The sequence below is a fragment of the Ochotona curzoniae genome, unplaced genomic scaffold (genome assembly GCF_017591425.1).
Source record: "Ochotona curzoniae isolate NIBS_2020 unplaced genomic scaffold, NIBS_Ocur_1.0 contig_3332, whole genome shotgun sequence".
In the NCBI taxonomy this organism is placed as follows: domain Eukaryota; kingdom Metazoa; phylum Chordata; class Mammalia; order Lagomorpha; family Ochotonidae; genus Ochotona; species Ochotona curzoniae.
Window position 1 is genome coordinate 2526522 of NW_024465816.1, and position 144179 is coordinate 2670700.

General features: G+C 46.1%; 2 protein-coding genes and 1 pseudogene across 4 annotated transcripts; 1 reads left to right on the forward strand and 2 right to left on the reverse strand.

Annotated features, from left to right (window-relative positions):
- Window positions 1–5796: 5796 nt before the first annotated feature.
- Window positions 5797–41604, reverse strand: TEX26 (testis expressed 26). The gene is made up of 7 exons (XM_040979898.1): window positions 41459–41604; window positions 34004–34085; window positions 26399–26564; window positions 23766–23922; window positions 13629–13805; window positions 11855–12016; window positions 5797–6405 (listed from the first exon to the last, which is right to left on the reverse strand). Exons 1-7 carry the CDS (start codon window positions 41517–41519, stop codon window positions 6344–6346), a joined length of 867 nt encoding a protein of 288 aa, XP_040835832.1. The 5' UTR covers window positions 41520–41604; the 3' UTR covers window positions 5797–6343.
- On the forward strand, window positions 26883–26981 carry LOC121156295 (annotated as a pseudogene).
- A 5219-nt stretch (window positions 41605–46823) lies between the features above and the next one.
- MEDAG (mesenteric estrogen dependent adipogenesis) lies at window positions 46824–66188 on the reverse strand. Of its 3 annotated transcripts, XM_040979900.1 has the most exons (6): window positions 65765–66188; window positions 55112–55221; window positions 51603–51715; window positions 50437–50722; window positions 47933–48071; window positions 46824–46859 (listed from the first exon to the last, which is right to left on the reverse strand). In XM_040979900.1, exons 1-5 carry the CDS (start codon window positions 66046–66048, stop codon window positions 47947–47949), a joined length of 918 nt encoding a protein of 305 aa, XP_040835834.1. In that variant the 5' UTR covers window positions 66049–66188; the 3' UTR covers window positions 46824–46859; window positions 47933–47946. The 3 variants fall into 3 exon arrangements, with proteins under 3 accessions (XP_040835834.1, XP_040835833.1, XP_040835835.1); XM_040979899.1 differs by lacking the exon at window positions 46824–46859 and having other exon boundaries at window positions 46871–48071; XM_040979901.1 differs by lacking the exons at window positions 46824–46859; window positions 65765–66188 and adding an exon at window positions 57198–57259 and having other exon boundaries at window positions 46871–48071.
- Between the last annotated feature and the right edge of the window lie 77991 nt (window positions 66189–144179).

Here is a 144179-nt window from a genome sequence, read left to right on the forward strand (position 1 = left end):
ACCAGGGCAGGGGTGGGCTTGTTAGAGGTTTTTGCGGGTTGTTCCAACTAGACTGAAGGCCAGGTATGTGGTTGGCAGGATCAGACTGGGCTTCAACAATTAGAAACTTTTTCAGGTCTACCACGATGGCTCAATTGGCTGATCTTTCATTTGTAAGTGCTGGGATCCAAAATGAGTGCCAGTTTGTAAGCTAGCTGCTCCACTTCCCTTCTAGCTCCCTGTTTATGGCCTGGGCAAACTGCAGAGCATGGCCTATAGCTTTGAAATCCTGTACTCATGTGGGAGACCCAGAAGCTGCTCCTGGCTCTTGGCTTTGGATCGGCTCAGTTCTAGCTGTTACGGTCAATTTGAAAGTGATCTATCTATCTGTCTCTCCTTCTCTCTGTAAATATGTCTTTCCAAAGAAAATACATAAATCTTTTTCAAAGACTGTTTCTTTCTGGCAAATAAGAGCGTGATTTAGCTTAGTCACCTTAGAGGGAATGGGCAAAGCCAGCCTTTGGTGCAGGAGTTAAATCATCGTCTGGGATGCCTGCATCTTCTAATGGAGTACTTGATTTGACTCCCAGCTACTCTGCTTCTGATCCAGCTTCCTACCAACGTATGCACTGGGAGGCAGTGGGTGATGATCCCTGTAACTGGGATCCAAGTGACCCATGGGGGAGACCTGAATGGAGTTCTAGAACCCTGCCTTTATTTAGCCTGGCTCAGCTCCAGATGTTCCAGGCATTCATGGGGCGAACTAGTGCATAGAAAATCTATCTTCTTCTGTCCATATCTCTTTGCCTTTCAAATACAATGAAAAACATAAGTACATAAAAAAGAAATCGATTATTGTTCATTATGGCATTTCATCTGCATTTGGTTAGTAAAAAAGATGGGCTGAGATAACACCAAGTTAGAAATCCTTTAGAACTTAGTTTCCTGTTAACAAAATAAAGGAGATTCATGAAAGAGCAATAGGAGAGAAAAAAGTTGAAGCCTAATGGTCATGAAAACAAAAATATTATATAGAAACTGCAATATAAAGTACCCTGAAGTCAAAACTTTTGAAGTGACTTTTAATAAACCCTAATCAACCAGAACCTGAGATAATGGCTGCTCAGTCTATATCTTCAAATGGGTTGGGATGTCCTCACAGCTCCTTAAATAGTGTTCTCTTAATTCAATTAATGCTTCTAAAAGAGTTTTAATTTTACATCAATGAAAAACTCACATGATATTCGCAGGATTTACTCAAATTCAAGAGAATTTTTTTTAAGTGCAATTAAGTTATTAAGCCAGAGACTCTGATTATGAGGACAAAATTTCATAACAACAGTGAGTGAAGACCACCGGAGCTGGATGCATTGGTGTGCGTTATTGTGCTTGCCAGATTGAATGGGGAGTGTGGTCAGGTGCCAACGAGTGGGACAAACCTCCTGCCACCATCTTCCTAAGTAATAAAACCTGCTTCCTTGCAATGTAAATAGTCACCGGTTGCCGTTCATGTTTACAGCAAACAGCTCTGTGTCTACCCCTAGCTAGCAGAATTATAGATGATTCTAGAAACCTAAGGGGGAAAAATTCAAGAACAAAGAGAACAATTTCTTACCTGTTAACACGAGATGTTTCTAACCTTCCCAAAGCAGAACTTGTTCTTTGTCTCTCCAGTTCATAATATCAGACAGCAAAGTCCCCGGGGATTCCTTTGTTGATTAGAATCGTGTCTACCTGGTTCTGGGAGGAATTACTGAGGCTCTGAGAGATGCCTGGTTGAGAAAACTTAGTTTCTGCTGGGAGCAGCCACTGCTGAAGAGGTCTCCCTCCATGGAGGCTGATCTTGCACTGTCTGGACTGGACTTTGAAACTAGAGTCCCAGGGTAGCTTGCTTCTCTCTTCAGTCCTCCCTGGGGCTCTTAATCCCATCACTGTGACAGTAACTGATTCTTGTGTGAGGTTATAGGGAGGGCAAGAAATGCCAGGGAGCAAACGGAAAGGAAAACAATTCTCTCTCTGGTTTTAAAATTATATTTATTTCTTTGAAAAAGCAGAGCCCCAGAGAGGCAAAGAGGAAGAGGCAGAGATAAAGACAGGAAGATCTTTCACCCACTGATTCACTCTCCAAATGGCGACAACAGCCAGAGCTGTGCTAATTGGAATCCACATCTTGTCCAAACAGGGTGTAATCAATTATGACTTATATTTGGGTTGGTCATCTGCCATTTGCACTGGAACCTGGATTACCCAATCACTGCATGTATGTACCTTGGAATAGATTCAACATAGACAGTGGCCTTGTAGGAAAGAAGCTGGATAGTGTCAATTCTGTGCTCAAAAAGATGCCAGGTACCTCATCTCATTCAAAGGAAAAGTGCAGAGCCATCACCGTTACTCCAGAGGTGGCTCTGGCCCCTCTGACACCTGCTCCCTTCCCTTCTCCGGGACCATGTTGACTTTCTTTTAGACACAGGTGGGCGCATGAGCTCCATGTCTCTTGCCACGTGATGCTGCTTTGTGTCATCCTGGGACTCTGCCAGGCCTCAGCCTTTTGCCAGGAGGTGACAAGACTCACTCCAGAACTGAATCAATATAAGCGTCATGCTCTTAAGTCTCCAAAACGGAGAGTTAAAACCACATTTTTTTAAAGATTTATTTTTATTATTATTTTTTTTTATTGGAAAGGCGGATATACAGAGAGGAGAGACAGAGAGGAAAATCTTCCGTCCGATGATTCACTCCCCCGGTGAGTGCAACGGCCAATACTATGCCGATCCGAAGCCAGGAGCCTCTTCCGGGTCTCCCACGCGGGTGCAGGGTCCCAAAGCTTTGGGCCGTCCTCAACTGCTTTCCCGGGCCACAGGCAGGGAGCTGGAAGGGAAGCGGGCTGCCGGGATTAGAACCGGCGGCCATATGGGATCCCGGGTGTGCAAAGCGAGGACCTTTAACCACTTGCGCCACCGCGCCGGGCCCAAAACCACATTTTTAAAGTATAAAATTAGATGTTTCAGGAGTTTCATTGTCCTAATACAAAGTTACCCAATACAATCTTTCCCCTTTTTTTTTTTAAAATAAAAAGTGTAGTGATGCTCTAGCTTTAAATATTGCATGCCAGATATCATCAAGTAGAGAACTCTGAAGCCAGTTCCTCACTGTGGCGTACATCTGTGGAGGTTGGTTTGCTTGTTCGTTTTGTCTCATTAGCCCTTTTCAGCTCCTGGGAATTGTGTCCTGTCAAAAGCCTACTCTGGTCCTGCCTCCTCTCGGCTGCGGGTGGGTCCCGGGACAGGGTGTCTCATGCCTGGATCCCACAAGCCCACCATCATGAGCACATGGTGAGCTGGGCCAGGGCGGCCAGTGTGCCATTTGGCGCCAGGCTTTGCTTGCTGGCTGCCCAGCAGGGGAGCTCTGGGATTTTGGTGGTTTGAATGGCTGCTTATGTAGCTCCATGTTGAACCTAATGTGTTTCTGTGAGGTGAATACATCCTAAAGATTCCCAATGACAGTTACTCTTCTTTTAAAGAATGTGTTATCACTTAGCTATGCTGACCACCAAATACCAGTTTATGCTAAAGCTATGGCACGGGGCTTGTCCAGTAGACACACTAACTGGATTAAGGCAACCGCCAACGAATGTGTGGGCTGGAATGGTGGCTGTGGTCTGATCAGGAAACAGTTGAAATCTCCCTGGGCACAAGTGTGGACTGGGACTGGACCAGACCCCAGTACTGTCTGGTGCTCCTAGAGGACCAGGATAGACGTGGGACAGACTAGGCTAGGTCGCAACCCCTACTGAACCATTTGTGAGCCGTATGTGGGAATGGACTGGATGAGCCGTGGCTGGGCTGAAACATCCAACAACAAGAACCAGCTTGGGTCCAAGGCTAGTCAGGAACTGATTAGGGCTGGCTCATGGACCCACTGGTATGCGCAAAATCTCACATTGGGAGAGGTTCTGATGGAGGAGCCTGGGCAACTCCTCTGGCAGGACACAGACCCAGCAGGTAAGCACAAGAAGCATGATAGGAAACAGCCCAGAATAGGCCATGGAAAGTTACCCACTGGCATACATTAGGCATGGATAGGGGGCAGACCAGGCTGAATCAGTTAACATCATCACTGGCAAATCTGAGCACCAGAACAGAATGTGGGTCAAGCCAGGTTTGGTTGTGATAAAAACCAGTCCACACTACAGAGTGCCAGGATGAGGTTGTCTGTACCGGATGTGACTGCAGTGTCCATCCAGCACACATGAGAATCAGGAAGGGAGGGATGGTGGCTGTAGCATAGCTGTGGTACTCATTGGACTCCTGTCCCCGGCTGCATCCATACCTATAGGAACTGATGGTTTGTTTCTCCACCAGCCTCCGAGCCGTGTCCCTTCTTTCTGCCCTTATAGGTAGCCCCTTCATTTAAGACCCATCATTCTAAACAAATGGAGTAGATCCTGCTTCCTATCTAGACTTTAACTAAGCTACCAACCAAATCTTAGCAGGTGCATTTCACATACTAGATCATTCTTCTGGCTCAGCGTTTCTGTTTTTTGTGTATTATAACCACCTGGGGGGAAGCACAAGCATCTACTGCTGTTCCCAGTACTTTCAGATTGGTCCTCAGAGTGGCTTGAGCATCAGGGCTTTAAAATCCTTCAAGGCCATTCTGTCATGCACCTGAGGTTAGAAGCATTGCTACTGTCTCATACACTTGGACTAAGTGTGGTGGATAGGTGAGGCACAAAGGGTATTTGGGGACAGTAAGACTATTCTGTACAATACTACAATGGGGGTAGGTAACAATATGCTTTTATCGAAAATCCATAGTCCTCTACAACACAAAGTTGTATAAAAGTCTTCGAACTGATTCACTCCTCAGATGGCTGTAACCTCCAGATCTGGGCTGATCTGAAGTAAGGAGCCAGGGGCTTCTTCTAGGTCACGCATGTGGGTTCAGGGGTCCAAGGACTTGGAGTACTCTCTGCTGCTTTCTCAAGCTATCAGCAGAGAGTTGAATCAGCTGGGACACAAACCAGAGCCCATGTGGGATGTCAGCACCACAGGCAGAGGACTAGCCTGATGTGCTACTGCACTGGCTCCATAAAGGATGGATTTCAGCATGTGAGAGTTGAAAACAAGTCATTTAGAAGGTCAGTGATTGCACTTGGGATTCCTAGGTGTGCAAGAAATAGAAAGTGTCTTGCATCCCAGAAAGACACGGCAGCTGCACAGAGCTTTGTTATCAGTTTGAAGATGAGAACTAGAGCAAAACTGTATTCATGGGTGATCTATGACTTAAATCAGTAGATATTTATTGAATATTCTGGGATACAGAACTAGGACAATACAAAAGCCCATCTATCTGGATACAATGGCACTCAGTGTTCTTAATCTTCTTTTGTGGTCTCTTGTCCCCAGCCAACTCACATCAACTTCGTTGCCTTCTGCTGGTCCTAAAGCACAAGATATGCCCTGCCTTGTTGGCCTATGCCTTGTCTTAGCTCGCTAAGCCTGGAAAGTTATTGCAGCATGTCTTCCGGTTTTGAAGTCTCAGGTTAAATGATGCCTTCAGACCCTCCAGCTGGGAGATAAGCTCTAGGTCCTTCTTTCATTAGAGTGTTGTTCCCATCACCTAAAACGTTGCCTGACACATAGAAGGTGCTCAGCAAACATGGCATGAAAGGGCTACTCACATTTTAATATTTGTTTCCTGATCCTGAAGGAGAATGGACCACTGCTCAACAGTAGGTGCTGCAAGCACAGCTAGGAAACAAACCCCAGAAATGCAGGGAGAAATGGACAACACAAAGTCTACTGTAGGATATTTTTAATTTCCTTTCAGGACTTGGTGGTTTAAGTACATAGGCAAAGATATGAAGGATTTAAAGATACAACAAATAAAATTTTTCTTTTTAATTGACTTAACACAAATCATAATTTAGATTAACAGCACTAGAGAAAATTTAGGGTAACTTTACATCATTATTTTCCTTCAACAGAGATCAATAATAAAATGTGTTCAACTTGTCTAATTATTGAGGAATTAAGAAATCCCTCCCACATAATTCTTGTTTCTCAGAAAGATTGAAATTAGAAGCACAAATTAAGGATCTAAAGGAAAAAAGGAAAAAAAAATGAAACATCAAACCTTTAGGATATAGCTAAAGTTGTGTTCAGGGGAACATCTGTAGCCTTCAATGATTTCACTGCTTAAAAATAAAACAGAACAAGATATACAAACACATGACTATCACAGCACATTTGAGACAATTTCTATCTTATTTTTCCTTGATTAGTAAGAGAACGACTAGACAGGTTCCAATGGCTCCAGTGATTTTTGAGATTGTCTTCATTTGAACTATTTTCCTCTTTCATTTCTTGCCTTTGTCAATGCCACAGTGAGAACGAATAAAACGATCAAGAATTTGCCTGTCTGAAAGAAAAATGGGATGACAATTTCCGTGTAAGTCTTTAAATGCTAAAATGGGAACATTCTAGGAAGGTGGAATATATGATTATACGACACTAGATAAGCAGATTTGTTAGGAGACCAAAATAATCAAAGAGGTTGTGTCTAATAACCTGAAAGGCTGGTTACGTGATCATTAGTAAAAAGAGTAAGCTTAATCTTTAAAGGAATAGCTGGCTTACTGAGAATATTGTGGATTTTAGAACAAACACAGGTTCAGTTCTGTGCCGTCGAGAATTAACAAGCCATTGGACCTTCCAATTCTTTAATTATTCACCTTGCAAGACAGGTCATAGTCCTTACCTTACACAGTTTTTGGAAGGGACGCTGTGTACAAAGCACCTGGGCAGAATTTTCCTATCAAAGACACTCAACAAATGGTAGATTTATCCTGTTAGTACTGGGTGCCCAGGGATAGACATTAGAGATATTGTTCCAAAATTTGTATAAGCCAGAGATATTTTTATATCCAAAACATGTCATTGTTATTTTTTTAATATATGAGAAAAGTAGAATGAGAGTAAGAGAGAGAGAAAGATGCTCTCATCTGTGAATTTACTCCCCAAATGTCTCAGAGCTAGTGGGATAGGCTTGGCGGGGCTGAAACGAGGAGCCAGAAACTCCATGCATGTTTCCCATGTGGGTGGTAGAGACCTAATCCTTAGACCATCACTGCTGCCTCCCAGGGTGTGTATTGAAGGAAGCTGGCATCAGGAGCCAGGCAGCCAGGACTCAAACCAGCAGACGTCCAAAGCTGCTGCCTAACCGGCTACACCACAGAGCTTTCCTAGCTTTGCTGTTTTTGCACTATTGGACTCTGACAAGACCATGGCCTTCATTTCTTACCTGCAGAAGGAAGGAATTTTATCTGATCCTAAGCATCTATCTACAAGGGCCCTTCAAAAATTCATACAAAATGCTTTTTATGGAAAAACGCATGGATTTCAAAATATTTTTGTATTTCTGAAGTTCACACGTTTTGTTGTAGTCACCCACCATTTGTTCCTTTGTTGTTGTTAGTGAGCAGTATCTCACTATGTGAATATATCCCAGCTCATTTATCCTGCGCTTCCTGTTCAGAGAATTTGGGTCGTGGCTAGTCCAAGGCTCTTAAGAACAAACTGGCTATACATATTTTTGTACAAATCCTTCTGTGGATATATATTTCCTTTGCTCTTTGGAAAATACCCAGAAGTAGAATTCTGAGTGGTAGAGTAGGTTCTTGTTGAATGCTATGAGAAACTGCCAGATCTGTTCCCAAAGGGATCACACGCTTCAATAATCCCATCACAGTGTCTGGGAACAGCACTTTCTGTTGTTAACAGTTGTTGTTGCCAGTTCTTTTTCTTTTAACCACTGTCTCTATTTTTGTACCTTATGCTAAATATTTTTAAATAAGCAAATAAAAAAAGGAATTCCTCTTTTCTGACGTCAAAGACAAATCACGTTTGGCATGATTAAGGAAGAAGATGAAAGTATGTTCTAATTCATCATCAGCTTGCACGATCGCACACAAAGGCTGCCAGCTGTGGTTCAAACACTACCTATATTGAGAATATGTAGATGCAGATCACACCCCTGTGATTTTGTGTATGCTGTTCCCTCTGCTGGCAATGGCCTTGCCTTTCCTTGTCAGATTCATCTCTGAGACTTGGAGGATACTCACTCTGAGCAGCCTTTCCCCATCTTCTGTCAACCAACAGGGATGGGCCTGGCTCTCATTGGCCACTCATTTACCCCAAGTGTGACCTCCATGACTGCACTGATGACTCTGTTTCACCATCTCCCATACCCAACAGTGAGTTTCCAGGGAAGACAGGTTTGGGTTTTGCTGATCATTGAATCAAATGAACATTATAGGTATTCAATCAATGAAATTTAATGAGTGTGCAGACTTTGAGACCAAGAGAGGAAAGGGGAGAAGGAGAAAGAGAGAGAGAGAGAGAGAGAGAGAGAGAACCTCTCTGATGGCTCATTCTTCAAATGCCTAAATGCCTACAACAACCCAGGCTGGGCTCGGTAGAAACTGAGAGCTTGGGACTCATTCCCTCAGACTAAGTCCTGGAGCATCAACTGCTACTTTCCAGGGTCTTTATGGGCAGGAAGCTAGAATCAGGGGCTGGAGCTGGGAATGGAATCAAGGTACTCTGCTACAGAATGAGCATCTTACCCATTAGACTAAACACTTGCTCCAGTAGATGCAGGCAAGTTCTTACTCCCAAGTCACAGGCCTGGAAGAAGCATCTTCATAAGAGTTTCAGTTGGAGGTAGAGATGAGGGAAGCAAAGCTGAATAACCCCACCAAAACCAGACTGCCGACAGGTGAAGAGAAAGTGGGTAGCTGAGGTAGATTTTATCAATGAGATGATGCCCAAAGAGGAGGACTTTGGTGGTCTGAATCAGATTTTGGGAATAAAAGTAATTCTAGAAAGTAGAGCAGACACTAAAGACATAGAGTTCAATCTCCTCTGGTTATAAATAAACTCAATACAGGGTGTGAATTCTTTATCCTAAGTGCTTGGGACCAAAAGAGCTTTGGATTTTGAATGTTTCTATACTCTTTATACTTTTGGGCATACATCCCTTCTTGGGGCTGGGACCCAAGTCAAAACACAAAATTCATTGATATTTCATGTGCCTTTACACCCATCACCTGAGGATGATTATGTATTTTGGCTATGGCCCAATGGCAGGTGTGGGAGTTTTAGTTTGGGCATCATCTAATGCTCAGAGAGATTCAGATTTTGAATTTCATGTTCAGACTGAGCAGACTCAACCCGCAGCAAATACTAATAACACAAACACCCAGCACAAACTGTTCTCCAGCTATTCTCTTCTCCTTGTCTTTTGTTCTTCCAGAGTTTTTTTCATTGGCCTTCCACATGAAATCTCACCAGGCTATCTCTCTCTCCTCCTTGACTTAGGGGCCACTATCTTTAGGAGAAGGCTGGTCCCCCTCCCCCCCCTCTCTCTGTAAGTTTCAGCCTCCAGTTCTTATTTTGGTAGGGCCTCCTACCCTGATGGATAACCCAGGAGAATGACTAATGCAGAGCCTATGTTAATTCAGCCTGTGACACCTGCCAAGTTCCTTATTCTCTGCCTGTTTGTTCAACCCCGCTGCAAGAGAACTCTGCAGACACATTCACAAGGCAGAAAGCATAAGTGTCATCCCTGACACTATAAAGTGACAGAGGTTGCAATTGTAAGAATTTAAAGGCAACCTTCTGCCTGCTGCTCAGGATCCAACAGAGTGGCACCGGGGGGGAGCCAACCAAAACAGAACCAGGGAAGGGAAACTGCATCCCAGGGGAAGCAGGTCCTACACCAGGCAAGACAATACAAAAGAGCAAAGTTCTGAGGCATGAACCTTAGGCACCTATTCTCTGTGCTGCCTTAAGACATGAAATTCAGAGCGAAGAAGGACAAAAAGCCAAATCTATCCTCAGTTGACCTTGTTGGCTTGCTCATCTGACCTGTGTGGAAGAAAAGCCAAGCTGGATGGACGGCGTTTGTTTCTGGAAGGATCATCTGGTCTTCAGTACTGTGGAAAATGTAGGTATAGCTTGAACAGAGGCTGCCTGAGTATGTAGAGGAGTCCCCTGTTCAGCCCTAGGGGACACCACTGGGGCTCAGTTATACAGAACACAGACTTCAGGAGACTGAGGTGCAGCCACTGGTGTCCATGTAGGCAAGGATGTGACAGGTGGGTCTACCTGAAACTCCCTGGGCAGGTGGGAGCACCTGCTTACGGCAGGCAGATCATCTTTCTAAGGGGTTCAACAGGCTGGGTTGCTGAAGATGGGAAGGTCTCCTGTAGAGCACACAGTATGATTTTGATCCACACATCAATGCTGGGATAAGAGAGCAAGGCGGCTGAGCTGGTGTTGAGCCCCTGCTCTTCTTTCCAGAAGGATGGGGCCAAAAGACACCCCCCCCGCCCGCCGCCAAAAGCCTCCTGGTTTCCTTCTAAAGTGTCTGTCTAGCTCACAGGCATCTTTGAAGAGAATGAAGCTCACACTAAAAAACACAAACTTCTGCCTCTACATTAGGCCAAACACTTGCTGCTTGTACTTTGCTGAAGTTCAACACTTAAGCTCTCCAAGGAGTGGGAAATACCCACTTTTTCCCTCCCAACACACACACACACACACACACACACACACACACACACACACACACACACCTCCTTTTCAGGCTCATTTACTGTACAGTTACATGCTTGTCTAAGACAGCAGATCCCACCAGACATCAGAGATAACCACAAAGGAGAACACTGGCATCCCAACTTGGAACCACAGTCTGTGTCCCAGCTACCCCACTTCTAATCCAGCTCCTTGTTAGTGCATCTGAGAAAGTGGATAATGGCTTAAGTGCCTTGGTGTCTGCCACTCACATGGGAGACCAGCATGGAGTAACTGGCTCCTAGGTTCTGGCTTTGGGTTGGCCCAGTTCCAGCTAAGGAATGAACCAATGGATGGAATATCTCTCTTTGCTGATTTGCCTTTCAAATAAGCAAATATATCTTTTAAGAGAGGGGGTGGAGAGAAAGAAAGAAAGAAAAAGAAAGGAAGGAAGAAAGAAAGAAAGAAAGAAAGAAAGAAAGAAAGAAAGAAAGAAAGAAAGAAAGAAAGAAAACAAATTATTAAAGAGGGAAGTAGAAAGCAAACATAAGAAACAATGCCATTATTAGAAGATCATTTACTCTTTTTGAGGAAGTGATACATGGAATTTTTTTTGCAAATCTTAAAAAGCCTATCCTAAAAAAGTACCACACCAAACAAGAAATCAAGATTCAATGGAATACAGCAAAGCTGTCAGATAGTGCCGCGTCTGCTGGAGAAGTCAGTCAGTGGTAGGAAAGAAATGTCTGCAGGCAAGTCAAGCATAGGTACGAGGAGACCAAAAGTGAATGAGAGCTATCCTTAAAACCAGTGGATTCAAGTTTACACAGTAAATGGGATTTTTAAGGCAATGTTTTTCTTTTTGTAGGTATTCAACTTGAATGGACAGAAATTGGAACAGTTAGGGCCAGTGTGGTGGTGCAGTTGGTTAAGCCACCATTTTTGACACCAGCATCCCATATTGGAGCACAGGTTTAGGGCCTGGCTGTTCTACTTGAGATCCTGCTCTCTGCTAAAACACGTAGGAAAGCAGTGGAGGAGAGACTAAGTGCTTGGATCCCTGGTACATATGTGGAGTTCCGGGCTCCTTCCTTCAGCCTGGACCAGCCCAGGCCATTGCAGCCATTTGCAGGGTGAACCAGCAGATGAAAAATCTCTGTCTCTTTCCTGTTCTGTCATCTGCCTTTCAAATAAATAATAAATCTTTTTTTAAAGAAGTTGAAGCAATTACTACTTGGCATACAATAATAATCTGTAAATGCACAAAATGATAACTTCAAACCTCATCTTACCTTTGAAGGAAATGCCCTGAAGGTACTCTTTGATTTGGGAGGGATTAAAGGAGTTTAAGATCATTAAGACGTCCAGGTAATCCTTCCCGTAGTCACTCTGGTATATGGTCTGCTTCTTGGTGCGTTCTTGATTCCTCATGAAGCTGTGCAGCACAGAGGGGACTACAGAACACACAGGGGAGGTGCCAAACTCAGCAAACACACTCTGCCCTGCCTGGAGTGTAATCAGCTTCCTTCATGGTACTGCAACCCAAGTACCCCATTCTACAGATTCCTCCACTGACAGGCTCTACTGAGCAGCTGGGACTTTTGACAGCAGCTGTTGGGAGTGGGAGATGGCAACTGCATGTCAAGGTTGATCATCATTTTCAGAATGGAAGTTCTTTCTGAACTCATTTCTTCTGCAGGTCACTATGTTAGGGTGGCAGTGTCCACCAGGCACTTGTCTAATACCCAACAGCCACAGGGAAGCTTCTTTTTCTGTCAGGGCATCTCCTGGTACACTAAGAGACCACTCTGGGCACTGGTTATTTTAGAATAAGCAGTTTGGGAGAATGATAATGATATGTGAGGTGTGGACAGACCAAATCACTTGTATTTGATTCTAAATAATGTTCATTTGATGTGGGCTCTGATATTCATGGAATGTCATGAAAAAAATCAACAAAGACATGAAGTGAAAACCCAATTTTCACAGCTTACCCAATCTTTGTTGTAAACTTGAACAATTCATTTTAGCTACAGTTTTCAGTTCTAAGTGTCCCCTTGGAAGGAGCTGTTGGTCCAATGGAGGGACCCAGCATAAGAGATTTGAGGCTACATCCTGAGAAGAATGTGTCTTAGTTGGAAAAGGGAATGTGTATGCGTGACCTGTCATGAGTTTCACCTGTACATGATGAGGTTTTCATGAAGCAAGTTACACCAGTGGACTTCAATTGGAAGAAGAACCAACAACAGATAGTATTTGAGCAAGAACTACTTAAACTGTTGGGTTTTTAGCTGGACGTTTGACAATGGAAGATTTGCCTTAAGGGAGTGGTGCTCTCCTGAACTGTGCCAGGGGCAGAATCATGGGCCAACAGATGGAGGAGATTGTCACATGACCTGAGACTCTAGACTGGTTGTTCCTGGGCTAGCTAGCTTCCCCACTTGCTGAGTCTTCAGTCCTGCCTTCACCACTTGCTAAGCCTCTGCTCTGTAAGTTTCCAGTACTGGTTGAACCCAGCTGCACTCAGAAATAAGTCAGATGCAGACAAACATCCAGTTATCTTTCTAACCAGTAGCTTGGAGGTGGCACAGTCATGACGTTTTTAAAACTTCCATGTTGGAAACACTAAGAATGAGGATCACAAAGAACAGTCCCTTCAGTGGTGGATGCCAAATCTGGACATGCCTGTCAGGTGTACCCTGTGCAGACCCAACAGGGGGATAACTGACAAGTCTTCTCTGACTTCTATCCAGTCTTTTTTTGTCACTTCACAGCAACTGGTCCTTCCTTATGCAAAGAGGAAGTGGTCCCTACCCTCTACCGCTGTCCTTTCCAGCCAGGGGCTTTGAGGAGTCACAGCCCAAGCAATCAGCCCTCATCTGCTGGGTTTGATGTTGGCAGCCACATCCATGACCCGGACTCCAATTTCTTTCTACAATCATTTCTTTCTACAGTTTCTTTCTCCATCCCTGCAGTCAAAACTGGCTGCCACGGCTGTCTGCATAGAGGCACCTGGAGCAAGGCATGGGCCCCATGATGTTGGTTCCAGGCTTCAGGCACACTTACCTAGACCCTGAGAAGCGATGGGCAAGCTTGAGTAGCACCCGTATCTGAAGCTGAAATCCTGCAGCTCTGGGATTTTAGCTGGAGTTTGATAATTCCGTTGAAACTCGGTGTCGAGTGGTCGGGGGATCAACTTTTTCCTTTCCAGAGACACTGGTGAACTTTCCTTAACCTTCTGATCTGGGGTAGGGGTAGAAGCAGAGGCAATGGTGATTCCTAGCAGCTGTTTGTAGTGAGCTTTGCACTCTGCAGTGCTGGTGGCAGCAGCTTCCAATGACTTCCACTAAATCCCACTCTTCCTGTATTTGTAGGTAAAATCAAAGCACTTTTTATGCATATATTAACAACAACAACAACAAAAAAACTTATGGCTTTGTCAAACACAGACAGAATATAAGCATACTTCAGTAAGTACACAAAAATTGAATTAGAAGATAAGTTTAGCAGCAGGAAGTCAGAAGTTAAGATGCACACACTCACATCAGAGTGCCTGAGTTCAATTCCTGTCTCTGGCTCCTGACCCCAGATTCCTGCTAATGTGCACCTGGAAGGCAGCAGCAGTACTCAGGTGGTCTGGTTTCTGCCACCCACACTGGACCTGGGTTGGGTTCCCAGCCCTGTATGTTGTAAGTTTGTGAGAAATGAATCAGCAAGTCATTTTCTTTCTCTGAAATAAAAATAACTTCTTAAAAATGGATGAAAATCTTTCATGAAAAACACAGGTGATGAAAAGACACCTGTAAGGATTTCAAAATTCCTGCACTAAATTATAGTAATCTTTAATTCCATTTTCCATAAACTTTCTTGAAGCACTTTCACATACCCACATGGTTAAGAGTGGTTTCTTTCTCTCTCTTTTATAACAATTTTTACTCCCCAAATCAAAAGAATAGCAAATACTGACAGGGATGTGGAGAAGATGTCCTCCAGCACACTGTTGGTAGGGATGCAAAACAGTACACCATCGCGGAAGACAGTACGGTGATTCCTCAGAAACTGAAACACAGATCTACCTTATGATTCAGCTATTCCTTGGAATACACCCAAAAGACATGAAGACATCATATAAAAGAGCTACTTGTACCTCATATATTTACAGTAGCTCAACTGAGCTGATGCCTAAAATCAACCCAGAGGCTCATGAGCAGAGGAATGGATAAAGAAGCTGTGATACATATGCATGATGGAATACTACTCAGTCAGAAAAAGAACAAAATGTTGTCGTTTGCAACAAATATATGCAATTAAAGACATTAATGCTTAGAGAAGTAATCCAGACCCAAAAAGGAATATATTATGCTTTTTTTTGATTTGTGGTAACTGATATATCGAGTACAAGAAGTCGATATATAATTACCATTATGAAAGTATATCCTGTTTCATTGTCTGTAAATGGTCAATTTTCTATTTTTCATTTGATGTTAGTTTTTATTTAAATCCTCAATGCAAGTAAAGTGTAAAAACATCTAATACAAAATTGATATATTCTGAAAACATACATATTGTTTTCACTATTGTTCTGTTGGAGTAATAATGTATTTTAAAGAAAATTATTATGTCTATTTTATTTTCTATTTGAGAGGCATAGTTACAGAAAGAAGTAAAAGAAGTAGAGAGAGAAAGATATACTGACTTTCCTCCTGCTGGTTCACTCCCCAGTTGGCCACAATGGCCAGAGTTTGGCCAATCCAAAGCCAAAAGCCAGGAGCGTCTTCTGGGTCTCCTATGGGGTGCCATCCTTCATGGCTTTCACAGGCCTTGCTTATGGCCAAGGTATGGGGTTGGAAGTGGAGTGAATAGGGCTTAAACTGGCATGCTGACATGGGCATCCCAAGAGGTGGCTTAACCTACTGCTCCATGGTAGTGGTTCGGATGGATACATTCGTGTCCCTGTGACAAGTGCTCTTTGATTGTGCTTGATGTGAATTCAGAAGGCATTGATTACTGCACCGGATCTGCCCGGTCCTTTGGGTACAGCCGGGAGGCCAGAGTGAGAGCTGTTCTGGCTGGGTATGGCTAGGAGAGCCACATCAGTTAAATTTGAGCTTCAGATAAACAATGAATTTTTTCAGTGTAAATATGCTTAGGTATCCATTTTCTATTGTGCAGCATTATTCACATTTAACCGGGACCCCATATTTCTTATTTGCTTAATCAGGCAGCCCTGGAAGGATGGAATGACACGTATTATTCCCCTCACCTGGATAAGAACTACCAGAATCTTGGTCCTTATTGATGAAAAAGGTAGGTGATATCACTGTCTTTAGAATAACAGGATCATTTGACAGTAACATTCATTAACTGTATGATCCTTAAAATCTATGAAACACTGGTCAAACAGCAGGCCCAATTCCAAACACAGAATGATGCAGCAATTCACTCACAATGACTTCATTTCCAAGTTTGACTGCAAAGTCTCAGTTCAGAGACCCATCATATGCCACACACACTCTTTACTCAAAAGGACAAAGCTGTTAAAAACACAAGTTTTATGAGCAATGTACGAACAGCGCAAATTACAATCGATGTAGAATTCAATTCTCTTTCTAATTAGTTTTGCAGTGGTCTTTGCAGAATAAATCCTAATGTGCATCATTTAACAAGTGATTTGTGATGGCATCTACTGGTATACATTGCATGCAGAGGGATGCATAATTGCATCTACCAGCAGTTGAGAGCATTTCATATTGATCACCTTCTAGACCCACGGAAGAGAGGAGAGGGTTCCCCCAAACTGCTGTCTCTTACTTTGGATTCCCCCAGGGAGTGAGGACACAGGTACCATGGGCCCTCACAACCCACCTCAGACACTAAAGCTCCAACATTCTGACTAGTGGCAGCACTTGACGACATTTCTGAAACTTTCTGACATTGATTCTGGGAACTTCCACATATCACTTGGTTTTTGTCATTTACTAGTGCCTGGAGTCTTGTAGAAGAGTTTCTGTTGAAATGTTTGAAACTTGTGACTCCCCTGGAACCACCCTTCAGCAGGAAATATTTTCAGTTCTTGCAGGTGTTCTGTGTGACACGTCAAGGTTATGGACAATGAAGTCACTGCTCTCTCCCAAGATGTGTGATTGGAATTCATCTGCACAATGAACGGATACTGAGTGGGATAAGTCTTGCAACCCTCATACAGTGGGAAATCAGGATTGCTTGGAGGAGGAGCTCTAAACACACCTGCTGCATCTCACCGCAGACATTGACATGAACCCTAGGGGCTCACGTTGTGATGAGACTGCCTGTGTGCTTAAACATGCTGACTTGGAGCTCTGTACAGGTGCTGTGAAGCCCAGGGAGAAGGAGGGATGGGCTGTGTGGGGACTTGGAGAGGAGGGATGGGATGGAAAGGCAGACACAGCCAAGGGCATCAGCACCGAAGCTGAACATGCATAGAGTGTGTTTGAAATATGGTGATGATGCTGGCACAGCGGGCAGAGAGGAGCATGAGGGGAAGCAGGAGAGGCCACATTGGCACCAGCAGGGCTGGGTCCCAGGTGTCTAAGGCACATGATCCACAGTGAGCCAATAGGGAGGAGGGCGAAGAGGAAAACCCAGAGAAGACTAAATTGGGATCCAGGGTTTGAATTCCTTTTATGACCAGGATCCTCAGTACTTATCACAGGACTAGGTCTCATGAACTCTTTACTAAATTAATGAGCAACAAAAACGTAGGAATGAAATTACTATGGATGAGCAGTATCTGAGCATGTGCTACTGATCGTCCATGTGATGCATGCTTCTTGAGACTCCTGGTTAACTATGCAGTGTTCTTTGCCAAGTGTGCACCGTTCTTTCCAGCTGGGGCTCTTGTAGCTGTTAGAAAACCTCATGCTAGTAAGCTAATGCAGGAGTCACTTAGAAAAGTTTCCCAACTCAGAGAGCCAATCAAAACCTAAAGCCCCTTAGTGGGGTTGACACACACAGAGAAAAAAACCAGAATCCAGAGCTAATCTGACTTCCGTGCTCAACCATACGTAGGCTGCCTCAGGTAACATCCCTGACCCTTGAAGGCTCACATCCCTTGGCTTCTTTCTTTTCTCTCTGCCAACTATGATACAATACTAGTTTGCCCAGAGGAAAGAAATCAGCCCATTTAAGACTGGGTATGGGGTGGTGGTTTGCCTAGGAGGTTAAGCAGCTGCTTGATAAAGCCGCCTTTTGTATCAGAGTGACTGAGTTGAGTGCAAGCTCCGATCCCATTTCCAGCTTCCAGCTAGTGCACATCATGAGCAGCACCAGGTGTTGGTTGACACTGGGTCCCTGCTACCACGTGAGAGATTTGGATTGAGTTTCCAGCTCCAGGCTTTTGCCTGACTCAATCCTTGCTGCTGCAGGAATTTAGAGAGTGAAGCCATGGACGGGGCACTCTCGAGCTCTGTGCATATTTCTGTCTTTCTGGCTCTCCCTATATCTCTCTCTTTCAAAATAATTCTTTTTAAAAACTAGGTGTAGCATCTGTAGAAATACATAATTTAAAGCTTAAGCAAAGACCATTCTGAGTCATTAGGACCATGGATACATAATCCACAGCCAAGTGAGAACTAATTCTGTTGCTTTCATCAGCAGATCTAGCTGATCCAAGCCAAGTTCTCCAGGCGTGAATGTAGAAGTGAGCCCTTTTTAGTTCTCATCACTCCTCTGCCTGAATTCAACAATGAGGCTATAAAGCTACAACAGGAAACTAAAAGTATTAGTGACACATAAAAATAGACTGTGACAGTTGTCACATGAGGAGCCCTACAGAACGAGAGAAGGATGGCCCAAAGCTGGGGATCAGAAATGGCCACCAGGAGATCAACAAAGCACACTTCTAAGAATAAAATTATGGGAAATCAGTTATAGGCTGCAAGAAGGAATGGAAAAGTGTTCCCCAGGGCAGAAGCAATGAGACCACAGGGGTACAGTGGGTCTGAAGTAGGGACAGTGGTCTTGTCCATGGACACAGGTGTTGTCATGGGTGGGCAAGACCCATGCAGGGACCAGTTGATACGGATCATAGAGGTTAAGATTCTTAGCTTTAACCCTCAGGACAACAGGAATTCCTTGAAGGGGTATAAGCCATACGGTGACAACCATCAGCACATCCAGAAAAACATGATGAAAGTAGCATGAGATTGGGGTAAAGGAACAAAACTGAAAAGGAGACTTGGAGGTCATCCCTCAGAGAGACATTGGTAGCTTGAGCTAAGCCAGGGCTGTGGGGGCAGAGTGAAGCAGATGGAGGTGAGAGATTTAGAGGGAGTCTTGACATGTGTAAGTTATTTGTCTGCGCAAGGGAAATCCTAACTTACTCACACTGAGTAAATGACTTTGACCAGAAGCTCCAAGACACCTTTTAAGAATGCTGACATTTCAAGTGATTCTTCCACAGCCCATAACGTTTATCTGCAGAGGTCTTTTAATTCTGTGAGATTCTAACTTCCGAAAGGGTACTTCGGGGACTGACATCACGGTGCGATGGATAGAGCTGCTGCCTGCGGTGCTGGCATCCAATATGGGTGCTGGTTAAAATCCTTGCTTCTCCACTTCTGATCTAGTTCCCAGCTAATGGCCTGGGAAAGCAGTGTCGAATGGCCTAAGATCTTGGTCCCCTGCACCCATATAGAAGACCTGGAAGATGCTCCTGACACCTGGCTTCAGACCAGCCCAGTTCTGGCTGTTGCTGCCATTTGGCGAGTGAACCAGCTGATAGAAGATCTCCCTGTGTATCTCTCCCTCACTGTATTACTGTCTTAAAATTTAAAAAAAAAAATAGATCTTTTTTTAAAAGGGTAATTCCTGGAGTAGGAATTTAGTCTAGTGGCTAAGATGCCCATGTTCCATGTTTGTCACTGGATTTAATTCCTGATTCCTATTCCTGACTCCAGCTTCCTGCTAATTCAGACCCTTGGAGGCAGAAGGGATAGTTCAAGCAGCTGGGTTCCTGCCCTCCCACAGGAGACCCGAACTGATTTCTCAGCTCCCAACCTTGATTCCAAGTCAGCCTTGGGCATTGTGGGCATTCAAAGAGTGAGCCAGTGAATGGACCATTGCTTTCCTTGTCTCTCTCTTTCTGCAAGCCTCTCAAACTAATCAGTACTTTTAAAAAACAGAAACCTCCTTTATATCTTCCCTACCCCTCATCAGGCATTTACTTCTATGTACCAGGTACTGCTCCAGGCCCTAGGGGAATGAAGACCTTCGGGGAGGGGGAGCTTACTGAGTGAATAATGCAAGAAAGAGCAAAACAAAAACAACCAAAAGGCAAGAATCAGTAGCACATGATTTTCAAATGCAAACTGCCAGGTGAAAGCCACTGGGATAGCGACATGGCTTTTCAGATAACATAGGAAGGGAAAATGTCTCACAAGGAGGGGGATGTAAAGGCTGGGGTCTACAGAAGGACCAAATGCATCCACAGAGGGATTGGGGAACAGCATTACAGGCTGGGAATTGCACAGGAATTGAAATGTGGTCAATGTGACTGGAAAACTGCAGTAAAGAGGATGGAGCAAGATGGGATATTGAGGCCGTTCCATGGGTGCATCGGGCAGCACCTTGATAATCCAGAGAAGGAACTGGAAAGTATCTCTGTGTGGTTAACCAGCAGCCGTGAGCTGTGTACCTACCTCCTTTGTAGGTTTTCTGAGCTCTGGGGCTTAATATTAGGAGTAGATCTACTTTAAGAAAAGCCCACAGAAGGAAGATTAAGTTTTATTAGCTTTACTAGACTGCAAGGTTCTCAGAGAAACTAGGCGTAATGCCAGGAACATGTGAACATGATAAACATTTAGCGTATTGCTTAAGTATCCTAAAAATTTTAAGATAACTACTATGCTTATAACATAATGGGTTGATGTTCTTTAAAAAATAATGAAAAAGAGGAAGAATGTACTTAGAAATTAAAAACATGAGAACTAAAATTAAAAATTCACTAAGGGCAAATGTCTGGCCCAGAAGTTAAGACACTGGTTATGATGCCTAAGTCCCACATCGAAGGACGTAGGCTTGATTCCCAGCTCTGGTTCCTGGCTCCAGACCAAAGTGCTTGGATCCCTAACACCTACATGGGAAACCTGGATCCAGTTCCTGGCTCCTGGATTCAGTCCTGGCTCAAACCTGGTCATTACAATTGTTTTGAGAGCATAACACTAGGTAAAAGAGTTTTCTCTCTCTCTACTGGCCCCCATTTTTTCACCTCTCAAATAAGTGATTTTTAAAAACTCAATAAAAGAGCTATATTAAAAAGTAAAGAGTCTTCAAATACACAGAATAAAGTACAAATAGAAAGATACTGGGAAAGATTAGAAAATTAGAAGATCAATCCAATTAGCAAGAGTCAGAGAACAGAGATGAGAGAAAAAAATAAAGAACTCACATAGGAAGAAAATTATTTTAGGTCATCATGAATTAAAAAGGACCTGAAGGCCTAGCATGATGACAAAAAACTTACTAAGACCCATAACAGTGAAATTCCAGAATGTAAGAAACGAAGAGGAGGCCTGAAGTGTTCCAGAAGGGGAAAACACGAAAGGATTAGGAATTAAGGTGGCATTAGGGCCCGGCGCGGTGGCGCAGTGGTTAAGGAATTAAGGTGGCATTAGCTTCCAACATGGAAATCCTGGATGCCAGAGGACATTCTCAGGGAAATAACTATCAACCTAGAGTTATATGTCCAATTAAGCTATCCCACAAATGTAATGAAGAAAGTGATGTTTCTAGATTGACAAGAACAAACAAACAAAAAAATTCCTCCCATGCACTTTTCTTTGGGAAGCTATCCAAACATATACTGCAGTGAAATAAGGGATGGGGAGGAAGAGGGGGAAGAAGAGCTGGAGTGAGGAAGCTGGGGAACCCAGCCAAAAGAGAGAAGTTCCCAGAATCATGAAAAAGCAAGTCCCAGGGCATGAGAGGCCAAGAAATCCACAGAGCAACAAATTCAGACGGGAGAAGAATGAAAGGTGTCAGCAAGGATCTTCAGCACTGATCTCAGTATGGCTACACGGTCTGAAACTGTGCTTGCAAAATATTCAGGAAAAATTGCAGACAAGTTCATAGAAAGTTAGAGAAAAGGTTAATTATTAATTTTAAAAAGATCTATTCATTTTTATTGGATAGTCAAATATACAGAGAGGAGAAGAGACAAAGAGGAAGATCTTCCATCCAATGGTCCACTCCCCAGGCGGCCGCAACGCCTGGAGCTGAGCCAATCTGAAGCCAGGAGCCAGGAGCTTCTTCCAGGTCTCCCACCTGGGTGCAGGGTCCCAAGGCTTTGGGCTATCCTCTACTGCTTTCCCAGGCCACAGACAGGGAGCTGGATGGGAAGCGGGGCTGCTGGGATTAGAACCAGTGCCCATATGGGAACCTGGCATGTCCAAGGCGAGGACTTTACTGCTACACCTTCCTGCTGGGCCCCAATCATTAACTTTTGTAAAAAGAAAACAGCAGAGAAGAAAAAGTAAAAAATATATATATATACATATATATATAAAATATGATGAAATACAATCTAACTCAACAAGAAATGTTTAATTATCACATTGTGATTTCCAGTATGTCATATAATCATAATCACAATACAAATGCTAGCAATTCAATTTAGCCAATGAATGTGAACATAAGCCTATTGAGATGATAGAAGGAGGGGAAGCAATAAGAGGCATGGGAAGGCCAAATCCTCCACTACTGTAAAACAGTACCTAAAATTGATGAGATCAAGGAATAGCCATAGAAGCAATGATTTAACAAATACTGAGGATGCCCCTGCCTACAGTTCCAGTATCCTGTTTGGGTACTGGTTCATGTCCCAGTGGCTCCATTTCTAATGCAGCTCCCAGCTTGAGGCATGGGAAAACATTAGAGGATGACTCAAGTCCTTCGGCTCTGGTACCAACATGGCAGATCCGGAAGAAGCTCCTGGCTTCAGACCAGCTGAGTTCTGACTGTTGCAGCCATTTGGGAAGTGAATCATCAGATGTCAGATTCTTTCTCTGTGTGTGTCTCCTCTCTGTAACTGCATTCCAAATAAAAATAAAATGTTTTTAAAAATGAAGGATCACATAAAGAGACAAAAATAGAAGGACTGAATTTATTACCAATGGGAAATGGGGCTAGGACTGAAGGTGGAGCAGGGTAAAAAGAACAGCTATTATTTCCTCATAAACTCTTGAGTAATCAAAGTTTAATAAAATTAAATTGTAATTTTCAGTAACCACAAAGTTATGAATGGGAAGCAATGTGTATAACTTGATCATTTAAAGAATTTTAACTGTGGATAATGTATTTTTAACAAAGGGAGCCAGACTGCTTTGTTTCAAAGCCTTTAGCCCACTTGTCAACATGCTGGCTCCACTCATAACACCTGTCAATCACACCCTTCCCATTCTCCCATTTGTTCAATCATGATTTCTTTTCATCATCCATGAGGAACCCACTGGAATGGATGTTGTGACTCCACGTCATTTGTCCCCAACAGCCACAGTCCCCACTTATGGAGTGTTTTATCTCCTAAAATGCCCATGCCATCACATGATGGCCTGAGATGCATGCCCCTGCCCTGCTCCATGTCACCACGCACCTCCTGGACTAGCTGAGCAGGCTCTGATGGGCCTTGTCTTCCAGCCACCACCACCCTTTTGCATTCTGCAGCCAGAGGGGAGGTTTCTGGAGCTCACAGCTCAACTGTGTCACTCCCTTTGTAAAAACTTTTGAGTCACTCCTGGGACAAGCCCTGAGCTCCCTAGCATGCATTATGGCATCTTTCAAGATTGCATTATCTTTGCCCACGCCATTGCTTTTCCTCATTCCATCCACACCTCCAAGTCTATCCCACTCATTCTAAGTTCTTCAAATGTCACTGAGGGCTTAGGGATCCTGCAACAGCAGTCTCCCCTAGGCCTTTGCTCAGCTGATGACTCTGTGTCAGTCAGGCTCAGGAAGGGAAACCTTTTCTGACCTGTCCTTGGGTGCTCCACCTCATTAGGCTTCACGTTCCACTCTACAGCCACAGCAACCTGCATTTCTTACCCCATACACCCTTTTATACCCGACTGTGTTTGTAAAGTTGCCTGTGTCACATATAGACTGTGAGTTCCTTGCGGCCACCCAGGACCAGCTCATGATCAGGGAAAAGAGAAGAGCAAAGAGGTTTACCTTTTGATACATCCACAAAGTCTCTCCTGGTACAGGAAACAAACTGATTGGACAGCGCCTGCCTAACTTCCTCCACCGAAGCAGGGATTTTCCAAGGCAGGCAGCTCTTCAGTGCTGTCCGTTGTTGGCCTTTAGGTAGTGTCCACAGAAACAAGTCCTAACAGTGTAAACACAGGTTTCAAGAAAATTCATGTAGATTCATTCCGATGGAATAGAGACTACCAATGTGTGTGAAAATGGAGTCTGTAAGATCCATTACACCCACCCACCACACTGGTATGCGGGGAACCAGTCACTGGGAGCCGTTGGCTTCCCTAGCTGTAAACCAGGCACTTGGTGCATTTTTGAATTTTCGTATTGATGATGAATTCAACCAGAATTCAACCAGAATTCTTACAGGAGGTTTTTCCAGTCCCAATATTGGAATACCTGGGAAGGGAGCCCCAGTTCCACCACTTCATTCTACTTCTTGTTAATGATCCTTGGAGGCAGCAAATGATGATTCAAATGCTTGGTCCCTTCCCACCCACACAGGTGACCCAGATGGAGCTCTCGCTGCTGGCTTTGGACATGGTCCAGTCCATGCTGTTGTATGCTTTTAGGAAGTAAACCAGAGGACATCTCCCTCCCTTCTTTTCAGCTAGGAGAAAAATAGTGATTTAAGAAAAACCAAGAGAAGAAAACTCACATGCAAATTCTAGACCTGACAGAGACAGTGGCCGCACTTCCCTGTCTCTCCACAGAGGCCTTGGGAGCAGCCTGAAGAATGGGGAGGAAGGCACCTTCTCTGTCTCTAAGCAGATTTTAAAATTTATATTATACTTGAAACGTCTACCCCCTCTTTCCATGTTCCCTGTTTCATACCTTGCTTCCTATCACCTTGAGAAACCCGAAGCCCATTGCCCCAACCTTTACACACTGCACCTGCACTTACCTCTGCTCTGTTGGGGCACCTGTGCTCTTCTGTGTAACTTTCCCTGGGCCCTCTGAACTCTTTTCCCTTTAGTCTACTTTAGTTTATCATATTTGCTTCTCTCACCACAGTCTCAAGGTCTTCTTTATTTGCTACTCAGTGGTTGCCATCAGTGTCTTCATTTCTTCTCTCTCTTTCTCTCTTTAAAGATTTATTTTTATTGGAAAGTCAGATATACAGAGAGGAGGAGAGACAGAGAGAAATATCTTCTGTCTGCTGATTCACCCCCTAAATGACTGCAATGGCCAGAGCTGGGCCAGTCCAGAGCTTGAAGCTTCTTCTGAGTCTCCCATGCAGGAGAACAGGATCCTTGGGCCATCCTCTGCTGCTTTCCCTGGCCATAGTCAGGTAGCTGGATGGGAAATAAAGCAGTCAGGATGCCAACTGGTGCCTATATGGAATCCAGGCACTTGCAATGGGGAGAATTAGCCAATTGAGCCATCATGCTTGGCCCACAGATTTTAACTTAAAATTTGCAGGAGCATATTTGAGGTAAAAGATGATAAATGGGTGCTCTGAGAAGCCAAGTTTAATAGGGCCTCTGGGTATATCCTAATGACTCCAAGTTTAAAGTTCCAGCCTGCCCATCTCTTTCACTGGAGCTCTAAGCCTGTATGTTCAATTACCTGATAGTCACATAAAAATCAACAAACAAAATTTCAACTAAACTCATGTTTTGCTCCATTTCCTTCCTTCCCAACTTGATCTTCCACTCTGGTCCATCTAAGTAAACCCAACATGCATCCCATCATCCAGGTCATCATCCTTCCCTCTTTCCTCTTCTTTGTCACTCTGGTCACCAGAACCTGTCCATTCTACCACCATTTGGTATATTGCATGTATCCAAGTGACTCTGCCCCCAAGGCAGTCAAGGAAATGAAGCCGCATACTGCAAGTGAGTGTTGCCTTTGGTGCCCAGTGCACAGTGCCAAGAAAGCAGAGGGGAGAGCAGTTGCTTGCACCCAGTGAGAAGGGGAGCAAGAAATGGCTATCTTTACTTACTCCTACTTATAAAGGACACAGTTTTCCTGGTGGACAAGAGGAGGGCATTTTACACAGAGACAAAGAATGATAAAGATCTGGAGGTTTGAGAATACGTGAAACAAACACCAGGGCTTGCCCATGCTTTTTCATAGCAACACTGTTTTCAATAGCCAAAAAGTAGGATCAGTTCACACTTCCATCAGTAGGTACATGAATAGACTGACTGTGGTACCATGAAAAGGAAGGGAGGACAGACACTTGCTACTTGACAAACGCACCTTAAAAAATGTCCTCCTAGGTGTGAGATGCCAGGCACCAAAGATTCCCATTGTGTGACTCCACATGTAAACCTCCAGAATAGGGAATCCATGGCCTTAGAAAGCAGATCGGTGGTTTCCAGGGCCTGGGAGATGGGAGAGTAGGGAGGAGTTGCTTAAGGGATATAGTTTCCTGCTGTATGATGAAAATGACACAATGTGAAAGAACTGAGTGCTATAAATTGTTCACATTTCATGTTACATGAATTGTGCTTCCATTTTCTAAAGTTTAAAGAAAAAAGCTGTAGTGGATAGAAAAGTAGTTAGAAATAAATGGGATAAGATAGGCGGGAAGGACTTTTAGAAGCACCTTGAATCCCGTGATTACAGAATATGACAGGCTCTTGGCAATATCTTACTTGTTTGGGATGGGATTTGTGATGCCTGGTTTTTCTTGAAGTCCCATTTTTGAGCAAGTCCTCCTTAGAATATGATTTCCAAACATATTCATCATTGTACAGGGTCTGATTGGGCATGGGGTCGCTTAGTGAGTAGGTGTATCCTAATCTTCGGATGCTTTTTTGACTACAAGAAAACAGTACAAGTTAGAGTACTTAAATGCCAGTTCTCAGAGCAATACACACACACCAAATGTTTTGTTAGATGTTTTTTTAAAGATCAATTGACTCAATATTTGATACCAGAAATAATTTAATCTCCAAATTCTCTTGAAAAGAAATAATCTTGTGTCTTAGGGTGACTCTTAACATAAGTTTAAGAGGTATTAAATGAAAAAAAAAAACCAGCGACACAAAACTAATTTTGCTGTTTTTTTTAAACTGGGTTTTCTCCCAAGGAGCACTTTGGCATAACCAAAGTAATCCAGCTGAAAATAGGAAAATGGAACTCACCTTGGCAGCACATAAAACTGGAACGAAACAGAGATCAACATGGCCCCAGTGCAAGGATGACATGCAAATGCATGAAACGTTCCGCACATTTGGACTTTGTCAACCAATAATCTTTGGAAAAAATTTCTCAACCCTGGGGCAATGAAATAAAAAAAATTCTTAAAACTATCAAAAGCACCCTAGTAAGAACCTCGGAACACTCTTCCTAACATTGAGATCTCTGAGGTGTCATCAAATGAGCTTCCTGCATCCTCCGGAGCTGATGTAGTTTGACAGCAAAGAGAGGACCCACCTTCTCTTCCCCTGCTGATACAGGGGAACAAAAGCAAAAACTGAAACATGCATCCCATTCACCTTCCACGGTATCTGACCCTCCCCACCCTAATCAGAGGGCTACATCGTGTGCATCCCTCTCAACTATGCAAACAATATTAAAAATAAAATGAACAAAAAAGGAAAATGAAAATATTTCAACTAAAAAAATGTGAAAGCTGTGATAATCAGCTTATCACTGATCTGCAAGTCCCTAATGAAATAGTACATCAAGATAATGGCCAGCATTGATCATTCACCTCACATGTGGTGGGCTTCTGGAGGGATACACGGAACATCATCTGTTCAATATTTGGGATGAACATTTGGCCTGGTGGTTAAGATTCCTACATCCCATCTTGAAGCACTTTGGTTTAATTCCTGGCTCAGCCTCTGGGAAGCAGAAGGGATGGTTGATGTAGCTGGGCTTCTTGCCACCTATGTGGGAGACGGGAACTCAGTTCCCAGCCCCTAGCGTTGGCCCTGGTCCAGCCCTGGCCATTGCAAGTATCTGGGGAATGAACTAACATATTTACCTCTCCCCCACCACCTCTATTTCTGTCTCTCCTCTTTCTCCACACTTCTCTCCATCCCTCTCAAATAAATATTTTGGAAAGTGGAACATGAATCAATATGTTCTTAGAATATCAGGTGTATGAGGGGAGGAATATTTAATATGCACATGGGGATAAATTCAGGGAAAAATCAGAACAAGGAAACTGTTTTATCACTAAAGAAAATGCTAAAAAAAAATCCTGTGGACTATATAAACTGAAAGATACACAACCAAAAGCCATATATGAGCCTTGTTTGGATTCATTTTTTTATTCAGCTTTAATAAATTTTGTTGCTGGTTAGAAGATTGGCAATGAGGAATAATGTTTTTTATAGATGAGATAATGGTTTTGTTATATATTTTTAAGGTATTGTTTAGACGCATATATAAAATATTTAGGATTGAAATGATATGCTGTCTTGGAATTGCTTCAATATGCTCCAGTGGAAAGAGCTGGTGCAGGGTACACCCAAAAAATACCACTGTGTTGATGACACTAGAACTGGGCGATGCCTGGAGATCCACCTGAAGACACCTTTGTGAATGTTTAATATACTCCAGACTGACTTTTTAAAAATTGTCTATTTGAGAGGCAGGAAAAGGAGCCTGACAGAGGAGGGGGGTGGGGGTCCCATCCACCAAGTCACTGCCACAAATGCCTGCAGTGGCCAGATCTGTGCCAGGCTGAGGTTGAGAACACCATGCATGACTCCTCTGGGGATGGCAGGGTCTCAACCTCCTGAGCATCACACGGTGCCTCCCAGAGTCTGCATTAGCAAGAAGCTGGAGTTAGGAGCCAGGATCTGAACCCAAGTGTTCAGGCTAGGCTAAATGCCTGCCCCTCTACTGACTGACATTTTAATAGGAGGGGCTGGGTAGGTTCAGGTTAATGCCTGCAAGAGACAAACATCTGGGAAGCTGGAAACATCTACGTGATTGATGATTTCTCTGTCATTTAGATGTAAATGGAAGATTTTCCAAAAGACACATTCCACAAATAGCTTTAAAGGAATGGATTTCCAGATCTCAATTTCCTACAAGTGTCTGGCTGGAAATAAACTTGGCTGTTACACACATACTTCCTTTCTTTCCACATACTTTTCCCTATGATCCTTTTCAAAGCAGCCATAGGATCTCACTGCAGTGAACAGATTTCCAACCATGAGGAGCACCCAGTGGGGGGAAATTGGGGTCAGAGTGATTTTTGACAAGGCTCCTTATGACCCAAGTTCTACACAACTACAAGGCAAGTGCTCAGACCTTGCTGTGCCATGGGTGTCTCTGTACAGTGCCAGTTTGTGCTACAACCGGGGGAGTCCCGCCTGTGTTCTTAACTTGGGTGCAGAGAGGCGTGGCTGACAGTGCAGTCTAGTTTCTCGTCTCCTGACAATTACAAAATGATCATGTCTTCCTGAAGGACAGGCCCTTGAGAGGACAGGAGAAGACACAGTATGCCTAAAAAGGCCTCCTTTTGACATATTAGCGCAGACATCTTTCAGCCTTTTAAAAACATTCCCCTAGGCCAGCCATGATAACTCAACTGGCGAGTCTTCCACCTGCAAGTGCTGGCATCTGATATGGGTGCCAGTTTGTGTCCCAGCTGCTCCACCTGCCTGTGGCCTAGGAAGGCAGAGGAGGATGAACCAAAGCCTTGGGACCATGCACCTGTGTTGGAGACTGTGGGAGACCTGGAAGAGCCTCCTGGGACCTGTTTTGGATTAGCTCAGCTCCAGTCATTCTGGCAATTTGTAGAACAAACCAGTGGATGAAAGATCTTTCTGTCTCTCCTTCTCTCTGTAAATCTGCCTTTCCAATAAAAATAAATAAATTTTGAAAAACAAAACAAACAAAAAATTCCTCCAAAGACATGACCTTGGCTGGCATAAAAGGCATGTCTGGGTCTCTGCTGTACAGCTTTGTGTTGGCAACTGCTGTAAATGTAACCACAATCTTTTCCAAGACTACCAAGGTCTCTCCCTGGTTTTGTGTTGATTTGTTTTTATGTGAGAGACAGCCTGAGCTGCCTTCTGCCTGCTCATTCCCCAACTGCCCATACTGCCTGGCCTGGACTGGGATTAATGCTTGGAAATGGATATGTTCATCTAAGTCGCCCATGTGGATAGCAGAAACCCAGCTGTTTGAGCTTCTCAAGATCTGAGCTGGGGCCAGGCATGGTAGCCTAGTGGCTAAAGTCCTTGCCTTGCATGCATTGGGATCCCAAATGGGTGCCAATTCTAATCCTGGTGGCCCCGCTTTCCATCCAGTTCCCTGCCTGTGGTCTGGGAAAGTAGTAGAGGACGGCCCAAAGCCTTGAGATCCTGCTCCTGTGTGGGAGATCCAGAAGATGCTCCTGGCTCCTGGCTTCAGATTGGCTCAGCTCTGGCAGTTGCAGTCATTTGGGGAGTGGACCATCAGATGGAAGATCTTCCTCTCTGTCTCTCCTCCTCTCTGTGTATCTGACTTTCCAATAAAAATAAATAAATCTTAAAAGCAGAAGAAGGAGAAAATCTGAGCTAGCAGGAAGGTAGGGTGAGGCTCTGAAGCTGGAAACAGAGCCCAGAATTCCAAAGGGAGCCATTAGGGTCTTAACTGGGGTCTTGAACTCCTGGTCCACATGTATCCCAGACTAATAAGTTTTTAAAGATTCTTTGGTTGTTTTCATCATGTAGTCAGATATTTGAACCTTCTTTTTAGTCTTGATAACATTATAAAATATTTACTCCAACGTAGCCAAATATTCATTTTATGTTTTATTATGAATATAATAACAAATCAAAGTATATTTTGGTTTGTCAGAACAATTAATGTTCCCTATGTATAACTTTCTCTTTTACTAAATCATAGCACATGCTTGATTTAGATATCTAATAAAATTGAAATTTTTGCACAATTGTTATTTACTCCAAAAAAGTCTCAAGCATTAGAGTTACATATATATGAGAACGTATTTAGACAAGTAAATTACGTATTTTTATTATGCTCCATAATATTTTTATTATGGATAACTTACACATTTGGCTTCATATTTTATGGCATACTTTTGTTAATTTGGATATCATTACTCATTTCATACTTGGTTCGTTTTACATTTCTCTTGTCTATTTATAACAATCTTCCCTGAAATACGTATTCCATAATTTATTTTTCAGTAGTTTCCATAATTTTCCTTAAAATATGTTAATATCTATTTTTTAAAGATTGATTTATTTTTATTGGAAAGGCAGATATACAGAGAAGAGGAGAGAGAGAAAAATCTTTCATCTACTGGTTCATTTCTGAAGTGGCTGCCACAGCTGGAGCTAAATTCATCCAAAACCAGGAGCCAGGAGCTTCTTCCAGGTCTCCCACGTAGGTGCAGGTTCCCAAGGATTTGGCTGTCCTCAACTGCTTTCCCAGGCCATAAGCAGGAAGCCGGAAGGGAAGCAGGCTGCCATAACATGAACCAGTGCCTGTATGGGATCCTGGCACATGCAAGATGAGGATTTTATCCATTAGGCTGCCACGCTGGGTCCTGTTAATATCTATTTGACCTAAAAGTGTAGCTAGATTTTAATGTGATGGAAGGTAGACCTAATTTCACTCATTGGTTTGACAGGAACTGATTTTGCCAAACAGGTAAAGATGATGTAAATTGAATGAGCTAAACCTTCATTTCCAAGATTTTGATAAAAAATATGTTAAAACTATATGATGTAGAAAGGCTTTTATTTTAAAAATATGGTCTCAGAAAACATTAAAACCAATGATTTCACTCTTCAAGTCCTGTTTAAGAATATAATATTAGGGCCCGGCACGATGGCACAGTGGTTAAGGTCCTTGCCTTGCACGCCCTAGGATCACATATGGGCGCCGGTTCTATCCCGGCAGCCCCGCTTCCCTTCCAGCTCCCTGCCTGTGGCTGGGAAAGCAGTCGAGGACGGCCCAAAGCTTTGGGACCCTGCACCCGCGTGGGAGACCCGGAAGAGGCTCCTGGCTTCGTCAGGCATAGTATCGGCCGTTGCGCTCACTTGGGGAGTGAATCATCGGATGGAAGATCTTCCTCTCTGTCTCTCCTCTCTGTATATCCGCCTTTCTAATAAAAAAAAAAAATAAATCTTAAAAAAAAGAATATAATATTAAACAGATTGTATCCAAGTAAAAGAGTAACAGGTGTAATTTCTTAGTCATTTATTAAGGTGTGATTTTCAGCATATTTCTCAGAAATTGATATGGGACTAACACAACATACAAATGACAAATTATGGCATGAAAAGTTTCCAGTAAAATGGAAGGAGAAACTAACCAGAATATTATCAGTGGATTGGTTATTAAAAATCACTTTGTGATTTCTGGTGTGGAACTTAAGAGCTTAGGAAAAAACAAAACAAAGCAAAACAAAGCAAAACAAAACAAAGCTTGCTGTATAGAAATCCCCTCCATTCATATCTACATATAGTCCTGAGCAAGATTCTTCAATAATAGAAACTGGAAAAAAAATAGCAGAAAAATGATACCTACTGTATTGCAGTCTAATTTAAAAAACAACACTCAAAATTGACTATATGAGCAAAAACAAACAGCCCCATTTATCTTATTAAAATGCAGTTCTGAAAAAATACACTTTGCAGCTAATAATTACTAACACTGCAATGTATTTATTGCTTTGAGCCATTGTGCACTAAGAACAACCGTGATAACTCAACAGAGCCATAGAACATGCTTAAAAATTAATTTCAATTAATATATTAAAACAATCACAAAGAAGTATAACAGATCAATAAATTGCTTTCAAACATAAAATGTCTTACAGAAGGAGGAAAAGGGGAGTGGGAGTAAGAGTTCAATGAGGAAAAGGAATAAAATAAATTGATTATTCATTTTTTTTCAGGGATTCTGGAAGTGTTAATTTGCTAAAGCATATAGAACATCTGCTGGTTCTATTGAAATTTTTATTTTAAAGTCAGTTTTCAGGATAGGCTGTAAGTTCTTTCTTTCCTTCTTTTTTGAAGATTTATATTTTACTGAAATGACGGTTTATCAGAGACAGGGAGAGACAGATCTTCCACCTACTGACTCACTCCCCAGATGGCTTCAATGACCTAAGCTGGGTCAATCCGGAGCTGGGAGCCAAGTGCTTCTTCTGGGTCTCCCATGGGGGTGTGTGGTTTCAAGGTTTTGGACCGCCATCTACTGATTTCCAAGGCCATAAGCAAGGAGCCTAATGGGAAGTGGAGCAGCCATGATTCGAACCAGTGCACATATGGGATGCTGGCACTTGTATATGGAGCAATGGCCAATTGAGCCATCCTGCCAGCCCAGGAAGTTTCATATTCTACAATTATTTAAATTTATGCTGAATTATTCATGAGAACATTAAAAATAGGTGGGTTTGAAGACCCCCTGTTGTAGAATCTGTTTCTGGCTTTCCTCCAGAATAGGTCTTGAGATAACTGTGGCTGTCAGGGAACCTGGCGTGTTCATTACAGTTGGAGGGTAAATCTCACAGTGATTGGAAATAAAGCACTTCAGCAGGAAAACCAGCTCAGCAACAAGGAGTCTGGGAGCCCAACACTTTCCGGAAGCCTGGCAAACACTGGGGGGAAAGTGAATGAGGAAGGCAGCTGTGGTGCTCTCACAGCAGGTAGAAGTGGATGAGAAGCAGCTGACACTGCAATCACTGGAGGGCGGATGCCAGGACAGGCAGGCTGTGGCTTTTTGCCCTAAGATGAATGTTGTGTGTGGTGGTGATAATGACAACGGCTCCACCATTGGTTCAATGTTCATTGACTGCCCGTGACTATGTAAGGATTGGAGTCAAGTCACACTTCACATTTGGGTAACACAATCCTATGAACCAACGGATGGAGCCAGTTGTAACCCACAGCACACAGTAACTTTATTTAAAACTAGGGCGGGAACTTCCTTGGTTTTCTGGTAAAAGGACTGGCTGCTGTTAGAGGGGAGGCACTCTCCCTGGTGCTTGGGGAACTACGTACACAGGAATTTGTCCCCCAGTGCGTTTTATTTGAAGCAGAGCATAAGTTCTGTTTGCAAAGTGAACATAAAAAGAAAAAGCAGGGGGGAAGACATCTCCTGGGAGGGATCTGGAAGATGGGGTGTCTCCTGAAAGAAGAGAGAGAGATACTCCCCCACCTTAGTGCAATTTTATCAGCCTTCTCTAATTAGTCTATTTGTTTTGGATTCTGAATAACAGAAGACACATGAACAAATTAGAGTGTGTGTATTAATCTGAATTGGAGATCTACCGAATTAATGCAGGTGCTGCTCCTGATTTCGGTGTGAAAGCTGTCCTCATTGTGGTGGCATAGGGATCCCAGTTGTTTACAGCTGCTGCAGGAAAACAAAATCATTTTCAATGTGACAATCTAGACTGTGTTGATTGAATGCTTTTTTAGCCAGCAAAATAATGTTGCAAGACAAAAAATACTTTGCATATTAATTTAACTTTAGAAATAAAGGTCAACTAACAAACTCTAATAAGAGGGAAGCTTAATTTCATTGTCAGAAAGAGTCTATTGTTTTTTCCTGAGCATTCAGAATGCTGTTTTAAGGAATTCAAGCCACAGGTTAAATTTATTACACGCCTCCCCCCGCCCCCCCCCCCCCCCCGCCAATAGCAGTTCATTTCAAATTCTATCTCATGATGTCTACTCAAGATGCTAGGGAAAGTGCTACACTTTGGTGGCTAATTTTGCATGTGCTATAAGAGATATACCTCTGTAAAGATGAAATTATTTCTACAACAGGGAAACCTATTAGATTTACCAATTTTTTTTTCCTGGATACCTTCTCCCTTCTTCCCCTCCTTACCTGTCACCTTCCACCCCACTCCTCCCTCCCAAGTAGCTCGTGTTAACAATTAGGTTTATTTCTCTCCACCCTTGTATGCATGTGGATGTAATCACAGCAGGGTTTTGTAGGCATCTGTAAATACAATGGCAAATAGGGTTTTAGCTCTGACCACTTTACTTGACAAAAAAACAGGAATACATATGAGACCAAGTATCCTGTTGTGTTTCTGACACTGACAATGGCCTAGGCTAGCTCAGCTGGGGCAGCTCTGATACATCCTGTGGAATGCCCGTGCACAATCGTGCAATGTCAATGTTCTCCACATCCAGAAAGTTGGATGAGATCCACAAGGGAGGGAGTTCAGCTATGGAAGTTCGGAGACTGATGCCAGGAGGAGGAGCCAGCTGAGAGGGTGGTAGGAAGAGCCAGAGAGATGGAGAAAGGGTTTCCAGGTGAAAGGGACTGCCAGTGGCAACCACTCCCAGATGGTTTCAAGAAGACACCAGCTGAGCACGTACCATTAGGTGGCCAGGAACAGCCATAATTATCTACCATAGCTTCCTGTTTTCAATACAGTCTTGGTAACACAGCAGTCCCTCCGCATCAACAATGTGATAGTTCCTGGTGGTCAGTAAATGGTAAGTGCTGGAATTAATTTTATTTTAAATCACTGCCATTTTGAGTAAGCAACAGGAAGTCTCGCACCAACTCCTGCAGTCCTGCCCAGGCTGTAACTCATTCCTTTATCCAATGTGTCCATGCTGTGGATGCTACCCATTAGTCACTTGGCAGGTGGTGCAGTGCTTGCATCTGGGATCCAATACTGTCCATGGTCTCAGGCATCCAGCTGGCAGTACTAACCATATTCCTCACTATGTATACTTAAAGTGTAATCATTATCTCATTCTTCTTATTTGGGCAGCTACTATTGCTTTTCATATTTCTACAAGAACATGGCTTAAAATGTCTGTATTTAAAGATGTACTTATGTACTTGAAAGTGGGGCAGAGAGGGAGAGGAAAAGAAGATGAGAAAAAGAGAGAGATCTTCTATCTGCTGGTTCACTCCCTAAATGACCATAATGACCAGGCATGGGCAGGCCAGAGCCAGGAGCCAGGAGCTCCATCTGAGCCTCCCACATGGGTGTCAGGAGTCCAAGTGTTTGGATCATCAACTGCTGCTTCCCACTTGCACTAGTAAGGAGTTAGATGAGAGTACGGCAGCTGACCCTCAAACTGGCAAAGGGATGGTGAGTGTCCCAAGTGATGGCTTAACATTGTGTCAGAGCAGCTGCCCAAGTATCTTTAATTTTTGAAGAATGCTGCTGTCTAGGCCCTGTGCTTGCATTTCTACAATGCTGTAGCCACCTCATTTCATGTACATGTGTTCCTCTTCCTGCAGCCTATGGCAATTGCTAGAGCTCCTGTCTTCAATTCCCCAGTACTCAAAACAAACACACACACACACACACACACACACACACACACACACACACACACACACACAAAACCCTCTATAAACCTACCTAGCATAGAGAGTCCTGGCTGAACAATTACAGTTTCTGTCGTTTATGTTATTCATTCCCCAATCTCTTGTTTTCAGGTTCTGTGAAAGATTTATTTGAAAGGCAAAATGAGAGAAAGAGAGACACACAGAGAGAGACAGACACACAGAGAGAGCACGATTATCTACTGGTTCATTCCCCAAATGCCTGCAACAGCCAGGACTAAGTCATCAGCTCAGAACTCCACTTGGGTGGCAGGAGCACCGAGACCATCTTCTGCTGCTTTCCCAAGTGATAACAGGGAGCTGGACAGGAAGTGGAGCCGCTGTGACTGGAGGCTTCAGTATGGGACACTGACAAACTGTGGCCCACACAGTTGTCAGTTGATAATTTCACAGGGCTTCACATCCAGTAAGATAGCCAGATTTGCACATCTGTGACTCTGTTCTGCAATCACATGGGTTCAAGTGTGACCTCCATTGGGAAGTTTCCCCCAGTGAATCGAGGCCTCAGCCCGGTTGTCCACAACTGCAATTTGGCTGACCCTGGTCCAGCTCTTTCCTCTCGAATCCCACTACACTGGAAGTGACTCAAGACTCTTGGTGTAGAGGGAATCATTTTATGCCTGGATGCATTTTATCCAATATCAGAAGTGAGGACTTGCCTGGTACAAGAACCTTACATGTGGAGAGTCAGTGGGAAGACATGGTGAAGCAGGCTAGTGTCTGGGGCTGGGAGTTCGGCGGGGATCAGGAAAGATTCTAAGCGCAGAGGCCATACATTCTTTTGCCTTCTTCTTACTTCACCAATGAACTTGGGCCAAGACTTTCCTGCTTCATTCAAATATGCTTCGAAAGCCCTGGCAGAATAGCCCTGCAGGTGGCATCTTGTCATTAGTTAAGTGGGCCAGCAAGCTGCCCCTCTTGGTGCCCTGTCTATAGTCTTTCCCCCACTCAGCAGAGGCAGCTGTCAGCTGTCACTCGCCAAGTGCCTGTTCCCTTTCCAGGAGTCTGCAGGGCCAGAGTGCCATGGCTGGCTGCCTGCCTGCTTCCAGAACCTGGGCCAAGCCGGCTCCTTCGCCCTGTGTTACCTAAGGACAAATTCCCTAGTCCCCCCCCCCACCTTAATCCTAATCCATGGGGATGCACAGTGCAATTGCCTTTAATTTTATATTGAATGATTTTTTTCCCCTTGTTATAGGTATCATTGCTGGGTCTGTATTTCTTGGCATTCTACATCCACTGACAATTCTTTTGAAAATAAAGTGTGCCCTTGAAATTGATCCTCTTCATTATGAGAAGTTTTTTGAAAAAAATTCACAGTGCTCACTTTCTTTGTGTCATTGTGACTTTCAAATAAATACAAATCAATAAACAGACATTATTTTTAAAAAGATGTGGACAGTGTGTTGCAATGGGTTAAGCTGCCACTTATGCTTGCACCCCTCATTGGAATGCTTGTTTTAAGCCCCTGATAGTTGGCTTCAGACCCACCTTCCTGCTAATGCATGCCAGGAAGTGGCAGGTGACTGTTTCAGTACTTGGGCCCCTGGCACCTGCAAGGGAAATAGAGGTGAGGTTCTGAGTTCTTGGCTTCTGGCTGGTCTGGCCTTGGCTATTGCAGGCATTGGGGACTGAATTAGAAGATGGAAGATGTGTGAGTGTGTGTGTGTGTGTGTGTGTGTGTGTGTGTGTGTGTGTGTAACACAGAGAGAGATCTTGCCTTTTAATAAGTAGAAAAATTTCAAATTGTCATTAATGTGTTCTCTTGGTGTTAGACTTCTCCCCAAGGGCCAGTAGAATCTCCACGCCTTTCCTGTAGCTTCATGGCCACCTTTCCTGTGATGTTGTCTTTCCTCATTCTCTGATCTTTCTGCACAAGTCCTCAGCCCTAGGATCTGGAACATTGGCTTTCATCTTGGCGATAGCCTAGGCTAGGAAAACACCCGTGTCCCAAGAATACAAGTCTGAAATTGTGCTGCTGTCCTGTGTGTCACAGGCAGCCTGACGAATCTTTGATTTTTTGTGCTTGAATAGGAAGAAATCACACAGGTAGGTTCAGAAGGGACTTTGGATGAAGCAGTAACCAAAGTTGAACAGGGAACTGGGAAGATATGGAATAAAGTACTTTATAGAAGAAAAAAAGTGGGAAGTATAAGAACCTAAGCCATGACAAGCAAACCGTTGTGATTGAAGTAAAGAAGAAAGGACTCGTGATGAATTGGTGAGATTTGCCTGTCCTGACTCTCCCAACCTGCTCTCAAGGCTACCTTCATTGGAAGTGTTTGCTACTATAAAAACATACAAGGGCATTCCAAAACTTTATGAGAAGTGGAATTTAAAAATCTTGTGCAAAAAAAAATTGAGATCTGTGTGTAATTAAGATCTTAACTTTTTTTGGAAAGCTGGTACTGTGGGTTATGCTACCTCTTGCAATTCAGGTGTACCACATTCATGTGCCTGGCTCAAGTCCTGGCTACCATGCTTCAAATCGAGATCTCTGCTAATGCACCTGGAAAAACCACAGAAGACAGCCTACGTACTTGGGCTTCTGCACCTACGTGGCAGACCTGGATGGAGGTTTGGACTCCTGGCTGAGATCCAAACCAGTCCCAGCTGTTGCAGTCATTTTGAGACAGTTGGTAGATGAAATACCTCTGCGTGTGTGTGTGTCCCCAACACATCCTCTGCTGTTACACTTTTCAGATAAATAAATCTTTAAAAAGAACTGTATGTGGCTTTTAAATTAATTTAGCGCCAAAATGAATTTATCTTTTAATCTCATTTTCCACAAGCTTTTGAAGTTCCCTCCTATGATAAAACTCTGAATGTATTATAGAACAGAAACTAATACAATTTATTATCCTTTTTGAAGTGTTTTCATAGACATTCTTTTGGTTTATTCTCACAGTAAGCTGGTAGATAAGTATTATCAGTACCTAATAACTCTAACCTCATAGTGTTTAGAGGATTACAGGTATTAACAAATGCTAAGCCCTTGTAGTGTGCAGAAGCCATGCCTCCCAAAGAGATATGTCCACGTGACAATCTCCATGACCTGTAGCTCCGTCCTTATGGGGAAAAGGGTTTTTGCCCAGGTAACTAAGGGTGTAGAGACAAGAAAGTCATCTTGGGTTGTCATCATGAGCCCTAAGTGCAGTTACAAGGGACTTTCTAACTGGGAGACTTGATGCAGGCAGAAGAGAATAAGCAGGTGTGATGTTGGGAGCAGAGACAGCATTGCAGCCACCTGTCAAGAATGCCAGTAGCCAACACATGCTGGGAGAAGCAAGTAAGGCTTCTCCCCTGGAGCCTCCAGAGGGGACAAAGCCCTGTCTACACTATCACATTTGGACTCCTTGTTTTTAGAGCCGGAAGGAATGCATTCTTGTTTCCAGTCTCCAAGGTGTGGCTTTGCATAACAATCCCAGGAAAGTGACACACGCAGTGAGAGTCCCATCTATAGCCACATTTCAGTATTAGTCATCAAAGTCATTGGCAATGATTTTTGATTTTTGCACCAAAGCTTGGAAGCAACACATCAAGTCCACCTCCTTGGAGGATGGCTCTCCCAGAAGTAGAGGATGGGCTGGCACAAGGTAGCTATGAAAGACCTAAGGTTTTGGAAGTTTGAGCATAGTGGTTAAAGCACCTTTTGGAATGCCTGGGTTGCAGTCCCAGCTCCACTCCTGATTCTGGTCTCTTGATAATGTGCTCCCCATGAGGCAGCAGGGAATGACTGCAGAACGTGGGTCCCTGCCACCCATGTGGGAGACCTGGGTGGAGTGCCAGGCGCTGACTTAGGCTGACTCAGCCTGGCTATTGGAAGCATCAGAAGAGCTAAAGGATTTAAGGGCACTGTCTCTTTCACTGTCCGTTTTAGCTAGCCTAAATAATCAAGTTTAGTATTGTAAGTTAGCCAATTTCAATAAATCCAACACTGAAGGGGAAGAGTCAAATACTTGGAGAAGGAAAACTTTAGAATAGTAGAATTGAAGAGTGGGTGAGTGGACTAGTTCCAAGGAAGCTGAGCAGCAAATCTCCTTGAAGTCTCCAAGGCTGCTGAGTTTGGAGGCTCTTCTGTGCCAGCCAAAAGGAACTAATCCAGGAGACGGGTGGATATTCGAGTCTGAACATTAGGAGGAAATTCCAAGTGAGAGTTGAAGATTGGGGTCATCGGTGCACGTGAAGCCCTGTGAAGGGTAATGGTCACTCACATGGAGGAGATAATCACAGCAGGACTAATATTGATGGACTCTAAGGCCTCCGGGCAAGGAGGAGAAGACACAGTGAAAGAAATCAAGAAGGATGGCCGGTCACTGCGGTGCGGTGAGTAAAGCTGCTGTCTGCAATGCTGGTATCCCCTTTGGACACTAGTGCCAGCTGCTCTATTCTTACCCAGCTCCCTGGTAATGCACCTGGGGAAGGCAGCAGAGTATGGCCCAGTACTTGGGCCTCTGCCATCCATATGGGAAACCTGCATAGAGTTCCAGGCTCCTGGATTCTACCTGGCCCAGGCCCAGATGTTGTGGCCATTTAGAAGTGTGAGCTAGCAAAGAGATCTCTCTCCCCTTTCTTCATCTCTCTCTGTCTCTCTCTTTCTCTGTAACTCTGCTTTTCAAGTAAATCAATAAATCTTTAAAAATAAAGAAGCCAAGACACGGTGGCTAGGAAAGAGAAGGAATTTGAAAGCACTAGCAAGAAACCCAGGATCAAACATCCCCACCCTCTGCCAGCCTTGCCATCATTTAGAAAGCTGCTTGAGTCTCTGTATGAATTATAGTCGACATCCATTCTTAATTTACAAAGGAATGAAAGGGAAAGAAACGCACATGCTATGCATACTCTTGGAAACACAGTCCTCTGACCTGGAGCCTGGTAAGCAGCGTGAATCCTTTCAGGTGGCAGCAAGGACCTAGCACTGCCCTGACAAGGGCCGCAGGAAGCTGACTGCAAGGTACTGCTTCACTGGTGCGGAGAGTGGCTCTCCCTCCACACACACAGAAAGTGGAGCTGGGAAACTCATGGCGGCTGCAGCCGTAGGAGGACACCGAGTCGCCCATCTGTTAAATGCCAGCTCTCTTGAAAGGCTAGAAGCTGCTGGCAGCCGGAGGAGTGAGGGCCCAGCCTCTGCCCCAGCCAGGCACTGGTGGGAGTAGAGTCAGGGGCTGCGAATCCACCTGGCCTGCTCTCTAATCCCCCGCCCCTATTGCCGCGCTGTTTGCTAAGCTTGTATTCTTTGCCCAGAGCCCTGGAAAGGCAGCTAGTGCTTCCCTGTTCAAGGCCCTGCTAAACTAGGCTTTTCCTGGAAGTCCTAAAGCATCTATGGGTTTAGGGAGGAGGCTTGACAGGCAGGAGAGGGGCAAGGTCCCGCCCCCGCAGACTTATGGAGTCCTAAGTCTTACTTGTCTGGAGCTTGGAGTCGCACACAGAAGGACACGCAGCCTGGGGCTCAGGCTGAGTCATTCTGCCCCGAGATGCCGTCGCAGCTCAGCTCGGGCTGCTGTGGAAGACTCTGAAGCCTCGGTCCTGGGTGCTGGGGAGACGCGCCCTGTGACGCTTGGCCGCTCTGTGACGCTTGGCCGCTCTGTGACGCTTGGCCGCTCTGTGACGCTTGGCCGCTCTGTGACGCGTCTCCATGGAGACGCAGGTCCTGTTCCCCTGCAGTGGAACTGCGGCCCAAGTGTTTCCCTGGCAGGTGCTCAGTAGCAAGCCCTGAACTCCGCACGGCGCGGAGATGGGGAGCAGAAAGTGTGTAGAAGTGTTTCTAGTCCCACTGGATAACGTGCTGTCACGCACACATTGCAGCGAACTTTCCCCACTGTTAAGAAGGACCAAGTAGGATGGAAGATTAACCGAAACTGCAATTTCAGATTTGACAAGGTGAATTTTCATCCACTCGTCACTGCTGCTCAACAGGTGGATAAAGCTGCTAGGATCTTTGCAAGGAATAGGAACCAAGCTGAGGGAGGCGGGGATCTCAAGAAAGTAAGTGTAAACAGGGGCAGAGGCAGACTCAGGAATCAGGAGGCCTCCTGCCCAGCATCCTTTCCTCCGACTCCAAACCCAGGTGTGCTGTGATTGCTGATGCCCTTGTCCTTCTACTCTCATGGGCCCCACCTGTGTTAGAATTTTCACTGAATACGGAGGGGCTTCCATCTTCATCCCAGAGACCACTAGAACCTTCTTTTGGCTTAGTGATCAAGAAGCAGGGTAAAGCACCTCTTCTCTGTATGAGAATTACCTAGTTCTATGCTTCCTTCTAGCTCCAGACATCAGCTTCCTGCTAGTGCAGATCCTGGGAGGTGGCGCAGAATGGCTCCCATGGAGTTCCAGCTCGTGCCTCGAACCTGGTCCATTTCCCCACAGTGGCCACATTTGGCCAGTAAATCAGTGGAACTCATTGTCTGCCTCCCCAAACAACAACAAGAAGATCGTGGAAATGAATTAAAAAGATGTTTATTTTGGTGAAAAACACACACACACTGACATCCAGACATAATTGTTTCCCCTGAAACCCAGTTTCCATGAATTTTGGAAGATCTCCTCCTATGTGTGCATTATAAATTTTTTTCACCTGAGTAAACTTCTTTTTCAATTCTATTTTGGCCACAAGCATTTTGATACGCTGTATTCTTGGTAAGTGCCTGGAGACTGATGTATACTGGGAACTGCTTAGTGACTCCTGAGTGCCCACAGGTATGAGCCAGGTGGGTGAAAAGAGAAAGCAGGAAATGTGCATGAGACAATGTTGCCAACTGTTTGAGTGCACTTGACAATGGTTCCTTGTCCTTGAAGGGGTCATTCCAATACAGGACCTTAGGTGAACTTTAAAGTCCAACAAAGGATGACTTTAGAGAAAACAGAACAAGCGTGAATATAAATATCCTGTGACATATGCAAGGAATTTCTTTAAAAAAGAGCTAACCTAGAATCTGTGAAGTACAGATCCACCCATATAATGGAAGGAATATTACAGGTTTTAGACTCCCAAAATGTAAAGCAATGATGAATGGTGAAGCACATTAGAAGGCAAAGACTTCTGTTGATGTTATTAAATGGAGTGAATCTAAATTAGGATTTAGTAAGTGGCATCTAAATTAAGACAGTAGCACCCAATAACAGATTAACTGTCTGGAAATGGTAGAGCTAATTAGCATAGCAGAGTTGCAGATAAATAGATTTTTAAAATAGGGCACTGAAAGTACATAGCATGTAACAAGTGGAGTCGTATTAATGTCTTAATTTGCCTCAATGTGGCAAGCTATGAAGTGGTGGGGGTCTGCACTGCATGGGGTGAGCGGGAGGCGCGCTCTGTCACGTTCCCCGGAAGGGCAGCAGGTGCGTCTCTGGGTCCTGGTTTCTCAGCCTGCTGAATGAGGAGAGCAGAATCCACCTTGTGGGACCGTGAGATGAATTATTGTACCCATAATCCTTCCATGGCAAAGCCACATGAATCCAAGGAATGGCTTCCTTTTGTCTGATGGATGTTCTCATCTTCATTCTTTTTTAAAAATCATTTTTATGTGTACATCCAAATGTATTTTTAGAGTGGTTCCATTTTATGGTGAGCAGGAGAGTGCTAGTCCTGCCTTGGAATTTGGACTGCTGGAGGGGACCCCTCTCCATGATGTTTTTGCCTTTCTTACTCCTTCAGATAAATACTGCCTATGCAATAAATATGGGTTGCATGTGAGACTAAAGAGGGGCCATGCCCTGGACACTCTAGGAAAAAACTTTGTGGGCAGGGAGAGGCCTGTGGTGAATCCTGGAGGATGTTTGGAACTTGTCCGGTGAGGAGGGGCCTAGGTGGCAAAGAATAGCCCATGCCACCCCGTAGTCCCTGAGGTGTTTGGGCGGTCAGGATGTAGAGGGAACATCCACAGCCAGTCAGATGGCAGTCCCTCAGGGCGTGTCAGGAAGCTGGGACTTCATCTGAACCAGGCAAGAGATACTGAGTGGGTCATACAATGGCCTCTTTTGCCAGCAAGAAGGGGGGAGAAGCTTAGAGCCACACATCCTGCCAAAATAAGTGAATCCTTTACAAGTGAACACCTCTAGCACACTGATATGCCTTCCACAGATTTGCTCCCGAGCAGTTAAGAATAGTTGCATTGAGTGGGTTAAGTGTTAATTAGTTGTTTCCATGGAAATGATTAAAAGCAATGTCCTTTTGCATTTACACACACAGAGAACAGGATGTGAAGCAGTAAAGATAAGGGAGAGGAGACAGGAAGTATAGACAATTCAAGGCTTAGCTTCTTGAGAAGAAAATGTCCACCCGGGAGTGAGGGACTAGGAGTAACCTAAAATGGAAGGGGAGTAACGAAGTTCAGAGGTCAAGTGTAAAGAGCAAGATAAGCAAGAGATTTAAACTATGACCCCCCAGGTCATGAGAAACCACCTCAGTCCCCCACTGTGTAAATTATTCTGTCCTTGCATTCCTTAGGAATAAATTGTCTTTGAGGTTATTGAGAGTTTGCATAAATCAGTCACCTGGATACATCAATCCTTATGTATTTGTTTTAAAAATAAATTTCAGTTATCTTTTTAAAATCTTTTCTCTAAAACTGAATCACAGGTGTGTGAGACATCTTCCTTCCGGAATTTTTCTCATTACATTTCCTTCATTGTTTTTTTTAGCCTGTACATCTGTCAGATTTTAACAAGATGGAGAACTATGGGAAAGCAAGGATGGAGGCAGACATTTGGGCCAGTGACTGACATGCTGTGTAGTTCATCTGCATCCTATGGCAAGGTAATGGGGCTGGAGTCCTGGAACTGCTGCTGGTTTCTGCCAATGCTCACCCTGTAAGCAACAGCTGGTGCTTGTGTAGTTGGGTTCCTGCTCCTCCGTGTCAGAGCTGGATGGAGGTCCCAGCTCCTGGCTTCAGCTTGGTCCAGCCATGGCTGTTCCGGGCATTTGGGAAGTGAACCAGACACCAGCACTCTGTTTCTCTGTCTCACAATAAGTAAGTAAATAAATTTTTAAAAAATAAAAAGGCAGGTATGCCTGATACAGCTGTCAAGTCACCACTTGGAATGTCTGTATTCCTTACTGGAGTGTCTTTTGCCAGTCCTGATTCCTTGGCTTTTAATCCGGCTTTCTGCTAATGCATGCCAAGGGGAATAGCAGATGATGCAAGTGACTGGAGATCCTTGCCACCCATGGGGGAGATTCAGATTGAGCCAGTCAGGGCAAGAATCAGCAGGTGGAAATTCTCTGTGTGTGTGTCTCTGCCTTTCTAACCTGATGAGAAGAAACAGGTCAAAGTGAAAGCAAGAGCAGGGTTGATGCTTTAGGCGTCTTTTTAGGCTGGGACCCATCTCAACATATGGCACGTGGTAGCATATGTGTTAAAACAAATGGGAGGAATGAAGAGTAGATGAGCTGCTAAGGTCACTGTCCTACAGATTCCTATTGATCTTAAATAATAAAATATCTGCATTAGTCCTCATTTGTACCCAGATGGGAGACTCTTTTACTGAGGAAAATCTGTTCCTAGATTTTTCATCAACTTTAGATTGCCCGAAATCACATCATTGTTATGTTTGCTAATAAAATACAGCACTGCAGTTTATATTTCTTATGCACAGTTGATAGAATCCTGCTAAGTGAATATCGAATGACTACACTTCATTCAGAGTCAACTAAAAAAAGATTAAAAAGAAATTCATTTGTTGACCTGGAGCGATAGCTCAATTGGCTAATCCTCCCCTTGTAAGCACCAGGATCCTATATGGGTGTGCCTGTTCATGTCCTGGCTAATCTGCTTCCCAACCTGCTCACTGCTTGTGTCCAGGGAAGGCAGTAGAGGATGATCCAAAATATTGGAACCCTGTACTGCATGGGAGACCAGAAGAGCCTGGCTCCTGGCTTCGCATCAGCCCTGCTCTGGCCATTGCAGCCATTTGGGGAGTGAACCAGCAGATGGAAGATCTTTTCTCTGTCTTTATTTCTCTTTGTAAATATGCTTTTCTAATTAAAAAAAAAAACTTCAAAAAACAGGGCAAAGCAAAGGAAGATTGTTTATTTGTGTATCCGAGAGACGAAGAGATGAGGAAGAGAGGCGGAGGGAGGCATTCCTGTCCTTTGGTACATTTCTCAGATACCTGCAGCAGCTGGAACTGGGCCTAGCCAATGCCAGGAACTCAGTGCAAGCCTCCCACAGGGATGGCAGAGACCCACTTACCTGAGCCATCACTACTGTGATGCACACCTACAGAAGCTGGGGTCAGCATCGGGACCAGACATTAAACCAAGGTACTATGATGTTGGGTATGGGACTCTTAGTAGAGTTATAACCACCAGGTTAAAAACGTCCAACCCTGGAAGGGTCTGTAATGATAAAGGAAACTTCCAGACCTTATTCTATCCCTACAGTGATCACTGGTACTTGTTTTCAAATTAGAAACATACAAAAAAAAAATCTTCCTGGTCAAAATTGTCTATGGAACTTATAGTTCCTCTGGAAAGTACTTAATAGTTATGTCCATTTAAGGTTTATTTGCACTATATAAATCTTATTGTTTTACTCTTCATTTTTTACTGAGTTCAATAGCCAGTGTATGTCCCCATCTATTATTAAGCAGTATTCCCTTTCTCCTTTATAGAAGATCCCTCTCAACTTCCAGTCCCTTTCTCGAAATCCATGATATATTTTTTCTTCCACATGCTCTTCTTGAAAACATGACTGTGCAAACCACCGCTCTTCCTCTGATTTAGCATACTCCTCCCCCTCCAAACTGCAATGGAGACATCACACACACCTTTGGTCACAGGTTTAATCAGTTCTAGGTTGAATGCTAAAAAAAAGAAAAGAAAAAGAAAGTTTTAATTGTGCACACATAGTATATAACATTTCCAATATAGGTGGAAGGGCCTGCAGTAGTAGCAAAATGTGTCACACAGGAGCACTTGTAAAAATACAGAAAAACCATTCTCAGGATCTATAACTCTTCCTCGTTACAAGCTTGCAGAGTGATTCATTCATGCAAGTTTATGTGTGTTGATAGACTGATTCTTTTGCTTTTGAAGAATTCTGCTACAGTCATGAGATGAAAAATGTGCTGCTATAACAATGTGCTGTGGTAGCCTTGGAACATGCTATTTTGCTTCTTGTGTTAAGACTGCTAAAAAGCTTCTTTAAAATACCCAGCTCACATCATGTGTTTTCACAAAGAGGACAGTGTGTGTGCTTTCCATCCCATTGTCGCTTGGTCTCACATGACCTGGCCTCCTCCTATGTGGCAGGTCGAGTGAGTTCACAGTTCAGGCAGTGGGTGGCAGAATTACCTTCCTAGCAACCTGGCTGCTGTACCAGCAAGCTTTGCCTTGAGTGTACATACATATGAAGGATAAAAATCACACTTGTCTGCCCTTGAATGATGGAACAGGCCTAGTGCTCATCCAGGGTTTACAAGACAACAGTGCAGTGAGCCTTATACTCCCTGGGATTGGGGACACACAAGGATGCCCCAAGCAGAATCAACTCCTCACTTAGAAAGCATGTAAAGGTCAGACAATAGCCACAGTGACTGCCAGGGAAACTCTGAGAGAGTGGAGTCCTGGACAAAACGTCCAGTCCTGTTCTGCATCTTTGAAGATTAAAGGATTCAAAAGGGAGAGTATTACCCCATCATTGCCACCACTAGCCAGCTATGCCATGGGGCTAAGCCTTTTTATCCAGGTAGCCATAATCTTGAAGGGAGTCAGATGCATTGGGCCTGCCAAGGCATCAAGAGAAATGGAACAGAAGCACCCTCGGTAGAAGCCGTGGAGGAGACAGGGGTTTACAAGCAGGTGGAAGCGTCTGCCTCCCATTTCCTCTTGTCCTTTCAACCTGTAGTCCGGCTCAGGCTAAGCATATTGGACTGACCAAGTTCCGTCCAATCAGATCAACTGTGTGGGTGTCTCGTCAGATTCTAGAACGCTGGGAAATGGGAATTCTACCAGAAGAGGCTCCGTCAAGGATGATCTGGGTGACAGATTGCAGTTGAAAACGTCATCTATTGAACCTAAAATGTAGTAAACAAGGCATGCGTCATTAACAGCACTGCTAAGACAAAAATTCAAAAAACCAACAGTCTTTAAAACTTATAAAGTCCAATCATTTTAATAATAGAACAGAGAATGCTGCCTTTCTCAAAAAATCTCCAGAAGCTAAACAGAAATACATTGTCCTTCATTTACCAGTGGAATGTGATTACCGCTTACTTTCTTAGGGGTTAGACTTCATCCACAGTGACCAGCAGGAACTTTCTCACTTGAAGTACAAGGCCCAATTAGGGAAATAGATGTCCAGGACAGAGGGTAGGTTTTGAGGAAACTGGAGCTGGGTTATCACTGTGGCCCTGTGCAATGCCAAGGGGCTGGGAGCCAGGCTCAGCCTGCTAGCTAAGGCAGCAGGTGTCTCTTGGCTTTGGCATCTGGAGTGCCTGTGACAGCTTTCAAGAAGGACCCTGTTGGCCTGTTCCACTGCTGAAATGGCCCCACAGCTGGCTCAGAGTAAACTTGCAAGCAAGCACTGCTCAACCTCAGCCCATGCTCCTTGGCTTCCCTGAGATGTCAGCTTAGGGGACAGAAGGTGAGCCATGGTGAGTCCGGCTGACCATTCCTGGGCTGCTGCAGCCCACGGGAAAAGCTGAGTGTGTTGCAGGAAGGATCAGATGTCCATGATACTGTTGTCACAGAGCTGCAGTTCATCTTTCCCACAGAGCCCCCATATAGTTACCCCCGTGGCTACAGTGAGGCAGAGCACAGCAACATCTCACAGATCAAGTAGTGCAACCTGAAGGAAAGCAGACACAGAGAGACACAGAGAATGAGACAGAGTTAGCTAAAGCAGCGTAGAGGGAGAGATTTAGAGAGAGAAGGAGAGAAGGGGATGGGCAGAAGCCAAGATGGCGAGAGAAGAGAGCAACAGAGAGAAAGAAGACAGAGAGGAAATGAGGACAGGAAGGAGGGAGAAAGAGATCGCTCGCAGGATAATAAGTAGCCAGGAGTAAGCATTGTTGCTACAACCAGTGGAAGAAGCATCTGCTGATAATGCCATCAATGAAGGCTGTATTTTACACCTGAACTTGGAAGACACTGGCTTCTTCTACTTATCCTCCTGGGTCCTATCCAAGGTGCAGACCAGCAGGTGACAGAGAACAGGCCTCCAGAGAATAGGGGATGCAAGTCTCCTACCTGAGCCATGTGGAACCCACCCCAGGCTGTTGACAGTTCCCAGTGACACCTCTAGAGTCCTCCTCTCATGGTCTTACGGGATTTGGAGGAGCCTTCCAAATAGTAAAGATACAAATCTGGAGCCCCACCGGCGGCGTGGCCTAGTGGCTAAAGTCCTCACCTTGAACGCACCGGGATCCCATATGGGCACCAGTTCTAATCCCAGCAGCTCCACTTCCCAACCAGCTCCCTGCTTGTGGCCTGGGAAAGCAGTCGAGGATGGCCCAAAGCTTTGGGACCCTGCACCCCTGTGGGAGACCCGGAAGAAGTTCCTGGATCCTGGCTTCGGATTGGCATAGCATTGGCCGTTGCGCTCACTTGGGGAGTGAATCATAGGACGGAAGATCTTCTTCTCTGTCTCTCCTCCTCTCTGTATATCTGACTTTCCAATAAATAAATAAATAATTCTTTAAAAAAAGAAAAAAAAAAAAACAAATCTGGAGCCCCACAGGCTAGCTGACAGTCTTGTACCCAGAGTACACACATAGAGAAAACAGCATTCTTTCACAATTAAAATCCTGTTAATAATGTTTAAATGAGTATCAATGATCACTTTGATATTTCAAATTATTATTAACTTATTTTACTCATATTAAATATCAAATCATAATTAAATATGAAATTTGTAAAACACCTACAGAGAAGCTAGTATATTGCTTTTGGGAGTGAACACTTATGGCTTTCTGCATCACATCATGGGATATCGCTCTTTTTTTTTAAGATTTATTTTCATTGGAAATTCAGATATACAGAGCAGAGGAGAGAAAGAAAGATCTTCTGTTTGATGATTCACTCCCTAAGTGTCTGCAATGGCTGGAGCTGTGCTGATCCAAAGCCAGGAGCCAGAAGCCTCTTCTGGGTCTCCCATGTGGGTGCTGGTCCCAAGGCTTTGGGCCCCCTGCACTGCTTTCCCAGGCCACAAATACGGAGCTGGATGGGAAGTGGGAGCACCAGGATTAGAACCAATGCCCATATGGGATCCCAGTGCATGCAAGGCAATGACTTTAGCCACTAGGCCACCACGCTGGGCCCTAGCCCTCTCTTTGATCAGTATGTCTTGCCTTTCCATTTAATTGACCACCCTCTTCCCACTAGGTCGTTCTAACCTCTCTCTAACCACATCTCACACACTTGCGAGAATTTTCAGCATACCTCTGGAAGTGACACTGAATTTCCGGTCAGAGAAACTGCTCCTTCGAATTAAAGGTTCACTCATTTTTTCCAGAAATAACTTAATCGTCTCCTTCTTCTCAGGACTGGTGCTTGACAAATTCAGGACTCTTCCATCCACTTTCACAGTGGAATTGCTGAGCCCAAACCAATAGAAGAAATCGAACAATGCATCAGCTTTGAACTCATATGCAAAAGTCAAGTTTTCTCCATTAACCACCTTGTTTCCTGGAGGGAAAAAGTTCTTCACTACTTCCTGAAAATCAAACTGAAAAAAGAAAAGCACAAAATTGGCAGGGTAGAGATGAAAGTCAGGTTGATGGGTCAGGATGAACAGCTGCCCGGGTATCTAAAATGCTATGCCCCTCATTTCTCTTTAACCAAAAAACTTTGTCCCTTTTTTAAAAAGTAGATCTTTGTGTTTCATATGCCATCTGAAGATACTGAACTGTGTGGTCAAAATCAGTTTTTATCCCATTTCTAGTAAGTACTAGAAACTGAGTTCACCATATAGGTAGCAATATGACGTGATAATAAAGTGACTGTGTACACAATAGTCCTGCTTTATCTGTGCCTTCATTTTGGACAGTTTCAATTTACCAGGGCTCCAAAAGATGAAATGGAACATTCCCCCCCAAAAAAGGAGTAAGTCTTAAATAAATTTTATTTTATTGTTTTATGTTATTATACTGGTCCCATTTTATTATTGTTGCTAATCTTTAACTGTACTCCATTCGCAAATTAAACTTTATCATATGTATTCATGCATGGGACCAAAACATACTTCAAAAAGTGTGTGAAAAAATTGAATGAAGGAATATGCTGATTTTGGTGGAATTTCAAAAGGCATGCATCATATTTTCATAACCTTTTCCCACTTTTTGAAGGCCTTCTCATCTACATGTATTTCAGTTTAGTTGGCACCAAAATAAGCCTTATCTTTTAATCCTGTTTGTCATGAAGCTTTTGAAGTCCCCGCGTCTGTTGGGGTCAGTACAATATGCGGTTTCAGGAATCCAAATGGTTTGCAGAGTGAGGCAGGGGGTCAGCCGGAGCTAGGCAAAGGCGCTAGGCACTGGATTCCTAGTGTAAATACACAGGCTCCCCGTGGGGTTGGACGCCCCGGACTCAGACAGGCCCCGGCTTACCTGGAGTCGGTAACTTTCTCCAATCACTGAGGAGATGACCATGTCCATGCCCTGCTCTATCTGTCTTCGAATCTTGGGGTGCCTCGTGTTCACCAGAAATGCGTACGTCTTCTCTAGAAATCAGCAAGCGGGATTCAGACAGAAGCGTGGACGGAGATATTAACATGCTTCTTCAAAGATCTGTCCAGCGCTTCCCACCTTCATAGGTGGTTTTATTCCCACCTGACCGACCTCAGACCCTCACTGCAAAGCCCAAGCAGGTGTTTTAGAAATGCTTCCAAGAATTTCCCAGACTGGTGGGGGAGCTCTGGGCTGTTGTAAAAGCAGACTAGGCCAGGGCCCGGCGGCATGGCCTAGCGGCTAAAGTCCTTGCCTTGAACGCACCTTGAATGCGCCGGGATCCCAGATGGGTGCCGGTTCTAATCCCGGCAGCTCCACTTCCCATCCAGCTCCCTGCTGGTGGCCTGGGAAAGCAGTTGAGGACAGCCCAATGCTTTGGGACCCTGCACCCACGTGGGAGACCCGGAAGAGGTTCCTGGTTCCCAGTTCCCGGCTTCGGATCGGCGCAGTACCGGCCGTTGCGCTCACTTGGGGAGTGAATCATAGGACGGAAGATCTTCTTCTCTGTCTCTCCTCTCTGTATATCTGACTTTCCAACAAAAAATAAATAATTCTTTAGGAAAATAGAAACAGACTAGGCCATCAGCTCCCCTAGGTTGCGGTTCATCACCAGGCCTGACAAATTACAGGTTCCATACTCTGATTGTCAGAGAAGAGTACAAAGCCTCTGTGGCATGCACAAGACAGAACGTGCAGAATCCAGCCAGCTGGTCTCATGCCCTCACCTTGCTGGGTGCCTGAATCACTAGTTAGTGGTCTGTGACATTGCTTCACATGCAAAGCAGAAAATCAGCAGACTCCAGTGAGAAAGCTGCCCAGGATTTCCATGTCCTGTGTCCCTGCAGCTCTTTCTAGTCTCTTCAGCAAACTAATATTCTCTGGGTCTAATAATGAGCAGGTTTGAAGGAGTGTCTCCTCCGCACCCTTAGCCCTATCACAAGTCCAAATATGCATCCCATTGTTTCAAAGTGCATCTACCCTGGCAAACAGTTGTTTCTGCTGTCACTGTCCATTTTGCTTTATTAATCCCTTCTGCCTTTCTGTCCAACTCCACATAATTGAAGCAGTGGGAAGGTTGCTGATTCATCAGGAAATGTGAAATGGCACCAGCAAGCAACCTTTCCATTTTTGTAGTCCTCAGAATCAAGCTCAATGACCTTAAGCACTTAACTAAGGCGACATATAGAGATCTGTGTCACCCTCCATCTGGACCAGCCAGGAGTGGTTTGGGAATCTAAGGACTGTATTCTAGTCTTGAGACATCTCAGAGCCAAACCTGTGGTCTTTCCAATAAGGGTTTATATTTGCAAGGAATGAATTTTGAGCTAAACTTGTTTCTCTTACTTTTTCTACCTATGTTTTTCTTTCTTTCCAATTATTTGGTGGGGGCAGGCACTTTGTGTATACATTTCTTTGTATCTTTAAGACAAAAGATGGATAAACAGTTAAAACAAGCAAGCTATTTGATACCTTGAAGTGCCTCCTTTTGAAGATATTTTTGAAGATTTACTTATTTACTTGAAAGGCATGGTTATAAAGAAGAAGAGAGGGAGATTGTTCCATCCTCTGATACATTCCCCAAATGCCCACAACAGCTATGGCAAAGGCAGGCCAAAGCCAGGAATCAGGAATTTCATCTGGATCCTGCACATCAGTGGCATGAACCCATAATTTGCTATATCCCAAGTGTGTTAGCTGGAAGCTGAATCAGACATTCAGAGTAGCTGGAACTTGGACCATCACTCCAATATTAGACGCAGGCATCCCAAATAGTGGCTTAACCTACCGTGCCGCGAAACATCCACCACTTGAATTACATTTCACAAGGACCAAACCACAGGGCAGTCCTATCCCAAATTTGTGTTGCCTGAGCAGGTTGTGCACTACACAACAGTAGGTGGTGGCATGCACCTTTGCAAACCTCATCTCTCTGTGTGTCTATTACGACAAACTTCTAACAAGATTTAGCACTGGTGTGCGGGGAACGGTCGCTTTTTAAATTTTTTGCAAAAGTTCAGGTTTCAAACAGTGACAGGACTGGACACGTTGCCTTAATCACAATTTAAACTTTGACCATCTTGGGTTTCTGTATCATGAAATGTCTTCCTTTTATGGCTTTTCTCCTAGTTAACCAGTACTTATTTCTGTACCTCCTTCTACAAGACTTGTCATACACATCACCCAGCCATACCTCCTTGTGTCCCTCCCTGTATTTTCATTTCAAATGAAAACAAGGAGGGGATTCTGATTCTTTAGATTCGTCCTGAGAGGTTGGCCCAGGGGCTGTGCTTGTTGCAGCTGGGAGTCCTGCTCCTGGAGAGGGCTCTGGCTGCGTGGACATCAGTAAGCCAAAGAACAGGCAGGGCTCAGATGTTCTAACAAGCACCGCTTGCAACTGTGCATCCTGTGCCTGCCTGTCTCGGCAGCTAGGGTGTCATGACTTTGAATTAGGGAATAAGGAGGATCTGAATGAGTGTGGATGTCTGAGAAAGTCTCTGAAATTGCTGGATTGCTTCTTCTTATCATGGACTCATTTTAAGAATGTTATTTAGAAGCAAGTTCAAGAAATCTACCAGTATCATACAACATTATATCTAAGATTTTCCTCACATATCACACTAAGCAGGTATAGGAAGGAAAATATTAAAGAGTCAACTTTACCAGATGATCTGATTTCTTGGAAGAAGCAAGAAGAATGTGAAATGCTAGCACCAGAGCATCAAGCATAAGATCATCAACAGATGCTAATTCTTTGTCTTAGCTTCCCCACCTATAAAACGGGAAGGCAGACATTTGAACCACTGGTGAAGACACCAGTAATATTTGCACATCCCGCAGGATAGGGCCTGGGTTCAGGTCCTGCCGGGCAACAGGACTTCAAAGGTTTCAAGTGGGTGCATTTCTGCCCACCTGCCTTAGAGACCTGGGTTGTATTTCCATGCAGCTATGATGACTTTTATACTCAAAAATATTCCCACGTGGATGAAGGTTCCTACAGGGATATTGTGCCAATTAGTCATATTAGAGCACCCCTCAGAAGTATTTAGTGTGTAATACAGCACATTGTATCCTCACAACTCGTCATTCCATCACTCTAAAGACTCAGAATATCAGACCATTCTCTGCCTAGACGGGAGGTGGGGCCTGGAAGGCTCAGAATGTTGGGTCACTTCTTACCTACACAGTAGGTGGGAACAAAGCTCTGAGGCAGGGGACTTCTGCTCTAGGGTATGTAGATGCTGTTTCCAGAGGCTTGTGCAAGGCTCCAGCTGGCCTCAAGCACCAGGCTCCAGGATGCTGGCATTGTCACAAGGTGCCTTCCACCCTGCCCCTTTCATGCCCCTTTTCCAGCAAGGCAGCCCCTAAAACAAAAATGTTTCTAGACCTACCTTTTGAAGTGTCCTTTTTGGTCAACACATTAATAAAGAACAGCATTGGTTTGCTCAATATGGTTTCCCGGTAGTCTTTATAATCACAGTAGTTGGTCAGTTCCACATATCTATGACAAAGCAGAGACAATTGCAGATGTCACACACTCTCCCACCAACATTAGGAAATAGTTGTGCTGCTGCTCACAGATCTGTCACAGTCATAACCTTTTGAAAGACGCTCCCAAAATGTGTCCTTACAGGGTCACCGTATTTGTACCACATTAATCCATCGGGTAGACTAAGGGAAGAGAGTGTGACCCAGAAGTGCCATGGTCCTTGGGGTGGCCTGGAGTCAGTGCTTGGTTCTCAGTGGCAACGTGTACTAGCTATCCTTCATCTGGGCCCTAGGAGCTAATTTGGTGTTATAAGAACTCCAAGTCCCTTTGGTGAGAGAATGGATTAAATTCATTCTTGCTGTAATGGGCAGACCTTGTGTAGTGGAATCACTGTCTGGTGATTGGTGGATCTGGAATTTTCCTTCCCATTTCCTCCCTACTTCCCCTCTCCAAGCCCAAGAAAAATTCTGTCGCCTCCACAGATGACACAATCAACCACTACACATGAACTATTACTAATTCACGTCTCACTGCTTCTGAGTTTATGTAATAAAAAATTTAGACTTCTGCCTCATCCTGACTAAATTTAGCCAACTCATTATTCCAACTGAATCTTGTCTTTGTCATGAAGCATGCAAGCTTTCTCTCTCTGCCCTACAAACAGTCCAAGTAGCCTTTCTATATCTTCACATTGTTAATAAAAATATCCAAATGCAAATTCTTTTTCTTGCAGAACGTTGATTTTCCATATACGGAAGCTCACACATGGTGCAGCCATAGGCTGGCCCCTGGCTTCAGTCAACGGGGTGAAGGACGATGTGTCTGCCTCACTCTTTACTATACAGCAGAGCTGGTCCCTGCTGTTGTGGCTGTGAATATCCAAGCACAGGAAATGCACAGGCTGAGCTGGCAGCCTGGGCTGCCTTTGCTATGCTGCAGTGCGTGTGTGTGTGTGTGTGTGTGTGTGTGTGTGTGTGTGTGTGTGTGTGTGTCTTACATCCAGCTGCAAGCAGAGACAGCTCCAAGCATTTCTTTCTGGATGATTGTCCTTGACAATCACAGTCTTAGCTAGCAAGCAGCTGCTGCAGGGGGCACAGGGGGCCGTGGTCACACAGACTTCGGGGGTCTCTCCCCAATGCCTGTTTCCCTCAACCCCTGCAGAAGGGCCAGCATACAAGACTGTGACCCCCATGTGGGTCAAGAGCAGGAGGGAGAATATCTACTCTGAGGTTGAAAAACACAGCATCCACTCCCTGTCCCCCAGCTTGGTTTCTTAGAAACCCATGTCATTATCTTTTTCCTGGGATTGTCAGATCTGATTTTGAGAGCTTTTAAATCCGACCCCTGGTGGAGATTCTAAAATGCTTCCTGCTTTCTCTTTCACCAAGCTTTTAAGCACTCTTCACCTTGTAAGACATTTGCACTGGTGGGGTTTTAGGGGCTGGGTCTGAAGCAGGGCCAGGGCTCATAGAGCAGGAGTGTTCCTGAGAAGGAAAGGGGGGTGCAAGTGCTGGTGCTCAGGGTTATGGGTGAGAAGAGAAGGGGATGGAGAAAGGACAAAACAAGGAATGGACTGGAAAAAGATCCCAATCGCTCGGATTCTGTGTGGCTCTTCCTCAGTCCTGCCCTGCCCACACCCTCAACAGGAGTAGGCAAGAAAAAACAGTGAGGTGGGGGCACCTGGGAAGATGGAAGGTGGTGCGCTTGTCAGCTGGGAGGGACTTTTCCATCCTGTCCTAAGGACCAACTATCAAAAGGTCCTGAAGAAAAGGAAGGGAAAAGGGAGTCACTGTTGCATTTGTTTTTCCTCGTTCGTTCACCAAGGAACGTTCACGAGGCCCCAAAGGTGTGCTGACACCAGTGGGGCACACATAGGTGCCTCTGTGGATGTGAGGGGTTCAGAGCCAAGCAAGCAGGGGGTGGGTGGAGAGCAAGACAGGAGGCTCCCAGCATCATCCTGTGTCCCCTCCTGCCATTCATCTACTGACCTGGCATCAACATCAGAAGGGCAGGTGCCTGATGTGGGTGGTGGGGCATCAGATCCCTTCTGAGGTTCTTCCCAAGGTGGGTTTCACATTCTCCCCCAAGCAGGCTTATGATAGAGTTAAGTTACAGCCCAATTAAGAACCTTTATTCTTTTGCTCAGAGCCATTTCCCTATTCTCTCAACAGCCCACAGTCCGACGAATGTTTCCTGGGGTCATCGTTCGGTGTTTGTGCGCAGCACACCCTGGGAGTTTGCAGTTTTGATTACTTCTGTGGTGATACAAAAGACAGTGCAACACTTTCCTTAGCCTCCAAAACTAATCAATGTTTGATTGGAAAATCACCTGATTTTGACGTCTTTGGATTTTCTTTCAGTGAATCCCTGCCAAATCAAAGGAAACATACAAGAGTTTCAATTTAGAAATGACATTGGTTGGGAGAGCTATTATTTCTCTTCAGGATTCTGTAGAATAAGTTTCTGAATGCTGGGCAGCTCAGAAAAGGAGGCCGCCTGAGCTGAATGTATAACCCATCCACGCATTACATCTGAAAGCCTGACTGTAATAAAATTACCTGAATAACAAGACTGTGTGACATAATTTAATCTGCTTTTGATGACTCAGAAGCACTTGAAGGGCTGTAACAGGCTGAAGCCTCATCACAGAGCATACCAGTTATCATGGCACCACAGCTGTGTGAAACACGTCTTACCCCCCAGCTCTGCTGCCAGCATTCACAGGCAAGAGATACTGGCAGGATCACTGCTTGATAAACTCCTCTCTCTAACCAGGCCACACATGAGAAACACAACCATCCCCTCTTATCCTCTGGTGATGCTCTCAAACACGCCCAGTAGAAGCCTAGAAGCTCAGAGTCTTGAAGTCCAGACATAAGCACTATAACTATGTTGACTGGATAACTATGAAGGTTATCTGGTCACCACCAGGCTGGCAATGTACGCTGGAGACAATGACATAACTCAGGCGCCCTTGTGCTGGAGGCGTGGGTGAGACAGGTCTCAATATGCTGCTTAAGATGGTGTGCAATTTACAACCCATGAAAGACTTACTGCTGGCACTTTCCAATTAGTATTTTCTCACCTCAGTTTGCCATGAATACCTTACGCTAGAGATAACTGAACTGCAGAAAAGAAGGTGAGTTTAGCTGTGCCTCACTCATCCCTGTGGTTTTAGCTTCCTGGTTATGGTGTGACTACTCAAACTAGTGAAATAAAGTAAATGTGACCATTCAAACTCACCATTATAACGCTTGGATGCATAAGTCATTACAACACAGAATGATGAGAGGATTTAGTTGTGAAATCACATAGATACTTGATCATTAGCTTCATTTTAAGATAAGCCTTAGACTACATTAGGAACTAGTTATTTGATCTTCGATCACGAATATTTCCGAGTGACTAAGGCAAATACTGCCTCTGTGCTGGAGTCATCATTCAGGGTGAAAAGCAGTTTCGGACAGATGACAACCCTTATCCACTCCCATGTCTTCATTGCTTTCACCTTGGCTCCCAAACGCTGCTACGTTGAGACCTGCTAAGCCCAGCTGGCTTCCCTGCCAAGACAGAAAGGCAGGACAAGGTCGTGGGGGACACACTGTTTCAAAATGGGAGTCTGACCTGTCCTGGCCTGTGCTTTCATTGGTAAGAGGCATGACAGTGTGTCCTTCTGGTGTAAGGTGGACACACGCCCTTGGGCCCAGTAGAGGCTCAATAATCATTACGAGTATCTAGTGTTGACCACTGAGCTGGCTCATGGGGTGAGGCTCCCTAAGCCTCGACTCCCAGTCAGGGATGGGCTGGTTTCAGCTCGCAGGGAATGAAGCAGTGAGAATGTCTGAAAGCCAAATGAATACGAGGCTCTCCTTTCTCGCTCCAGTTTCTCCCTTGTTTCAGGTTGGATGGCTTCAGGGCACAGCCCAGTAAAAGCAGCATCTAGGGATGGGTGCTGTTACCTCTAGCAACTCAGGAATGGCTGAGAGATCCCTGTCCTCCAAGATGCCCCCATTCCCTAGAACTTCCTACAAGTTTCTCATTATCTCTAGAATGATCCAGAAAGCTGCTGCAAATTTCCCTTGGCGCTAGACATTTATTGCTCAAAGACAAGAAGAAATTCAAATCCATGGTTTTCACTTAAGGAGTGTGTGTGTGTGTGTGTGTGTGTGTGTGTGTGTGCATGTGTGTGTGTGCATGTGTGTGTGTGTGCATGTGTGTGTTTAAATTGTTCCAACTCTACTTCTGGATCGCCTTTGTTCTGATGCAAAACCTAGGAGGCAGTCAGGTAATGGCTCAAGTATTTGGGTCCCTGTCACCCACCTGGGAGACCTGCTGAGTTCCAGGCCTCTGGCTGTGGCTTGGTTCATAATTTGAGGAGTAAACCAGCCCAGAAGATGGAAGCTCTTTCACTGTGTCTCTTTCAAATAAGTGAAATGAACAGATAAAAATATTTGGGTGCTTGGTCTGGTGGTTAAGACACAGGTTAGGATGCTTAGAACTGCATCCAGATCCTGCTCCACTCCTCTTCCCATTTCCTGCTAACGTGCACCAAGGGTAGCTCTGATGGCTGGGTCCTTGACGCTCACTGGGAGGCTGGATTGAGTTTGTGGCTTCTGGCTTAGGCCTGGCCCAATCCCATTTTGGGTATTTGGGGAGTGAACCAACCATTGATCGCATTATCTCTTTCCTTCCAAAATAAATAACAATGTTAAAAAATTTATAGATAGGCCCCAGCGGAACAGCCTAGTGGTTAAAGTCATTGCCTTGAATGCTCTGGGATCCCATATGGATGTCAGTTTTAACCCCGGTGGCCTCACTTTCCATTCAGCTCCCTGCCTGTGGCCTGGGAAAGCAGTCAAGGACGGCCTTGGGACCCTGCACCCACATGGGAGACCTGGAAGAAGCTCCAGGCTCCTGGCTTTGGATCAGCTCAGCTCTGGCCATTGTGGCCACTTGGGGAGTGAACTGTCGGACACAAGATCTTCCTCTCTGTCTCTCCTCCTCTCTGTATATTTGGCTTTACAATAAAAATAAATAAATCTTTAAAAATTATAAATAAAAATTTATCCAAATGTCACATAATACCCTGTAAATATATAATATATAGAAGTATTATTTAAATTAAAATTTAAAAATAAAGTTTTTGAGCTATTGATGTGAAAACAGGGCCTCAGGACACATAACTGAATATATTTAGAGCAATTCTTTGCAACAGCGAAATGTGGAAACCACCAAACGTTTACTGACAGATGAACATATAAACAAAACACAATCCGTAAGCACAGTGGAATATTAATCAGCCACCAACAGGAAAGAAATGCAGACACATGATATCATATAGATATGCTGAATGAGACTGGCCAACCACAAAAAGATGAGTATTGCTGAAATCCATTTAAATGACATATCTGGTATAATCAAACTCATAAAAACAGACATTAGAAGCTGACAGGAAGGGAAATGGGAAGTGGGTGTTGAAAGGGGACAGACTCATTTTGGGAGAGGAAAGAGCTTGGAAGACGGGTGATGGTGGTGATGACACAACAGTGTGACTGATGGAGCCGCCAACCTGAGCACTCGAACAAGGTTAAGGCACTCAACTTTCTGTAATGTGCATTTTACTATAGTTTAAGATGAAGGTAAAACAAGTTGACAAAATACAGAAGAGAGGAGAAACTAAGAACACGTTGCCGTAGGCTTTGTGTGGGAGGTCCAGACTCGGTGCACAGCACTCATGACTTCGGCAGGGACACTGAGTAAAGGCGGCAGGGACATTCTACTCAACACAACATCCCTGCTGTGCTCCCCATGTCTCTGCTCCTCCTCCTTCTGCCCATCTCGAGAGAGAGTTTAAGCTGAAGTTTCAGACTCGGCACTCTAGTCTATGACTTGAATTAAGAATACCCAGTCCACTCCTGATGTGTGGTGTGAGGAACATTGGGATGGGGCAGAGAAGGACCTGCTTGCACACACATCATAAACAGTTACGAAGCACCTACCATGTGCTGGCCCCAGAGACACCAAATGAGAAAGGAAATATTATTGTGCTTCCATGACATCCAGACCCCCAAATGGAGAACAGACAAGAAGACTGACCATTTCAATACAAAATGATGTATGCTGGCAGTAGCATGGGCTTTGTCTGGGAGCTGGCCGCTGGCAGAACACCAACCCCTTCCAAGTTTCTCTCGGTCAGGCTCTACATTTCAGAGAAATCCAAGGAGACTCGTGCACACTTAAAGTTTCAGAAACTGCTTTGGGCACACTCTGCTGCCTTTAACAGACAAACTGGAAAATCAAACACCAGAGAAGCACATGGTGGCTTTTTGCTTTGCTTTGTTTTGGTATTCATATGCCCAAGCTTCATAGGGTTATGCCCTAGTCATGGAAATAGTAATTTAAATACTTGATTTTGGAGGCAGAGAAAGTATATATCTATATCTATATCTATATCTATATCTATATCTATATCTATATCTATCTATATATATATATAGAGAGAGAGAGCCTCTATCCCCAGAGCCAGAGCTAGCAGCAGGGAATGAAATCCAGGCTTCCCACATGTATATCAGGAATCCAATTACCTCCCAGTATCTGCACCAGCAGGAAGCTGGAGTTAGCAGCTGCAGGAACAAACCCAGAAACTCTCATGTAGGATATAAAAGCCTTAATAGCCAGGCTGAAACTTACTCTTCATTTTACTTATGATTTTTTTTTGTTTGAACATATTATTTTGTTTCTGTATTCATCATTTCAATAAAGCAGAGCAAGCAGAGAGGAACCTGGAGTTAGAGCCACTTCTTGGGGTGAGGCAGGTGCTACAAGAGTGACTACTGTATCAAGGCAAGCCACCAGCAAGGAATAGTCAACAATAAGGCAAGGGGAACCCCAGGAGGACCCTTCGCTCATCCAATTCTGGAGGACTGTAGGTAGCTGTCTCTATGCAGACAGGCAGGCATTTCCTGGGGCTCAGGTGAATGTAGAGAAGGAAGTAGGCCAGAGTCCAGGCAAGGTTCCCAAGGCAGGAAACCAGGGAAACAGCAGGGTGGCCCATGGCCAGCGATCAGCTCTGAGTATCAGGTCTGTGTCTGTTACCCCGGAAAGTATTTTGTGGCCTTGCTGAAATTCATCTTCCTCACTTGTAAAATCTGGCTGACAAAATCATACTGTGGTTAACAGATTAAATAACGTATTTGGCATTTGGCTTGTCGGCTACTTAATCATAATGCCATCTATGAGAGCTAGCATCCGTCAAGCAGTCAATTAAGTGCCAATCACTGTTTGTAAAGTCTTTACAGATTTCAATTCTGAATCATATATCCCTGGAAGATTTCTATTATTATTATTGCCGTTTTGCATCTAAGGAAACCGAGCCACACTTCCCTAAATGAGTTAGGTGGTAAAGAGCTGAACCTGACACCCATGGTCATCCACACTTTTTCTATATTACATTTCCTCCATCAAGGTGGGGTATGACTGTCCCCATCTACCCAACAGCAGGTGCAGACACATGTCTGCTTCCAGCAACTTCCTTCGAGCCACAGTCTCACCACCCCTTTTAGGCTGACTTTATACAAAATGTTCAGTGGCTTGTAGATTTCTAGTCATTTCTTTGTAGATTCTGGAAGTTTGCAAGAAAGCTGCTGCTGTCTAGAGTGTATCAGAATAGTTTCAGGGTCGGCAGGTTAGTGAAAGCCAGCGGGGCTGTTTAGAAGCCCTCAGAGTTATATGGTTCACCAGCAGCACATCTGGGTGAATTACTAAATAATCCTCCCCTCAAGTCCCAACTTTTCTATCTGTAAAAACAGGAAAAGAGTAAGGGGTCTGACTTGGTTTCTGGCAGATGGTATCTGTGAAAAGCTTTGCACCCTTCCCAGCACTCATGTCACTATTAGAAGCCACCGTTGCTATTACTGTTGTTCTTAGATTCATCACCAGGCAGCCTCTCTCATGCGATGAGACCAGTGAAAGAAGCCACAAAAGGCTCTCTTTGTGAAACATGTGCCATTGCATTTCACTAAGAAGTCACATTATAGAAAAAAAAAAAAAAGACATGGGCTGTGTTTGTGATAATTAATGGTGACCAGAGCATTTAAAAATGGAATGATTAATAAAGTTCTTGAGCAGTGATGACAGACACCTAATGTCCTGAAGAGATTTTGTTTGTAAGGCGGATAAAAATCGTGAGCTTGAGAGAGAAAAATGGCAGCAAAGCTCTTACTGTAAATCTTTTAAAGTAGGACAAATATTTTTAAAATCAGCTCTTGAAGGAGCTTCAAATCCCATGGCGGATGCCACTACATTATCTCATCACTCACGGGCTGCTTCGTTTTATTTAGAAGGTAGAACTTTGGAATACTGTTCAAGGATCCAAACGAGAACCCAAACAGAGCCACTGGAATCACCCGCTAGCTCTCTGAGTAGTGATCACCTGACCATCAAGGGCAATGGCTCTTCGGTCTCTCAGGATTCCCTGGGAAAGGGCCTTTTGAAGGCAGCAGCATATGGTGTTGAGGCCCTGAAAAGTAATCCTACTCCATACCCAAAACACACACTGAATTTAAAAATCCACATGAATGAACAGAGCAAGGATTCTTAACCTGACTGGGGAATCCCACAAACTGCCTGAGTGCTTGACAACATCAGGTATACAGGAGAAGACTCCAGAATTTGATAAACAAATGGAATTAAAAGATCAGCTTGGGGCAGACATTTGGCCAGGCAGTGGTACCACCAGCTGGCATAACTGCATCCCATATCCAAATGCTTGGTTCCAGTCCTGACTCCAACTTCCTATTCATGAATATCCTGGAAGGCAGTGGTGACAGCTCAAGTGGTTGGGTTCTTGCCACACATAGAAGACCTAGTTGGAGTTCCTGACTCCTGGATTCAGCCATTAGCCTAGGGCAGTTGCAAGCATTTGGAAAGTTAACTCAGGGCTAGGAATTCCTTTGCTTGCCACTTTTCTCACTCAGAATGTTCAAAACACATCAGTATATTTTGGTACAAAAACTTTTATATTGATATACACATTTTCATAATACACATTTCTGTAAACTTTTTAAAGTTTATGGAAGTTCTACCTACGAGTTTCAAAAGTTCTGGGATCCTGATGCTTGAAAAATGTCTTTCTCGATCCCTGGCCATGTTGGTGTCTGTGCTTGATTTAAAGTGTCCCACTCCAAAGGCAAGAATGCGGTGGCTACAAAGATGAAATGGTTGCATGAGTCCATCAAACCTGGGTTCCAACCCATGGTGACAGGCAGAAAGTGCTAGCTGATGGACAGGCCATCTCTGAAGATGACAGTCAAGGCCAGCTGCGGCTGGCATCCCACAGGTGAACTGGGTACAGCAGGTAGCAAGTATTTCAGGGTGTGCACTTGCCAGTTACTGATCTGGGTGATCCTGAGATGTGTATAAAGCGGAACAGAACAGATGAACGATAAGTAAGTCAGGCAAAATTTGCTTCAATAAAATTGGCCAGAGCTTGTTAATAACAAGAAAATGGAAAAAGAAGGAGAAAGGAACGATGGAAGAGAGGGAAGGGGAGGGATTGGGGGAGAGAGAGAGGATCAAAGGGAGGGAAGGAGGAAGGGAGTGGAAGGAAGGAAGGAAGGAAGGAAGCAAAGGAGGGAGGGAGGAAGGAAAGGAGGGAGGAAGGGAGGAAGGGAGGGAGGGAGGGAGGGAGGGAGGGAAGAAAGAAAGAAGGAAGAAAATAAGAAAAATCACTGCTCTGAACAACATGTTGAGGGCATGAGTCCTGAGCTTCCACAAGGACAAAGTCAGCTGGCCACCTTGGGCAGAACTGAGTCTGAACTCGCAGTTCTTGCACTGTCAATCTCCAGCCTGATGAAGGCAACACCTCTCACTGCCTTCACAGCCACACACTGTCCTCCCTGCCTCTTTGTGGAGGGTTCCCTCCCTGTCATCCTTTAGGAATGCACACCTCGGTATGAAAGTACCCCTCCCCTGCCTCAGGACGTCCCCTGGGAAAGGGATGCTTGCTCTTCTATTGACTGGGTAATTGCCAAAAGCTCCTCGCTGCTCCCAAGGGTACAGAGCCTGCACACCAGGCTCAAAGATAGAAAACGCTGCCCACCCCACAAGAAGTTTCCCTTGCCAGAGGACGATAGCTACTTCACAACTGTGCACACTCCCTCTTTGGCCTACCTCTGCCCCATACGACCCAAATCTTAAAGCCAAGGGTGTGAGTCTCTCCGAGGAGCTGCAAACACTCCCTAAAGGGCGTGATCCAGACTTGAGCTCATCTCATCCACTTAGGGAACCAGGATGGAAAAAGCGCCCACGGGTTACACGCTTCGGGTGGAGGCCCTGTGAGTGCGCAGGGCCCTCGGGACCCTGTCCGCTCCCACGCGCCCTGCAGAAGCTCTTCTGAGCTGATTCAAAGGCAGCTGCAGCACGGCAGTGCCAAGGGCAGAGTGAGCATGCAGGCCTTGATTTCAGCAATGAGAGAAATCTAGGGGATGATCGTGTGGCAAGCAGAGGGTCTCCTGGGAGCAAGTGGCAGACTAGGGCGCGGGGAGAGGCCACTCACCTCTTGACGTAACTGCTGAGGCGGTAGAGCTGCCCGTCGTGGCGCACGAAGCCATCGCCAAAGACGTTGAAGCCCCCGCGCGTGGCTGCGGGCTCCTCGGGTCCCGGCACGGTGAGTTGGTCGCTGCGTAGCTGGAAGGCTCCGGGTTGCAGGCGCAGCAGCTGCTCCAGAGGTAGCAGGGCCAGCTCGCAGTCGCACGTCCACAGACTGCGCAGTTCCCCCGACGAGATGGACGTCAGGCTTGGCCTGGTCACCGGTTCGCATGCTGTCGCCGCTGCAGCCATACTTCTGACCGCCTGTCTGGCGTGACCCCACTAGCCCTAGCCCGCCTGCAGCTGACTGTCCCCGAGAAGGGCCGGGCACTCTGCCAGCGTTCGACCCGGCACTTAGGGTGGTCCGCGTAACCCCAGGCTGGGGCGTAGAAGCTGCTGTTGGTGCCCACCTGCCCGCCCCGACGGCCCACCGAGCTGCCGCCCTGGGTCAGGAGCGTTGCAGGCACCAAGCGCAAAAAGCAATCCCAGCGCAGCTCTGCGGGTTTTATCCGCCCTTGGGGCGTCTCCCAGTTCACGGGTGCGACCTCAAATGCTCCGGGCCGGTTGAGCGGCGCCTCCGAACTTGGCGCGCTCCTGCTTGGCTGCATCTGCTCCTGGCCAAGCCTTACTCATCCCTGCTGGTTACTGCACACTCAACGGGACCCCACCCTGCTCTGCAAACACTGCTGGAGCCGGGTGACAGAGGAGTTGCGGGAGGCTCTTCCCATGGGATGAGAAGGACTGACCCCGGTGGGCAGCAAAGGGCGCCCAGCACCCGCCCCTGACACGGCATCTCCGCTTGGAGGGAGACCACCACACTTTCACTGCACCTGTTGCCCAAGAGTGCAGGGGACAGCATTGGAGCTGGATTCCCCTCCGTCACAGCCACCCCTGTCCTGCACTCCCCCTCCCAACCCCCCCCCCCCGCCAAACCCCGCCCAAGTCGGAGTCTAAAGGCCAACCACGGAATTTCACCCTCAGTTTTCTTGTAATGTTTCATGCAAATAGGGCCCTGAGCTTCGGTCCTCCCAGTCTTCCTCACCCTGGGGCGCTCCCTCCTACGAACACCTCTCCTTCTCGCTTTTCTCAACAGTCTGCAGGGGTTCTCCGTGGATTCCCTGCTTCTGCAGCACCTGCACGCCAGAGTGTGGCATAGAAGCTGGCATAGAAAAGAGCTAGTCATGCCTGCCCTGCCTTGTTCTACCCTGCCCTGCCAATGAACCCAGAACTCCCAGAACCAGGGGGTAAATGGAGGACTGTTTCATTCCAATCGATGAAGCAAGAATTTCTGAACCATCTTATGGGAGACAGACAATAAACTAACCTCTGAGGAGACTGGGGCGAAGACACAAAAGCCCTTGGGAGCAGGTGCTTGGTGTAAGTTGTGACACTATTTGAGATCTGAAGCCCTCCTCTCCTCCCATATCCCAATGCCTGTGTTGGAGTCCTAGCTCAGCTCCCAATTCCAGCTCCCTGCTAATGTGCACCCTGGGAGCCAGCAGGGCATGGCTCAAGTACATGGGCCCCTGCCACCCACCTGTGGAGACCCACATGGAGTGCCAGGCTCTCATCATTGCCTGGTGTAGACTTAGCTTCTGTGGGCATGGTGGGGCGTGAACCAGCAGGTGAAAAATCTCCTCTCTCTCTCTCTCTGCCTTTCAAATAAATTCAATGAGGAGAAAAGGAAAAGAAATGCAATTCCTGCCTTTGCCTAACTTACCGTCTAATAGAGAGAGGCAGGCAATTGCAACTGCATGAAAAGCTCTATGGACAGATAAAGTCATATGATGTGGGAAGAGCGTCTAGCTGCTAGATTTTGAAAGTGGAGTAGACCTGAATTACCTTGAATTTGTCTCTATGAGTCCCCAGGCAATGTGGTCCATTGTACAGGTTTAGTGAAATCAAATGAAGGATCCTTCTGCCGTATCTCATTTAAATCCCAGGATGGTAGCTCTTTGCTTGCAGCCTAGTAGGGTAATGGAGGATGTCCAAGGCCTTGGTACCATGCAGCCTAGTGGGAGACCTGGCTTCTGGCCTCCTGCCTTCAAATCAGCTCAGCTCTGGCTGTTGCAGCTACTTGGGGAATGAACCAATGGACAGAAGATCTTTCTTTCTGTCTTTCCTTCTCTTTGTAAATCTGACTTTCCAACACACACACACAAAAAGTCTCAGGATAGAGAAGAGTTCTGTTCTCTTCCCTGATCCTAGGCATCCACACATGCTCTCCCTGGACAGGCCTTTTCCCCTGTCCAGGCCTTTCTCAGTAGCTCTAATTCCCCAAGCTCCAAGCATGATGCACTAGTCACTGCTGAATCGATCCTGTGCAAGGAAGCAATACTCTGACTGTAAAACAAATATGCAGAAACTCTTCTGCAGAGTGAAGTTTGAGGATCAGCGCCCAGGGGATGGGTCCGGTTTGTGCAGGAAACAGAGAATGGGACTGTTTTCAAAGGGGAGAGATGTCGAACCACATGTCAGGCCGATCACACCCTAAGCAGGTGTTTGCTATCGCCCAGGCATTTGCACAGGAACTGCCATGTGCCAAGCATGGTCTTTAGCCCTGCAGTCATTCATCATCATCATCATCATCGTGGTATTCAAATAGCAAGATCCTATAGAGGTAATTGTTACACTAGATGTGTGGATGAAATGCTGTGGGAACAAGGTTCATGCCCTGGAAGTTCCACAAAGGTTCTCACGGGTCATGTTGGAGCTGAAACTTCATGTTGGAGCTGGAACTCCTCCTGGTTGAGAGCACCATCGATAAGATGCCAGGGATTTTCTAGCCTATGGGAAGAGCAGACTACGTTTGTTTAGGGTGAGACCAGAAAGGGAAGTTGTAGTCAGATTGTGCCAAGCCCCCAGGGTTATATAAGAAATTGGATTCTTTGTAAGAAAGCAAAGCACTAGCAGTAAGATATCTGTATTTGGTTAAGATCATGTCAAATGTTTGGCAACAGGAAGATGGCAGGCAGAAGATTAATTCAGAGGTTAATTTACTGACCCAGGTAAGAGTCAGTGAGGATCTGAACTAACAGCAGCTGTAGGAGCTGAGATGCAAATACAGACATTAGTGAGCTAGTGACAGTGAAGTTTCACCAATGCAGGAGTGTCAAGAAGCTTTGGGTTTGTCACTTGGTCACCCAGACGGGAATGACCTGAGTGAAGCTAGGGGTTGGAGGAGAAAAGAGCAAGTTTGGGAAGAGAAGATAGTGAATCAAGGTGAAAATGCGTGACTCTGAGCTGTGGAGAGACAGGCAATGTCCAGGAGGCAGCTGCCTGATGGGTCAAGTTGGGAAGAGAAGATGGAGCTAAGGACTAAGAGCTGAAAGAGAGACAGGGCTGGAATCCAGAGATGTGCATAGGATTCTCCAGGCAATGAATAGGAATTTGAACCCAGGCCTTTAATATCCTGCAGCACATGTTTATTGAGTAAGTGTTATGTGCCAGGGCCAAGGCTATGCTGGGGGATACACAGACGAATGAATAGAGGTTTGGTCCTGTCCTCAAATCACAGAAAGGTAGGGGTCGTTGTCTTCTGATTCCATGTACACACATGTTACTGATTTATAGCTATGGTTTTTAAACAACACATCTCTGATACACTGATGGTAGCTAATCAAATTGCTTCTCCAATTAGTAAGGTCACTACAGAGCCCCATCCTAGCCCCCGTTAGACCAAACTCAGCAACTGTTGATTGACCTGACACCTGCGTTGTGTACTGTTAGGCTGTGTGATGTCACATCTGTTCTGTGTCAGAGTTGGATGCACTTATTTAAGAGTAACGCAGCAGTCACTGCCATCAGAATTGGTTTCAGTCTCAGTACAATATCAACATTTGTTACAGGTGTAGAAGAATTAAATGAGGTTTCCTTGGCTTCATTATTCTGTGATTTCACAATCATTTTTTATTTTCCAAATGAATGTGTTTTGTTTTGCACAGAAAAAAATTATGTCTAGCATAATAAAAACATGTAAAGATGCTTTCTTGATGTGTTATCTGGAGGGCTCACTTTATGCATTTTTAGTAGAACACCTGCATTTCTTTATGGGAAATTTATGCACTACCAGAATGCCAAAGACACGAAAAAGTGAGCATGGAAAAAAGGAAGTGTTCGGTGTCATGTCAGCCACTGCTCCTCAGCAGCCAGCCTCGGAGATCTTTCTGCATTTAGTTTCCTTTTCATTATTGAAGTAGCAGGCAGGCAAACACAGAAGATCTTTTTAACATTGTTGGTTTGTTTACACAGTTGCTTTCATATAGCAGAATGTTTTGTTCTGCTTTTCTCATTTCCCGCTGCATATATAACATGGTTTGAAAATTGCAATGTCCTTGTAAACAGTGTTGTAAACTAATTATTTCCCATCAAATGGCTGTACATTGTTTGTGTAGATTTTTCATCACTACTGAACATGTAGCTTGTGTACCGTTTTTACATCCCAAGCAAAGCTGCAGTGAACATCTTTGTGCTTTAGCTTCCTTTCATACTGGAACTCTTGAAACAGACATGTGTGATGAGACAGTACAAGCCTCTAGGAGCATGTGTAGTTTGTTGTTTTCCAATCCTGCCAGCTTATCTTGTTACTGGCAGTAAATTGTCATTCTGGCTAAATCTTATCAGAGTAGGATGCTTCCAACTGGTTTATATTTGTTTTTCTTAGAGTATAAGTAAGATTTGATTTCACTATTGCTATAGTCATTCAGTTTTCCAGACCGTTAATAGCAAAGCAGCCATTCCTTGATGAGTCTGTGGTTATGCTGACAGAATGAGGCAAGGTGAAGGTCTGCTGTCTCCACGCCCCCCTCCTGGTTGCCTGTGCTTGGAGACGTTGCCAGCTTTCAGGTTCAGTTTTCTATCGCCATATTTGGGTTTTCCACCAGCACAGTTATCTGCAGGTTTCTTCAGATGAATTCTTTAGAGACACTTACATTCCACCTCTCCTTCTGTCTTCAGTCTTCCTGTGAGTATCTCGCAGAGTCCTGCCTGCCACCCACTCCTGAAGGCTTCATACCCTGGCCTCCATCCATCACTCCATCCATCACTGAGATGGACTTTAGGAAATGCTCCATGGCTTCCATGACCCAGTCTAGTGGTCACTTTCCATTTTGATGGCACTGACCAAACACACTGCCAGTCTGCCCTTCCTTGACTTAAGTTAGATAGTGTAGTGAAAACTGCACTGGTTATAGAGTTGACAACCTCCTAATGTATCATCTTAAGCCAAGCTTCTCAAACTCTTTGATCCTTCATTTCTGATCTCCAAAACTGATGCAATAAAGGGAGAAGTGGGAGAGCCTGCAGTCAACAGCTCAGACTTTGGTACCTCATCACCTGAGATCTTGGAATCACGGAGCCTCTGTATCCTCCTGTGTGGGCTTCCAGAGGATAGATGGAGCTAATGCAAAGTGCTCCAAGCTGTGCCAGGGGCACAGTGAGTGCAACTCAAGAGTTTGCTTGTTGTGTGCACCAGGGCGTTTCTGTAAGAGTTTGCCAAGATGACAGCCCTCACACAGCATCTGGCTCATTTAGTCTTGCCAGTCTCCTAGCTCTCGTCTCTGTTCTCAGGAATCCCCAGGGCCAAACAGCTGCTGTTCACTGAGCTGCTAGCTCCAGAGCAGTCATTTCTGTAGTTTCTCAGCCCTGTAGACTAAACAACTCCCTGCTCAGTGTCGCCACATGGGTTTCCACTGACACCCATCCTCCTCTATGGGCTGTTTCTCCTGAATTCCCTACTCTGAGCAGGTGTCTCCATCCCTGTCTACAGAACTTGGAAGTCATACTGGACTGTATTTTCTCACTCCCTCCCCTCCCCCACCTCCTGCACTGCCCTTTCACCCCAGTCCTCCCACCTGGCTGGCTTCCTTCACCTGCTGACTTTGCCTTCTGCAAACATCAGGTTTCTCTCAGTCACCTCACATCCTTCTTCCAAATGTAATGTTGACTTCACTGTGTCCCGACAAAATCCATACAATGGAGTTCCAACACTGTGACATAGCACATGAAGCCACCACTTGTGGTGTTAGCATCCTGTATGGATGTTGCTTTGAGTTCCAGCAACTCCACTTTCAATCTAGCTCCCTGCTAATATGCCTGGAAAAGCAGCAGAGGATGATCCAAGCACTTAGGCCCTTTCATCCATGTGAGAGACTCAGAAGAAACTCCATGCTCCTAGAATTGGACCAATCCAGTTCTGGTCACTAGAACCATTTGGAGAGTGACTTAGTGAATGAAAGAGTTCTCTCTCCCTCCATCTCTCTCTGCATTAAAAAAAAAAAAAAGATACACTGGAGCCTTAACCATCAGGGTCACCACATGTGGCTGAATTTAGGTACGATTTAGGGGAGTAATGAAGCTGAAATGAAGTTGCAAGAGTGAGCCCTTGAGCCCATAAGACTTGATCTGTTGGAGAAGAAGAAGGGACTCCAAGAATGCGTGTGTATCTGTGAACGGCACAAGAAGATGCAGCAGGAGGCAGCCAACTGCAAGGAGGAGTCCTCACTAGAAACCCAATCTGCACCTTGGCTATGGACTTTGAGCTTCCAGAACTGTGAGGGAGGAAACTTCTGGGTCTTAAGCTGCCCAGTCTGGAGTATTTTGGGACAGCAGCCGCAGCACACAAAGACCCCTCCACACTTGCAGACACAGCCTGGCTTCAGGCTTGTGGACGCAATTGACTTGCCCTGGATGTGGCCCCTTCCCCACCAGGCAGAACCTGCCTCCTGTCTGTGGACACAGTTTAAATGTCTCGCACACATGGCTAAGTTGGAAGTCTTTATTCCTAGTCTCTCAGGACATATGCTACACGTTGGACCTGCCCTTATCACATCATTACCTGAGAGAGTTGTGCCATTGATTTTCTAGTTTGTCTTCTCCCACTAATGCCACAAGAGGGAAAGAAGAAAAACTATACCTGTGCCTTTTAATTCGAAGCTCAATAAGGTTTCACTGGAGATATGCAGCTTCTTTTTATTGGATGAATGGACCCATGAATGAATAGCAACGTTGTGTCGTGGTTATACGTATAAGAAGTTCTTAGGGTCTAGCCTAAAAAGCACTGTTGGGTATTGTTAAATAAATGAATACAATACACAGAACATGCTTCAGACAGTTTTTGTTGGTTTGTTTTTTTCTATGATGGTAACTGTTGAAATCTTGTGAAAATTGAATGTACCAGGAAATGAGAGCTCAGATTTGCAAAGCCGTCGCCACATGCAAATCAGTTCATTCCTCATCAGCACGTCACTGATTCCCAACAACTTTAGTCACGGTTGTACTAGGATGGAAGTGTTTGCTTTCTCACCCCTGGGCTTGCCTCCCTGGGCTCTGGCTCTGTTACTCCCTGAGTTCACTGCTTCCTGTTGGCCCCGATAAACATCTTCTCCATGGCAGGTTGCCTACGGAAGCCGATCCACGCCAGTTGCTTGATCCTAGATACACATGTTCTTGGGCACTTGGATTAAGCCTCTTTAATTGCTGCTGGGGCACTCAGTGTTTGGGGCACTGAGGCCAATGTTAAGTCAGGATGTTGCAGCAACTGGGAACATATGGCTCATGGGGCCAGGAAATGCACATGAGCTGGGGAAGAGAGAGCCTGGAGCTGAGAACCAACACAGGGGGCGACATCTGGCTCTGCAAGCATGCACGGATGTATGCATGGACTGGGTGCTGGGGACTCAGATACTTAAGGCCTTTTCCCCATTTCCAGGTTCTTCAGTCAAGCTACTGATGGTTGGAGGTGGGGCTGGAACAGGAAGCAGTGGCAGCAGCAAAGTCAGATGCTGCAGGCAAATGTCAGAAAGCTGAGCAGCAAAGGCCAGGAAGTCACGTGTTGATTGGGTCAAGGAGGCAACTAAGTGCTTTCCCAGAACTCTGAATGGAGTTGGCTGCAAGTGAAATCTGAATTAAAAGCTTCAATATCCTGGAAAAAAACTTGACTTAGAAGATATGTTTATTTTGATGTAAAATGTTTTTAAATCCCTTCACAGGGCCCTGGTGCCATAGCCTAGTGTCTAAATCCTTGCCTTGCATCCTATGTGGGCATCAGTTCATATTGTGACGGCTCCACTTCCCATTCAGCTCCCTGCTGTGGCCTAGGAAAGCAGTGGAGCATGGGCCAAAGCTTTGGGACCCTGCACTCACACAGGAGACTAAGAAGAAGCTCCTGGCTCCTGATCAGCTCAGCTCCGGCCGTTGTAGCCACTTGGAGAGTGACCCAGCAGATGGAAGACCTTTCTCTCTGTCTTTCCTCTCTGTAAATCCAATTTTCCAATAAAAATAAATAAATCTGGGCTCTGTACGACTGCCTAGTGGTTAAAGTCTTTGCCTTGCATGTGCCATGATGCCATACGGGTACCAGTTCGTGTCCCAGCGGTCCCACTTTCCATCCAGCTCTGTGCCTGTAGCCTGGAAAAGTAGTCAAGGATGACCCAAAGCCTTGGATCCCTGAAACCACATGGAAGACCCAGAAGAGGCTCCGGGCTCCTGGCCTCAGATCGGCTCAGCTCCGGCCATTGCGGCCGCTTGAGGGGTGAATCAATAGACAGAAGATCTTCCTCTTTGTCTCTCCTCTCTGTATATCTGACTTACCAATAAAAATAAATAAAGCTTATAAAAGTAGCAAAACAACAATAAAACAAATAAATAAATAAATCTTTTAAAACTTCCCTGCACAGAGATTTCATGATACATATTTCCCAGGAAGTTTTTTAAGACCCCCTCTCCCCATGACAACATTCTGACATCTTTCTAACAAAGCAGAGACTGTCCCTCGCTTGGAAATCCGAAGGCTTATCCTAAAACTTTTCCTTGCTTCTGTCTGCTCACCATGTTGGTGTCTTTCCCATGTAGCCAGCGTGTGGTGCCGTGTCTCCCTCCTCTAGGACTGTGAACGCAATGAGCTCTGTTTGCCCCAGTCTTCCCCATGTCTCATCTCGTGGCTGCACTTAACTGACAACCTCATAAAAAAAAGAACACAGCAAGAAGGATGGCACTTTGCAACAGGGTGGGCTGCAATGAGACAACCATTCTGGAACTTCATGGGAGGTTGAACTAACAATTCTGGAACATCTAGGAGATAACACCATCAACGTCATTGCTGTCCCTGGAAGATACAGATGGGCCACTATGTTGCTGGGGTCCGGCATCTGTCTACATTCCAGTTAGAGAATCAGTCATGACAATGACAAAGGCTGATGTTTGATGAAAACTCTATGTGCCCTGTACATTGTTAGCACCTTCAATGGGTGATCGCATGTAATCTTCCAGCCTGGGAACGCACTACCAATAGTCCGGTTTTATGCAAGGGAAGTAGAGGCCTGTTGGGGGCAAACTGACTATCAATAGCAGTGGCTAAGCCCACATGAACAAAAAGTTGGAGATGCTGCCTCCCCCGTCTTCCTGGCCTCTGGGGCAGGAGTGAGGCTGCCAGTGTTTATGCAACCACATTGATTCTTTTCAATTTTAAGGAGTTGGAAAAAATCTTTTTAAGGAGTCATATTTCATTAGCTCTTAAAAAAAAACCCCACCTGGACTCCACATTTCAGTATTCATCCATAGTTTTATTGAGACAAGATCAGTCCTTCACTTGCATGCGGCAGCTTCCATGTCACAACAGCAGGCTGAGTGCCATGTTGATTTCCTGGCCCTCAAAGCCTGAAATATCCACAGTGTGGTTCCTTCCAGAAAATGTTTGCCACTCCCAGTCCCAAGTCCAGATTGGGATCCAGAGAAAGCTGTTCTCTCTTTTCTAAGCAACACTCAGTCTTTCCCCAAATCTTCAGAAACTCGATTTCAAAGTAGAATAAAATTGACCCCCAAAACCCAGACACTCCTCTCCCTAAGTTCCTTCACTAGAGAGTTGAAGTAACGGTACACTCTGACCGTTTTCTATTGCCCACCCTCTTTGTCATGGTGGTGGTGGTTTTCTGTTCATGTGTCCATTCTCTCATTCATTCAGCCCTCCAACACAGATTGAGTTCCTCGCCTCCAGTGCTTTCCAAGGTGAGTGAAAGAAAGGCCAGTGGATCTTCACTCTCCATACGATCAATTACATCTGGCCGCACACACTGACTTGAACGGTCACTTGGAACCTGGGGAGTGAAGATTCCAACACAGCCCCTTCCAAATGCTGTACCTCCAGCCAGCCACTGAACTCTTAGGCTCAGCCAAAAGGATGTTCTTCCCTGTTCCCCACCTCTGTTAGGGGGCAGGCAGCAGAAGAGTGTGTGCAGTCCACAAAGCATGGGGCCCAGACCAACACTCACACAGCTAACAGCCGTCATCTTCACTAGCCTCCCTGCCACTGTACCGCAGTCTATCCAGTTCCACGTTGGGGTTGAAACGCTGACCAGACTTCAGGAAAAACAACCAGTACCTTGTTTTTCTGAAAGTGTCCTGGGTTAATGCCAAGAAACACTGCATTCTTTCCAGCTCCCTCAGTATTGGTTATCATCTCAAGAGCCCAGATGATTTGAGTAAGAAAAAAAAAAAATCTGTGAATTTTCTTCACACCAACATCCTTTGGGATTCTGAGTAAACAGAGAGTACAAATAACAAGGATTTTGGCAGTGCAGGGCCGACACAGCAGTGGGGAGGGTAGGCGTCGCTCAAGGGAGCTAAACTCATGCTCCACACTCAGGCCTTAGGAATGCCAGGCCTGGTGCAGTTATTCCTCCAGAGGGGAGGGGGTGGGGGGAGTAGGCGGGGATAGGCACGGAATGTTCAGGAAGAAATGAAGTGCAGAACACCACAACAAAACTCCTACACATATTTTGCATCGTTGCGAGACTTCGGTTGGGGGCTTGGCACAAGTTTGAGACTAGGAAAGCTAAGCCCACCCTCTCTTTGCCCTGTTTTGACCTGTGAGTTTTCAAAGCAAAGGAACAAGAAGAAAATGAATATTCTCTCAACTTTGTCACTTTAAAAGACTTCTTTTCCCATTGAGTAACTGGTGGTAAGTGGAGAAAACTTAAAAAAAAATATGTTGATTTGTGGGATTTGAAGTAACAGACAGAAGCCCCTCTCTCATCCTGCCACACACAACCTAGCCCTGAAAGTTTCCCCACAGGTGTCTCCATCTGTGCAAGGCAGAGGGCACAGAAGGGGATATCCATTATCACTTCAGACGGTATGGTTTGTACAAAGCCACAGTAGCTGAATGTGAATCTTACCTCTGCCATCTGTCAACGTACGTGTGACCTCAGACAAGTGTCTCCTTTTTGCCTCAGTCCCTCATTGGTGAAATGAAATTTTTATTATAATATCACCTCATAGGGATTAATCAGTTATTCATGTGAAACACTGAGAACTGCGACTGGCCCTATTTACTAAATACCTGTCAAAAGTTATGAATCACTGAAAGGTAAGATCATGGAGCCAGGGCTAATCCTCCACCTGCAGGTGCTGGTATCCTATATGGGCATCAGTTCATGTCCTGGATGTTCCACTTCCATCCAGTTCCCTGTTTGTGGCCTGGGAAGGTAGTAGAGGATGGCCCACAAATTTGGAACCCTGTACCTGTTTGGGAGACCCAAAAGAAGCTTCTGAGTCCTGGATTTGGATCAGCTCAGCTCTGGCTATTGCAGTCATTTGAGGAGTGATCCAGCAGATGGAAGATCTTTCTGTCTCTCCTTCTCTCTGTATATCTATTTGCCTTTCCAATAAAATTAAATCTTTTTTTTTAAAGGCGGTCATGTTCTAGAGTTCTGTTGTTGGGCAGCTTCATCATGGAGAACATCATGAGTCAGTATCCTTACTCACAGCTGGTGTGACCATATAGTCTACTACATGCTAGCTTGTATGGTGCTTGTTAAATATATGATACAATCTGCTGATCCAAGGACCACAAGAAATGAAGCATGAGATGCTGGCATGGCCTGGTATATTGTTTCAGGGTAAACTTCTTCATAAAGTAGGCGAAGGTTCAGATGTCATGCTCCTTTCCCTGTGCTTTGAGTGATGTCAAGTCACTCCTGAAAGCTGGAGGACTCCCAGCAGTTGGGTGCTAAGGTGCTCAGTTCCCTAAGTCCTTTCCAGCATGGACGATTTTCATTCTGTTTCCTTCCCCTGCTGACCCCACCCCTATCATGCTGGAGAGTTTATTGTCACTTGTTTATTTTATTTTGTTGCCATGAAGATTAAAGAAAGTTCTTGGGGCCATACACAGTGGTTCAGCCACTGTTTGAAATGCCAGCATCCATATCAAAACAACAGTGCTGATCATAGCTGCTTCACTTCCGACCCAGCTTCTTACCAATGTTCCAGGGAAAGCAACAGGAGAGGGCCCGAGGCCTTGGCTTCCTGCCACTCATGTGGGAGACTTGGATGGAGTTCCTGGCTCCTGGCTTTGGCCTGGCCCAGTCTTAATCTAATTAGGACATTTGGTGAGTGAACCAACAGAGAGAAAGTATCTCTCTTTCTTTTTTCAATCACTCTCCTTCTCAGATAAATAAAGCTTTTAAAATGTATTTTTCTATGTTTATGGTCATTTTTGGTTTTGCCATTGTGAATTTATTATTTATGTCTGCTATTAGTACATGGGTTGAACTTTCAATTATTGATTTATAAGAGTATTTTATGTATGAAAGATGTTAATTTTTCCTTAACTTGTATTTGCCACTTTGGAGACCAAAGTGTACTGTATTATATTTTTCACCATTTAGAAGTTCTGTAAGTATATGTGTGTATGCATTTAAATCCAGCAACAGTTTCCATTATGACCTTTGTAGTGACAGCCCTAGTTATGAAATGGTCCACTGGCTCCCTCAAACTGCAATTCCTTCCAACACATCTGCAACTTCATTCCTACACTTAAAAATCAAATTTGTCACACATTTGTTTTGCAAGTTGATTCTAATATGAGGTTTCTCCTGTAGCCTCAGTGATTTCATAAACTGGCTATTCACCAAGTTGGTAGAGGGTATATGAAAGAAAATCCATCCATTTCTTTTAATACTTGTGTTCTCAACCAACATGTGAAGACAATGAAATATACTTTGCTTCTTATATTGTCTTGAAAGTATCAGGTGCTGCACAGTGTACACAAGTGTGGCCAAAGTCAACATCAGGGTAGAAGTGGAGCGAGACACCCAGGGTCAAGTCTGGAGTTCTCCCATGACCTTGAGCAGGGTCTCTGATTCTGAGTGACAGACAAACCTACTGGGTTCCCGAGTCGGACACAAGAGAGCCACCTGGGGACTGTGAGATTTGAATATGTCCATGGCATGTTATACCTGTGAAGCATGGCCACCTTGGCTGTCCACATTGTCAAAAAGAATCACAAAAGCAAAATTCGAGTTCTGACTTAACAACTGAAAAGAGATTAATTATCAAGTGTTCTGGCTGAAAAAACTTGGTGGTCATAAAGCTGTTTTGATTCTCCGTAAACCTTATGACAAATCTGTTAGTGTTATGCAAGACACCACTTCTATTGCACAATATTTGCAAAGGTTCACTGTGATTTCCTATGACTAGATTAACACATGTAGCTAGGTCAGGAGCCACAGGCCGGGCCACTGAGCTCTGCCCTGTCATTCCAGGTGGTGGCTGTATACACAGGGAAGTCCTGTGTTGGAAGGCTGTGTGCCCTGTCACCAGGGTGCCATTGCTGCAGTAGAGGGGGCGCTGGTGAGAGCAAAAAGCCTTTCACCGTTGTGCCCCTTTCTCTGGCCTTATTTGGGAATAAATCATATCATTGAAGGGATTGAGCCACAAAGATGCAAGAAATTGCCCAAGAGCAAATAGCACCAAGTTTGCCAGTGCAGAATTAAGAAACCGTCCTGAAAGTTTCTGAAAGGATATTGAGAACGTGCTGAATAATCCTCTAGCATCCATCTCTTTTATTGTTAGTCTGTTCAAGGTCGTGGAGGACGCTATCAGAAAGAAGCATGAGACATTTGCGATGGTATTCAAGGATGTGAACTCAAGCCTTCCTCGTTTTCGCAGATGAAAGCTCGTAAATTTAGCAATAAGACATCCAAGAAGGCAGTGTTCCACCCTCATTATGCATCTATGATTGAATTTAGTATAAGAAACCTTGGTCCTCTGGAAAGTACATGTTCATTTTCTTTTTCTTTTCTGAGCTATTGACAGTCTGAAGAGGAATGGTATTTTTTTTTTCTTTCAAGAAAAGCAAGAGATAAGTGTGACCACATTTTTTTTAATGAGTCCAAGTTTGTCCTACTTATAGAAAAAGTACAAAATGACAGGAAATCTACATGTCTGGCCCTCTGAAGTTAAATATGATCAGCTTCCTAGGTGGGGAAAACGAATCTTCGCAAGATTAAGCAATTTGCCCAAGTCATCGTAAATAGGATACGAACCCCACTCTCTCCCTCCACAGTATCTGCCCTTTCTGCCACTTAGACAAGATTGGGTGCGTTCAGGGTGGTATGGCCGTAGACCCTTTCTGCCACATAGGGCTGGCTTTCCCAAACCTGACCTCCAAAACGCATCCAACAGGCATTTCAAACCTTCCCTGTGCAGCTGGAACAAGGCAGGGAAAGAGTAGATGGAACATTGCTGAGTTTTAAACCTAGGGGAAAAAAAATTTCATCCATCCTCCCATGGGTTTCATTTTTTTAAAAATGTATTAGGGCCAGCTTTGTGATGCAATGAGTTCAGTCACTACCTACGATACCAGCATCTTGTATGAGTGCCAGTTTGAGTCCCATCTGCTCCATTTCTAATTCAGCTTCCTGCTAATGTGCCTGGGAAGGCAGCAGCAGATGGTCCAAGAACCCGAGTCCCTGTTGCACCACAATGAGATCCAGATGGAGTTCCTAGCTCCTGTCTTTGGCTTCGCCCAGCTCTAACCATTGTGGTCTTTGAGGGAGTAAACCAGTTGGTAGAAGATTTCTCCTTTGCTCTGTGTGCATGTGTACAAATCTTTAAGATTTATTTGTTTGAAAGGCAGAATTGCAGGGAGGACACACACACACACACACTTACTAGTTCACTCCCAAATGGCTGCAGTATCCAGGACTGAACCAGCCTTAAGGCCCAGGCCCAGGAACTCCATCCAAGTCTCCAGTCCAGGCGACAAGAGCCCAAGTACTTGGGTTATCATCTGCTGCATTCCCAGGCACATTAGCCAAAGCAGAGCAGCTGAACTGGAACCAACTCTGTGACATGGGATGTTAGCGCTGGACCAGCAGCATACCTAGTTGTGCCACAGTGTGGCTCCTTTTAAGTCTCTATTTAATAGAAGGAGTTAAATCCCTTGTAGATGTCATTTTTTAAAAAATTTCCATCTTTTGAAAACTACAATTCAGGCTGTCTGGTTGACTACCTTGTTAAAACCTTATTCCTACAGGATGATTTCCCTTCTACTCCTCTTCAATCCAAAGGCATTCCAAAGTCTTTATATTGCCTTTACCTGCTGAGTGTGGAGTATTCAAACAGTGGAGATTATCTGGCTATCAAAGAACTGATGGACAGGGCCCAGCATGATGGCTCAATTGGTTAATCCTCTTCCTGCAAGTGCCAACATACCATATGGGTACCAGTGCATGCCCCTGTTGCTCCATTTCCCATCCGGTTCCCTGAATATATCCTGGTAAAGCAGTGGAGAATGGCCCAAAGCCTTGGGGTCTTGCACTCACCTGGCAGACCCGGAAGAATCTGTTGGCTCCTGCCTTTAGATCAGCTTACCTCCAGCCAATGCAGCCATCTGGGGAGTGAACCAGCAGATGGAATCTCTCTCTCTCCACATCCCCTCTCTCTCCTTCTCTTTGCAAATTTTCCTCTCCAACAAAAATAAACAAATCTTCAAAAAGGACCAATGTGCTTGCACCCTCCTCCAGGGTGGATGAATCTAGAGAATACTGTTAAATCAAGGAAGCCAGTCACTGAAAATATCACATGCTTACAACTGAGAACAGCCTCAACCTATATGATGCAAAGGAAACAGCTTGTTGCTATGTCTTTGTGGCTGTTGATTGTGCTGTAATGAATATAGCAGTACAGGTTGCTTTCTCATGTGTATGTGTCAGTTCTTTTGAATGTATTCCTAGGAGTGGGATTGTTGAGCCATACAGTAGATGAATTTTCAATTGCCTCAATATTCTCCATACTGACTTCCAGCCTGCAATCCTGCCAGCAGTGGAGTACTGAGTTAGGTTGGAACTCAAACATCAGTCCTTAAGCCAACAGCGTCTTGCTTATTTCATTTAGCAGTTGGCTGCAGATGAACTACTAGACCCAACATTGGAATGTCAAGGAGGGTCCCCAAAGAGATCCAAATGGAATGTGTCACTGTGGGATAGTCAGAAGCCACAGTGCCAGCCGCTAACATGAGTGAATGGTTTTCGCAGCCTGCTCCACGTTCCTTACAGCCTCTTCTCAGGCCTTTGGAAAGGGGGAGGGAAGTTGACTTCAGTATCTCCGGCCCTGTTCCAACAAAAGTCTTCTACACCACGAACTTCTAGGAATTTATCTGTTGTCCTCCTTCAAAATGACAGCCAAAACACTTCCTATCGCATCTCTTCCAGCATATTTTCAGACATGCTAGAAACCAGATATTAGAAAACCAAAGTAGGGGCTTTATGGAACCAGAAACTGGAAATCCTACAAATTTGCAAGAATCCACTGTAAGTGTGTACAGAAAGGTCCAACTATAGAAAGCAGAGAGAGCATTAAGTGATTGGCTCACTTGGTGGATGTTTGCAAAGGTGGAAGCGGGGGACTTATTTGGGAAATGAAGAACAGGGTCCTCCTGGTGGGCCATTCCCCTCGGATGTCACTGCGAATGGAGGCAGCCACATCACCTCTCTAATGAGCAGACTGTACAAACGCTGCTAGCACATGTCACTGCTAACACAAATTCAATAAGTAGGCCAAATATGCAGGTGAACAGGGGAGACCCTCCCAGAAAGCAGTGTTTGGGGATTTAACACAAATAATTGAGTGTAAGAATGACAAGTAAGGAATACAAACTGCAGACTTAGGAGGCTGGACAGGCAGCTTTTCAGAGTTCTCAAATTAAAATAAATAAATAAAAATAAATAAAAAAGAAAGGAGGACGCAGAAGTGTCATGTAAAGAAATAATAGAGAAATTCCCTGAATTGATGTTCTTAAATTGAAAGTATTCTGGAATGACAACACAGGACACATTTAACAACAAAAAGCAAGTAAATTCGTCCTGGTGGACATTGGAGCAAAAATGCTAATCTATTAATGATAAAGAAAAACTCCTAACTCGTCCGTAGGGAAGAGACATCCTCACAGTACATGGGGAGTGAGCTAGCAAGTGATAACTCTGTTTTTTTCCCCACTCCATCTCTCCCCTCTCTCTCTCCCCCGCCCCATTCCTATCCTGATTCTGCATCTTCAGTACATGCATTCCTAAATAAGCTTTTAATATTACCATTTGAAGAGTACAAGCCAATAGTTACAGGCATATTCATATTATTGTGTAATCACCTCCACCTTCCACGTGCATAACTTTTTTTTTTTTTTTTTTTTTTTTGCTTTCCAAACTGAAACTTTACACATTTAAAACACTAACCCTCCACACTCCCTTGCCTCCCACCTCTGGTAACCGCCGTTCTACTATCCATCTATATGAACTTGGCTATCCCAGATAATGCATAGCAAGGGTCACATGACCCTTGTCCTTGAGAGCATTTCCGTATGAAAGGATATCAGTCAGTAATAAGAAAGGATAAAGCTATATTGCTGGAGAGCATGAATGGCTCTCAAAATCATTTTGCTGCATGAAATAAGTGAGACCAAAAAAACAACAAAACAAACTTTACAAACTGCACAATTCCATCTATATAGAACTCCAGAAAAATTGTAAGTGGCAGAAAGGAGATCTGCTATTTTCTGAGGCAGAGCTGGAAGAAGGACGGGATACCAGAACATTTCCCAGACGTAAGCCCTGTGCCAGGCCCCTGCCTCCTCCTGCCAGCCTCTGGCAGCCATCACGCTGCTGCAGCTCAGTGAATCCTACTGCCCTGGTAGCAGGGTTTATAAAAGCATATATCCCACCTCACATAAGTAGAATGAAACTGTCAAAAGACAAAATTACAATAAATTTCATTGGCAGAGCTTAGCTGGCCTAATTTGCAATTTTAGAATTTGGCAACATTTCATTCCTCAGCGTAGAGCAAGTGTTCCAATCAGCCCAGCAGAGGAGATGGGTTGTATAGACAGAGAAAGCAGAAATAGAGTATGGAGCAGATTGGTCAGAAGACAAAGACAGACAGTCACACACACACAAAAAAATTATGGGTCAGATAACTTCCAGGTATTTCAAGGTATCTATTTTGGTAAAGATTCAACAGAAGGGACTTTCTTAACATACAAGCTGAAAGTGGCCTAGTAGGACATTTGGCTATTGTCTGTTTCTCTAAAGGTCAGATAAATGATGTACTTTTGGTTTGGTGCTGTGGACATTTAGCACCATTTTGGTATGGTCTGTTGGGCTTAGTGCAAGAACCCAGTCCCATCTGATGGCTTCCTATTCATCTTATTTAACAATCCTGATTTATCCCTTTGTGTCTGACTTGCTTCACCAGCCTGTCTATAGGGCTTACCTATGCTGTTACACGTGCCCAAAATTTCCATCAGTTTCATAACTGAGTAATAGCCCACTGTGTGTGAGAGACCACATTTTGCTTATCCATTTATCAGTAGACATGTGGATGGTTTCTGCCTATTGGCTGCTATGAATTAACACTGCCATCAACACAGGTGCACAAATAATTGTTCAAGACTTTGCTTTCTGGAAGTCAGTTTGGGGGACTCTAGGTAGCTCCTGTTAGCTTGTTTGGAGCCCACTATTCACAGCAGCTGTACCACTCCACATTTGTACCAGCAATGCACAAGCATTCCAGGCTCTCCAAATCTAACCCTTTGTTACTGGTATTTTTTTTTTAAATGGTCACCATTCTAATGGGTGTGAGTGATCTATCACCAATAGCCATGGTTTGCATTTCCTGATGGTGAGCAATGCTGAACATTTTTGCTTGTGCTCCTTGGTCATTTGTGTTTCTTCTTCTTATAGAAATGTCTGCTCAAGCCCTCTTGTTTTGTTTTTGTTGTTGCTGTTGAGTGGCAAGACTTCTTAATAGGTTCTTGCTATGACTCTCTTATCAGACACATGATTTGTGAATATTTTCTCCTATCCTCTGTCTGGCCTCACCAGCTCCCCGCTGGTCTGAACAGTGTGAAATGAAATTGGTGCTCCAGAAAACCTGTGCAATGAACAACTGCAACCTGACTCAGTACTTGAACAAACTGAAGACCTGGCTTGGAAATTTACTTTGTGACACAAAATCGAGTCCCTTACAGCATTTGAACAGCTCACTGGCAGAGGGGATTGGGTGTCCACACCTCGACTCCTTCTCTTGCTCATCCTTTCTATCTTTCTGTCCATAAATGTGATTCAGTCACTTGGGTATGCCACTGAATTTCACTTCTGTGAAGTTCTTTTGTTCACAGGCTGCTTCCTTGGCCTTCTGTCCTGCCACCTCCTAGGAGAGTGTCCATCCTGACCAGGGCTGGTGTGACAGCAGGGTACTTCTGCCCACAGCGATTTCTGCCAATTTTGACAGTGCTGCCTCAGCCCATCTCCTCACACACTCGGAACTGATCACAGTGTGGCAGTGGGAGGATGTACTAACACCTTTTCCAAAACAGGAGAATGGCTTGTGAGCTTATTTCACAGGCACATTTTTTTTAAAAGGCAATCGATTTGCTGTTTAAATGTAGACAATGCAATAACTCCTCTGCTTCAGCTAAGGGAGAGACATCTGGAATGTAGACTGTTGGCAGCTTCCATGGTGTGGGTATGGTGTGAGTATGTGCCCCAAAAGGTTATGTGCTGGAGGCTCGGTCCTTGGGGTGGTGATACTAGAGGGAGGCAGTCAGGAAGAGGATCCTAGAGGGAGGTCTTCGAATCATTGGAGTCACCGCTCCCAAGATGAGACTACTGCAGTTCTCATGGACCTTGTTATGTTCTCATAGAGGTGTGGCTGCTGAAGGCGTAGCCTGGTCTCGTCTCATCCCTCTCTGGCGTCCTTCCCACCCACCCTGCCATTCTGCATGAGCCTTTCCAGAGTCTGCACTCTGCTCTTGCAACTTCCATCCTCCACAATGATGTGTTAAATAAACCCCTTTTCTTATATGTATAAATATAAAGCTAAACAGCCTCAGGTAACTTTATTATAGCAATGAGAAGCTTCCTGCTGAAACCAGACTCAAAAACAGCAAAGTTCTGCCTGAAGCTTTGCAGGGGGCAGCTAGGCTGATGAGACCCCCTTAGCAGCCAACACATGATCCTGTCAGGGAAGGAAGGCATCCCCCATAGATAGAGTTAGAAAACCCACCCCGGTCTGGATCAACACACTCCAGTCAGCTCCCAGGTCCCCGCTGTCAGTTGAGTCTGTCACAACTTCTGGTTGAATTTCAGTTGTTTTGTATATACACACACACAGATCAAATGCATAATTGTCAGAAAGATCTTGTGGGTTTTTGTTGTTGTTGTTGATGATGCTGATGTTATATGGTGTGACTTATCCGGTATCTTCCTGTACTGTACCCAATGTGACAGAAGGATCCAAAGCAAAGCACTTTGGAAAGAATAAAATACCTAACATATGTGGGGAATTCTATTTTTCCTCCAAAAACAGCTCAGGGTGGTCTGGCTATTGTTTTCTGAGGAGAATTATACAATCTCCAGACAGGATTCCTTCCCGTGTGTAGATGGAGAGGCAATTAAACAATCAGTCCTACCAGAATGTGGGGTAGGGAAGGCCATTTCTTAGGGACAGAATCGTGCTGGGAAGCCAGCAGGCGGGCGGCAGCCTCCTCCCTGCACAACCGCTCCATATGGCTCCAAGTGAGAATTTCCAACTCCTCCATGGGGGAGAAAGGACCAAAAATAAAAAAGCAACTTGGTCAGATTAGGATTTCTCACAACCATTTTCTGGATACTCTGTGGAAACCAGGTATGCCTCTTAGGGACCCGAAGGACAGTTTTACCTCAACATGAATCAGTATCTTTTTCCACGAAGAGGTGCCAGCAGCAGAAATCGGTCATACAAAGGACACAAGGCATTAGACATCTCTGCCTCATGCTTTCCCACTTCTGACTGCCTCCCACGGAGGCAGGTACATGACACAAGGGAATGAAATCACTCATCCACAGCCAGGCGACAAAGGCAAAAGAAATACAGTATCAGCAACAAAGACAGCACAGACATAAATCAAGCCAGCCGCTCCCCTACTGCCCTGGCCCCTTTCACCTTTGCTTGGCCAGAACCCTTAAGCCTCTGCGGTCTCTCTCAGCCATGCACTTGGGCTTCCAGGGAGGGGAAAAGCTTCCCTTGGCCTTGTTCCATGGAGATGCCTGAGCTCAGAGCCCAACCACACATGTGACCATGACCTAATCCAGACCTTCATGGAGCAGTCAGTCATACCCAGTCCCTCAAGCAAAAGGAAGTCCCAACACAATGCCAGAATTTCACCAACTTGCCTAAAATCCAAGGGGAGCTGTGTGCATTGGCCACAGCACATTATAAGAAAGCATGTTCAATGTCTGCTATATTTCCTACCTGCTCTTACTCCACGACTCCACCTGAAATTCATCGAAATACCCAAACCTCAGCCTCTCCTCTTTTGTCCTGCCTCCTCTTTGCTCCATTTCTTATTACTGTAGCTTGACCAAGTAAGGCTTGGTCCATTTGGGGAGGAGGGAGTGGGGAACAGGTGGGCTTAGCCATGACAGGATGTTTCTGACAAGTTGAATGGGTCAAATCTGGCCAGCCCAGTACAAGTGACCATAATGCCTGAAGTCTCTTGCACTCCTAGCTTGCTGCCTCCTCTAATCCAACATCTGGGCTCAGAGATAATGTCAAAACCCAAGCTCTCACCAAGATGTGGAGTAAAACTTGGCTTGAAAGATTTGGAGAATACCAGGAAAGTTGCTCTTGTCCTCTCCCCAACCTCATCATGGCCTTTTTCTGGGCTGCCATTGAAGACTGCTTTTGTCAGACCAATCAAAGGTGGCAGTGAACCACCTCTGTCACTGGTGTGTTTGCAAGACCACCCTATAGTCACACCTCTTTAGAGAGTCAAGGAGCTGCAGTATCCATGGAACTCTGCCTCAAGCTAATGAGACGGAGTACTGACCTTTCACAATCTTTTTCATTACATCCTTGGGGAGGCAAAGGCTGTGGGATTGCATTACAGTAGAGGCAAACTTGGGGACTTATTTTTGTTCTAAATTTAACCTTAGTTGTAAGGATATATACTACCATTTTGAAAATATGTCTCAAATGAAAATTTGCTCTGCCTTGTAAATCTTGGGTAATGTGTTCCTTTCATCATGAGTCACTCCCTTCTGGGAAGGAGGTTAGAATTCCAGAAACAAGGCTATTGCAGAACTGGACTGTGTGGCTCATTAAACCACAGGGGAAAGGGTGGAGAAGCAGCTGGTGCCCTACTTAAAGGTCAGGGCGCCTTATTTCTACTTTAATATTCAGACTCCAAGTGAAAATATACTGAGAAGGTCAAGATTAGGTGAAAAGAAACCCATGGTCACTCTACCACTTGGACTCCTTGAGATGGGCTTGTGGTAGGCGAATGTAAGTCAGCTTACTCCTGTTTGTGTAAGCACAGCTGGGCAAGGATTGGTCATTGATATAAGAGTGGACATAGAGAAAAATTCTGACAGGCAGAGAAGGTCAAGACAAGTTGGTGCAGTTCCCTTCTTTGGGGACTCTGGGAACAGGACAATGTGAGAGTTAAATATTGGTACACCTAGAAACTGATGAACTTGTTTTCCTGGGCCTGGAACTCTGCACTAGATGAATCCCTTAGTTCTTTATGCCACCACAATCTGAGTGGGTCATCCCAGGAATACAGGGTACAATAACCACATTAATAAGGATCCCACTGGCTCAGAATCCCTATCTAGCCAAACTTTGCCTTGCCCTCAGTATGCTTTCTTTCCACAGGGTCTCTGGGCACTAAACGCCTGTCTGTTGTGATGAATACAGATGTCTTGGCCTTTCAGCCTACCAATGGATGACCTGAATTTGCCACCACTTCTGGTGCTAATGGTCACTCTTGCATCAGTGCTTTCCTCTCTACTCATTCCCCTGTTGATATTGGCCTTGCTGCATCAGACACTCCCACAGCAGGGATGGCACAGTCTTCCCAACACTTCTAAAACAGAGAGAGGGCCAGGACAACGGTTTAGTTGAACAGTTTTGACATCTGCCTCCCATAAAATGTGCCTGGATGGAATTCCTGGCTCCCGGCTCTTGCCTGGCTCAGTCCCAGCTTTTACAGGCATTTGGCAAGAAAACCGTTAGATGTGTTTTCCTCTCTCCCTTCATCTCTTTCTCTTCCCTTTCTCCCATGTCTCTTACTTATTTTTCTTTTTAAAGAGAGGAAACTCCATTCTCAGTGTGTTGTCAAACCTTGTGGAACTGACCACCAAGTTCCCAAGGATCAGAGGAAACCTGAGAACTCCCTACACAGCTCAACCCAGCAGCCAATTGTTTCAGGATAGATGTTATAAACAACCAAAGACATTACAGGTAGCTTTTATGCACCTGAAACGGTTCACAGTGCCTTGACTGGCCATTGCATGGCCTCTTTACTTCAACCCCACTATTATCCTAACACAGGATAACTGAAAAGCACAAGATGAGACAAGCACCCTTAGAAAGACCCAAACACAGCCTCCAGCAGAGTAGGAGACACTGAGAGATCATAAGGACCCGTGAGTGGAGGTGGGAAAGCCAGACCACAGCTCTTGAGGTGCAGACAGATGTCAAGGTAGATCAGAACTACCAGGCAGGAAGTCACAGGCATTTCCAGGAAAAGAATCCATGTCTGGGTATATCAGACTATTAATTAAGCCTTCAAAAACTATTGGCCATGGCCCTGGGGACTGAGTTCCATATCATTGGAATGTCCTGATTTACATCTGCTGTCTGGGCATCCCTGCTGGCTGGGACCCCTCTCCACTCTCAAGAGGGCCCTCATGTGGACTGTAAGTACATGGCCACCCTGTATCTGGCAAATTAAAAAGTGGGGCTCAACACTGTGATGGGCTGAAGACGCTTAAGACACTGTGTTTTTAAGTGCGTGTCACAATGCTTAGTGGATGTGGAAATACATTTTAAGAAACCACTGTGCATGGATTTCAAAATTGTACCAAAATGAACTGATTTTTTTCACTGCATTCTCTGTGACTTTTCTGAAGTATGGCTTCATATACAATTGCAACTCCAGCTAAAAAAAGCCTCAAGAAATAGATGGATTTGTAGATGTCCCAGTTAGTCTTGAAGGCCAGCATCAGGGGCTCATCCTCACACCCTATCTGGTCTGGACACAGTTTCACACAAGACAATATAGCTAGAATCTGTCACAAAAATATGTAACAAGGCAAGCATTTGGTAAGACAATTAATTAAGATGCCCCCCCCCACGTCCCATATCAGAGTACCTGGATTTGAGTTCCAGCTCTGCTTCTCATCCAGTTTTTGGCTAATGCACACCCTGAGAGACAACATATGATGGTTTCAGTACTTGGGTCACTACCACACACATGAGAGACCTGGATTCTTGAGCCCGAAAAATAAACCAGCAAGCCAGATGGTTTCTCTCCTCTCTCCTTTCTCTCCTTCTTTCTGTCTCCTTCTGCATCTCAAATAAAATACAGAAAAGCTATTTTTAAAAATGTAGGGAAAAAAAATCAACCCTTTATGAGTAAATACTCCCCCCTCAAATCTATCTATAGTGCGTATATAACAAGGACAAAGCTAAACTCTGGGTGAAACCACACACTGACACAAGCTACTGAAGCTGATTTTTATCCAAGGCAACTTTCAAGTCTCAAATTTCAAAGAAGTCCATTGAAACACAGAGTTGTCAATGAACTTAAAAATAAAGCACGGATTAACTCGATTGCAGACTGGCTGGCCAGCTTTTTGCCATTAAGCCGGCCTGTTTGTCTGTGAGGAAAGCTATATTGAGGAAAGAAAGGAAGTGGCAAAATGTTCCCAGAATAGAGAAAAGAGCAAGGAGGGGGCAGTTTTAATGGTTCAAGCTATGAGAACGGGCCTATCCTTGGGCCTTTCTGGGGGTGAACCTGAACCCTTTGTTTTAGTAAAGTCCAACTGAGATGGTTGCCACTGTACTGTTGCTGGGTTTTATTACCAAGTTGAAAGGCCAGGTGTTAACACATTTTAAACTTCAAGACTCACCATGCATACTTGCAAAATGCCAAGTGCTTCGATTGGCTGCAGCCCAGCTGGTGAGTCCCTGCCATTCCAGGAAACGTAGCTGTCTTCTCACTCTTCTGCTGCCTGTTTGTCAGAAAATAGATAAACAATGAGAAAAATGATTAATAAAGTCTCTTAGCCCAAGTCTTATATCTAGAAGAATTTGGGAATGGAAACAACCAGAACAAAGTCACTTGAACTTTTTTCATTATGACAAGGGAACAAGAAATTTGAACCTGCCCTGATGTTGGATTCCAGATTACAAACATTTTACAAATAAAATATTAGCCGCTGCATGCATTGATGACAAGGTGCATGCGTGAAAGTTACATGGGCAGGCAGAGATGCTTTGAAAAGGTTCCCGCTGGCGAGGTCAGACTCACCCTCATTCCCACATTTGACTCCAGCAAATGAAACTGTTCCACATTGTTTTAGATCATTCAGGGGATGTTTTAATATGAACACCTAACATATGTACTCCAGCAAAGGACAAAACTCCATGATATTTACTTGCTCTGCATGAAGGGCATCATGCCCAACTGTACTTTTTTTGAAGATTTATTTATTTTTATTGGAAAGTCAGATATACAGAGAAGAGGAGAGACAGAGAGGAAGATCTTCTGTTAGATGATTCACTCCCCAAGTGACCACAATAGCTGGAGCTGAGCCAATTCATTGAACCAGGAGCTTCTTATAGATCTCTCACGTGGGTGCAGGGTCCCAAGGTTTTGGGTCATCCTCCACTACTTTCCCAGGCCACAAGCAGGGAGCTGGATGGGAAGGGGGGGCCACTGGGACAAAAACCAGAGCCCATATGGGATCTTGGAATGTGCAAGTCAAGGACTTTAGCCAATAAGCGGCCATGTCCGGCCCCTAACCATATTTTTTAAAGAAAAAAAAAATCTTAATGCTTGGAAGTCACCTAATAGGTGTCCACTAAATGCAAAAGGACAGAAATGAGCTTGCCTACTTATAAGTATGTAATTGCAGCTCCATAAATGCCTAGCTTTATATCTTCTTAAGTATTATGAAATTTAATGAAATCCTACTTATCTGCAGACATCAATGGTCTGAAAGCAATCTACGTTTGGGCAGAAAAAAGACCTTCCAATATATTTGCGTTGCGCTTCCGTGATTGCTGCCAACTTAAAATGTGGTCAACCGAAACAATGGCACAAAATACTCTAACAGAATTCCCCATGGGAAGCCAGGAACTATTTACTCTAACTAATCAAGCAGCTATTTTCATAGTCAAGGAATGTCAAAGACCTTGAGTTGATTCCAAATACATACCATTCTTAATTCAGACCTAGGAGTGAAGCAGACAGTACTGGGGTCCAAGTTTAAATGCAAACCATCACAAACACATGAATGACTAATGAACCTTGACAGTGTGCCAGGCGTTATTCAAGGCTGGAGATACAAATGAGCAATACTGCAGGGGGTTGAGTAGTGGCCCACAAATACATATCCACATTCAAATCCTTGAAACCTGTGAATGTGGCCTTGTTGGGGAGAAGGGTCTCTGTACCTGTAAAAAAAAAAAAATCAAGGCCCTTTAGAGACCATCATTCCAGATTAGCAGCATAAGCCCCAAATCCAATGACAAGCACAAGAGTTACACAAGGGAGGCCATTTCAGAGAGTGCCCGGGTACAATTCAAGACTCCAGCTCCCGACTCCAACTTCCCACCAACACAGACCCTAAAATACTCAAGTAAATAAGTCCTTGTCACTCACGTGGAAGACCTAGATAGAGTTCACAACCCTGGCCACTGCAGGCAATTGATGGATAAACCAGTGCATGATAGTTCTCTCTCTCTCGCTCTCTCTCTCTCTCACTGTTTCTCAAATAATGAGAGGCAGAGAGAGCATGCACAAGAGAAAGATTAAATGAAGGGGGGAAACAGAGAGAAGGAGGAAGTCCCATGAAGATACAGTCAGAGACTTGGAGTTAAGGACCTGCAGTTAAGGAACTCCTAGAGCCTCCACAAATTGAAGAACCCCTGTCAGAGTATCTGGAGGGAGCACGGCCCTGCAGGGGCAGGGTGTCAGCAAGAACATCTGGTCCCCAGAGCTGTGGGAGGGTAAACTTGCATTGCTTCAAGCTACCACATTCGCAAGCCAAGGGACTGATAACAAGCTGTTTTCCCACATTCAGGAACTGAAGGACAGTATTGGGGCAGAGAAAAGTTAATACAACATTTGCTTCAGCAAAGAAAACAAAAGGCAGAAAAAATGTGACTCTATGGTGACTTTTCTCTCTCTCTCTCTTTTTAATTAAAGTTCTGCAAGGATTACTACGATTACTATAGGCTTTCCCAGTACCATTCCAGGGGCACCCTCCAGCCCCAGCTGCCCAGGGCCTGGACTCTCAGAGGGGTACAACGTGCCCTTGGCCCTCTGCCTTTCCAAACTGGGCTTTTTCAGAGATTTTGGACAACATACTTGAACAGAAAATCTTTTTTTTCACATTTGTTTGTATAAAGCACATGTGGGATATGTAGTGGTGGCCTCAGCTTGGGCCTGGGCCACATGCATGGTGTGTGGGATACTGGTGAGAGTGGTGGGACTGCAGCCTGCAGCAGGGACTAAAGCTGTTGTCAGTTAATTAAAACTATGGTCCACCCAAGAGTAGCCAGCATTCAATGCTGGATCATCAACAACTACGGTGCCAGCACTGACTCGGAGGGTGTGGTCCTCCTGTGAGTGAATAAAGAACAGAGTTGGCTGTGAAACAGCAGCCTTGTCGGCCCTGTGTTGACCTCGTGTCTCAGGTGCATCCACAGGCCACAGACGATGATCGACCAACCCCAGCTTGGTTTGAGTATTCAGCCTCTGTGGCATTGGCACAGCAGTGGGATCGCCTACGGACTTGTTTTCTCAGAATGCATTCCTGCGTTTCAACAATGGGTTAGGCTATGCTTTTCCCAGACGTCCCTCAATGCACTGATGTATGCTTGTGAAGAACACTGTGGATTGCAAGAAGGAGCATCGTTCTGCCACAGGAAGAGACACTTCCTCTCGCCTGGGAGACCTCTGCTGGGGGTGGTGGTTGGCAGCCCCAGCCTCCCACTCTCTGAGCTGGGGCCTGGGTATCTATCCCTGACTGCGTGATTTCACCTAGAGTCTTTAACAAGGAAAACAAGAAAGCCAAAGATCCCTTCCTGAAACATTTGCCAAAACAAAAGTACAAATGGCGTGGTTTTAGATAGGTTCTGGTTGTTTTAAATGGTCTCAGCAGATGTAAGTAAAGACAGGAATACATATTTCTGTAATACAGGTTTTCCATAAAATAGAAAAGGAACCTGGGAGTTCCCATTTTGTGATTTGTTTGTAAAACAAAACAGCTCCAACCTCATCCCTCTTGGTTATTGGGGGAGAAAAAAAAAAGCCAGCAAAAAAGAACTTGTTGGGGGGAGTGAACGCCCAATTCCCTTGGGCCCACTCGACCCTGTCACCATGGAGACTCCTGAAGGTGCCAGGAATGACTCAGGCAGTTCAGTTGGCTGTGGCGGCCTTTGAAATGGAAGCAGCGCCCTGCACAAAGAGGAACTCAGTCTGCAGCTTTTGAAGAGTTGGCCTTTTGACTCCTGAGTGACGGCCGGGGGTGGGGACAGGGCACTGCAGAGGGAGTGCCCTTGCCCCTGTCCAGCTCCTCATTATTTAGGGGCACTTTGCTCCAAGGTGCAAACGTCCCGGAACTCAGGTGCTGTGGTCTCTGGCACGGCTAAGGGGAGAAACCCTGATGTCAAGTCGGGGAGTGTGAATACTTCAGAGGGAGCCTCCGGAATCCCGGGAGGGTGCTTTTCAGAAGCACTGGGCTGGAAAAAGACAGGCGAGGGCTGCACGGGGCAGAGGCTTTTCTTGGGTGGCTGGGATGATTTTCCCCTGGCTACTCCAGGGACTGCAGCCAACGTGCTCATGGCAGGCTACTTTAGGATCCAGGAAGGGAGACATCATGAGGCCCTGAGGTCACAGAGTCCAAAAATAAGGTGCTCAGGCTACAGAGCCTCCTGTGCCCGGAAGTTGTCACAGCTGCCCTCCCCATAGGGCAGCACAGATGCCTCATGGCACTGGGAAATCAGCCTGCCCAAGGTTGCCCTGGAATCCTGCCCATGGGAATCCACACAGATAAACTTGGGTGTGGGCTGTCCCCTCCCAAAGAAACTCCTGGTAGGAAATGCACACTGCTTCTATCCCAAGGGTCCCCCAGGGACAGCAGGTGCACACAGCGCTCATGTGCCAGCTGCCACTACTAACCCAGAGCACCCAAGGTCCTGCGGGCCTGAGAATCAGGTCTCAGGCTGGGGTGTCTGCCCACACACTGGACACAGCCATGGCTACCAGCCACAGCGGGAAATCTGCTGGAGAGAAACTCCTGGGTTCAACACCAGGTCTCGCCCTCATGTGCCAGGGCTAAACCGGAAGGCTTTTCTAACTGAGCAACCCACATCTGCAGAAGCTCCCCTCCTTCCTCACCTGCAAGGGGAGAATAAATACGGAGACATCTTATCTCCCCTCTCTGCCCTAAGCTGCACCTCCCAGTGCCTGAAGAGCCTGCGTCATCACCAAAGCAAATGAGAAATAAAGGCCCGAGCAAAAGCCGCAGTCGTCTCCTCTAAACTATTTATTCTGATTTCCTGACAAGTGAGTTAATTGGATGGGCCCCCGTGACAGACATTCTGCACTGAAATTCCTCGCTTTCTGCCAAAACAACATATTGTGCACAGCTATATTTTCCATGCTAGAACTTGGAGCTGCTTGGCATCTGAGTGGCTCTATGTGGAAAAAGGGAGACGGGACACGCCGTGATACAGGCTGTGGCCTCTGCACTTTCAGGGTATTTAGTCCCTATCCCTCCAGCACCGGTTCCCTTGGCTTTTTTCATCCCTTGGTTATTTGGATGTCGCAACACTCAGGTTCAAAGGGAGCCCTAAGGAATGAAGAAACAGATGCTGTTTTGAGGCACTATTAGTTAGAGCTTCCTTGGGATGGACTTTAAGTATCTGGGGGCACCTCAAGGGGCAGATCTCTGCCAAGTGGCCCTGACCCTGTTCCTTCCTTATGCACAGGGCCATTGCCCAGGACTTAGATGCACCCAGATAACTCACTGTTTCCCTCAGAGAGGAGTCTGGACTGGTCCAGAGGTAAGAACAAGGCCAGGACAGGGTAGAAGTCCACCAGTCCTCCAGCACCCACAGGACGGATCCAATGCTGTCTGCTGGGTTCCCCTTCATTTCAACAAAATTCAGCAGCTGTAATCCTCTGCCATTGTGAGGTTTCTGCTCTGACTACACTCCTTCCACTTTTCGGGGGCTCCCGTCCATCTCAGCATCCCCCTATCCAACCCCCAGGATCCGGCATATATCATGCCTCTGCCTTGCAGGCCCTCTCTTTGGCCCCCACAAATTCAAGGAGGTCCAGGTTGATGCAACCAGGCTCCAGCTGTCCTGTCATTACTGTGACTTGAGAATGAACCACAGCCCCATACAGACTCAGACTCCATCCCTTGAACCCATGACCACACCGTTTGAGGCCTTGACTCCACCCATCTGTGTCCTGACTCCACCCCCTAGGGACTCTGATTTCATCTCGGCAGTATTATTAACTCTGTCTCTAAGGGCCCTTGCCAGTTCACATCAATATGGGCCACTGAACCACGTGGACTCCTCAGACCACTGCTGCTATAATTTCCCTTGTTCCAAAATGGCCTTGCTGCATGATCTTCTAGGGTACGTGTCTCAGGTCTCAGAAACACAAAGGACCCTGCAAAACCAGGGAATGCTTGCAAAGGGGGTGGGGGAACTGTCCAGAAGTGCTGCCACCAGAGGATCCAGGTGGAGGAAAGCTATGAGAATGGAGCCAATGCTAAGAAACTTCTGCGAAAAGAAGGCTCACTTAGGAGTAGAGGAAAGATCCTAACTACTGGGCAAAACAAATGAGCTCTGAGAGAGCAATGCATCTCATTTTTGTGGGGACCCCCAACTCACTCTCACCTGCTTGAGCCTCTTCCCTCCCAGCCTTGTGACAGCCTGGGCTCCTTCCTGCTACCTGGGAAACCGTCGGAAAAGGAGTCTACATAGGACTCACGGTTTCCATACTCAATTCACCTGCCATGCTCTTATTGAAGTCCCTGTACTCTGTCAGCTCATCTTGCTGATATCTGCAGCTCACTGCAGTCCCCCACCCCCGCCCATCCCACAGGGACATCTACATTTGGGGAGTAGGGGAGTGGCTCTAACTTGTCCTTGTTGGTGTTTTGTCTTGAGAGAGCCCCTTGGCCATTACGTGTGCTTCTGTCTCAGCTCCTTCCCCAGGCTGTACCACCTCTTGGGCATGTGACCATCACTGCTTCTCCCTGGGTCTTCACGTAGTGGGCTTCTGTGGGGGTCATCTCCACCTCTCAGGAAACGCCGTCACAGCCCCCTTTCTTGCCTTTTCTTACGGTTGGGGTCTCAGTCCCCTTAAAGCCCTTTTTCCCTCCCAAGTCCCCCGTCTCTTGCAACCTCACACAAACACAGGTATCAGAACGGCTTGTGGCCTGAGGTTGTCCCGAGGCCAGAATCCAAAACCACATCTTCTCAAGTCTTCCATTCGACCACTTTTGGGGAAAGGGGCTGCAAAGCCTTTGAGCTGTGCTTCCTTCAGCTCAGGGCCCATTGACTTTAATTTCCCATGCGATTTAAGATGAGTCTGGCCTTGATGAGCAGTTTGTATACTTCAATCAAGTCACTACAACAAATTACCTGGGTCCTCCCACCTTGTTCTTTCTCTGGTGTCACCTACTGCAGTGAACGGCTCCCCCATTTGGGGGATGACCCCAAACTGCTCCCTCCTCTTCGTATTGATAGGATGGGTGTTCCAGACTCACCACAGGCTGTAGGCGTCTAGCTTACAATGAATTAAGCATCACAAGGCTACAAAGGTAGCACTATTTGAATCCCTGGTTGAAAGATCACAATATAGTCCATGTCAGAGCACCACTTCAAGCCTCAGCCTCTCCACTTCCAACACAGCTTCCTGCCAATGCCTCCTGCGAGACAGCAGATGACCCAGTGGGTCCCATGGAAGACCCAGAAAGAGAGTTCCAGGCTCCTGGCTTTGCCCTGGCTCAGCTGCAGCTGTTGCCCGTGTTTAGAGGGTGAATCCACAGATGGAAGACCCAGCTTGAGCTCTTCTCTTTCTCTGCCTTCCAAGTACATGAAAATAAACATTTTGAAAAGGAGGGTATTAAGACTTAGAAAGATTCAGAAGCTTGCCCAAAGTCACATAAGAAGTCATTGGTGGCACTGAGAGTCCTACCCAGGTGTACTGGCATGCACCTTCCTACACTCAGCCGGTACCTGTTCCCATCAGCACAGGACTCCACGGGGTGGAGAGAACCAATATTACACAGGAGAAAACTGAGGTTCCATGCAAGAGATGAACCAGGCCCAGCAGGAGTGTGACTCCTCTTATTCCCCTACAGCACAAGCTATCTTTTCCCCCCTTCCCATGTCTATTTGCTTATTTAAGAGACAGAGTGAGAGACACGAAGGGTGAGTTCGAGAGAGAAAACTCCTGGTTTAATCCCTAAATGCTTGCAATGGTCAAGTGCTTGGCTGAGAGCCTGGAGCTCAGTCCAGGTCTCCCACACAGGTGACAGGAGCACACTACTTGAACCGTCCCTGCTGCCTCCCAGCAGCTACATGTACAGGATGCTAGAGTGAAGAGCTGGAGTTGGTGGCCGGCCCATGTTGTGGCACAGTGAACTAAGTGGCTGCCTGCAATGTGGGCAATCTGTAATGGGAGCGCTGGTTCGTGTCCCAGCTGCTCTGCTTCTGATTCAGCTCCCTGCTAATGTGTCCAGGTGCTTGGATTGCTGCCACTCATTTGGAAGGCTCAGATGGAACTCTGGGGTTCTGGAATTCGACCAGCTCTGATCTTTGTGGCCATTTGGAGGGTTAACCAGTGGATCTCTCTCTCTCTTTTCTCTTCCCTTCTCCCTCCTTCCCCTTCCTTTCCAATATATTTCCAATACTCTACCTTTCTGATACATAAATACAAGTTTTAAAAAAGAAAAAAAAAGGTGAAACTGGATACAAGAGTCTCACGGCTAGGCCAAAGGTCACTCCCAAGTTACTTGGGGACCATTCACAGGAACAGGAAGTCCAACACGCTTAGCAGGGTTTCTTTCTGTAAATGCCAATTAAGTTTAAACTCCTTATGTGAGTTATGACTATTTCAGTGATGATGAGTAGCTGTTCATCTCCATTAATTCATTTCCATCAACTGAGAATAAAAATAAGTGGTTTAATTGCAGCGTGAAAAACTTATTGGAAATTAAAACACAAAAACCAAAATGCAAAACAAAAAAGCACCTTCTAGATCTGGAGAGCTGGTAGATTTTGGACTCCCTTCTAAGGGAATCTCTAAAAGCTCTCTCTCTCTTTCTTGTTCTCATTCTCACTCTCTCCCCTTGAAATGACCCAGAGACCTGCTAGTCAGGGATGAACGTAGAACAGCCCAAACCGAAGGTAACGATCCTACCCCAGGTTTCAAGCTGGTTTGCTCCTTTGGGGCTGTGGATATATTTGCTTTGGCACATAAAAATCCTAGTGCCTGGCATCTCTTTGAAATACCAGTTGATGTGATAACCCAGTGCTCTCTGCCCCAGCTGGCAACAATCCCTGCTGGAGCAAGATCAGCTGCGTCCTTGGACAGGATCTAATGCCCTACTTGGCTGCCACCCTCCAGCCAGCCAGCTTGGGTATAGATGTTAGCATTCCGACCTCTGCAATCATGCAAGCTTGTGGCCTGGGACGACACCAGTCAGGCCCACCTTTCAAATGCATACCTTGCCACTTAGCCAGAATCCTGCCGATGCCAAGCTCTGTTAGCTGGCACCTGAGCACCGATGGCATGCGTTATTGCTTTAGCAGACAGGTGTGACGTCTACACTCTACAGAACACAGCAACATTGAGCTTTCTTTGAGCTTACCTTCTTGGGTTAAAAAAAAAATCACAAGTCTCCACCAAGTGTCAAAATCCAGACTGGTTTCTGAGAGTTGTCAACTTGTCACATGAAGGTGCAGGCTGATTTCTAAGGAAGAACCCAGAACAGACTGGAGCCTGACAGATCGGCCCCCGGCCGTCGCTGTTGGCTCTGGTGCTAATCACAAGCATGTTTACAGGAAAATGCCCTCATCTGCTTCCAGCAGCTTCCACCACTCAGCCAAGGTGGAAGCCATCTTCAAAGTCAATTGCCTGTCATTTTGCTGATTTGCATTGAGTGAGTGCAAGGACCCCTTGAGGCATTTGGAGCTGGCTTGATGAGTCCCAGCTTATAAAGGGCAGTGGGCAGAGTATTTCAGTTCAAATTCCCATCAAGGCAAAATTTAAATCCCCAGCCCTGCTGTTCATAGTTGCAATGTGAGCACTTTAGATAAGCACAAACCATCCAACCTTAAATGCTGGGGGGAAATACAACCTGCATTACTTCAAATGGAGGCTGATCCCAAATCTTCTTTAAGACCTCAGATAGGAAAGCGGTTCTAACATTCTTTCAAGTAGCAATCGCATGTGTTTTCTACCAAGAACTAGTCACAGCCAAGGCAGGATGGGAGGCATCCGATAAGATTGCAGGAATCAGGAGATGCATTGCTGTGACCACTGCTGGACTGTCCCACTTCAACCAGCAGAATCTAATTCCTTTGGAATGACTTGCTCTCTTACTTGAGTTTTCTCAGGTGACCCAGTAAATTATCCATTCGCTTCTGGTTTAGCTGAGATTTTGATGGTGGACAGCTTGCCTTCTTTTCCATTCCAACCCTGCGCGCACTGAAAGTGCTGGAAGTTTCCAGATCTGGCCAAGCAGACCCTCATGCGCCGAGGCTGGAGGTTAGGTACAGAGTCTTTTTGAGAATCTCCTTGTCCCATGGGAATTCCTTCTCAGCATCATCTCAGCAGGCCCCGAATCCCCACAGAGCTTCTTCAGGATTTCTCTCACCACATTTGGAAGTCAAACATTTGCCCATCCTTCAAGGGATGCCCACAGTCAGCATTGTCAGTATTTCTGCACGACTTGGCTATTCTGTGTCTCAAGTTCACATGGTGTCAGGCCTGAGAGAAGCTTCAGAGATCTCTGGTGTGGGTATGGAGGTACAGTGACTCCTGCAAAGCCGGGAAAGCACGAGGCTCTTAAGGACTCAGACATGCGAGGCACAGAGTCATCCAAAGAACGTCCTTGGCTCACCTTGCCGTCACTTGCGCCCAGTGCTTTTCTCCACTTACAAACAGGCACCGCCTCCTTCCACATCTTCCTTTCTCTCTTTGCATTCTGGCTATCTTTTCCACGTTTCTGTCGCACACTCTCTTGAACAAGCTCCAAAACAACTGCCCATCTGTGTGCTTTCTTGTGGCTTTGCCTTCGCTACCCTTGACTTTCCAGGTTTGAGTTTTTTTCTTGCGTCATTTTTTGGCTTATAAAACTGGGTTCTGGGGTGGTCATTACTCATTAAGCTATTACTGAGGACACCTCACGCAAGTGCAGAGGTTCAAGTCCAGGCTCTGCTCTTGGCTTCAGCTTGCAGCTAAGGTTGTGTCCTAGGAGGCAGCAGGGGTGGCTCAAGTGATTTACTTCCTGCCATTCCGGTGAAAGCCCTGAATTGAGGTTCTGGCTCCTGGCTTCAGTCGAGAGCAGATCGGGCTGTTGAAGGCATTCAAGAGGTGAATCCGTGGATAGAGTCTCTTTCACTCTTGCTCTCTGTTTTTCAAATGAATGAACAGTGATAGGGGGAAGATGGGTGTCCAGCTCCCTTGCTGTGTGCTGTTATGCCTCCGCAGGACCACTGGGTGGCAGTGTTTCAGAGCCTTCCTGGAGCCTCCCGCCAGTCTGGGCTGGGCTGCGGATGGCTTGTCTTTCTCAGCACAAACAGAGCCATGTGAGCAGGCAGAGTTGGAAAGAGATTTGGGTGGTGCTGGGGAAAGGATGAGTGTTACATGTTCTGCATCCTGTGTCCTCTCAGAGCTGGCTGCATCCGCAAAGCTGGCGTCTGCCATCATCCTGACAAAGAAATCCCAAATCCTCAGGCTCTCTGGGAGGCATCCTTGAAGAGAATGACCAAAATCCTGGGGCTTCCTCTTCGTGATTTTCAGCCCATCAGAGGGTCCTGATTTTCCCACAAGAACAAGGACTGGAGGGAGGAAGAGGCAATCCCCGGAAGCATTGTGTGTGTGCTGGACAAGGTAGTATTGGCCTGATCTGGTTAATGGCTTTGGTCACTGCAGGACATTGGCTATTAGAAGGGTCTGCTTCAGGAGGGCTGGATTGGGGAGGGGGGCCATCTGCTGATGACAGCATGCCCCAGGAATGGAAAGCACTCTAAAAGAGACACAGTTCACCGATCTACACACGAATAATGAGTTTGTGGTTCAGAACATCTGTTTGAGGCTTGCATTTTAGCATGGGAATTATGTGCGTAGCTGAAACCCTGAAGGTACTCAGACCGCAGACCATCCCAGGAGCAATGTGATCCTGCAGCTCTTGGCTTTTGTAAAGGACATCTCTGGAGACTGGAAGGAATGTGGCTCCGAAATGGCTTGATTTGCGTGAAATCAGACCACATGTTTTTACTATAAACAGGTCAGCCCAGGGTCCAAGTGTGAAGTGCACATGTGATTTCCAAGCCTACACTGCAGCCCCAGCCTCCATGCAGGAACTTGTCGCTAGTTCCGCTCTGGTGGTCCAGCCCCCTGGGATGCCTCTTTGACTTGTACTCCACCTCCAGACACGGCTGCCCCTAAAGGAAACTCCAGCTCTTCCCAGGTGGGTTCAGCTCAGAACAGACACGAGCAGAACTGTGGTGACTAATACCACAAGGGTCTTGCATCTGCTCCGTCATCAGCATCCACTCATCACACAAACTTGTGGCCCCCAACCCGGGGCCTGAGGGAGATAAAGTTCCTAAACATGGACAAGGGAAGTCCAAGTCCAGGAAGTTGGCCCAAGCTGCCCTGCACCTGCCTCAGGTGGGAGAAGATGCAGGTGCTCATGGAAGGTAGAGTCAGCCTGTGCCACAACAGCAGGTTTAATCCACAGAGAGAAGAGCAGGTGGCTCTGCCCTGTGGAGCTTTACGTTAACCAGGTGCAGAGAGCAGGAACACACAGGAGTGAGAAGGGGCCTGTGAGAAGGAGCATCTAAACACGCTGTAGGGGGAAAGCAGGGGGAAGCAGTGACAGGGCAGACCTGGGGTCCCTGCAGGTGACTGCTGTCAGAGAGCAGGGCCATCTGAAAGGGGTGCTCAGGTCAGCTCGTGGGAGGGGGCTGAACCGCAGTGACGGCTAAGCTGGGAAGATCCCAGGGTCTGGTCTCCAAGGGAAAGCAGGACAGCCACACAGTCAAGCTCTACGGAGGCTGCACCTGTGGGCCTGTGACCCTGTGGAAGATCTGGACTGAGCTTTTAGCGTGCGGCTACACCTGCTCCAGTCCTGGCTGTTGTGGACTTTTGTGGAGTGAACCAATGGAGGAGTGATCTCTCGTTCTCTGTCATGTGGAAAGAAGGAAGGAAGGAAGGAAGGAAGGAAGGAATGAAGGAAGGAAGGAAGGAAGGGAGGAAGGAAGGAAGGAAAGGAGGAAGGAAGGAAGGAAGGGAGGAAGGGAGGAAGGGAGGAAGGAAGGAAGGAAGGAAGGAAGGAAGGAAGGAAGGAAGGAAGGAAGGAAGGAAGGAAGGAAAGGAGGAAGGGAGGAAGGAAAGGAGGAAGGGAGGAAGGGAGGAAGGAAGGGAGGAAGGGAGGAAGGGAGGAAGGAAGGGAGGAAGAAGGGAGTGTAGTCATAGGAAATCAGGAATACAATAAGGCCGAAGGTCAGAGGCAACTGCAAATGAAAAACTGTTGTAGTTGCCGGAGAAAGTGGTAACTGTGCCATGGAGGTCATTTGGGGTACACCCAAGTTGACCAGGAGGCAGGAGGTGAGTGGGAATGGGTGGGCAAAGGGAGGCCTTATGATCGGCTTTTTTTTGACCATTTTAGAGGACTGTTTTCAGGCTGCTTGGGGCAGGCATCGTGGCCGGGAGTGGGAGTATTATGAGGCCATGGTGATGGGTGGGGACTGTGTTTGGATTGTTTGTCTGAAGAATGCACTTCTGGGTGGGTTGTTTACTAAGATGTGGGCCATCCCTCTAGGGTCAGCAAGGTGCCCGATGTAACAACATCAGATGATAGGAAATCAAAGACGCAGTCAATACACCAAACAGTGATGGAAGACAGAGCACAGCTGTGGCCCCGCCTTCATCTTGTTGTCCACTTGGAGCTGCAGCTTGGCTGACACATCCTCAGCCCCTCTCCCACATGCCTGTCTACAGTGGGCCTCCAGGGAAAGTGTCACATGTGTCCATGGCCTCTGTCCAGTACTGACTGCCCCAATGGGCAGCTCATTATGTCTGCTCACCCATGCCAGCTGCCCATGCCTCAAGAGTCTACTCATGGAATGGTCAATTTACTGGTAGGTCTCAACTCTTGCCAGCTGTGTTTGGAGGCCCACGGTAGGGAATGCTGCATAGAGTGGGGTGCAGACATTTTCAGGATTCCCAGAAGGCAAAAATGTGATCAGCCAACGCCTTACTAGCCATTTCCTAAGCCCAAGAATGACTTGGTCACAACCACAGATGTACACATAGGTTCTCCATAGGATAGCAGCATGGAAAAACATTATTTTATAAGGGAAATTCATCTAGTGATGACACAGGGGACCGACTGCAGAGGAAGGAGCCTGAATACTTTAACTCATGGATGATGCTGTCATGGGCCTCCACAGATACAGCAGCTGCAATGTGTGGGTGGCAGCTGTGAGAAGCCAGAGAAACAGTTCCCAGAGAAAAGGCGGAAGGAAGCCTTGGAGGGTCAACACCCCCAGCTGGGCTTGAGGGGACTGCCTGCTAGACTTGGTCCAGGTTCTTGTCTTTTGTGTGTAGAAATACAACGAGCAGATGTAGAATCTGGAGGTGAGTAAGAAGGCAAAAGGAGAGCTCACACCCAGACACAAATGTGGGCAACCTCCTACGGGGAGCTGCCCCCTCCGAGGCTGCACCCTTTTACTAGGATGAAAGATGGCTTTTGGAGCAGGGCGCCTTGGTGAATGTTCAAAGAAGGCAGGGCTTCTGGTGGGGGTGCAGCTCACATGGTTGTCTCCAGGGAGGTGTTACGGCAACAGGTGCCTAATGGAAAATGAGACTGAACTGCATGATGGGTAAGAATAATCCAACTCCACCAAAATCTTAGCCATACCTTCAAGTCGGTGGCACAAGAATTGCCCAGCCATTTCATAACTGGTTGAGAGACCACAAGTAGGAACTGTCTTCCCTGCAGGTTTCCACCCGGACAAGGAGGGATCAGAGAAAGCTTAAATTCTCAAGAACCTTCCAAAGACCTTGGGTGTCTCCCTCTCTCGTTTCAAGAGGCACCCCCACCTTCAGGCTCTATCCCAGGACGGGCATTCTCCTTCTCTCTTTCGAAGTTCACCTGGTCACTTTGCCAGTAAAATTTCTCTGCAACTGGTTCCAAACTTTCTATTTCTATGCTAAGCTGTGGGAAAAAAAAATCCACCAATCTTTTCTGGTAACAATGAAGAGTGGGTGTACCCAGCCTGCAGTGATGCTAAATCCTATGGTAGGTGATGGGCTTGGGTGCTCACAGTCCTTAGCTCCTCACTGGCTACCCACATCCCACACCTGCATAGGAACTGAGTATCTGACCTGCCAGCAGAGGCCGGCCTGATGACAATACTGAGATTGCAAATGTGGGATGGGAACAAAGGTGACTCACTGCAGAAAGAGCCAAGTAGGGACAGGGACCCGAAGTGAGGGTTGATCTTCCACAGAAAAGGGGCACTGATGGCTACACTGAGACTGAGTAGGGAACACTGTGCTGTCACACATACCACTCACTGTTGCATGAACATGGCCCTTGCATTCTTAGATGTCTCCCTCGAAGATGAGATCCTGAATCCACAATGAGCAGGTACCAGTCACATTTATTCCATATCTTTAATAATTAAGAGCACGACTCTCGCAGAAATACACAAGTATTTCACAGAGTTTGAAAAAAAATTAGAATTAGCAGCTAAGCTTATTTTGATGCAAAGGAATTTAAAAAGTCAGACATACAGGAGATGCTCAAAAAATTCATGATGATGCCTGCTTTGAAAACATTATGCATGGTATCAATTTTCTTGGCAGCAAAAGCAGCATCTTTTTTTTAATTTTCTCTTTCCATGAATTTTTGGACCTCATCTATACTGAATACCTGAGAAGGCTCTATTCCACTCACAAATGAAGAAGCAGCCAGTGGGGTGGGAAAAGAGACTCAAAGAGTGTTTGTGGCACACACGCCACCCATGCTCTCGGAACGGGAATGTTGAAATCAGCTGGACTCGCTGGGTTCAAAACAAGTGACTGCCATAACCTTGTAGGTGACCTTTGCAATTCGACAAAAACATTTGCATCTCTATTGGACAAAGATAAATATTTACAGCTTGGCAATTTTCTTTAACCAGTTATCATCTAGTTTCATACAATTTGAGTCCTACCCAAAAGTTAACTGTAGACCACACCGGGTGTACTCACCTAGGTAAACTTTGACAATGTTCTGAAGAGTGGTATGGCTGTCCTTCTGGCTTTTTTCCCCCATGCCTGTAGCTATTAGATCTCAAACCAAGCATCAAGTCCACAGGCCTTCCCAGCAAGGTCAGTTGCCCCTATTCATTTCCTTCAAGTTTCTCACCTTCATGGCAGCAAGGCTGAAAGTTATTCATCTGTTAGAATGGTAAGATAAGATTTTATTCATGACTGTTGCAATAGATATCATGATTGCCCGAAGGAGGAGAGAGATGGAGGTCAACCCTGAATCCAAGGACAGGTGAGCATCCGTAGCCAGTGCGTGGAGAGAAGGGGTCAGTGATGGAAGCTGCTAAGAGTAGATGCATGGGGTAGGGTGTCCAGTGAAACCAATAAAGCAAGATTCTTACTGCGGACAGGACAAGATGAGGAGATGCTAAGGGTAGTGGGGTCAGACTGGGTAGTGATCTGATAGCAAGACTAGAGAGTGTTGTTTTTATACTGTCTTCCCAGGGTGCTTGCTGAGACTGGGTAATGCAGGTTCAGCAAAGGTGTTCAGGACAGGGGTCAAGCTCAAAGCTTAGGCTCAGGGCTTAAATGAGAAGAGGGCCCAGAGGAACTACCTAACGTTTGTCCAGAAGAGAGAGAGACCTGTCAATCACCATTGCTCTGTTTATGTGTCTGTGTGATTCACATCTGTGTTCTCTGCTGGACATTGAGTACTGAATGAATGAATGAATGAATGAACGCCCCATTTACCCAGCCAGGGGAATGCCTTGCCAGACAGGAAACAGACCACACACTGCAGTTAATTCATGGTCTGGCTGTGGTTCCCCCACCTCCCTCCTTCTTTGTTTCTATTTGCTTAATTGTACCTTTCTCATTGGACTGGCTGGTTGGGCAGACATGCAGCTGTGTGGGCACTGAGAGCAGAGTCAGGCCGTGTGCTCCGGCTGGGCCATGCTGCTGACTCAGCGGCTCTGCTGCTGCCTTCTGAACACGGCCATCAATGTCCTGGGAAGGGCAATGCGAGAGCTTTCATCTCCTCTCCTGAACAGGAATACAAAGATTGAGTCTGCTCTTTGTGTTCATTTCTAACCAGCCTGTTAGCTCTCCTTTGTTGCTTTAAGGATTCCGGTTGCGATGGGCTGAGGGCCCATCCAGGGTACAGGGCACAGAGCCCTTCTCTCCAGCCACCCATTCCTTGGTGCATCACCCTCTGGGCAGTCTCCCCACAACACCAGGCTGCATGCTGTGCCAGGTGGCTCCCCTGACTCCCAAATGAAAGGGAGACGATGGTCACCAAGGCAGTGAGAAGAAGGAGAGAGCAAAGCTTCCTAGGCTTAGCACAAAATTAACAAGAACTTTGGACACCAAAACTGTGGAAGTAAGGTTTGGGGCAATCCTAACTTAAAACCCAGGGAAGACCCTGCTGATCTACAGCCCTGCTGACGGAATCAAGGTGTGTGTGTGTGGAGGGGGGAGGGGTGGTTCAGGACTTGGCCACATCATGAGACCCCCTAAGCATAATTCTTTTTACACAACATGATGTTTCAGGTGATGCCAAATCACTCAGCTCAGCAATAATCCTGCTACCCCATTCCCACCGGCGTGGTCTCAGAGTGATAGCACCACATTCATGCCGGCATCTTGCAGCTCTCCCCACCCCTTCATGGCCCAGCTTGCTTTATCTTCAGTACCAGCTCCTGCCCATCCTAGGGCTGCCGATGGAGGCTGGAAGGAATGTGCGTTGTCTTAAGATCTGTTTTTCCACAGCAAACTGACACGTCTGTGAAACCCTCTCCAGGTTACTGATTCTGATGCCCACTCCAAAGGGCATGGTGCAAGCAAGGGTTTCCTGTGTGGAGACCACACAGCAGCAGCGGTGACATCTCTGGCTTTGCCTTTACCAGGCGCTTCACTGACGACAGGCAACAGGTGGTTCATTTATACACAGATAGCTCATTCAGTGGCTGGAATCTGAGCGCTGGATTTGTAATGACTTCAGATCATAGGGACGCTACCCAACGCCTGCCCTGTGAAAAGAAAATGAAAGAAGAGACTAACCCAGACTACCCTGCCAAGCCGAAATATTCCTACAGCCATTCATAGCTTCCCTTCCACACAAGTTGAAGGCTACATGTTGAGTCTCGAGCTGAAAGCCTAGAATTCACTGGTGAGATTAAGGCTGGGTCCTGCCTTCCGGACAGAAATGTGGGCAGACATATCAAACAGCAGGTATGAGTACTAGAGCTAAGCTGAATTGACATCATGGGACTATTGGCATAGGGAACCACAGCATCCCAAGTCTGAGCAGCAGGTAGACCACACTGTCCACAATGCAATTGAGATTAGCCCCACAGAGAGCACCTCCTCAAGGGTGCCAGCACAGGGAGGGACCAGCTGAGACTGATAGCAATGTAATGGAGAAGCTGATTGTCTAGGAAACAAGGGTCCCACTTCAACCCCTGCGAACCCTTCAGTAGGTGACCACAGAGCTGCCTCAGCTTCAGTTCTCGTCACTCAGGTCTGACTGGCTGCACTTCTGCAAATTCAGCTACCCTGGAAAGGCAACATTTTGTGGCAAATAAAAGCCCAAAGTTTGGATCCAGCTCTGCCTCTTAATGAGAGTCGAGAGTATGACTACGGACAAGACCCTTAACGTCTCAGATTCCTCCGTCCCTACAAAAGGGAAATAATCTTGGGGTTCTTAGAATGCACACCAGTCAGAATTCTCCAGAAAATTATCAATAGGATATACATATTCTTATGTGTATTGGTGCGTGTGTGTGTGTGTATAGCCATTTATAAAGGAAGTATTAGAGTTTTTATACACTTATTTGAAAGGCAAGCAAAGGAAAAAAAAGAGGGGGCCTCCATTCTGGGTCACCGCTCAAATGTCCACTACAGCTATGCTTGAACCAGGCCAAAGTCAGGAGCTGGGGCTCAGTCTGGATCTCCCGCATGGTTGGCGGAGACCCAAGTACTTGAGCCATTATCTGCTCCTTCCCAGGATGCACATAGGCAGGAAATTGTATCAGAAGAGGATGCAGGGTTTGATCCCAGGCACTGCCATATGGGATACAGATGTGCCGTGGGACATCTTTACCTGGCACATCATAGCCCCACCCCAGGAAGAAGGTTTATTCTAGAGCTCAGTTACCAAGTTCTCAGTCTGGTGTTTGATGGAAGGTGTCAGCAGAGGGGCCTGTGGGGAGGAAGCCCAGCCTGGTGAGCCAGGAGGCAGAGCCAGCTTCAGCTTCTAGAACCAATCCTCTTGTGAAAACAACCTCCCAAGGATAAGGTCCTGAGGTCAATCCACTAGACCCAGTGCCTACACACCCAAACTGGATCAGACCTCTGCCCTTAATCCATCAATCAATAACCTTAGCCCATCGGCTGTTAACATAAGACTTCTGGTTTAAATGTCTGCATAAGCCAGGGATGAAAATTCTACTTTTTTTTTTTTTTTTTTTGCCCAACTGATACGTAAAAGTGATGATCATAGATTAAAATGAGATGAACTAGTCCAGGCTCTGACACACAGCATATTCAATGTGTGTAAGCAACTCTTTTTTTAAAATCTATTTATTTATTTATATTGGAAAGAAAAATTTACAGAGAGAAGAAGAGACCGAAAGAAATATCTTCCATCCATTGATTCTCTCTCCAAGTGGCTGTCATGGCTGGAGTTGAGCTGATCCAAAGCCAGGAGCCTGGAGCTTCTTCTAGGTATCCCACGTGGATGCAGGGTCCCACGGCTTTGAGCCATCCTCTGTTGGTAAGCAACTCTTATTTTGTTTTTGTTTTTGTTTTTGTTTTGTCCCAGAAATATCCCAAGACCTTCTGTGACTAACCAAAGTATGCCCAATTCGCCAATGAGTGGCAGCGAGATGGATGATACAGCCACCGACTGTCAAGTTAGGTCTCCAGTTTCCACTGCCCAGGATCCTCTAGGTCAGCCCACTAGCCATTTGTGTTTGTGTAGTCTTTTCTCTCGGCACTGGCAGAGGGTGTCTTTTGTTTCCAGTCTTGGCTACCAACACAGCACGTTACCTCCTGTGAGACACAAGCTCATTGTTTCTGAGACACAGAGGAGAGTCTGGGTCCTCTTCCCGTACATCTAGAGCAACAACTGATGTTTTTCTCATTACTGGGACCTTCAGCAATGTTCTCTTAGAACAAAATTCCTGTATTCCTTTACAGGATAGCCAAATCCCAATCTTCCTGTCTGATGTAATTCTTTTTCTTCTCTTAGTTTTGATGCTACAGAAACTTTTGGCTGATGGAGGAGAGATGCAGATTAGAGAAGCAGAGGAATGCAAAGCTGGAAGTAGAATTAAAATGACGTGGATTTTCCTCTGGTGGGACTTTAAAGTAAAAGCAGTATGCTTTCACTTCAAACAAACCCCCAAAAGCCAACAAAATCAATAGGTATAATAATGATGGCTGCAAGTTCTTTCCATGGAATTCCTCTCTGTTTTCAATTAGAACCCAAAATTCTTCTTAGGAAACAAATGATATCTGCCCTAAACCCGTATTGTCCTTTTTAAGACTAAGATAAGAAAGATGAAAGGCAAATGCATGCTAAGGCCACTTGGACATTTACTTTAGATGGGGGACACGGAGAACCTGCCTGCCTGCCAGAGAATGTCTGGATCCCTGTGAGAGCTTCTGCATCATGCTTAAGGATGCAAACCTTGGATTACAGCACCAGTTCAAATCCTGGCTCCGCTACTTCCTGGCCAAATAGGTTGGTCAATTCTAAAACTAGAAGAAATAAACCTTTGACCCTTGCAGATCACTCACTCTCAGGCATTCTGCTAAGGCAACCAAATGGGCTAGCACATTGCTACTGTGAGGCTATGAGTTCCCTAAATACACAGTACAGTGAGTTATTTTAGCAAATCAGAGCAGTGGGGAGACAATGAGCCCTAGCAATATCAACAGACTCAGAAACGGGAACTTGAAACTGAGGATCACTCATGTCGTTCCCTCCTCTTCTCTATGTGTTGTTCTCAGTTTTAAAGATAAAGAGCTTTCGGGGTCTCTCCTACAACATGCTCATTACCACTCACCTACAGCCCTGTTGCCTGTGGTCTTAGTGTGGTAACTCAGGCCACAGAGCAGAGAAAAGGGAGAACAAGACGGAACACTTACTACCTCATAAAGCTGCCTCTCTATGATGCTTGTTATTTGCTACCATCTCATTGGCCAGAGAAAGTCACATGAACATGCAGGAGATGAAGAGTGAAAATGCATGGTTCCCCCAGCAGGGGGCTCTCACATGAGAAGAACAGTAACAGAATCAGCAATCATCCAGTAGGTTCATCCATGTTTTCTCACTTCCTCCTTTTACAGGGTGAATAATACTCCATCATGTAGCTGTTAGCACTTAAAAAAAAAAAAAAGATATTCATCTTTATTGGAAAGACAGACTTACAGAGGGAAGAAGAGACAGAAAGAAAATCTTCCACCCATGGGTTTACTTCCCAAATAGCCGTAACGTCTGGAGTTGAGCTGATGCAAAGCCAGCCTCTGACACAAATGCAGGGTCCCAAGGCTTTAAGCCATCCTCCACTGCTTTCCCAGGTCAGAAGCACAGAGCTGAATGGGAAGTGGAGCATCCTGGACAGGAATCGGCACCAATATGGTGCCCCAGTATTTGTAGGGTTACAGATAGTCAATTGAGCCATCGCACCAGGCCAACATTTTCTTCAGCCATTCATCTGTTGCTTGTACATTGAAGATGCTCCCCTACCTAGGCTGTGTCCATAAACATGGGTGTACTAATGTCTCCCTGAGATCCTGATTTCAATTCCTTTAGATCTACATCCAGAAGTGAAATTGCCAGGTGATATAGTAAATTTCCTGCAGTTGAGGAGCCTCCATGTTGCTCCCCACAACGCCTGCGTTACATTCCCACCAACATCTGTTTTGTTTTAAAGCCACCCTAATCAGTATGAGATGGTTTTTCACTTAGTCTCAATGTGTATTTCCCTGATGATGAATGACACTAAGCATCTTTGCATGCCCCAGCCAATACTGCATGTTTCTACTTATGTGAGATACCTAAAATGGCCAAACTCAAAGAAGCAGAGCATAGAAAGGTGTCGACCAAGGACTGATGGGGTAAGGTGTGTGTGGAGCGGAAGGGAACTGCTGTACCACAGGTGCAGTTTCAGTTAGGACAAATGAATAGACTTTGGAGATTTAAGGATAGTACTATGCCTGTAGTTAACCATGCGCTTAACTTGTGCACTTAATACGGGTTAAAAGAGTGGAGCCCATGTTAAATGCTTTTGCCACAAGAGGAGAGAACAGAGAAAAAAGGAATGAGCAAGTGAAAAGGGGAGGGATGAAAGAAGGAAGGGGTACAGGGAGGCAGGAGAGGGGAGAAATAAGGACCCATTTGTTGGACTATATGCCTTGAACACTGTGGGAGGGCAGACACCTACCTCCCAACCAACATGAAAATAGGAAATCTTCCTTGGAGGATGTTCTTTAAAGGAGTTTTACCCAGAAAGCTTTTACAACATATAAAAGAATTTTTTAAAAAATCCATAGTGGCAAAAAGGAGCAGGAGTTTGGCATAACCTATGTTATGGGCTCATGGACCCAGCACTCACCGTGTCCACATTGGCATGGCTTGTCTCACCTCGGTATCCACCAGCAGGTGCTGCAGCCTGGCTTGGTCCAGTTTGGCCCCCCTCTCTCCTCCCCAGTTCCTGCTAATGCTGATAGGTGCTACAGCCTAATCCATCCCAGCCAATAATACCCTGTCCCAGCCCTAATGTGAACTGGCTGGTGTTGCGGCCCAACCTGACCAATCCTGCACCTGTCCTGGTTCTCCTATCTGTCAGTGGATGTTACAAATTGGACCAGAATGGCCTGCCTCCAGACCTGAGCCACATGTATGTCAGTGGGTACTGTAACTTGGCCTGGTCTGGTCTGCTCCTTACCTTGGTTCTGGTGCTCACCCACAGGGACAGCATCTGAAAAAGGAGTTCCCCAAACTTCTCTATCAGGTCACCTTCAAGTAACAGATCTCTTGTGCACTGGTGGGTCCTTGGCCCAGGTTGACTTTAATATCTCTTGTCCTGGCAGGAACAACCTTACCCAAACCTTACCCAACCAGCCCACACCCATTCCAGTTCTTACTATTGTATAATATAGTCCAGCCACACCTGGCCCATACCCAGACACAGCTCTCATGTGGCTCAGTGGGGGCCGAGCCATAGCTCAGCCCATCCTACATCCACCCTGGCTCTTATGAGCACCCATGGGTGCTGGAGTCTAGCTCGATTTGGCACACCCCAGACCCAGTCCACATCCATGCCAAGGGAGACTACAGCCATGTCCAGTCCAGCCCTCTGTCCCCATTCCAGCTTTTATACTCACCCATGGGAACCTCAACCCAACCAGGGTGTCCCCTTAGCTTTCCAACGAGGCCTGTTCCCAACCACAGGTTTTGTGCAGTCCCACATGGGTGAGCCCACATACTCCCCGCAGATTCTGCCCCCAGACCTAATTCTCTCACTTGCTGGTTATTGCCATCACGCAGCCTAATATTACCCATCCCCTGTTCCAGCTCTCACTGGTGAGTACTGTGATCTTAGCCCTGCCAGGTAGGCCCCCAACCATAGCATTAGTATGTACCAGTGAGTGGTATCAGTGGTGGTCAATGCTGACTACCCCAGCTCAGGTTTCCCATGTGTGCTGCTGCTTCGTTCTGACCCTTAAAGGTCCTTGCATTTCCTCCTCCTAACCACTTGCTCTCAGCACCTCTCTTACTTGCAAATACAGTAGCCTTGTCTATGGAATTCCTTCAGTAGTCATTTCTCACACAGAACATGAACCCTCAGATCCCCCCAACCACCTGTTCCATACCCCAGACCCCATGAAAGCCCACACCCTCAAGTCCCCAGAGTGTGCTCTGGGTGGCCCAAGGGCTTTGTCCAACACCATTGGCACCTAGGCCACCTGATGTGGGGCCATGCCACTGCTGCTGCTGGGTGGGTGAAATAACTTCATATTTCAACAACACCACAAAATACAATGCAGAAACAGCCCACATTTAGGGCAGGCATTTTCTGGGGGAATATGCAAGCTTTCCCAATCCCCCAAAAACCTTTTGTGTAGAGCATGGTTTTACCAGGCCCCTATAAGTTCTCACACAGCACTCATACTTGTCTTTTCTGCATTTTGGACTATGGGGCACCCACTAATTGGGCAAGAAAGTGCTAGGAGCCAGCTTGGGAGAATTTGGGTTTGGGTTGGATGTGGATTTTGTCAAGTTTCTTGCCCCTAAGCAAAGATACTTAAATTGCCCAAGTCTGCACAAATACTCAGTCTCCTACTTGGCTCCTTCAAGACTGATTCTCTGGCAGGTTTGAAATAGATGCCCAAGGGAACAGGTGAATCATCTTTGCACAGAGCTTGTCTTCTCACAATCACAAACTCCCCACAGAGAGGAGAGCAGCCTGTGGCAGAGCACAGATGTTGCTGCTAAAACTGAACACAGGCACAGGAAGTGAGGGGGCCGGCATGTTCTGCTTGTGCCATGCAACCATGAGGGGACTGCGCTCCCTGCTGAGGGAGGGACAGTGTCCCTGAGCGCGGACAGTGACCGCAGGCAGGCAGGGTGCCGCCAGCCTCCAGCAGCTGCCCAGGTGTGCACATGCTGACCTCCCCAGAGGTAGAGCTCACTTCCAGGCAATGGCCGCCCTGCCTTTGAGATGAATTCACTCAGATGCCAGAAGCCCACCTGTGTCCACTGATTTCAAGCCCTTCCCTGACATCCCTTCTTGTTGTCCAAGTTTTCCTTTTCCAAATGAATCATTGTTGAGTTGCGATAAATATTCCAGTCCTAGGAAATGAGAGAAAAGGAATGCTTTCAACGTATTTTGTTTCTTTCAGGTGAATGACTGACAGCCCAAGATCCACAGTAGATAGAGGTCAGCCTCCTTGGTAAGCTGCTGCTCCACAGTGACTGCAACCCCCATGAGTTTGATCCCAGCTACTCCACTTCCAATCCAGCCCCTTACTAATATGCCAGGGGAGATGATCCAGGGTGCTGCATCCTTGCCATTCCTGTGGAAGACTGGGATAGAATTCTGGGTTTCTGGCTTCCACCTGGCCCCTGGCTGTTGGCCCAGCCCCAGCCACTGGAGCTACCTAGGAAGTAGATGTAAAGACATTCTCTCTATCTCTCTCTTTCTCCCCTGTCCCTTTCCTCCTTCTTTTTCTTCCTCCCTCTTTTTCTCTCCTTCTCTGTAACTCTACCTTTCAAATAAAATTTTTCTTTAAAAAAAATGACAGCCACCAGCATTCATTGTTAGGTGTCTTTCCCGCCCAAGAATAAGGCTCCCCATTCTGTAAGCTAATGGCTGCTTTGTGACATCTACAATGCCCCACCATACATAATAGGATATGTTCCAATACACTCAGTGGATGTCCAAGATGTCAGTAGACCAGATGTCAATAGAATCCTATACTACACTATGTTTTTTCCTGTACTTACATGTCTATGCCTAGGTTCAAGTTATAAAATGGCATGATAAGCAATGAACAACTTATAAAAAAATAAAACAGTTACAAAACCACAACAGAACTTTAGTAAGGTTCATGAATGGGGTGAGAGTTTGGAGCAGTGGTAAAGATGAAGCTTTCGGTGGCTCATGTTAGACTGTCTGTATTTGTATCCCAGCCCTACTCCCAATTCCAGCTTCCTCCCAACTGGCACCCTAGGAGAGAGCAGGTGATGGTTCAAGGAGCTCAGTCACTGCCATCCATGGGGGAGCCCTATTGAGTTCCTGGTTCCCAGCTTCTACCTGGCCCAGTTCCAGCTGGTACAGGCATTTGGAAAATGAATGAACAGCTGGGAGAGCTCTCCTTGCCTTTCTCCCTTCCTATCAAATCAATAAAATTTAAATGCCAAAAATGTTCATGGAATATAGAATTAAAATATAAGTTTATTTTGACACAAAAAAGTTGAAACTCCATCAGCTCAAAGCTCCTTCAAAAAGTTTATTTAAGGTGTGTATGTATAACATGGAGAAGCTGTGAATAGATTTGAATTCTTTGCAGTAAAACAAACTTACCCGTTAGTTCTACTTTTCTGTAAACTTTTTGAAGTATCTTCTTGTGAATATGGTCTCTGTCCCTTCGTCTCTCTCTCTCTCAAATTATTGTGCTGTACCCACCACCCCCACCGTTCTTTTCATTATTGATTGTAAGTAAGGGAAACCACAGAAAGAAAGCACAGGTGCTGGCATTGTGACACAGTAGGGGGTCAGCCACTGCCTGCATCTCGCATCAGTCTGGCTGTTCTGCCACAGGCCCACTCTCTGCTAATGCACCTGGGGAAACAGCAGAAGACATCCCAATTTCCTGTCACCCACATGGGAGACCACATGGAGTTCTTGGCTCCTGGCTTCTCTACCTGGCCCATCCCTCACTGTAGTGTATTTGGGGATTCAACCAATGGGTGGAAACCCTCTTTCTCTTTCTCTCCTTTTCTCTCTCTCTGACATTCTGTCTTTCAAATAAATAAAATAAAGTGTTTTAATGTAAAGAGGAGCCACTGGATATATATTTGAATACAGTGGTCTTACTGTTGTATACTATGGAAAGTCTGAGATCTTATCCCACCTATGTGCTAACATGTTCCACAGATGCCAACAGAAGATGCAAGACTGCAGGATCAGACTCTAAAGACTTTATGATCCACAACACTCACTTCACAGAGTTTTAACACATTTATGCCTAACTGCCCTGTGCCAAATTCCACAGGAGGGCATGACATGCCCAAATGGGTACCGTGCACTCACTGGATTGGGCAGCAGCTAGGGTCCATCCTTTATGCTCCTTACTTTTTGAGGGAGCACCAAACCTCCTCCTACAGAGCAGATGTCACATTGGGCACCCGATCTGCTCAGGTATCTATGGGAGCAGCATAGCACCTGTGCAGCCTCAGGAGCCACATGAGCCCTGCAGCGAGGCAGGGGTAGCAAGAAGACAAAGGGAGGCTCAGCATCCACACCATCATCCATCCAGGCGTCTCTCCTCAGAGCAGCCCAGAGTCTCCATGTCACTTTGCCAACAGTCGAAGATCTGGCTTGATAACCAGCTCTCCTAGGCTACCCATCTCTCCCAAAGAAGCACACTAAGAATTCAATTCCAAGCCAAGTCTTCTCTGTTATTCCCAATTGACCTAAACTGACTTCATTTCTGAAGTCACTGAGGCTGAGAAAGGTATACGTTTGAAGGCGGTTTGAGGGAGAGGGCCCTAGGGGTAGATAGGTACACCCCATTCTTTGTGGCTTTCAGAGCATGTGACTAACACATGTGTTGGGTGGTAATGACCTTGGACTACCTACCAACAACAAAGTTCTCAAAATCTTTTCGTGTTTTTTTAAAGACGTATTTATTTGTTATTTGAAAGGCCAATTTCCAGAGAGAAGAGACAGAGAGGTCTTGCATCCACTAATTCACTTCATAAATGGCTACGATTTCTTCAGCTGAGCCAATCTGAAGTCCGGAGTTACTTCCGAGTCTCTCACATGGGTCCCAAGGACTTGAGCCATCCATCACTGCTTTTCCAGACCATAAACAGAGAGCTGAATCAGAAATGGAGCAGCTGAGACACAAACCAGTGCCCATGTGCGATGTTGGCACCAGAAGATGTTAAATTAGCCTGCGGAATCACAGCAAAAGTGTCATCAAGCCTTAGGCTACTTGGAGGTGCAAGGCATGGGAATCTGTAACTCTGGGAGGCTGCTCATTAACCAGCTCTTCAAGTTTCTATAATCAGATGCAATGATATTTGAGATCTCAGTAGCCCTGTAGGGACGACCCCTCCTAGGATCAGTCAAGTCCTACAATCAACAGAAAAAACCCAGCAGCACATTCTCCACATATCTGTTGACCAAGCCAGAGCCCACAACTGCTATCTCTTCTCTCTGACTCACACTCAGAGTCATGTCCACCTGCCATGCTTAGCCCAGGGACAGGCACTGGGCAGCTATGGGCAGCTGCTCTTCCCCAAGTGCATGCTAGCATTCACACACACAAGCTTTCAGTCTTATCACCTTACCTAGTCGGTCCCTTCCCAGTAAAGACTGTTGCCTACAGTTCCCCACCACCTTCTGGCCAGCTCCATGTGGCCCCCATGGCATGGCAGTCCCCTCCTCGTGGGATCTGCTAGTAGTCATCTATCTCTTCCATGGCAGCCATCTCCTGACCCCTTGGCTTTACTTTGTCTTTGTGACTTCCCAGTAGTCTCTTCTTTCAAAATAGGCAATAGGGAATCCCAGTGCCTATAAAACTGTTTCCATAATGCAATGTTATTAACAATAAATTAAAAAAAAAATAGGCAATAGCATGTGTTCCCAGGGAAAGTCCTTTGATGAGTAGACACAGAATGTGGGGTTGTTATGTTAGGTCTCCTGTTTTTCTGCAGGTGCCACAGCAGGGCCTGTCTCACCTGGTGCCGAACCCACAGCAGCTCGGGCTGTATGAGCTACCCACCCACGCCCCTACAGCCAGTGATTCATAAGAGCCACTTTTGGCACTGAATACAATTGTACCCTAAAACAGCTCTCCCCCTCAAAATTCTCTCTCCCTCTCTCCCTCTCTCCTCCCATTTACTTCATCTCCATCCACTTAGTTGCTGAATCCAGGAAATCTGCTCTCATCTCCAACCCTTCTTCCCCCTCCATTCTACTTCTTCACCCAGACCTACCAATTCTACCACTGACGCACCTCTCAATGGCACTATTTCTCTCTTTTTCATATTGTCCTCTATCCCAAACCAGTGTCATTGCTAACCTGGACTGTCTCAAAAGCCTCATCATCTGTTTCTCCGTGCAGTAATTCGGACAATCTTTGTAAACTGTTAATTACATACTCCAACTCCTTTGTTTCAAAACCTTCTATTGTAGTTAGAACAGAGCTCAAATCCTGCTAGGTAGGATCTGCCCCACCCACCACTTCAAGCCAGCCTCACCATGTGGCCCTTCTTTGCTCACTGTACTCCCACACTCCCCCATCCCATCCCCATTTCCTCAGCTCTTTCCCAGCTGGAATGGCCTTTCTCTCCCTTTCAGGCTCAAGTGGCAGACACATTAGCAGCATTCGCTGAGTCCCGGTGCTCCCCTCTTCTGCACTCACACTCCCTTGCAGCTAGGCATGGCAAGGGATGTGCTTTGGTCAGTGGAACCTCAGTGGAAGGGACATGTGTCACCATCCAGCTGAATGCAGAGTGCGTTTTCCTGCACTCCATTCCCCTGCTGCTGCTGTTGGCAGACAACTTTAACAGAGGTTCTGGGAGATCAAAGGCTTCAGGGCTGCTGAGCCACATGTGGAGGGCAGCTGCCCTGAAGAGCTTGCCCGGGCCCTGAGCCAAGCAACATGAACCAGAAGGAAAATTTCAGCACCCGAAGCTACGGGGATGATGCAGAAGCTGGTCGTTACTAATGATTCTGACACTAGCACAACCCAGCTTCCCACCCTTCTGTTGTTAGTTCTTCCATTCTCAAAGCCTTCTCTGACTGTGCCTTGCAGTCTTTTACACACACACACACACACACACACACACACACACACACACACACACATACACCATGAGTGCTTATCTAAATTCAGTCCCTTTGTTCCGTCCTCTTTTATCCACAGCCTTCTGGATTCTTCCTTCACAGACCTTATCACAATTTGCATTGCCATATCCCAATTTCTCTTTTTGCATCTATTTTGTATTTATTTGCTCATTATTTGCCTCACCCACCACAGCAGGGACTGGGTTGCTACCAGATCCTATTGGTTTGCCAGGAAACCTTCACTGAGCCTGTGCAGTCTGCATATAATACACACTTGTACAATTTTTAAAATTTTATTTGATTGTATTACTTATTAAAGAGATGGGGAGGGAAAGCACAGCCATCTGTTGGTTATTGCCCAATGCCCACCATGGCCCTGGACTGGGCTGAGGAGCGAAGACCTCCCTCCAGATCTCCCACACATCCTCAGTATTGTTTTAACCACTGGTGCAACTGCCCAGCCTGAACTACTTGAGTGAATCATGCACGAACACTCTGAAGAAAGGGTTAGTACTTGATGGGCATCCCTTTCTCACCATCCCCGCACCACATCCTCCATCGCTTCTTAGTCTGTTTCCTTTGCTATGTTGATGCCTCCTTTGTCTTGCCTCCTCAGCCTGCTTGCTTTCCTCATTTCCTTTTCCTTTCTTTTCCTCAGCTTTCACTCCTGCCTGGGTCACAGCTGAGGAGTTGCTCAATGTGTGACTGGGATTGCCTAGCTGCTGTCATAACCTACCAATGTTGATGCCAGGTGGATTAAAAAAGTACCTAGAAGTCAACATGGTGTTTTCCTGAGATTCAAAGCTCTGCTGTCTGGGATGGCTCTGTGCTCTGCCTGCGCACACTGGGAGAGGCACAGTTAAACCAGCTGGCTCCCTTCCCACCTGCTCCGTCTCTCACAGAAACATGACCACCCACATGGAGCGGAAGAAACCCCACGGTCTCACACTCTTTTCCTCTCCCTTTCCAGTATCAGCAAATCAATGAATTCTTAGCTTATATCCCTGGCCAGGCCCTCTGCCCATCCATTACTCGTGGTCCCCAATCACCCAGTTCACACCCACTCTGTCACCTCATTTTGTCTCCTTGTAACTAGCCTTTGTGGTTTCAAACTCACCCCAATGTAACCCCTAACACAAACCAGTTGTGCTTAAATTCACAGCTGCTGCTGCCTCCAAGATAGAATAGGATGCACGTAGCTTAATTTGGTGTGCAGAACCCTTCAAATGAGGCCTGGGGCACATGTCCACCTTTATCTGCAGACACCTGTCTCTCACACACCTTATGCTCTGGTCATCTGGATGCTGGCAGTTCAGAGGGTTGCTCATCCTAAGAGCATTATCTTAGGCTAAGGCCATTCCTACTAGGGTAGATCTAACCACACTTAGCAAAATTTTGAGATAAACTACTTATAAAGAGAGAAGAAGGAGAAGAGAGGAGAGGAGAGGAGAGGAGAGGAGAGGAGAGGAGAGGAGAGGAGAGGAGAGGAGAGGAGAGGAGAGGAGAGGAGAAGGGAGGGGAGGGGAGGGGAGGAGAGGGGAGGGGAGGAGAGGAGAGGAGAGGAGAGGAGCCAGCAGGGATGCAGTTAGAAGGAAACAAATCAGAGATGCTGAACCACATCATCTAAGAACTGGACAGAAAAGGGTCAACATGGAAGACTCATATGAGGTTCATGGCTCCTGGTTTCCACCTGGCCTAACACTGGTTGTTGCAGTGATCTGGGGTGTGAACCAGAGGATGAAAGATCTCTCTCTGTGCCTCATTGCCTTCCAAATAAGTAAGAGAAAGAGTGCACGCCTGGCAAGATAGCCTAGTGGCTAAGACCTCGCTTTGCAACCCTCGTGGGCACCAGTTAGTATCCTGGTTGATCCACTTCACACCCAGCTCCTGCTTGTGCCTGGCAAGGCAGTAGATGATGGCCCAAAGCCTTGAGACCCAGCATCTGCATGGGAGACAGAGAAGATGGCTTGTTTACTTGTTTCCTGCCACTCATGTTGGAGCCCAGGGAGGTGGATTGGAAGTGGAACAGCCAGGTCTTGAACCAGCGCCCAAATGGGATGCTGGTGCCACAGGTGGCAGCCTTACGTGCTATGCGACAGCGCTGGCTACCAGGAGTCTAGCATGAAATGCTTGACTCTGGTCATGTCTGTAAGGGAGCAGGAACATGAGAAAAGACACCAAAGTCTAACTCTGTACCTTCATATCTTTTTCTTTGAACACCTCTGAAAAGCTTGAGCCACATCAAAAGCAACTTTTCAGGAGAGGAAGAGCTCTGCTAGCTGAACTGGGTCTGGGTGGGATGTGGTAGAGAATGTTAAGGGACTCCAGACAGGGGCTGTGGCCTTGAAAAGTTGGCAGTCTAGCAGGTTGCGTAAAATGGGGCAAAATTGTGGCGTGCCATGTTCAGAGTGGGAGAACTAAAAGGTCATGGTAGTTTACACAGAGCTTCATCCATGGGGTTTCCATAGAAACACAGGGCACCAGGGGCCAGGGCTGTGGCATAGTGGGTTGAGCTGCCACCTGCAGTCCCAGCTATTTCATTTTGGCATTTGTTTAAGGCCTGGCTGCTCCATTTTCAACCAAGATCCCTGCTAATGTGCCTGGAAAAGCAGAGGAAAGTGGCCCAGATGCTTGGGCCCCTGCACTCACATGCGATACCTGGAGAAAGTTCCCGGTGCCTGGCTTCGGCCTGCTCCAGCCAGCCATTGTGGCTATTTTAAAGTGAACCAGAGGATGGAAGTTTCCATCTCTCTCTCTCTCTGACTAAGCTTTTCCAAATACATAAAACAAAATCTTCAGCAAAATAAATAAATAAAAAATACTCACTTACATTCAAATTGCAGTTGAGCAATGTTCCTTTTTTTTTTAATATCACAAATGCTGCCTGGGATTTACTTTAAAAATCAAGGATTGGCATTCTGAGGAGCGATTAAGATCTACCTGGAAAGCCTGCAGCCAGTATCCGAGTGCCCGGGGTTGACAGTTCTGCTGTCAGTCCCAGCAGCTTTCCAATGTCTGCCTTAAGAAGCAGCAGATGGGCCCAGCGCGGTGGCACAAGTGGTTAAGGTCCTCGCCTTGCACGCCCTAGGATCCCATATGGGCGCCGGTTCTAATCCCGCAGCCCCGCTTCCCTTCCAGCTCCCCGCCTGTGGCCTGGGAAAGCAGTCGAGGACAACCCAAAGCTTTGGGACCCTGCACCCTCGTGGGAGACCCAGAAGAGGCTCCTGGCTTCGGATCGGCATAGCATTGGCCGTTGCGCTCACTTGGGGAGTGAATCATCGGACAGAAGATCTTCCTCTCTGTATATCCGCCTTTCCAATAAAAAAAAATAATAATAATAAAAATAAATCTTTAAAAAAAAAAAGAAGCAGCAGATGATGGCTCAGCTGCTTGGGCCCTGCCACCCATGTGGGAGCCCCAGATTCAGAGTTCAGTGCTCTGGTTCAGCCTGGTTTAGCCCGGGCCATTGTGGACCCAGCAGACAGAATCTCTCTCTCTGTCTCTAAATTGCATGTGGTTTTACATTGTTTCTGTGAAATTCAAATTTGGGTGTCCTGAGCTTTTATGTCTCCTACTGTAGAAAACTTTATGGATGAATTTTCATTTAATTTTTAAAAGATTTATTATTAATTAATTTATTTATTTAAAAGCAGAGCTACAAAGAACAAAGAGACTTACACACAGAGACATATTCCATGTTGATTCACTCCCTGAATGGCTGCAACAACCAGAGCTGAGCCAGGCCAAAACCAGGAGCCAGGAGCTTCTTCCAAGTCTCCCACGTGGGTGGTAGGGACCCAAACAAGTCATCTTCACCTGCTCTCCCAGGACACGAGCAGGGAACTGAAAGAAAAGTGGAGCAGCTGGGATGCAAATTAGAGCCTAAATAGGATAACGGCCTCCCAGGCAGCAGCTTAACTTGCTATACCACAGCACCAGCCTCCCTCTCATTTTTCAAGACAGGAACAAAGCTATGTGTTCAAGGAGCTCCTCCCTCCCCTCTGCGGACCACTCCCTGTGTGTGCACACAAACAGAAACTCCTGGCAGCCTCACTGGAGGCCAGGACACGTCCCTTCTGCCTGGCCCCAAGGCCTGCAAAGAGCTGAGAGGAGACCCCAGCAGCAGTAGGGATGGGCTAGGTTATGAACCACCCCTAATGCTCAATGCCAGCGGCATTATTCTCCTGGTGACAGTGGCAGGGGTGCTATGGCAGACCCTGCTGGTCACCATGGCAAAGAAGAAGAATGCCTCAGACACACGCTCAGAAGCAGCATGAGAAAACTCACCTGGCAGGAGAGGGCCACTTCAGGCAGCTCCCACTCTTGCTTGCATCAACAAGCTGCCGGGGACCCTGTGCTTGAAGCTCCCAGACCATCAGGCTCCTCTCCCACACTAGCCTGTCAAGGTTACACTCCTAATGCCAGGCCCCCTGAATGCATGAGTTCCCTGGCTCCCAGGGTGTCCCTCTGCCAAGACCCCTCCCCTGTGCCAAGGAGCCCAGGGTGGCACTCCAGGACCCATGGAGAAGGAAATCAGCTAACTGGGGATGGTGTCACTCTGTCCTTTGGTGATTTCCCACCGCCACCTGGTTCCATGCCAACAGGGCTCCTGCAATGGCCAGAGGGGCCAACCTTGAGCTCGCAGAGCAGCAGGGAGCCAACCCGAGATCAACCCAGCAAGTCTCTGTTTAGCACCAAATTGCAGCTTACAGGTAAAAATCACACAGAAAGGATAGGAGAGGCACATGCCCAGGGCTTCCAAGCCCCTGGCCTGTTGGCGAAGTCACATCTGGGACAGGCACGGCTCATGCTGCCTTTTTGAAAGTTCCCCTGCTGCACACTGGAGGCACTGTCACCACTTCAGCTGGCAGGTGTGGGTGAGAGACAAAGAGACCCTGTGCATGCCTGGGGGCCCTGACACCTTGGGGGTGGCAGAAAGACGAGGGCTAGCTCCTGAAAGAGGAGGCAGCAGAACCACATGCTGTCCAGTGAGATAGTCCCATGCCCAACAAAAGGCCAAGGCAGGTGCCCCTCTAGTTCAGTCCTTAGCTAAAGCACCCAATGAGTGCTGGCACTGCTACGGTGGCACTACTAGGCAGGAGTTTGGTATTCCAGGTTGCAGCAAATGAAACTAAAATCCAGAGTGTTGAGGACTCTGATCAAGAGTCTGTGATATGTGATGGTTGTAGAGGGGTGTCTCTCAGGTTTCCTTTCGGGAAACAAAGGGAACATGGCTGACCAACAACTCCAACACCTGTATCTTTGGATGCCCTACAGTTTGTATGCCGAGTCAACACATCACTTGAATGACTCCCAGCCAAGGATGAGTACCTTGGGTCCCTCAATGGATTTGCTTAGTTTGGATCATGGTCCTAACACATTCTGGGTTCCTATAACAAAATAGTCAACAGTGCACCCTGAAAGCAAGCTGATGTTTAGCTTACAGTTCTGGAGGCCCAAGAGCATAACCCTACTGTTTTTCTTAGATCTTGTGAGGCTCTCACAGCAGGTGACATCAGAGTGGTATGAGTGCATGTGGAAGAGCTCATGTGGTAAGATAGGATGCAAGAACATGAGCGGAGACACACAGACGTCTCCTGATGTTAGGAGAATGACTGCACTGGGGCACCAGTGTCAGAGCCTGCCGTGGGTGGAGCCCCGTGACTCAGTCACGTCCTGCTGGATCCTGTCATTTAAATGTTCTGCCACCACCTCTCTGGGGACCCAGCTTCCAGCACCTGATCCCATGAGGGACACACTGAGGTCACAGGAAACCGAAGTCATCACCCTGCCGGTCTGGCCACATGCTTAGAACAACTCTGCCATCTGAGCCTCCCACCCGCCTTCGCTCCCTTCCTTCTCACTGTCTAAAGGCTCCCCTGCCTGACACCACTCTCCATCTTGTTCCTTGGGTCTATCTCCACAAGATGCTGTTTACATCATCTGACTTGACACCAGCTTCTCAGAGGAACCCAAACCAACCCAGATGGTCCCAGGAACGATGCAAGGAAAGGGACATTAGGATGATAAAAGAGACAAGTGCCCTGCCGCCTTGCAGGCAAGTCAGACCCCATTTTGAGGGAATGGCATCTGTGGACAGCAAGGGTCTAGGCTCAGAATAGCAGCCTGAGTACTGAGGACTTCACAGATGGTGGCCTGTGAAAATGTTCCGGGTGGAGGAGGGTTATCCTCATCCTTGTTGGACATTGAAGTGTGCAATGCTTTCAAGGACCAGGGCTCCAGCTGAAAACTAGTTAGCATTCTGAGATTCTGCACAGGACTGAATGAAATACTGAGGATTCTGACAAAGTACCATGGCCAAGGTACCTTCCTGGCAGCTTACAAAGCATTCCCAATGGCCTAGCATTGTGGTGTAGTGGGTTGAGTCAAAATTCGCCATACCAGCTTCCCATATTGGAGTGCTGGTTTGAGTCCTGGATCCTCTGCTTCTGATCAGGCCCCTTCTCCCATAAATGCATCTGGGAAAGCACTGGGAGATTACTTAGAGACCTGGGCTTTTATAGCCAATATGGAAGTCCTGGCTCCTGGTTTCTGCCTGAACCTTGCGACCAAGTGGGAAATGAATAAGTGATGGAACATCTCTCTCTCTCTCTCTCTCTCTCTCTCTCTCTCTCTCTCTCTCTTCCTGAGTATGTATAACTCTGCCTTTCAAATATATAAATATTATTTTTTTTTTAATAATGGAGGGAGAAATACACAGCCATGGCTTGTAGAAAACCTCAAACAGGTGAAAATAACAGAAAGCAGATTTTGCCCTAGAACTTTCAGAAAGCAATGTGGTCCTGCCCGCATCTGAATCTCAGCTAAGTGTGAGAATTCTAACACAAAGAATGTTAACATGTTTGTATACTGTAAGCCACTAAGATTGTAGAAAGAGAAAACCCACTTCTTTGACTCCCATGAGCCAGCTGGGAAGGTGGTACTCTTTGTCTCTACCCCTCTGGGTCATGCAGGGCTGGAGATCCTGGGCCCTGGAAAAGATGTGCTCTGGCCAGGTGCACTGCAAAAGGTCCCCTCGAAGGATGTGTTACACCTGTCAGCAGGGCACCTTGGAGAGCTTGGCACCATCAGCCACAAGCAACAAGAGGAAATTGGCCCTTTTCATCAGGGGAGAAAGGGTTTTCATTCAAAGAGATGGGCAGGAGTAAGCGTGAAACTCAAGGTTCACCTTGCGTGCCTGCTGGGATGCCTTTCCAATGGAAGCATTCAATGAACACAAGCAGTGTCCCTGGCCTGAGACATGCCTGGACACTACTGGCCCTCAGGAATGACAATGCAGGCCACATCATCAGGAAAGCCACCAAGATCTATTGAGGCTATAGCTGAAGCGGAGGGGAATTCAAAATACTGGGTCCAGGCAATGGACAGTTGGTGTAGCTGTTGAGATGCTCATGATACCTGCGTTCAAGTTTCAGCTCCAAATTCTGACTTACTGCTAACATAGACCCTGGGAGGCAGTAGTGATGGCGTAAGTACTTGATTCCTTGCCACCCATGTGAGAGATCAAGATTGAGTTCCCAGATCCTGGCTTTTTGACCTGGCACATGCTGAGCTGATGTGGGCACTTGGGAAGGGAACCAACAGTGTGTGGTCTCTCTCTCTCCCACCCCCTCAAATAAAAATAAATAAGACAGGAAATGTCACTTGCAGTATCGCAAGATCAAGGCCGTGAATTAGTTCTTCCAACTCACCTCCTCCTCCTAAGTTTCCCTCACAAGGAAAAGCCCACAGGAACCATGCAGCCCAATCCTGCTTGGAGAAGTTGGTCACCCATTTCAAGGGGAGCTCTGAAACGGGATGTGTCCCATTCTTTCCATTGAGCTTGCTGCAGGCAGCACGAGTGGATCATGTGCCTCCAGCCGCTGCATCACAGAGACCTCCCCCAGAGGCCTTATCACAGAGGTTGCATCCCCCAGGATGGCTCTACCTCGTTACAACTTTAAGGCACACAGATATGTGCCCCTCACCTGCCTGCCCAACAGGATCATCCTTTGTTGAGGCCTCCCCAGGAGCAGGGCCAAGAGTCTTTGCAAACAGAGCAGCAGCAGTGGGCCCTTGCTCCCAGCCTTGCCTTCTTGCCTTGTGTACAAGGCCAGCTCTGGCACCCTGCCTGGAGTGTCTTGCTCCCACCACATTGTCCTCCACTGGTACTTCTCACAGCCCACCCAGTCCTGGCACTCCCAGAGGCTGCTGACTGTGCTGCTGGGCTGGGGTCCACACTGTGAGAAGCTTTGCTATCCTAACAGATGTAGTCTTCACTCTTCACCCCAACACACATTAAATGTCTTCCCTATCAGAAAGAAGTGATGCTATGCTTTTTGCTTGCCCAATAAGTCAAGAGGCTCCCACAGGTCCCCTCATAGCTATCAGGGACCTGGTGGTCCTCGCTGGGTGGACTGGGGTCAGGGCCCCACTCTTGGTTATGATCATCACACTGAAGTGTCAAGCCAGTGGGTCACAGAAGAGATAGGACTCACTATTTATTTAGGAGAAGGAGCTAGAAAAGGACAAACCAGTGCCAATGGACTCTTGAAGACCTGTTGGCCATTCAAAAGGGGCCCTTAGAGGCACATTTGTATTGAGCTTGTGTTTCAAGACTTATTTCTTTTTATTGGAAAGTCAGATTTACGGAGAAGAGAAACAGAAAGAAAAATCTTCCATCTGCTGGTTCACTTCCCAGATGGCTGCAATGGCCAGAGCTGAGCCAGTCTGAGAGAACCAGGAGCTTCTTCCCGATCTCCAAGGTGAGTGCAAAGTCCCAAGGCTATGGGTCATCCTCCACTGCTTTCTCAGGCCATAAGCAGAGAGCTGGATGAGAAGTAGAGCATCTGGGACATGAGCCAGGGCCTGCTTGGGATACTGGGCACTGGAAGATAGGTATTTAGCCAGTTGAGTATTCATACTGGCCCTGGAGCTTGTGTTCTAACTAGAGAAGTGTGATGGGGGACCACAGAGTCAATGGAGATTACAGGGAGAAGGTTAAAGTCTCCCAAGTACTCCCCAGGAGTGTTGGGCCGTGGAATGGGACAGAATATTGGGGTTTGAAACTGAGAAGTGTGTCAAAAGAGAGTAGGCAGCAAGATGTGGAACTCAGGTGAGCTGTGGAGATGGAGATGGGGCTGGGAGAGGGCTGAGGCTTAATTTTCAGGAAGAGCTAAGGAAGGCAGTACATTTGCAGAGAGGCCCAAGTCTGACAGCCCAACTGCTCTGGGGTCAGCCCAGCCTACTCCGGCACCCACAAGCCCACTGGCATTTCCTATTCCTCCGTCTGCATCTCCATGACCTAGGCCTACGGGCGCAAGAGGAGTTAAGACAGAGGACTGATATCTTTGGGCCTGGGCAATCTCCCTCTGAAAGCATGGCTCTGGCATCTGCTCAGGATTTGCTCTGCCTCCAGGGAGGCCCACGTGGTGCTTGGCTCATGTGTGGAACAGGTAGGGAATAAAAGAGGGAGTAAACCCAGAGAGATGAAACGCTCAGCTTCTTTCCAGCAACATATAAAATGCGGTTTTAAATCTCTGGATGGATAGAGATAGATAATGAGATTGGTGGGATAGATAAACGTGGAATTAGATCAATGCTAGAGAGAAGATAAAGATACCAGTATTCAGGTGTGGGTACGCAGGTACAGATTTTCTTTTGGAGGCAGTGAGAGTTATTCGTACCTTCCCCCAAACACTTTGATTTCTCCTCCTAAGCACTGGGCAGAACCTTGTTCTCTAGCCCCCTTGAAATTTTGTAATCCTGTGTGACTAGATTTGGGAAGGGAAATGTGAAACATGAAAGTGTGGCTTCAGTGATTTACTGAATACTTTGTACCACAGACACAGGCTCCTCCCACAGGGGGGCTCAGAGGGAGGACTCCACTGTGCAGTGCCTGAAGCAAACAGCAATGAATACTTAGAATGAGCAAACAAGACCGAATACCTTTGTTGAGGGCCAGTGTGGGGATGTAGGCGGTTAAACCAACCTGTGGGATGCCTGTAACGCACACTGAAGTGCCAGTTCCAAGTGCCGGCTGCTCTGCTTCCAATCCAGCTTTCTGCCAATATGACCTGGGAAAGGCGTGTATGACAGCACAGGTGCATGGGACTCTGCCACTAATACGAGAGCTCTGGATGAAGGTCCAGCCATTTGTGGGAGTCCCTGCACTATCTGGACCAACAGACAGAAGATCTTCTTTCTCTCTGACACTCTGCCTTTCAAATAAAGAAGTCCCCCTTTTTCTCTTAAACAGAGAAATTCGGGGATTTTTGCCACAGCATCACCTAGAGATAGTCTGACTGCTACGTGCCCCCAAATTCATAGATTCGAACCGAATGTCCAGCATTGCAGTACAGAGCGGTGTGGCCTTTGGGGGTGGTTAGGTCATGAGGACAGAACCCTTCAGAGGAATTTACACATGCAAGAGACAGCAGTGACTCACCCAGTCCCTCCCATGATGTCACCAGATGTCATATATTTAGGGACTCAGCGAAACACTAAACCTGCTTGTGCCTTGATCTAAGGCTTCCAGCCTCTGGAACTGTGAATCAGAAACTTCTGTAGTGCAGAAGCCATTGAGGTTAGAGTGTTCTGTTAGAGTTGTCGCAATGAACTAATACACTTGGTCTGTACACCCCAGTGGATCCGGAAAGTATCATTTACCCTGTCACCTGGACCAGATCACCTTTTCTCTGAGATGCAGAAGAAAGAAGAGATAGAGAGACGCACGTGAAGAACAGAATCCATATGTCAGTGTGGACAGACCAGAGATGGAGAGAGAAAGAGAAAAATCTGGACTTAGATGCAGTGACTATCAGAAGAGTCCCCTGCCACCGAGTCCACATATTCTGACTTAGTTGTGTTTTTGCATTTTCAAGCACTAAGTGGAAGCTACGCACAGGCCTGAACACTGTGCTACTTTTCACAAACAAAGATGAATCTGGCAAACCTTCATCCTGGAGGAACCGACAGTCCAATGGGAGTGTCAGGTATGTAAACAAAAGGCCACAATGCAGGTACAAGTGGACAAGCAGGTACATGGTGCCCAAGGAGACAGACAGGGCATTGCAGAAAAGGTAAGTGGGCACCTGCACTGTGGAGGTCCATAGGTTTTGCCCAGGTAAATCGTATGTGGGGCAAACCCTGGACTCCTGCCTCTGCAGACAGGGCAGCCTGCTGTAACTCCTTGGTTACTTGCTGGCTGTCATTGGCTCTGCATAGGAGGACAATTGATGACAGGAACTTCCTAAGAAGCACTGTTTAATTTTTTTTAAAGATTTATTTATTTTTATTGGAAAATCAGATATACAGAGAGAAGGAGAAACAGAGAGAAGGATCTTCCTCTGCTGAGTCACTCCCCAAGTGGCCGCAATGGCTGGAGCTGAGCTGATCTAAATCCAGGCACCAGAAGCTTCTTCCAGATCTCCCAAGCAGGTGCAGGGTTCTAAGGCTTTAGACCATCTTCTACTGCTTTCCCAGGCCATAGGCAGAGAGCTGGAAGGGAAATAGAGTAGCCAGGATATGAGCTGATGCCCATATGGGATCCCGGCATGTGCAAGGCAAGGACTTTGGCCAGTAGGCTACTGTGCTGGGCCCCTTCAGCAGAACTGTTTAAACTGAGCTTCATGCAATTGACCAATTTAAAAGGAAGCAATTCTAGCACTACTCCCACCAATGGGCCCCTGGTGTCCAGAACTGCCCAGAGGCCTAAACACCAAGGGGTAACAATACCAGTCTTAGGAGAGGGGTTAAGGATCAGTAACTCATGGTGGGGATCTGCTGGCCTGTGGTATTTTCCAGAAACCAGGAAGACAGCTTACTGAGAGGAAGCCAATGCTGCAAGACTAGGCATGACAGACACACAGAGAGGAATGATAGAATAGACATGTGTAAATAATAAGGTAATTCACAGATAACTGACAAATTCGATACAAACATGCACATAGATGGTAGACACATAGATGAAGACGAGATGGGCATGCTGATGGATAAATAGACTAAGTAACCGGATAGATATTAATATATACAGTAATTATAAATCAACGATTATGACGATGAAGATGGAGCTAGAGATGAGATATAGAGGATAGATTATGATGAAGATAAATAGATTCACTATAAATGGATGATGAAGATGATGAAGGCAAACAGACAGGTGGCCAGATAGCCAGTCAAGTTGGGGATACGTAGTCTAAGATCTCCTGGAGTAACTCAGCTCCTAAAAAAGTGATCTCAGCATAGACCACCCTCATTTCATCTTTCTAATTTCTTTCATTCACAATTTTAAAAATAAAATCTTATTTACTTTGTTATACACTAAATGATTACCTGCAAATATTTAATGAAACAAAACGAAGAGATGCCAGGAATACAGCTAGTCAGAAATCTATGCTGAAGTTCACCAAGAGACAGGGTTTGATGCGTAACATGGAATCACATGTCAGACTCCAGGGACAGAACTATAATAAACACCTCCGCTAATAAGGGGAGCCAACGGTGAAACAAACCGGCGGCGTTATTTGGGTAACAACTTGCCCAGCACAGTTGGCCTTTCCTTCATTCAAAGACAGCCACAAGGTTCGCACAACCCAACCGACTCTTTTAATGAACACTCGGTTGCCTTCCTTGATAATCAGAGAACTACCCAAACTTAGAACTTCCTCTGTTTCTCTCTCTCTTTCCTGCTTGTCTGTAATATGGATTAATTTCTCTCCTTCTCCTTTCTCATTCATGTCTCACCCCTCTCCTCTCTTTTTCTGATATTCATTCCCACTTGAAAAGACATAGGACTTCAGATTAAGTGCCTGCCACATTGTTTGTAAAATCCTGTTCCCTGAAGTGACACTAATGGTCTGTGGAACTTCTCCGGCCCTAATTACTTGGCGGGAGAAATCTCCAAGGACTGCTTCTCCCCACACTCGTTGCCTTCACTAATTACCAAGAGCCAGGGCAGCGGAAGCCGTGTGCTGTCGGAGGGGTGGCACTGGGTCTGGCAGAGATGCCCGCTGCCGACTTCAGTGTGCACACAAAAAGCACACTTCCAGCACAGAAAGGATGGGGTGCACCTACTCACATTTCCAAAACCAGTCACTGTGGATGGAAAAAGAGGATTTGTTTCTATGAAACAGGCTCTGTGCCCCATTAGACTAACTCACCAGATCCCAGGCGGCTTCAGATTAACCTGCGTTGAGTGAGGCCTCAAATTGTTGGGTCTAAAATTCTGTCGTGCAACAAGATATCAAAGGCCCACAGGCAAGAACCCAGCCTGGCTCGTGCTTTCAAAGAACTAAACCTTTAAAACAAAATATGGTCCTGATTAAATATGCCATGGTGTCTGATTTATGGAGATCTCTATCATTCTAAAAATGCGTGTGGAAGGTTCTGGAAAGGAAGAAAGTCAGTCCTTGTTAAGACCTTGGGCTACTTGGTAAGGTTGCAAAGACCCAATTACAGGCACTGGGTTGTCATCTTACACTCCTCTAAGTTAAGATTATCATTACTGAAATTGTCTCGGTCCTGTCTCACACAGTTTCTGGACCCAGAATAAGAATCTTATTTTCAAAAGGTTTTGACTTACCACCCTACTTTGAAAGTTCATATCTAGTGCATCCATGGATGAAATTCATTGCTGGGATGCTAGCACCTGGGACAGTGGCTGGCACACAGGACGCTCACAGGACACACATATTCAATGTTGATTGAATCAAACAGATGAAGGGGGCACACTGACAGGTCACGCAGCTTCAGGTCATGATTATTTTAAGTGTTCCAATAATTATTCCATCCACAAATTCATTAATTCAACAGATATCCATGGAGAGCCAACCTTATCCCAGTCTGGGTCTCTGGGCTGAGCCAGGCAAGCAACCAACCTTCTGAAAGACTACCAGAGAGCTGTGGCCGCCACCCTTGAGCTGTTGTATAGGGTGAGGGAACAGAACAGATCGGGAGCAATTATAAAACAATTAAGTGTTAAATTATATGCCCAGGGGATCCTCAGACAGGGAAGAAGTGAATGTGGGCACGTTGTGTAAGAGGGGACACCATCTTGGCTACTGTGGATTTGGGAAAGCAGAGCAGGGAGGTTAGAGTATCCCGGAGGCAAGGAGCTACCCAGAGGCATTCAAGGCAAACTGAAGCCTTAAGTTCCCTGTTGCACCCTGGACCCAAATTTTCCCCACATGCAGCACTTGGAATATGTTAATGATTTTGACAAGTTTGAGAGGGACTCAGAGATGAGATTGAGTTCCTGCTACATCTTCTAGCACACCAGGCCATGCACCTGTGACTTCTGCCGTCACACTACTGTCTTTCCAGACAGGAAATCCAGACCCAATGTGAGAGAATCTCAGGGGTTCCTGTGGCCTGGCCCCATTCAGTCTCTGATTCAATAAATATGGGATGGGATCTGGGAATCTGCATTTTTAAAAAGATTTATTTATTTCTATTGCAAAGTCAGATATACAGAGAGGAGGAGAGAGAGCTTCTGTCTGATGATTCACTCTGCAAGTGACCGCAATGCTGGTGCTGTGCTGATCCAAAGCCAGGAGCCAGGAACTTCCTCCAGGTCTCCCACATGGGTGCAGGGTCCCAAGGCTTTGGACCGTCCTCAACTGCTTTCCCAGGCCACAAACAGAGAGCTGAATGGGAAGCAGGGCTGCTGGGAACAGAACTGGCGCTCATATGGGATCCCTGCGTGTTCAAGGCGAGGACTTTAGCCTCTAGGCCACGCTGCTGGTCCGGGAATCTGCATTTTTTTTTCACTTTTTTTTTTTTTTAATAATCTTACTTAGTTGATTAGGGTACAAAGGGTCAAGAGCTACAGGAAAGTGGGTAAGACCATTGTTTCCACACTAATATCATCATTTTTTCCCCTGTATCTGGGGTCAGGGGAGAAACAAAGGGAAAAGCCCCACCCGGCCTCCCACCCATCCCAGGTCCCTGATGCAAGGCACACTCCGAGGGTCCTGCTCAAGCAGTTTTGATAGTTGAACAGTTATGAATTGCTGCCAATCTCGCCGTTCCAATCGCAATGAAACCTATCCAGAATCCACTAGCTGACACAATCTCTTCATGGTTGGGGTTCTCAGATCAGCAGTTCAGTTGGAGGGATCTCCAAAGAAACTTTATCTGAGATGGTCCCAAACCTGATTCCTGTGTGAGTTTGCCAGTACAGGGTCCGGCACCATCCGTCGCCCCAATCAGCTTATGCACATGCTGGTCATTGCAATTGCTGGTCAGTTCTGTTTCCAGCCCTGTCTTCCATGCGAACCAATGGGTGTTGTAGTCCAGCTCGATCCTGCCCACTTCATACTCAGTCCTCATGCAAATCAGTGGGAGCTGCAGCCTAGTTGGGGTGACTCCTCATAACCCCCACCAGCCCTGCCCCCTACCCTGGTTCCCATGCATGCCACTATGTACCGCAGACTTGTTCAGTCTGTCCCACATCCCATTTAGCTCTCATACTTGTCAATGGGCATTGAAGCCCAATTCAACCCAACCTACCTAATATCCAACCCACACACATACTGGCAGGTGCCCTTCTGTCTAGCCACCCCAGCCCCTGTCCTGGTTTTTGTGCTCTCCAATGGGAGTGGTAACCCACAACGGAGGTGCCCACTATCCCTCCTAGGCCACTCCCACTCCCAGGTTATGCACTCTCCAGGTGGTTCTGGCATTGAACTTGACAGAATTAGCCCCCAGTGCCAGCCTCTGCCATCTGATGCTGCAGCAAAGCCCAACCAACCTTCACCCACTCTAATTTTTGCTTGCACCAGTCGGAACAGTCAACCCAACCTGTCTCATCCCTTTTCTAGCTCACATGAGGCCCACAGGTGTTGTAGCCCTGCCTGGTCTGGTCTGCCCCCCATCCCAACTCATGCTTTCCAGTGGGAGTGGTTGTCCAGCAGGGAGGGGAATCTGCATTTTTAAGAAGACTTGATTTTATTGATTTGAAAAAGCAGAGTAATAGAGGGAGAGGCAAAGGTGGGAGCGGCGGGGTACGGAGAGAGCAAGAAGAATCTTCCACCTACTGGTTCACTCCCCAAATGGGCTCAATGGCTAGATATGGACCAGATAGAAGTGAGGATCCAGGAGCGTCCTCCAGATCCCTTATGTGGGTGCAGGGTTCCAAGCACTTTGGCCACATTCTGCTGCTTTCCCAGGTGCATTAATAGGCAGCTGAATGAAAACAGAGCAGCCAAGACTCTATCCAGAACCATATGTAATGTTGGTACCCATATGGGATGCTGGTTTTACCCGTTATGCTGCAACACAGGCCACAACCTGCATGTTTGTAGAGTTTCCCAGGCAGTTTTATGTGCCAGCTTGCTTTGGGAGCTACTTAGATTTATATCAGGCATTCCTTTTTTGAGTTGAAGATAAAAGGTATAGGCATACAAAAACAAGGACGTGGGTATACCTTAAGCTTCTGCATGCCTTTAGCAAGCAACCCAGAGAATGTACCCAGGAGAGAAATCAATCAGGCACATTCTATTTCCCTCACCCCTAAATGAGTCAAAGTGGCCAGCATGAATTACAGTTGGCCTGATGAAAGAAAACAAGAGGATATTCTTTGCATTTGACATATCAGGAAGAGGAAGGCATCCAGGAATTGGAGCTGTTGGGATGAAGGCACTGCCTTCTCCTACTTGGTCGTGTCACTTGTGTCTCCAATCCTAGGAAAAAATGTCCACTGCTCCTTGCATGAAAATCAGGAGCAGCACATTTCTCTGATCACACATCCTGCTTGGAGAATAGTGTTACATCTGCCATCACTGCCAGAATGGCTTTGGCCTCTGCATGCCACATCCTATCTCTCATAGCCCTTCAGTTTTTAATAGGCAGTGCTTATTAATGTTTAAAAATGTTTTCCTCATCTGCAACTCACTTTGCAAGTCCCCAGCTCTCTTTTCTTTTACACAGCTATTTTATCCTCTCTGCTGGGGATTGATTTGCTGTCTTCTCGCTCTCTGTCTAGGTGTTCAATTCCTGTTCCTGTCATTGGAAGGTATGTGCTCAAATCAAAGGCATAAAAACACCTGCAAATCATTTCATGGCTAACACAAATACACATACATGCATATAGGTGCACATACAGGCTTACAATGTGCCCGTGTGCCCGTGAACTCATACACAGATGGGCAGGCATGTATCATGCAAGCGTGCACATCCATAATAAATGTATGCAAGCAGTGTGTGCATATATGTACCTATATGCATATACATCATGAATGCGCACGCACATGCATGCATAAACAGATGTACACACAAACATACAAACAGATATCTACTCCTCTACTCACTGCAGTCTTGACTCATTCAGTCCAGGACACCAGAGTTCAATTTACCTGTGACATTTCTGAAATGCAGCTGAGGCTGCCTTAGGGTGAGCCCAATGGGTGGAAATAAGCTAGCTTCTCCTATTCTGCAGTAGTGCTGGTTTCAAAGATCTTCCCAGCCCAGGAGGCACCCGTTGTCCATAGATCCAGCTGACCACCTTAACGAGTTTATGACTCACCCCGGCTGAGTTCCAAATCACCAAGGAGCAAAGCTCACTGTCGTCATTGTTCTGGGCCCCAGGTTGTCATTCTTTGGTCACCTAAGTCTCTTCTGATAACTGAGTCTGTTGCTATGACAGTCCAACAACCATCACGGAGTTCCAGCGATGCTGAACACGGGAAACATTACCAGCACACAACGCCAAAGAGCTCAGTCGTAAATACTCCACATCCCGACAGCCATGATGTCATTGCAATTTCAGCAGCCACTTCGATGACAGCTATAGCAGGCAAGATTTACTTCCCATGAAAACTGGTAAGTGTAAAAGGTAAGGCGCAAACTCCAGCACTAATTATAGCCGTGGTCATGTTCCATTAGTCATAATCCTACAGGAAAGGAAGCACCGACCTAGTACTACACTGACAAGCTATTCAATCTGAGACCCTGAATCCCTATTATATGTGCCTTAGAAGATTCAAGGCATTCTTTTCTTTTAGAATCCTTTGTGGCATCAAATAACTGCTCTTTTTCTTCCAGAGTTGCCTATTTTAGAGTATTCTGATGAGTGGGCAGCAATATCAAAGTTCCTTTCTGTAGGTGAATCAGTCAGCTCATTCCCACATCAAGTATCTATCTTGGGTGAAGATGCTACAAGGCACCAGGCACATGACTGAGGGTTCTGGGGTGGTAAGAACAGACACCAGTCCTGGTCCCTTGGAGAATGTGGGAGACACAGGGGTGTTGAGTCAGGGTGCTCACAAATGTACGCTCTCAGGCATACGGACAGACTAATGTCTAAATGAACAGACATTTGGCTAGGCTGATGCTCAGGGAAAGTGTGGACAAGATAGGCTTGTGCCTGAGCTATGCTAGGAGACTAGGGAAGGGATGGGGGTTGTTAACAAGGACCAGAAGGTTGCAGGGAGTGGTAGGAGCCAAGAGCGAAGGTGTGGGGCTCCAGTGCTGAGCTGTGCTGTGTGAAGGAGACAAGAGTCAGCTTCTCAACACCACAGCTCCTAAGAGAAGCCAGCTTGATAAAAGGGAATGGTTTGTTCTGCTCATGACTTTGGGGCTCATAGTCCAAGATGGATCAACCCCATTGTTTGGCCTCCAGGGATTATATTCCTGCTAGCAGAGGTCCTGGGAGGCAGGAGAGAGCGTGCATATCTTCTATGTCTCTCTTTATAAAGCCACCACAATCTGATCGTATGCCTTCACTACAGCAACCCAATCCCGTATTCACATCTCAAGGACCCACCTTTAGATATCACCATTGGATTAAATTCCCATGCTCCTGTTACCATTAAGACTCTGAGGACAAAAATTTTTTTTATTAATAAAATTTATTTTGACATTCTTTACATACTTAGTTAGAGTAAGAAGGTTCAAGGGCTACATGAAAGTGGATAATACTAGTATGTTTTCCATATTGTTACCTTCATGTTTAAAAGGGGGGTATTAAGGGAGACGGCCCACCCAATTTCCCACCCTCCCCAAGTCCCGGGTGTAGGGCATGCTCTGAGGTTCTTGCTCAAGTGGTTTTGATATTGCAACAGTTATGAATCGCTGTCAATCTTGCCACTCCAAGCACTATGAGGTCTTTGAAAAATCCACTGATTGACATAGTCCATCATAGCTGAGATGGTTGGTTGACCCGTTCTGTCTTCTCTCTTTTCTTCGTTAGGGTTCTGAGTCCAGCATTTAGATTAGGAAGATCTCCAAAGAAACTTCTTGTATGTGCTAACAAGTACAGGGCCTGGCACCGTCCATCGCTCCAATCAGCTGGTGGTTGTAAGTGCTGGGTTGGTTCTGTTTTCACTCCCGACTTCCACTGGAACCAATGGGTGTTGCAGTCCAGCCTGGTTCTGCCCCGCACATACTTGGCCTTCACCTAAACCAGTGGGAGCTGCAGCCTAGTTGGAGCGACCCACAATAACCCCCACCAGGACCGCCCCTACCCTGGTTTGCCAGTAAGTGTAGCAGTAATCCAGTCTGTCCCACACCCCATTCCACCCCAGCCGCTGTTTAGTTTTATGTCCTCCCGTGGAAGTGGTAATCCAAGAGGGATGAGCCCACTATTACCCTCCCAGGCCTCTCCCACTCCCAGATTCCAATTGATGCTGCCCAAACAAACCTCGCCCACTTTAATTCTGTTTGCACCAGTAGGAATATTCTGCTGAGCCCGGCTTTTCCCTGATCTAGTCCACATGGGGCGCACAGGTGTGGTAGCTCTGCCTAGTCTGGTCTGCCCCCATCCCAGCCCATGCTCTCCTGCGGAAGTAGCTATCCTGCAAAGGAACCCTCCCTTATTCACCTGCTGGCTCTGCCTACTTCCTTTCTTGTTCTCAGGCTGGTTGGACGCTGCGGTCCCTTCTGGTACAGGCAACCGCACCTCGGCATTCCATATTGTGCACTAGTCTTTGTCGCGACCGAACCTGGGTCGACCCACACTGGTGCTTGGATTTGCCAGTGGATGACGTGGACAGATTCAGCCTGGTCTTGCCCCCACGTCTGCCAAGTGTATGCCCGTGGGTAGCTTTCCATGGCCTTTTCTGGGCTGTTTCCTATCATGTTTCTTGCGCTTACCTGCCGGGTCTGTGTCCTGCCAGAGGAGTTGCCCAGGCTCCTCCATCAGAACCTCTCCCAATGCCAGGTTTCACGCTTACCAGTGGGTCCATGAGCCAACCCTACTCAGTCCACCTCCTGTCATAGCAGGAACTGTGGCTTTTCCTGACTGGCCTTCCACCCAATCTGGTTCTTGCTGTTGGATGTTCCAGCCCAGCCATGGTTTGAGGACAAAATTTTTAAAAAATATATTTATTGTATTGATTAAGAAGCAAAATGGTGGCATAGGGTACAGACATGTTTGGGATGACAGAGAATCAAGACAGCGTGAAGCACAAGGAGCAGATTACAGGGAAAGATAGGGGTCAGACAGCTTGCGGAGGGGATACCTGAAGACCGCCTGCACACTGGGAAGCAGCGGCGATGGCAGAGCAGTGTTGCAGTGAACAGAAAACCCACCAGTGGCCTGTGAGCAGCGATCCAGACACCAGAGACAGCCGGGATCCAGAGGCAGCCTCAGCTTGGCTTTTGTGGCAGCCAGGTGAGAGCTCAGGTTCAGAGAGCTCAGGAGGGAAATGCAGTCTAAGACCTGCCAATCCAGTTGAATAGTTTGGCCCAGCAACTAGTGGAGAAAGATTTTGGACTTGAGTGGGGGCGGGGGGCAGATCAGTGGCAGGACGGAACTCACACTTCAGAGATTGGGTGCTATCTTGTGTGATGGGCCAGTGAGTGTGGAGTTGAGGGGGCTGGCCAGAGTGGGTTCATTGCTGACTAACTGCATGGAGCTGATCCCATAGGGAGGGCAGCACCAGCTTCTCATCCTGTAGCATCTGTGCAATCCCTGGGAAAGCCAGCAGCTCCAATGATCCAGCATTGACCTGCCAGGCACCATCTTGTGTAGTTGGACAGAGAGTGCGGATTACAAGGGACGGATTGGAGTGGATTCGTTTTAAGTTAATCATACTGAGCTGAGCCCACAGGGAAAGCAGCACCTGCCTCATATCCTACAGGCTCTGTGTGCTCCCTGGACATGCAACATCCCTGCATCTATGTCAGTGTCCCACCAGGTGCTATCTTGTACAGAGGGGCAAGAGCTCAGAGATCAGGAGGAGGAGCAGCCAACTGCACATGCACTAAATCAGTAGAGCTCAGATGCTATTTTCATGGGACCAGACACTGCTAGACTAAAGGAAGGAGAGCTGAGCTGCACAAGAGCTAAAATGGGAGCAAAATCACTTCCAGCTTAGAACACTACACAGACTCTTCAGAAAAAAATAATTCCGTTATGGTACTCTACAGACTCCACCCAAAATGACTCCAATAGCCAGCACATGTCGACAAGATCAGCTCTGCCAACAAATCAGTTATTTAAGACAACTGATATCTTCCTAATTTGGGACACTGATTGAACATAAAAATCAACTTGTAGATCTGTAGGTAATACATCTTAAAAACCTGTACTAAGGGGAAGAATCCACAAACCAGAATTGCAACGACAAAAGGTAAAATAAGAAACAGAAGTACTATGAAGGTTACCGAAGACTTTGCAGCAAAGGATCAAAGGCCCTTACCACCCTCAGAGTTAACTGAGGAAGACATCAAGAAAATGGGGGACACAGAATTCAGAAAACTCATTATAAAGCTTCTGACCAACAATGAGAAGCACATAATGTAGGAGTTCAAGGAATTTAAGGAATATGTCACAAAGGAAATAAATCAAATGAAAGCTGGTATTTCAGAAGTTAAGAATGCAGTAGAGCAAATTAAAAATACAGTAGAGAATCTCCAAAATAGAATGAATGAAGCAGAAGAAAGAATCTCAGAATTGGAAGGTATTTCCTATCACCAGGGGGAAATAAAAAGCGCGAAACAGAGCTGGGCCAAGCTCAAAAAAAAAAAGCATATAATAACTAAAAAACATGAGTAAAGGACCAATACAAGAGTTTTGGGAATTCCAGAAGGCACAGAAAGAGAAGCTGGGATTAAAATGTGTTCAATGAAATAATAAACGAAAACTTTCCTAGTCTGGAGAAAGAATTGATTATTCAGTAGAGCATCTTTCGACTCCATGGTGCTGTATTTTTTGTTATTGTTGCTGTTGTTGTTATTAACTTTATACCTGTTGTTGACCTTACTTTGTAGCTTCTCATTTAAGGGAATGTATAGTGATGCAGTAGTAGAGACTATATCCAGATGTGAAGATACATTGCAATATGCTGCCCTACATCCAAATCAAAAATGGACTCCCAATGAAACTGTTGGACATACATAGACAATGGGATGCTGTACTGACATTGTCTGTACCAGCAATGTTGGGGCACACTTAAGTAACAGATTGATAGAAGTATAACTCCTTATGGAGAACTATACTATTGTAACAATATGGGGGAAATCAGTCATTGGGGGATGGATTTAGAAGGGTGACAAGTCCAGACTCTATGGAATTCTACCATGAAATTCAAAATAAACAATTTTTAAAGATTTATTTTCACTTTCACTGCAAAGTCAGATATGCAGAGAGGAGAGACAGAGAGGAAGATCTACTGCCCAATGATTCACTCCCCAAGTGACTGCAACAGCCGATGCTGCGCCGATCAGAAACCAGGAATCAGGAACTTCCTCAAGGTCTCCCACATGGGTGCAGGATCCCAAAGCTTTGGGCCGTCCTCCACTGCTTTCCCAGGCCACAGGGAGGGGGCTGGATGGGAAGCATGGCCACTGCGACACAAACCGGCGCCCATATGGGATTCTGGTGTGTGCAAGGCAAGGACTTTAGCCACTAGGCTACTGCACTGAGGCCTCTGAGGACCAAATCTTTAACACATGAGCCTTTGAGGGGAGACCCAAACTAACACCCAAACCATGACCTAAGCACCGGAAATCAAGAAAGCAGACAGGGCCTTGGAGATTGTTCAAGAATATAGTCTGTGACCTAAAATGAAGGGAATCTATCCAAAGTTTTAGCAAAGGATGACACAATCAGACTGACACATAGAAAAAACTGTCGGAGTGCCAAAAGAAATAAAAGTTGGGAGAGGTGCACACGCCGGAAAAGATGTGAGCTAGAGACATAAACTTGGGATTCACCACTATTCTGGATGGCGATGGATGTCTTGGGCATGAAGAATGAGCTAGCAGAGAGCATCCTGTTAAATTTGGGGTTCTGGAAGTGGTTCTGAAATGTAGAGCTGATACAAGTCATGGAGCACCAACCCTGGCGCCTACACATCACAGCCGTGTGCACTTGTTGTTCTCTGCATCCCATCTGTGACAGTAATGGCTGCATTAGAGAGTTGCCACTCTACCAGTGAGAAACCTTTAGAGGCTTACAGATCACCCACAACATAAAACTCAATTATATTGTATTCTGTCGGTTTGTAAAGTAGTAAAACAGAACTCTCCCATGCCCTGGCTCACTCCCTAGATGCCCATTACACTTGCAACTGGGCTAGGGTAGCCAGGAACTCAGTTCAGGTCTTCCACCTGGGTGGAAGGAACTCAAATTCTCAAGCCTTCACCACTGCCTCCCAAGGTCTACCATGGCAGAGAGCAGGACCAGGACTTGAACTCTGATACTCTAATGCAGGATGCAGTGCTGGAGCAGAGAAGGCTAGAGGAGTTCCAAGAGGTATCTTAACTTCCCACTCAAGCATTTCAACTTTTAGAAACTCATTTATCACCAAGTTTCAGCCATATCTGCTCCTGTGCGCCCAGCCCGGCACACTGCCTAATGGATGGCTCAGGCAATGATGCTGACGCAGCGAAGCAATAGGCAGGCTGGGTTCTGAAGTGATTAAGATGCAATGGGCCCCTGAAGTTCCATTTTCATGGCTCAGACAAAATCCAAGATGTTCACTCCAATCTCTCTGCTCATTTAT

What these genes read in the sequence shown, in the direction of transcription:
- TEX26 (XM_040979898.1), bottom strand. Translation starts at nt 41,519, where the DNA reads ATGACTCAGCCTGAGCCCCAGGCTGCGTGTCCTTCTGTGTGCGACTCC. An exon ending in ACAAATCCCATCCCAAACAA is followed by an intron (nt 23,923 to 26,398) that starts GTAAGATATTGC and finishes TTACACTGTTAG; the next exon opens with GACTTGTTTCTGTGGACACT. An exon ending in CTTTGTGGATGTATCAAAAG is followed by an intron (nt 13,806 to 23,765) that starts GTAAACCTCTTT and finishes CCCCTACCCCAG; the next exon opens with ATCAGAAGGTTAAGGAAAGT.
- MEDAG (XM_040979900.1), bottom strand. Translation starts at nt 66,048, where the DNA reads ATGGCTGCAGCGGCGACAGCATGCGAACCGGTGACCAGGCCAAGCCTG. An exon ending in CTCAGCAGTTACGTCAAGAG is followed by an intron (nt 55,222 to 65,764) that starts GTGAGTGGCCTC and finishes GCTTTGTCATAG; the next exon opens with ATATGTGGAACTGACCAACT. An exon ending in CAAAAAGGACACTTCAAAAG is followed by an intron (nt 51,716 to 55,111) that starts GTAGGTCTAGAA and finishes GCTGATTTCTAG; the next exon opens with AGAAGACGTACGCATTTCTG.